At 33.7% G+C, this 124,646-nt stretch overlaps 11 protein-coding genes across 29 annotated transcripts in view; 9 read left to right on the top strand and 2 right to left on the bottom strand.

The window, feature by feature from the left end:
* The window catches only part of LOC117924896 (protein MLN51 homolog), a 10,092-nt gene extending 8,460 nt beyond the window's left edge, over window positions 1-1,632 (top strand). The window contains exons 11-12 of the mRNA XM_034843625.1: window positions 1,212-1,261; window positions 1,362-1,632. The gene's annotated coding sequence lies outside the window, so the exon portion shown is untranslated. The remainder of the gene's footprint in view (window positions 1-1,211; window positions 1,262-1,361) is intronic.
* Window positions 1,633-3,063: 1,431 nt separating this feature from the next.
* LOC117924709 (protein SODIUM POTASSIUM ROOT DEFECTIVE 2) lies at window positions 3,064-5,380 on the top strand. 2 transcript variants are annotated; one of them, XM_034843429.1, is made up of 4 exons: window positions 3,064-3,252; window positions 3,726-4,013; window positions 4,402-4,477; window positions 4,993-5,380. In XM_034843429.1, exons 2-4 carry the CDS (start codon window positions 3,810-3,812, stop codon window positions 5,115-5,117), a joined length of 405 nt encoding a protein of 134 aa, XP_034699320.1. In that variant the 5' UTR covers window positions 3,064-3,252; window positions 3,726-3,809; the 3' UTR covers window positions 5,118-5,380. The 2 variants fall into 2 exon arrangements, with proteins under 2 accessions (XP_034699320.1, XP_034699319.1); XM_034843428.1 differs by lacking the exon at window positions 3,064-3,252 and adding an exon at window positions 3,260-3,619.
* Window positions 5,381-6,683: 1,303 nt separating this feature from the next.
* LOC117925758 lies at window positions 6,684-9,224 on the top strand. 3 transcript variants are annotated; one of them, XR_004653029.1, is made up of 3 exons: window positions 6,684-7,330; window positions 7,955-8,003; window positions 9,018-9,224. XR_004653029.1 is itself a non-coding variant. In XM_034844862.1 (3 exons), the coding sequence occupies exon 1, from the start codon at window positions 6,837-6,839 to the stop codon at window positions 7,308-7,310; it is 474 nt and encodes a 157-aa protein (XP_034700753.1). In that variant the 5' UTR covers window positions 6,684-6,836; the 3' UTR covers window positions 7,311-7,330; window positions 7,955-7,983; window positions 9,018-9,224. The 3 variants fall into 3 exon arrangements, 2 of the variants coding, with proteins under 2 accessions (XP_034700753.1, XP_034700752.1); XM_034844862.1 differs by having other exon boundaries at window positions 7,955-7,983; XM_034844861.1 differs by lacking the exon at window positions 7,955-8,003 and having other exon boundaries at window positions 6,686-7,330.
* Window positions 9,225-10,959: 1,735 nt separating this feature from the next.
* Window positions 10,960-24,531, top strand: LOC117925315 (VIN3-like protein 1). Of its 3 annotated transcripts, none has more exons than XM_034844308.1 (5): window positions 10,960-11,139; window positions 12,261-12,365; window positions 21,266-21,908; window positions 22,377-22,687; window positions 22,788-24,531. In XM_034844308.1, exons 2-5 carry the CDS (start codon window positions 12,335-12,337, stop codon window positions 23,990-23,992), a joined length of 2,190 nt encoding a protein of 729 aa, XP_034700199.1. In that variant the 5' UTR covers window positions 10,960-11,139; window positions 12,261-12,334; the 3' UTR covers window positions 23,993-24,531. The 3 variants fall into 3 exon arrangements, with proteins under 3 accessions (XP_034700199.1, XP_034700198.1, XP_034700197.1); XM_034844307.1 differs by having other exon boundaries at window positions 10,960-11,268; window positions 12,297-12,365; XM_034844306.1 differs by having other exon boundaries at window positions 10,961-11,139; window positions 12,297-12,365.
* A 543-nt stretch (window positions 24,532-25,074) lies between these two features.
* LOC117925317 (fe-S cluster assembly factor HCF101, chloroplastic) lies at window positions 25,075-35,262 on the top strand. Of its 4 annotated transcripts, XM_034844309.1 has the most exons (15): window positions 25,075-25,313; window positions 27,275-27,417; window positions 27,504-27,554; window positions 27,876-28,031; window positions 28,533-28,676; window positions 28,752-28,894; window positions 30,369-30,438; window positions 30,690-30,785; window positions 30,908-30,997; window positions 31,252-31,305; window positions 31,729-31,852; window positions 32,233-32,357; window positions 33,929-34,051; window positions 34,691-34,759; window positions 35,023-35,262. In XM_034844309.1, exons 1-15 carry the CDS (start codon window positions 25,130-25,132, stop codon window positions 35,026-35,028), a joined length of 1,578 nt encoding a protein of 525 aa, XP_034700200.1. In that variant the 5' UTR covers window positions 25,075-25,129; the 3' UTR covers window positions 35,029-35,262. The 4 variants fall into 4 exon arrangements, with proteins under 4 accessions (XP_034700200.1, XP_034700203.1, XP_034700202.1 ...); XM_034844312.1 differs by lacking the exons at window positions 27,275-27,417; window positions 27,504-27,554 and having other exon boundaries at window positions 25,226-25,313; XM_034844311.1 differs by lacking the exons at window positions 25,075-25,313; window positions 27,504-27,554 and having other exon boundaries at window positions 27,347-27,435.
* Window positions 35,263-38,151: 2,889 nt separating this feature from the next.
* LOC117925421 (probable strigolactone esterase DAD2) lies at window positions 38,152-39,901 on the top strand. Its single transcript, XM_034844423.1, has 2 exons — window positions 38,152-38,679; window positions 39,089-39,901. Exons 1-2 carry the CDS (start codon window positions 38,297-38,299, stop codon window positions 39,543-39,545), a joined length of 840 nt encoding a protein of 279 aa, XP_034700314.1. The 5' UTR covers window positions 38,152-38,296; the 3' UTR covers window positions 39,546-39,901.
* Window positions 39,902-51,918: 12,017 nt separating this feature from the next.
* Window positions 51,919-54,582, top strand: LOC117924544 (strigolactone esterase D14-like). Its single transcript, XM_034843187.1, has 2 exons — window positions 51,919-52,417; window positions 53,780-54,582. The coding sequence occupies exons 1-2, from the start codon at window positions 52,035-52,037 to the stop codon at window positions 54,228-54,230; spliced, it is 834 nt and encodes a 277-aa protein (XP_034699078.1). The 5' UTR covers window positions 51,919-52,034; the 3' UTR covers window positions 54,231-54,582.
* A 3,587-nt stretch (window positions 54,583-58,169) lies between these two features.
* Window positions 58,170-68,944, top strand: LOC117924851 (3-hydroxyisobutyryl-CoA hydrolase-like protein 3, mitochondrial). Of its 4 annotated transcripts, XM_034843560.1 has the most exons (11): window positions 58,208-58,466; window positions 60,682-60,783; window positions 60,986-61,030; window positions 61,263-61,315; window positions 63,729-63,863; window positions 63,958-64,054; window positions 66,701-66,830; window positions 67,244-67,422; window positions 67,569-67,696; window positions 67,817-67,918; window positions 68,607-68,944. In XM_034843560.1, exons 1-11 carry the CDS (start codon window positions 58,229-58,231, stop codon window positions 68,706-68,708), a joined length of 1,311 nt encoding a protein of 436 aa, XP_034699451.1. In that variant the 5' UTR covers window positions 58,208-58,228; the 3' UTR covers window positions 68,709-68,944. The 4 variants fall into 4 exon arrangements, with proteins under 4 accessions (XP_034699449.1, XP_034699451.1, XP_034699448.1 ...); XM_034843558.1 differs by lacking the exon at window positions 60,986-61,030 and having other exon boundaries at window positions 58,170-58,466; XM_034843557.1 differs by lacking the exon at window positions 61,263-61,315 and having other exon boundaries at window positions 58,210-58,466; window positions 60,986-61,050.
* Window positions 68,945-69,304: 360 nt separating this feature from the next.
* On the bottom strand, window positions 69,305-74,606 carry LOC117924852 (nudix hydrolase 20, chloroplastic-like). 3 transcript variants are annotated; one of them, XM_034843562.1, is made up of 9 exons: window positions 74,273-74,603; window positions 73,729-73,793; window positions 73,215-73,369; window positions 72,908-72,988; window positions 71,600-71,694; window positions 70,856-70,935; window positions 70,442-70,557; window positions 70,122-70,242; window positions 69,305-69,497 (listed from the first exon to the last, which is right to left on the bottom strand). In XM_034843562.1, the coding sequence occupies exons 1-9, from the start codon at window positions 74,537-74,539 to the stop codon at window positions 69,428-69,430; spliced, it is 1,050 nt and encodes a 349-aa protein (XP_034699453.1). In that variant the 5' UTR covers window positions 74,540-74,603; the 3' UTR covers window positions 69,305-69,427. The 3 variants fall into 3 exon arrangements, with proteins under 3 accessions (XP_034699453.1, XP_034699452.1, XP_034699454.1); XM_034843561.1 differs by having other exon boundaries at window positions 71,600-71,725; window positions 73,201-73,369; window positions 74,273-74,597; XM_034843563.1 differs by lacking the exon at window positions 70,442-70,557 and having other exon boundaries at window positions 71,600-71,725; window positions 73,201-73,369; window positions 74,273-74,606.
* Window positions 74,607-84,547: 9,941 nt separating this feature from the next.
* LOC117924854 (nudix hydrolase 20, chloroplastic-like) lies at window positions 84,548-90,039 on the bottom strand. Of its 3 annotated transcripts, XM_034843565.1 has the most exons (10): window positions 89,760-90,039; window positions 89,235-89,299; window positions 88,707-88,875; window positions 88,401-88,481; window positions 87,101-87,226; window positions 86,356-86,435; window positions 85,937-86,052; window positions 85,626-85,746; window positions 84,861-84,934; window positions 84,548-84,765 (listed from the first exon to the last, which is right to left on the bottom strand). In XM_034843565.1, exons 1-9 carry the CDS (start codon window positions 90,024-90,026, stop codon window positions 84,865-84,867), a joined length of 1,095 nt encoding a protein of 364 aa, XP_034699456.1. In that variant the 5' UTR covers window positions 90,027-90,039; the 3' UTR covers window positions 84,548-84,765; window positions 84,861-84,864. The 3 variants fall into 3 exon arrangements, with proteins under 3 accessions (XP_034699456.1, XP_034699455.1, XP_034699457.1); XM_034843564.1 differs by having other exon boundaries at window positions 84,548-84,934; XM_034843566.1 differs by having other exon boundaries at window positions 84,548-84,934; window positions 87,101-87,195; window positions 88,721-88,875.
* A 3,693-nt stretch (window positions 90,040-93,732) lies between these two features.
* On the top strand, window positions 93,733-114,962 carry LOC117925682. 4 transcript variants are annotated; one of them, XM_034844749.1, is made up of 15 exons: window positions 93,733-93,946; window positions 94,502-94,579; window positions 95,246-95,295; window positions 95,419-95,472; window positions 96,328-96,380; window positions 101,341-101,413; window positions 103,564-103,625; window positions 104,477-104,545; window positions 105,810-105,915; window positions 106,867-106,937; window positions 108,047-108,147; window positions 111,090-111,185; window positions 111,843-111,910; window positions 114,077-114,122; window positions 114,704-114,962. In XM_034844749.1, the coding sequence occupies exons 1-15, from the start codon at window positions 93,734-93,736 to the stop codon at window positions 114,782-114,784; spliced, it is 1,221 nt and encodes a 406-aa protein (XP_034700640.1). In that variant the 5' UTR covers window position 93,733; the 3' UTR covers window positions 114,785-114,962. The 4 variants fall into 4 exon arrangements, 3 of the variants coding, with proteins under 3 accessions (XP_034700640.1, XP_034700641.1, XP_034700642.1); XM_034844750.1 differs by lacking the exon at window positions 114,704-114,962 and adding an exon at window positions 114,231-114,519; XR_004653011.1 differs by lacking the exons at window positions 114,077-114,122; window positions 114,704-114,962 and adding an exon at window positions 111,663-111,754.
* Window positions 114,963-124,646: the final 9,684 nt, after the last annotated feature.

Here is a 124,646-nt window from a genome sequence, read left to right as displayed (position 1 = left end):
CTGTGCCTATGATTCGTCGAACAAGTCTTGTGTGATTTGTGATTTTTTTTTGTACTGTCACTGCAAAACAAGTAGTATCAGAGCTTCCAATGGCATGCAACACTCACATTATACTCATGTTATCTCTAGAATCCTCTTTATTTCTGATAGCTCGGACCTTCCATCCCCTTTATTATCTCCGGTCTTTGTTCTAGTTGCTTTGGCCAATAACATGTCACCAGATATGTAGGTTTGCTTTCCTGTTCTTAGGTTATTTTTCTTGCTTTTCCAAAATTAATTATGCATGTTTTGGATTATTGAATTATTTAGGAACCACATGTTACATCATATCACTCTTGTTGGAGTGCTCTTTGGTCAGAGTATGTTGGGAAAATGGGTCATTCTCTGTGTTACATTTGCCTTGGTTGGTCAGTCGTCCTTATCCAGATATGTTAGAATGGACGTTATGATGCTGTCATCACTCTTATTGTCTTCGCTTCATAGAAACTTGTGTGTTGTGATGTTGAAATAGTCTAAAAGTGAAATGTTTCAGAATTTGCAGAATCCAAAAATTCAGAAATTGCCTAAGACTCCAGTTTGGAAGCCACTGAATGATCTAGCTTTAATTTTGGGTAGGGAAGCGTCTGTATGATAACCAGTGCATAAAATATGCACAGTAAAAACAATCTCGTTTCAAGGGATTTGAAATTTCAAATCAATGTTTAAAACATTTGTGAGATAAGCTTTGGTTTTGATTGGCAAAATTAATGCAGAACCAACACAAATTGAATGCTAACGGCAAACAGTTCTCTTCTCTGGGGACATAACACCGGTGACAGATAGTTCCCCTCAAAATCAACCCTGAGGACACGGGCATATCTGTGCCCAATTACTAGACCTCATTCTTGACTCCAGTTTCTAAAACAGGGACAAGGCATAACTCCAAAAGTCACACTTAATAAAATAAAAATGGAGCTTCCATCATCGGCCTTTTTAGCTTCCAGTTCCTTACACAGTATTTTGTTTCCTGGCATGCTACATGGTTTTTTCTTGAAACTATTTGCACCATAATACTGGTGCTTTAATTTCCTGGAGAGCAATTTCTGAGAAATAATCTAGACATTTTCTTCATTATTGTTGCTCTTGTGTAATATTCTGTAGTATTTGGCTTTTCCCTTTGGTACTCAACATATTGTTTCACTGTATGTCATTGTATAACCCTCTTTCTCTAGGCTTGGATCTTGGAAAGAATGAGGAAAGGACAAGGAAAAGCTGAAAATAGGTTAAGAAGGAATTCATTTTTAAGCAACTTCAGGATTTTATTTTCCTTTCCTTCTTTCTTTTTGAGACCCAAAACATGGTTTCCTTACTTGTTCTTGCAGCTGTATGATGGGAGGAGCTATTGGTTTGGCAGGTTCCATGCTTGATTGGAGAAGAGTCAATGCAGCTTGATTGGCAATTCCTTGACTAATGCACCAGAGAACTCACAACATGATTTTTTTTTTGTTTGTATAGAAGCTTGTTAGAAACTGTATGAATTCTTTGAGAAATGTACCTAATAGAACGTATGGAGCATGAAAGGGTGTTTTCTTCTTGCCTACCAAAAGAAAATTTAGAAAGAAAAACAAAAGTGAAAAGTGGCCAGTATAAAAAACAAAGAACAATATGCATTTTAAACTCCCCACATATTCTAGATGTTGCACCCTGGTCTCCATCATTCCCTTCCTCATTTTCTATTATATTTTTATATTCTGTTTTTCTCTCAGATTCTCTTTCTATCTGTAAGCTGCTCAGGACCAAAGCTCATGTCCAAATTTGTTGTGTTTCAGCTGTGGTATTTCCTTTACTTTTTTAAAAACTGCCAGGGATGCCATTCAACTAAATACTTCTGCATAAGAAGTCTGGTTTTTAAAGCATTCAGAAGCCTTGGTTCCTGCAGTTTGCCAACATCTTTGAGAAGTACCTTATCACTTCAGATATTAGGATGATGGATAATTTTTCAATTTTGGCTGTCTTTCAAGTGAGTGACAGCCAACCCAATAGCTCCAGGCGCATTAAATTTGGGACTTGGATATGCTTCCAACCATGTGATGCATCAAATAGATAAAGCTAGTATAAAATCCTGTTAACCTGTTTTCTTCTTCAGCTTGTCGGGAGCCCCACTCTTTGTATTCTATTCATTGCCCAGGAGAACTTCACCTGAGATTTTTGGGTATTCATGCATGCCCATAAGGTAAGTATAAGTATTCTATTGAGCTTAACATTGTTCTACGTTTATTTTTTGAATGTAGACAAAAGAGTTCCTTTCTTGTCACTGCTAGGCTGTCAGTGCATCTATCTATTTATATCAAATACCGAAGTAGTGCAGTATCCACAGCATATTCTTAGCCTTTTTCTGAAGTGTGATCAAACGCCATTCTGTTCTTCACCCTCATCCAATACTTGGAACCCAGCTTTGCTTGTGGGTTGCAAGACTCATGTGATCCACACGTGTCTAACGTTACTTCACTACTAACTTTTGTCTTCCTCCGTTTGGAATTTAGAGTGGAACCATCATCACATGGACCAGCCTGTAGGAAATAGACCCATTGGTTGGCCAAAAAAAAATAAAAATTCAACCGTCCAATAATTCAAAATCCCTTGAGGGCTCATTGCATCCAATAATTCAAGTCCTCTTGCCCCTTCCTCTACTATAATATGGAAGACAAAGACAAGGCCCTCAACAGCTTCAACTCCTTCAGTGTCCGTCAATGATTATCCTATTCACCACTACTTACCCCTTAAAATAAATGTGCATGTTTTTGGTCTCACTAGGTTCTGAAGATGCCTTGTGGGAGGGCACACAGAATGACTATTTTACTCACAAAAAATCATGGCAGGTATGACAAGTTGAGGGCATTTATGTAATTATAAGAATGTTGTCATGTATGACTTTAAGCCCCTGGTAGAAGGTTGGGATGTGACGCTATCATTGTATTTTTTTCTTTTTCAAATAATGTATGTAGTATTTACATTTCATGACCCTGTTTTTAAAAGTACTTGTTTATGATACAAAATATTTCTTGTCTTTGCAGAAGTGGTTCTTTGTATCTCATACTTAAATGGAGAACTTTCATGGTCATAAATCTCTATCATGATCATAATTAAAGTGAAACATCAGAAGAAATGCTATCTAAATCCATCTGTAAATACTAAATACCATTTTGTTCTCCAGCTTAGGCTGAGTCCCATCATCACATGCCATTAAAGCTTGATGTTCCCTCCATTATAGTGGTGAGTGTGACTTATACTTCTTTGCCTTTCACCTCTTAGTCATATGAAATAGGCTTCTTCACTTGCATTTCTTCAACTAGCATATACTCACATGAGAGAGATGCCCATTTGTAATGAGCTGCCAATCTCACATGAATGTCCTCTCCTTTACAATTTAAGAGGTCTAGCTCCTATCTTTAGTAGTTCTTCACATGACAAAATCTAGCTTGAGTCATTACAGTCAGGAGTGCCTTTTCAGGTTATTGAATCCCTTTCTACATCTTCCTTGACCAGTTTGATCTCTCTAGAAAGATTTTGGCCTTGGCTTCTCTTCTTTTCATACACTTACTGGTTTCAATGAAGCTTTTCATTTTCCCAATAAACACAGGTCCTTTAGCTTCTCTCTCTCCTATTTGATAATTCACATGTCCTCAGCTAGTTTGCTTCAGATTTGAGTTTCTACAAAAGTATATCAGCTCGTGGTTGTATGGCAGGTTGTGGATCCTTATGTGAGGAGGGTCTCTGAGTGTCTTCAAAATATTGTGCTTGTGGGGGCAAGAAAGTAAGGATCTAGTGAGATGGGGAAATTCAGTTTTGGCAGGGTGTTAGATTGTTTTTGTCTTTCTTCGGGATCGACCTCTTGTTTCTGCATCAACTCCTTGGAAGCCCAAGATGAGTTTGAGAGAAAGCCATTGATTGTCAGTGATGATGATAGGCAGCTGGTCAGACTGAAGGATGTTATTGCTGAGAAGCAGACCCTGGCTTTTCAGTTAAAGCCTAAGGTGAGGTTACTTATCTTTCAACTCATTGATTAGCATTGCTGTTATTGTTTCTGATTTTTCCTTTCCAAAATGAGCATGAAGAAAACCTCCATATATAAATTTGTATCTGGGGCCTATGGCTGGATTATGAACAAATATTTGAAGACTTGAAACCTCAGGCTCAAAGAGTCAATAGTCGGCCAGCTGATGACTCCATAACTTGCTCACTGGACTGTATATTCATTTTTCCTTTGAAGTCAATGAGTTGCTTGGAACTTCACCATGTAGATTCATATGCTTGAGATGTGGATTAGAAAGTTAGATCAGTTTTTCTTTTGTGGGAATCTATCAGAATGAGTCAACAACTTGGCCAAATTTTCAGCTAATTTTCTCTTGGTGAATCATGTAGATGGTGGTGCTAAGGGTGTCCATGCACTGCAATGGTTGTGCAAGAAAAGTTGAGAAGCACATCTCGAAGATGGAAGGTGAGTCAAATGCCATGATCCTCTCATCACTTTTCAATATTAACTCTATTGCCTTCACTTGTCCCTGCCTCACTTTCCATATATACATACTAGTACTATATTAGTTTTCAGCTCTTCTATGCGTGTACATCAAACCGACTCCCCCATGTTTATATCTCAGAAATTGGCTTGACAATGAGCAATACCCCATTCAAAAAGATGAACCCAATGAACTGATCCTAATTCTCAATCTAATGGACTTGTTTTTAGCCAGTTGTTGGACCCTTTTAGACAATAAACTATCACAATGATGTGGGTGATGGGCCTACTGGCAAAAAGATATACAGAACACATGAAAAAAAAAAGGCACATATAATGCATTGGGTCACATGGAAGGTTCCCCCACACTTTGATGTCTCATTTAATCCATTTTTTTTATATGCTCCTAGTAAACCCTTTTTGGGTGTGTTTCTGCTGTTAGCATGTTCTCAATGTTTGTGCTTCAAAGTACTCCTTTGATCTCTCTCTCTCAACAGGAGTGACCTCCTACCAAGTGGACCTAGAGAGCAAGATGGTGGTGGTGGTTGGAGACATTGTCCCCTTTGAAGTGTTGGAAAGTGTCTCTAAAGTGAAGGTTGCAGAGCTTTGGAAGAACCCATGATTTGAGAAAACAAACACCCATCTCAATGCTTTAGCCACCCCCACAAAGGCCAAATTGAAAAAATATATACTTTTTTACTATTTATTCACCCTATATTTGAACAATATACTACTACATTTTCAAGGTCCTATCTTGTGTTGAAACAGAAAAAGAGCAAATTTTCAGGTCTCTCTGTGTGAAGCTTGAACTAGAACCATATGTAACTCTTGGCTACTACCCCTTATATTATTGTACTTTTATTTGGTGAAATGTATATGAAAAAATTGAAGTATTAGCAAGTTTGATAAACATTGTGGCTCCATTTCATATCTGATACTAGCATACCATATGATAATTTTCATTTGCTCAAAGGCTTATCACTTTCAGACAAGATATTGTTTGGGTGACAATACATCTGTGTGGCCCCAAGAATGTGCCATGGTCGCCTCCAAACTAATGGTTGAACAAAAGGATCATAAGATACAAATTTAGATCAAAGAGTAAGAGATTTTCACTTTAATGTAAAGGTAGTGAAAATACTTGTATAACACGATGGTAAAACCAAAAAATGTTACAATGTTTGATCAGATATACTTTGAGAGTATGTTTAATAATGATTTTAGGAAGCGTTTCTAACTTTTCTAATACTTAAAAATTTTTATCTTTCAAATATTAAAAAAATTAATAACATTTATTAGAATTACTTTTCAAACGTGCTTTGAGTGTGTTTAATGCTATTTCTATTTAAAGTGTCTTCTTTAAAAGTATTTTTAGGGTAATCATTTATCATGTTTTTCCGGAAAACACTATAAGTAATTCTTTACTACTAGAAGTAATTTTTCATATTTATTTTTTAAGTGTTTCCTAAAATTTGTTAAATACCTAATTTTTTTTTTCAAAAACACTTTTTTTTATTAAAATCATTTCCTAGAATATTGCTAAACAGACTCTTCCAATTTTTTTTATTTTTATTTTAAAAATAAAAAATAAAAGCTTTTTTAAAAAATAAAAAATATCGTCAAACAAAATCTTCCTATTTTTTAATTTTTGAAGGTGTTTCCTTGAAAATTTTCAAACACCTAATTTTTTTTTCAAAAAGCGTTTGCTAAACTACTGCCAAACAGGCTCTTGATATTTTTTTTATTTATTTTAAAATAAAAAATAGTAGTAACTTATAAGTAAAATACTTCTTGGAGCCTTGCCTTTTAATCAAAATAAATATAGAAATAAAGAAGAGATGAAGCCCAGTTCATAATTTTACAATCAGGGGCTTGGCCCTTAAAAAAAAAAAAAGTTACGGTTTTGGGTAGCATGGACCAGGGCCCAAAAGATTTAGCTCCATGATTGGGCATGCATGCAAAATTTTGGTCCTGATTTAAAATGGCCCAATTGATCCAGTCCAACATGAAGCTGCTTAAGATATTTATTATTGTATTATTTGTGGGGACAGCCATGTGCATGTAACCCACGGCCGCCACTGGAAACCCTTCCCAATATTTGAATGTTTCAGAGCTCATAATCTTAATTTAAAATTTTCCCCAGTATAACCATTTTAGTTAAGTATCATAGAAAAAAATAAAAAAATGAAAACGATGTCGTTTTACCGGTGACTTCGTCAACAATCAGCTGCGGCGAAATCAACCCTCGATGTCCAAGTGTCTAGTGGGTTAACAACACAGATACCGAAAGAAGAAGCCATTGACGTATATCGTGTGGAGTTCCAAAAACAAACTAATCGCAATGGCGACGCTCACCGTCCTTCCTCTCCTCATCTTCTTCATCCTCTTCCCCCATTCTTATTCAGACCCTGATCCTACTTCTAAAACTTTGGATTCCAATATTTCGGCCGCTCACGCTGAACTCAGCAACTACGGCTTTCCAGTCGGTCTTCTTCCCACCAACGTCATAGACTATTCCATCAATCAGACCTCTGGAGAATTTTCCGTCAAACTCGGCTACTCCTGCAAATTCACGCTCCCTCCCGACAACTACTTGGCCACCTACTCCCCCAAGATCTCCGGCAAGATTGTCCATGGCCACATCGCCAGCCTTGCCGGCATTAGGGTTAGGGCTTTCTTCCAGTGGTGGTCCATCACTGGGATTCGTTCCTCCGGCGATAATTTGGTCTTTGAGGTTGGCGTCGTCACGGCCAAGTACCCGGCCAAGAATTTCCACGAGACTCCTGTTTGTGAGGGGCATAGATCGGTTATGTAATTTGTTGTCAACATTTACAGGTTCTTTTCTTCAATTTAGTCTTTTCCCCCCTCTTTTGGATGGTAATTATTGAAGTTTCGCGAATCAGTTTCTTTTTATGTAAACATTTTATGCCTTGAATTTGGAAGAAAACCGGTGCATTCTGCAAAATGTTGTGTTGCCAATTGCAATGTTTCGTTGTTTTCTGGTGTGGTTGAACTAGTTGTGTGGATTGGTAGATGTAAGAGTCCTTCAATTATTTTTGAACATGTCCTAATGTCTTTTCATAGATTATGGGCATATTCTACTAATAATTCTCCAATGAATTCTGGAACTTCTGAATTGTTTTGGATGGTTTGTAATCATCTTGTTGAATTTCCCGTGGCTGAATTATTGATTTATTTCCTAATCCTGAATTTGTTTGCCACTATCAATGAATGGAGACTTAAGTTTTTTCTGAATGTTCTCATTCATGGATGCACTTGATTTTTGCAATTTGTGAATCCAGAAAAAATGCAAATTATCGGATAGTCAAGGTGGTTTTTTGTGGATTCGGTATTTTCTTTTATGAACATTGTGTTTGGAAGAATTATTTCCAGTGCTATGTGATTGATTCCATGGTGTCTGAATAACCCTTTCCTTTCTTTTTTTTATTCTTTTGATAGGTGAAGCAACTGTATTAAAAGCGCCTAAGGTATACATGATATATACAAGGCAATAACCCTTTCCTTTCTTTTGAAAGAAATATGCCTATTTGCTAATAGGGAATCTATTTGTGTTATATGCTATACTATGTATTCTTATGCTTTACTTAAGGTCCTTTATGTGCTATTTAATTGTGTTAGCACCTGGATTATGTATTCTTTATTTGCTGCTGAATAATTCATTGCAAGGATTCTTGTTTGCTTTTGCTAGGTGGATTATTACTTTAGCTATATTTATATGTGTTTGGGTGCAATAATGCCATTTCTAAAGTTGGGGATGGGTCACCCCAGTTGGGTTTCAGATGAACTGGTCAAAGCCTCATATAAGAATTGGTGTCAGAGTCAAGGGTCATGGTTTCAAGTCACGGGTAGCATGATGGTGGGGGAGGGACTGTTAGGATGCAATGACACCAATTGATTTTCAGATGAGATGGTCAAAACTCATCTAAGAATATGGATTATGTTATGTTGGACCTTTTTCTTTCTGCTCAGCTTTGTTGATTACTTTGAGATTTCTTTTTGCCCTTAGGGTATGTGTTCCTGTTTGGGTTTCGTATTTTGTTATCAGTTAAGAAAATTAATTATTTTTTATTGCATATCACTTTCGAATACGTTCGTTCAGCTTTCACTATGAGAATTCTGAATAACATATGATACTCCTAGAGATATGATGAATATAACACATGCAAATTTCTGGACTGACAACCAGCACTTGGAATAGATGCTTATTGTCAGAAAATATTTTGGTGGGCTTTATTTGCTACTGTTTGGATGTAAGCTATCTTTTATATGCCAAAGCGACTAAAAATGATCCTTTGCTTTTCTCCTAAAAAATACGAAGCATTCCATCACTACATCATTAGTATCTTTTAATCATTAAGAGGGATTTTTTTCCCTTTTAATGAAATTCTTCTCTATTCAAGTTAAATGTAGATCAACCCTGATGTATTAATGAATAATTTGCATTCTTATTGGATGAATTGGGTGGAAGGTTAACCTCTTCTTTTTCCTTTTGTCTTTGCAGGGGCTTTCGGTTACTTTTCCACTGGACTAGGTCGTATGCTGTGAGGAAATCCTTAGGGAATCAAATGCTCCGTTAGTTGTTTGTATTGTCAGAAACTTTAAGGGTAAAAGACTATCATGTTTCTATTGTGTATATGCCACCACATTTCAGGGCTATTGAACTTTTCCTTACAATTTGGTGTCTTGGAATATTCTCCAACTCTTTATATCTTTCCCATTATGAGAAAAGGGGTGGCTCTCATGTCTCCCCAAAAAGTTTATGCCCAAAAAAAAGAAAAAGAGGAGAATAGTAACACACCTTCTGCCTCATTCATATCTTGAAACAATGAAGGATCATGGAGGCTTCTGCATGTGTCACCTTTCAGGGACAAAAGCATCCACATTTAAGTCATTAACGGAAAGATGGTTTGAAAATCTTGCATAAATCTTGGCACTTTAGGTGGGAAAATAAATCCCCATTCCCCCAGCTGCATGACTGGACAACAGCTCGGGCTTATTAGTGGGTAAGAATTATTTGGCTATTAGCACATGATTTGTAAGCTTAAGCTATTAACCACTACATATCCAGTAACACACCTTGATCCCCTTTCCTTTCACTTATTTAAATATTCAAATTCTATGTAGGAAACGTGTCTTTGATTGTTAAATACACTTTTGACATACGTTGAAGGTGACTCACCAACCCTACGCTTGTTGCTTTATACTGTGTTTCTTTATTTAATACCTTATTATTCCAAGCAGTTAGACATAGGATATCCAGAAAGTGGAAGTGCTGTGTGTTCATGGATCATCCACCCAACGCTTCTGTTGAATTACATAAAATAAACGAGAATCGCGGCCGACCATAGCACGCGAAATAACACGTGGACGCCTCTAGATGCCATTCCTTTGACTATTCCCCTCAATTTTTGATTTTGAATTAAAAGTGGATTCCCATTACACCGTCCATGAGTTAACATGCACGCGTTCCTGCATGTGCATGCATGTATTGATTCACTCTTGAAAAAAATTCTTTAGCATTGCATTATATTCCGAAAAGCTATTATTTTAATACTTTTTAAATACATTTGTCAAATAGGAGTTTGGAATCGTTTTTGTTTTTGACACCGTGAATAAAATCTTGAGCTAGAGATCAGATTATAAATTTTTTTTTAAACATCACATTAAAATTAAAACAAAACTTTGACTATTATATTTAAAAATTAATGGATGTCCAATGATGGAGGGTAAACCTTTTACGACATCATTTGGGTAATTCATTCCCGTTGTTAAGATAGTGTTTGTTTGTTTGTTTTTTTTTTTTTTTTATTAAGGTAAAAGACAAATACCACCTAAAAGTGATATTGTTTTCGTGATTTTTGGTCATTTCATTTTCAAACCAACTGACGTGTAAGTTAAATTAAACTTTTTATGATATTTTGCATTCATCCCTTTCATATCTACTGAATTTTCAAACATTTCACAAATGAAGCTATTGAACATTAAATAAATTTGAAAAAAAATGTGTATCTTGAAAGAGCGAGATCTTGTTTGACCGATTCTTTTTCGAAGCATTAGAAGATTCTGCAAGCGCGTTAGACTTTTGCTTTCATAGTATGGTGATTCCCTTTTTCCCTTGTTTATGTTTTTTTAATCAAAATTCATGAACCAGACGGTTTTGACGGAGATTATTTTCCATCAAAGCCTCTCATTTTTAATCAAATGGCTCCCATCGTCTCTCGTCTTTACTCCTTTGTAAATCGATATTCCAATACACTGTGGACCATATTAACAATTCCTCTAGCAACAGAATGAGAGGTATCAGAATCGTCACGCGCTTTCATGTGTTTGGATCCCACTCCCCAATTAGAACACGGAAAAGTGGCTTTTGTACTTTCGGTTTCACCGGAGCCAGCCTCTATCTTTAAATTGAACCAAGTCGGAAGACGCGCTGAGGACGCGCGTGAGGCCACTGCCTTTGCTTCATCTCCAAAACGTGAACGATTCGTACACAGCCTCAAACCAACAACTAACAACGAAAGTCTCCTCCGATTCACGGCCTCCCTAAGATCAAAACCCTTTCCTAACCTCCATCAAAACCCTAGATTCCTCTCCTCATCTCTCTCTTCTCACATTCTTCTCAGGTACTCCTCACAGATTCTCTCCCTATATTTTCCTATAATGCTTCGTTTGGCTGCCGAGAAACTATAGGACAATGAAGAGAGAGGAGGTTTGGAATTTTGGAACGGCGAATTCCAAGTCCAGGCTGTTTGGTGATTTTCCGCTTTCATTTTTCTTTCCTGTGGTTTCTTGGGAGCCACACAGGGCGTGAAAGTTGTGATTTGTGGAGTCTTTGTGCGCTCAGATCTGTTATTTTTCTCGTTTTGTTTGGTTTTTATATACTTGTTATTGTTTCTTTGAATTTCCGTTTTATTTGTGCTGAAATTTTGCGAATTTGTATGTATTTTTCTCTATTTGAATGGCTGGGTTGTGATCATTTTGAGTTTATTGAAGTGTTTTATTGTATTGGACGTTGAATTTGCACAATGTATGGACATCAATGTATGGATAAACATTGAGATGCTAAATGCACTTGTATTGGTTTTGTGAACTGATTTTGGAAGCTTGTCATGACCCTTCAATGCTGCATAATTGTTACTCGCAGCAGAGGATGGATATTACTTCCCTTTGGGGAGGTGGTGGTGATTAGTGTTTATAGCGGCTGCAAAGCAAGATAGTTATGAAATAAGTGTTCTCCAAACTAGGGCTTTGGTTTGTTAAGAATATTCAGCTTCGTATTTTGGAGATTTTATTGTCATTTGATAACGTTCTCAACTCATTTTGTTGAACTCATCAGCTGCATTATGGCCTAAACGTCCAAAACATGTTTACCTTCCACATACCTAAAATGAGAAAATTTTAACTTATCCTCTGATTGTTTGATGAGGAAATGGAAGAAAAGGAAAGTACAAAATCTTGATTCATGTTTCCTCTTGAATTTTTGTTTTTCATAGAAATAATTTTTAGTTGAAATATGCCATATGGTTGTATTAGAGGTCAGGATGAATGGAGTTTTTGCTTTCTGGATTGAAAGAAACGTAAAATCTACAATTAGAAGTTTTTGCTTCTTTTCTATTTTTGTCCTTCTTTAAAATCAAACAAAAGGTTGTTGTATTTAGTGCACTGTTTTTATGAGTATTCATTGCTGTTGTGTTATTTCTTTTTTCATGTCAGCTTCTGTCCCTTTGTTTACTATCTTGGATAGGTATGCTGAGGTTTCAATACTAATTGATTGAAACAGGAAAGGTGGCTTGACATATTTTAATTAACCTCTGGAGAATGGATTTGGAAGATAAATTTCTTGCTAAAGGTATGGTCTTGATCTTTCTCCTATATTTATGCCCCTTTTTTTTTTGCATTGTTTCTATAATGCTTAGATTCTGGCATGATATCTGAAAAGAAAAAGAGAGATTATTGGGATGACTTTTATGGGTGTATCATTCCACTTACAGTCTTTTATGTTGGAATGTTGTTCATAGTGACAATATGATAAAATTGGGTGTACCATATGATGGATAAAAGATGGTCCTTCGACCTTAATAGATTTTATAGAGTGGGTGTGTATGCATTAAGGGAGAAGATTTTTTGTTTTTTCCTTGTTGTTTGGGCCCTGATATAAGGGGGTAAGTTCCTTTATACTGTAATTCTGTGGGTTGCTATTTTAGCGCCTCTTTGCAATACAATTATATACTTATTGATAAAAAAAAAAAATGATAAAATTGGGTGTACAATATGGATTGGGATGACTTTTAGTGCCTTGTGGACCTGTGGTAACTTAAAGTTTGTCTTCTGTGCATATTAGTATCCAGACTTCTAATTATTTTCTGGAATCATGTTCTTTTCTTTTCTCTTTCATGTGCTAAGGGGGTTTATGCTTATAAAGATCATTGTGATTGAGTTGCATCATGTAGATATTAGAGTACTTGTTCTAAAGCACTAAATGTTGCCTTGCAACATAATTTATATTCATTCTTCCAACTGAATTCTTGATTTGTCAAGTTCAAACAACAAAATTATATTCCACATACTTTGTATACTATTATATTATGTCCAAGAAGTTTCCATCAACTTGAATTTGATGGTTGAATAGTTATAAATTTTTATTTAGTATTCACCACCTCTGAGTTGTTTTCATTTTTCTTTTTTTGGAATACCATATTTCCATTGCCTTACCATTTTAAATGTGTAATTAACAAATTCCTGGAACTTCAGGCAAACTTTAGGAAATATGGATTTATATAGACATTTTATGTTCAAAAGATTGAACCTTAGGGGACATTAGATGGTGGGTGGTGGTGTTGATTTGGTTTGGTTAGTGTTATTGGGTTTTCTTCCTGTGGTCAGAAACTCTAAGGTGTTAATGCATGTAGACAGCCATTGCTGGCAAAATTTTCTGCTGATGCAATGCTTAATTCAAATAAATTATCAGTGTTTGTTCAAAATAATATGTAAAGTTGCTATAATATGACTATTGTGCATTCTACCAATTACAAATAAATAAATAAATAAAAAAGACTATTGTGCATTCAACTATATTACTTGTTTCATTAGTTTCCTCACTTGGGATCTTGTGAGAAGGTACATGTTGCACCACAATGACAATCGAATGTAAGATGAGAGCATCAAACAAGATGACTTGTTCATGTGTAATGGGGAGTAATCAGTCCACCAAGAAGTAGGAATAGTTTGTTTTGCACTGAAAGTGCTAAATGATGAGGCAAGACCCAAAAATAATGTGGATTATTGTGAAGATAGACATGATGTGATATCATTCAACAAAAAAATTGGTACTAGATTAACTTTAATGGTAAAAAGGATCTTATGCTGACCAAAAAGGTTGGGATAAATATTATTTCTTAGGTGAGTCATTGGAATTAGATGAACTCATTTGTGATGTGATATTGTTTTTTTTTTCTTTTTTTTTTGGATAGGCAAATAGAAAATATATTAGAGAACAGTGCCTTACAAAAAGAGACGCACTCAATGTACAGATGAGGTATACAAAAGGCTCAAGAAAAGATAGAAAACAACTGAACAAGATAACACACAAGAAGACTTATTTGCAATTAAGGGTATGTAAAATATCCAACACTCTGACAATGTCCATCCACATTGCATCTTTGGACCATTCCAACAAAGATTTCAAAAGAGTCTCCTTCAATCTTTGATCTGGGTGATGGGATATTGTTTATTATGCAATATGTTATGAAATAAGCATGGCATTGAAATCTCTTTGTGCCTTTTAATAGAGAAATAATTCTGATGTAATTCTAAAGCATAAAGTTTTTGATAGAGAAGTGCTTGTGCGTTAATTAGTTTAATAATTAATGTTTTCAATTACTGTAGCACAGCAAGATGAATTTGGGCTAGAATTGGTAATTAATGGGCAGGACTCAACAGAACCAAAAATATGAAATCTGGTAGTTGCCAAATTCAAACTTAGGGCCTAAGGACAACAGCAGGAATCCTTGTACTATATATATATGAAGGAAAAATGTTAAATACAATTTGGAGTCAAATGGAAAACCTATTAAGTAACTGTTTTAAACAACTGCAAGACAATGTTGACTCTTGTGAATCATTAATGATAACAACTGAAAAATATCAAATTTCTATGATACTTGCATGAAATGCATTAAAACTAATATGAACCATTTGTCTAGCATTTGGGGTATGTTTTACATGTAGAGAAATGAATGTGAAATTGCAAGTGTTATATATTTTTCTGATAATAAAATGTAAAGAAAATCAGCTCACAAATCTATTACACAAGTTTGATGATATAAGGTTATATACTCTGTTCCTGTTATCGTGTAATCCTCCTTTTGATGTAACTTGGGAACTTGCAAAGGTTTCTTCAATCCTAAACATACCAGAGAAGACCTAACCTAGGATTCCTATATATGGTAGAGCCTAAATCATAACAAATCATACATTACCGTCTAAAACTATGCTCCAACCTGCATCAATTGTCATCTAATTTCCAACTTAAAAAAAATGAAAATTCATCCAAATATAAGAATTAAATAAACCAAACTCCTATTATGCTGCTTGATATTATCATTTTTTGTTACATATGCTTTAGGTGTACAGCAATACAATGCTCTTGCATAGCATCTCCTTCCCCCTTGATTGTCTTACTATTTCCACATGGTTGTTTGTGGTAAACCAGGCTTGTCGATATATGACTTTTTTCTGAATTTGTCCAAATTATCCAGATTTGGTAATGTGGTTTCAAGGCAACCTGAATCTTTGTTTTTTTCTTTTTTTGGATAAGAAAGCAACCTGAATCAATTAAACTGGTTAAGTACTGAATTGGATCCGGGTACAAATTGAACCAATCCAATTACCCGATTTAATATTTAATAGTTTATATAATATCTTTTTGATGACTGAAGACCTAACGATGTATATAAAGTTCATATGAGGCAGAGGGTTCTTGTTCTGAAGGGTTCTTTCTGAACCCTAACGGCGTTGATTTCCTTGACTCCACCTGCTTCTCAAAGCTCCTCCAGCATCGATTTCCTTCGGTTGTTTCCCCCCCTTTCTCTCTTCATAAGGAGTAAGGGCATGCTGTTGATAAGGTATTATTTTTTCATTTCAATCCATTTGCATATCTTTTTCCTCAGATGCCCTTTTTTCATAGCAGGAAGATCTGATTTTTCTTTCTTTTGTTTTTTCTTGTATGAAACCCTAATCAATTCCAAGAAGATCAGACATCTTGTGTAATGTGATTTACTTCAAGATGATCTGATTTTTGCATACTTATGTTTCGGATTTCTTTTGTGAATTGGTGATCTTTTCTGTCTCAAGATCTGATTCAATTCATAGGGCTTGTTATATTAATAAATTGGGTATCAATAGCTCACTTATCTGAATTCAGGTTGCTAATTTGAGTCTGCCAGATCTGATCTTTTTCTTTTTCTTTTTTTCCTAAAAGATTTTTCTTTAGGCTTTGATTCTCATAAATGGTGAGGGAAAGATAAGAGAAAACAAAATGGAAATGGGGAAAAAGGCAATGAGAGAATCTTGGACGGAAAATAAAAAACAATTTTGAGCTGAATTTTTTCACTCTTTCCTCAAATTTCCTGACCTTTTTAAGCAGAAAAGGAGGAATTTCATAATGTATAAGGGTTTATTTGGGAATGTTTTTTGAAAGCATTTTAAAAAAAATAGTTTTTGAGAATAGTTCTTAAAAACAATTTTTAATTATTTTTAGTTGGAAATTCAAATGTGAAAAACAGTTTGCTCTGGTTATGAGATCAAGATACTACACATTTATGCATAGTGCAAAAGTTTCTAAAGTGTTCTCCACATTTTTAATTATTACTTAGAACGCTTTATAGAAAACAATTAAAAACACCTAAAATTTGTTCGAAAAAACAACCTGTTTTTAGAACAAATTCTCATAAAACTATTTCTATCAAAAGTTTGCCAAATGTGTTTTCTGGGTTAAAAAACTGTTTTCTGTTTGTAAGAATGACAAACTATTTTTAAGAACAGTTATTAAACAAGACCTAAGTTTCTTCCTAATTTCCATCACATATACTTTCCTTCTTACTTTCTAATAGCAACTGAACAAGAGAAATTGATATTCCTTCCGACTTCTTTTCCTTTCCTACATTGATTCTAAGGTCTAAATAGTGACTTAACCTGTAGGGTTGGATATGCCTTATTCATTGTAAACTTACCCATTTGGAAATTAGCCTTAACCAAAAAATCTTGCTTGCAAGTTCATCCTCAAAAGAAAAATTTGATGGGTGGGTGGGTATGCTAATTTTTTGATATTCTGATTGGGTTTGCTTACTTTCCTATTTGGATTCCTAGATCAGTTTACCATGTTGCCAATGAGCTCATCAAATGATGTGCTGCAATGCTTGAGGCCTTTGTTATGGACTTGTTTCCAGTTTCCTTGAATTATTCTTCTTATTGAACTCGTTGTTCAGCTCTTGTGGCTTACTTTGTTGTTTTTCTATTCTCTTGTACTCTCCTTGTAACCTCTGATTTTGAAGGATGACATGTCCTTGCCTGTAATTTTGTTTCATCTGATAATTTCTCATTAAACAAACAATAAGAATGGGTGAAGGAAGGGAACATATGTTCACTGGCATCTCCCTGTATCCTCTGGTTTTGAAGCATGACATATCCTTGTATTTTTGTTTTATCTGATAAATTATTTCTTTCTGATTAAAAAGAATTCCTTGTATTTTTGTTTTATCTGATAAGTTGTTTCTTTCTGATTAAAAAGAAAGAAGAAGAATGGATGAAGTAAGGGAGCATATGTTCATTTGCATGATCCCTGTTCTCTTTAATAGATTTCATGATTTCAGTCAACGGGCTTTCCACTTTGCAAAAACTGCTTTTCCTGGATAACATTTTATATTTGCTTCTTTTCAAAATTGATATTGTTATTTCCTCATTTTTTTGGTGAATTCATATTATTTATTTCACTTTTCCCCCCCTTCTAACTATCCATCTAGAAATTTGCCTTTAGCATACAAGTGGCATTTTTTCTTTTTTAATCACAAGCATACAAATAGTTGTTGAACTGCCCTTGAGTTTGGATGTAAAGTGGGTAGTCTCCCGTCCACTTATTTCAGCCTCCCTTCGGGTGCTCCGTTTAAATCAGTGGTAGTATGGGCTGGTATGGAAGAGTGGTTTCAAAGAAGGTTGGCTATGTGGAAGAGACAATACATTTCCAAAGGAGGAAGAACAACCTTATTTCGAAGCACTTTGTCTAGCTTGCCTATTTGTTTTGTCTTTGTTGAGCATGCCAAACTCAGCTAGACAGAGGCTAGAGCAGATTCAGAGGGATTTCCTATGGAGAGGTGGGACTTTGGAGTGGAAATCACATTTAGTAAGATGGGAGATTGTGTGCTTAGATAAGAAGAAAGGGGGTTTGGGGCTCAAGTGTTTTTCCACCCTCAATAAGGCTCTTCTTTGCAAATGAAATTGGTAGCTTGCGAATGAGAGAGACATTGTGGAATAAAGTGATCAGAGGGAAGTATGGGGAAGAAAGTGGGGGGTGGTGTCCTCAGGAGGTGAGAGAGGTGTATGGTGTTGGGTTGTGGAAAGGGATAAGGAAGGATTGAGATTTGTGAGAACTAGGATCTCTTTCTCAATGGGTAATGGGCGGAGGGTGAGATTTTGGAAGGATAAGTGGTGTGGGACTCTCCTTTGTGCGCTTTAGTTGATTCTAAGGTGGCGTGGGTGACAAATATTTGGGACTCAGCTAAGGTGGGGAGGGGGGGATGAAATTCTTGCTTCTCTAGACCCTTTAATGATTGAGAGGTGGAAAGCTTTTTGGTGCAGTTGCATGGGAAGAGAGTGAGTGGAGATTTGGAGGACTCGATGTTGTGGACCAAACAAAGAATGGCAAGTTTTCGGTCAAATATCTCTATAATGCCTTAGAGCTGGGTGACTCTTCTTCCTTCCCCTCAAATTGCATTTGGAACGTGTGGGTGCAACCCGAGATTAGCTTCTATGCTTGGGAGCCAATGTGGGGTAAATCTTTGACCTTGGATTTAGTTCAAAAAAGAGGTTGGACCTTAGCAAATAGATGTTTTATGTGCCATGAAAATGAAGAGACTATACCTGTTAAGGTAGCCCAATTGGTCAAGGCGAACACTAGGAAGTGTGGTCTCAATAAGTGGCACATGGTCCTGGGTTTGAATCCTACCATTGATAATGCCCTGAATTTACCCAGTGTTGGTTGTTGTTGGGTAGTCAGCGCCCCGAGGTTTGGGTCTCCATGGAGAGTCTAAAGAGCTTGGTCATGGAAGGTTCCTCAATTATCAAAAAAAAAAAAAAGAATGAAGAGACTATAGACCACCTTCTTATTCATTGTGCTAAAACAGGGGTATTGTGGGAGATGTTCTTTTCTTTGGTCGGGGTGTCATGGGTGCTTCCTTTGTCGGTCAAAGAGACTTTTCTCAATTGATATGGTTCGTTTGTCGGAAAAAAGCACAAGAAGGTTTGGAGAACAACTCCTTTACAAATCTTTTGGATAGTATGGAAGGCGAGGAATAGAATGACCTTCGATGATGACTTGCTTTCGATCTAGAGACTAAAATATTCTTTTGTTTATTCCCTTTAGTCAGAGACAAAGTTGTTTATTGATGATTATCCTTTAACTTTAGTTAGTTTTGTCAATTGGTTGGGCTCTTGTTGAGGTTGTTTTAGTCTCATTTGTTTGGATGTTTCCTTTCCTCTTTTGGCCATTTTGATGGTGGGTGTATTGGTATTGTATACCTTGAGTTGCTTCTTTGGCGTCTCTTTTTTAATAAATTTTTCACTTTACCTATCAAAAAAAAAAAAAAAAAAAGTATTTGTTGAACTGCAACTTTCATGTTCCATCATGTTCTAAGCTGTTTCACTACCAGGAGGAGCTGTAAAGCCTGAAATTTCTTTTATTGTATTCATGCTAAGTTACAGGCCTCCTTTATGGTTTACCAAACTAAGTCAACCAATGGTAATGAGCTATGCCTTTCCAATGGTGGAACATGTTCTGATAATCTGTAGTGAAGAGATTTTTGAAAAGCTAGAAGGACCTTTTACATGTTTTGTTTCTCATCAAGGAAGAAACAACTCAAAACTGAAACCTGATAATCTTCCTACTTAATCTCACACCATTTCATGGAAAAACTGAAAATTCATAGGTGTCACATTAGAATTATAGAACACTCAATGGTGACTTTTGATGGTTATGTTTCTTTAGTTGTGCCTTTTGGAGCCTGTTGTATATGTCTTGTATACTTTGATGTGCTGTTTCTTTGATTCTCGTTTATAACATCATTTTATTTGCCTATAAAAAAATGTATGTCATGTTCCTTGTTCTTTATCTGTAAAAATAAAAGAAATAAAAGTTGTTGGAAAATTATGTCTGTTGACATTAATGAGGAATGCAAACTTGAAATTAGATGGTTCCGAATATTGAGACTTGAAAGCTTGACAAAGATTGATTTTTTTTTTTTTTTTTTTTTTTTAAATTTGTCTTTCCTTGTTTTATTTTGTCTTGTTTTGTCTCGTGTTTTATTTTTTCCTTTTTTTTTTTTGGTAATGGTTTTTGTTTGTTTTATTTTATTTTATTTATTTATTATTTGGTGTCTAAAGCTTTGTTTAACTGATCACAGATTTTTCACATAATTAGGTTGCTAAGCATAGTCTGTTTCTTGATTTGGTCACTTAGCTCATTTGAGATGCATCTCTAATTTTGTGAGACCTATTCCTTTTTTCAATACATCTCTAATTTGGGCTTGGAAACCATCCACATGTTGGACCTAATGCACTATGGCTCAACATCTAAATGGCATGTTCTGTATCTGAAGTTTAGGGGCTATGGATGTGCTTGGAACCATAGGCCACTTTATTTGATCATGAGCAGTTTGTTCAAGTGCCATTCCTGGTTTTATAATGCCAATTTGGAGAACTGTTTGGTCTGAAGTCATAATTTTATTTCAATCTAATTCTTGCTCATGCAGTCTACAGTAACTCATGTTACTAGGCATGCATAGCTGATGAGCTATTTTTGCAACAACCATGTACTGTAAATTTTATCTGTGGGATGAGGAGGATAACTGACTAGTTTGTTATTGCTTTTACTTTTTTCTAGCATTATTAATGAAGCAGATCATTCTGTCTCTGTGTGCAACCAACTCCCTTTGATCCGGTTTCTTACTTGTCTTTAATATCTTTTCTCGTGTTTTATGCCATTGGAATTTAAATTAAACTAGATGGGTTAATTTGCACAGTTATGGGGCCATCTGGATCTAATGGGCAGAAGGTTTGCAAACAAGGCTATATATAGTCATCAGATTGCTGTAGCTGAGATGAAGAGTTTGTGGCATATCAAGTAGAGAGTCTAGGGAGAATGCAAAAATGAATCCAATCAAGAATAATGTAGTTACTAGCCCTCTATGGTCATATAGAGACAAATAAGAGAGTGCAAATTGATTTGATGGTGATGGATGCCAGCAACTATGTGAATGGATGTGTGTGAACATAAATGGAAACAATATAACATTGCATCTCTTATTGAAACTCAAACTTTATGGATGAAGCTTACTAGCTTCTTTAAATGGTTTCCTCCATTTTCTTCTGTTTCCTTCTGTCATACAGTTGTAGAAGTTCATTTTTTAATTCAATTTTTTGTATGTAGTTTCTGTTCTCATTGAAGATTCATTTTATTATGCTGTTTTGTTTTTCTTACAGCTTCTGGTGTTCAAAGTCTTTCTTCTAGTGTGCAAAGCACCCCAGAGAAACATGGACATTCAGATGATGCTTCAAGGAGTCCGGAACTTCTCCAAGAATTTCTGAAATCTGGTCCTAAGAAGGAACTTCTTAGAAGTTGCTTTACTAAGGAAAAGAAACACTCAGCTTCATCAAAGTGTAAAATGGCAGAACAAGTTGTGAAGACGAGTAATAAAACATTTAAGAACCAGGATGCAAGAAAAGTTTCTTCCAGTCCCAACAATCAATCTACATCTAGAAAACACCACAGGAAGGGGGAAAATCCCATTCGATTACCATTAGCTACAGAGCAGTCTCCAGATTTTGTATGTTCAAACTCATGGGTCTGTAAAAATTCTGCTTGTAGAGCGGTTCTATCCATAGAAGATACTTTTTGCAAGAGGTGCTCTTGCTGCATCTGTCACCGATTTGATGATAATAAGGACCCTAGTCTTTGGTTGGTATGCACATCAGAATCTAGTCATGAAGACTCCTGTGGGTTATCTTGCCACATTGATTGTGCCCTCCTGCGCAACAAGGTGGGGGTTGTTGATCTTGGGCAATTGATGCAGCTAGATGGGAGTTATTGCTGTGCAACTTGTGGCAAGGTTTCTGGGATACTTGGGTAAGTCATTCACTTGCATTTCTTGTGCATGGGAATAAAATATAATATGCTTGCTTTGAATGAATGAAGACAGTACCCTCAACTTGTCCTGTTTTCATGGAAGTTGTTTCCTACCAGAAAATGCTTGCTTCAATGAGGTATCTGATTGAACAAGCCAATTCCAAGCAATGTGATTTTCCCCTTCATTTTTTTAGTCAATTGGTAAAATAATTTCCAGAATATATTTCTTCGAAGTTTTTTCCTTGAAAACTCTCCTGGAAGTTCTTTCCACTGATTCTTTCTGGTGTGAAGAGATGCACTTGCATCGCCATGGTTTCCAAGAGAGAAATTGAGTTTAATGAATTAAAATGACTGTAAATAAGTGTTATGCTCTTTGATGCTAGAAGCAGAGGATGCTATGCAAGTAATTTTTGTCTTTTGCTATCAGCCTTTATACTGATGTTAGTTTCATTTGTTTAAATCTGGCAGATGTTGGAAAAAGCAACTTCTCATAGCCAAGGATGCTCGCCGCGTGGATGTCCTATGTCATAGGATATGGTTGAGTTACAGGCTTCTGGATGGTACTTCTAGGTTTAAGGAACTACATGAAATCATAAGAGATGCCAAGGCCAAACTTGAAACAGAGGTTGGCCCAGTTAATGGGGTTTCAGCTAAGATGGCACGGGGCATCGTGAGCAGACTCTCTATTGCAGGTGATGTGCAGAAACTGTGCTCTCTTGCAATTGAGAAAGCAGATGAATGGCTTGGCTCCGTTTCTAACAAGAATCCAAATTCCAGAGGTTAGAAACCCTAAGATCTCCCTTTTTGCTTCAAATTGCTCTGAAAGACTTACATGTTTTTCACTTAAATGAATAATAAAATGCTTTGCATTTTTGGCAGAGGATTCACTTCCTGCAGCTTGCAGATTCTTATTCGAAGAAGTGACTTCGTCTTCTATTGTGATTGTTTTGGTAGAACTGTCTGTTCTGTCACCTGATAATATCGAGGGCTATAAGCTCTGGTATTGCAAGAGCAGAGAAGAGACCCACCAGAAAGAGCCAATCTGTTTCATTCCAAAAACTCAGAGAAGGGTGTTAATATCCAACCTGCAGCCCTGCACCGAGTACAGCTTTCGGATAATCTCTTATACAAAATCTGGTGATTTGGGTCACTCAGAAGCAAAGTGCTTCACAAAGAGCGTGGAGATTATCTACAAGAGTTCCAACTCAACCATCATGCAGAATGGTGAAAAAGAGAATCCCCTGATTGAAGGAAACTCTTCTAGTGCTAAGAGAGAGCCAAAGAATACAACAGCTGCTGAATCTTCTCCTGACTTCAAGGTGCGAGAGCTTGGAAAGGTTTTGCGTATGGCTTGGGCTCAAGAGAAAGGCTCCTTAGATAAGTTTTGCAGGATGGACTTAGAAGAATGCTGTGGAGTAACCAAACTGGTTAAGCCTGAAAAAGCAGAAGAACATCAGTTGCCGTTGGTTTCACGTGAGCTCGACTTGAATGTTGTTTCAGTGCCTGATCTGAATGAAGTGCTTACCCCGCCAATAGAGTCCTTCAGAGATGAAGACAATGTATACTCTTTGGCGCGGGCTGTTGAGGCAGATGAAGATGATGTTTCTCATGATGTTGTGATAGAGAAGAACTGTCTTGCAAGATCACATGGTAGTGGTGATTCACAGACCTGGACCCGTGGACTGGGTGGAGAAGTTCCGGATGTTGATTCCCGAGCAGGGTTGTGCAGGAAAAGAGCAGCAAGCACAAATGGAGAGGCACGCGACTGCGATAGCACTCTGATAAATGGTTCACCATTCCGAGTTGCCAACGGATCAGGTTGTTTAGATGAGAACTTTGAGTACTGTGTGAAGATCATCCGATGGCTGGAATGCGAGGGCCATATTAAGCAGGAATTTAGGTTGAAATTGCTGACGTGGTTTAGCTTGAGATCAACAGAGCAAGAACGCAGGGTAGTTAACACCTTTATTCAAACTCTAATTGACGACCCAAGCAGCTTGGCGGGGCAGTTGGTCGACTCCTTTTCAGACATTATCTCCAACAAGAGGCCACGGAATGGGTTCTGCAGTAAACTGTGGCACTGAACTTAGGGGATCGCCATTCTCAGAAAACAAGACAAAACTGCTATTTTGGTTCATGTTTTATCTTTTTTCCTGCGATGATAAATTCATCCCGCTGATCATTCTTGCCGTTTTTTGTACAGGCATTATTTCTTAATCACCTCAAAAGTGATTCATTTTTATTGCGGACTAGTCTGTGTGGTCTTGTCCGGCTAAAAGATTCGGGTTGCTGTTTGCGGAGACAGTTGATTTTTATAGGCAGGGGGGCCTTGGACCAGGACCAGGACCAGCATTCCGCCCATCTCCTAATTTATATCCCAGCGGTAGAATTGGTTTAGTTGTGGGAATATATTTAATATTTCTATAGGTACTTTATTGTTTTCCTTTTCAAGGTGGGTGAATGGATCATGTCTGTTGTCTCCATCCATCCCACTTCCTGCTTTATTTATTTATTTTTCTCCTTTTTTTTTTTTTTTGAATTTCCTTTCCATTTGTTGGCGAACCTTAACATTTTCCAAACAAGAAGGAAATATATCCATCTTTCTTTCCCCCCCTTTTTTTTAGTACTCTGACCTTGTGGAAATGTTGGATGGATTGATGCATGCTTCCAATTCCTTGTTATTTCTCCGTTGTAACAATGTTCATAGAAGAAGCTAGGGAGCTTTTCGTTGCTGAATAGAATTATAATGCATGTGTAACGAGTTCTATAAAAAAAATTCCTTCTTTTTTTCTACACTAAGAAATTTGGATATTGTATGTAGGGGAAACCCTCGCTTGTTGGATCTTTAAAATGTTTAAGAAACAAAACCCTTCTTTTCAACAAAGTATTATGGAAATGAGCTATAATTTCCCATTTTGATTTAGGGTCGTCCTTATGGTAAAATGGGGCTAGCATTTAATTTTGATAATTGAAATTTAATATTTGATATTGATTTTTAATATCTAAGATGGATCTTTGAGTGATATAATGATCTATATTATACAAAAAAGTTGGGGAGTATATAAAAATGTAGCTGCATGGCAGCGTTTGCCAATCACCCATTCAGAATAAAACGTCGTCGTTTTACATATGGTGGCGACACAAGAACATGAGGCTTACAAACACTCTTCCCTCCCACCCATTCACTCACTGCAACTCTCTCTCTCTCTCTCTCTCTCAAGATGCAGCTTCTTCATGCTCCATCTTCACTACACCTCTCCTTCAATAACTCAAGACCACAGTCAGAGAAATCTTTTCTTTTATCCTCCGCTTGTTGTTCTTCTCATCCTCAAAGACACCAAAAGCCTACATGGATTTCATACAAACGCTCCGTTTTGAGCTCAATCACTCCCAAATCTGCTTCAGGTAAGCAAGCCCAAAACTTCATTTCAGTTTATTTATAACTGCACCTACAAAAAATCGTTTTTGTTTGTACTTTGTACCATGTGTTTGGCCATAGTTTGACATTATTAGAGCTCAATATATACCCAATTAGTTCATTCAAATTTTGTTGGAATCATATCTTTATTATCTGGAAGGTTTTGAACGAACTGTAAAGCAGCTAATGGAAAACTGCTTTCCCTCTTGGACAAAGTTCTTTGGATTAGTTTGTGACTAAAGCCTTTCTACTTCACTTCTCGTATTGGCATCCGACCCAATAATCAAGAGCCCTAAGGTTGCATCTTTTCCAGCATTTGAGTGGTGTGCATGGAATTAAATTTAAATTACGCAGACCCCAATTCGATAAAACTCAATTCCATGGTAAATGCAAGATTTTTTAATCCCATGGAAGTCGAATTTTCTGAATAAACCCAGCTCTGTACAACCAAAGGCAGTCTAAGTAGTTAGGTCAGGAACCAGGTAACAGAATCATACTGTGACTATTGTGGCTATCCCTTCCATTGCCAAATTCTTCTCCCTTTTGTTATTCCCTGTGATGATATTAGTTTTGATCGGAGAATATGATAAAACCCCCCATTTAGTGTAGTGTGATGCATCGGATCAGTAACGATGTGTTTCACCTTTCTACACTTTCATCCAAAGAAAAATGCTCGTCTTATCATCTGTTTTATCATATTTCTTTTACCATTCTGAATAGTGACTGATTCTGTCTTGCATTATCTGCATAATGATGAAATTTATGAATCTCATGTGTCAATGGGACAATCTTGCCTGTGGACATTTTGCCACCATGTCATGAGGTTGGGGAATGTGATAAAAGTGGTGATAAGTCTAGCATCTTCGACTACAGGATTTGAAAAGCATTTATTGGGATTTGATATCAATATTTAAGAATTTTAGTTTATCTTTGTATTTTAAAATTTCTATATGAACTTGGTTTAGGATTTATAGAAGCTCTAAATAGTAAAATCGAAATAAAAATAATTTCAGATATTCAAATTAAATTTGATTAAATCCTATCAGTGTTCTTCAAACTTAGAAGATTGTGGCAAGTGGTGGCCATGCTATTAATACAATGCATCATATTGCATTGTTACAGTGATCTTTTATCAAACTTTCTTATACTGCCCATCAAATTATTGGGAATTTTTAACTAAAATCTTCATGAATTCGATTAACAGAAGCCTTAGCCTTCTTGGTCAAGGTTTTTTTTTTTTTTTCTCTAAGTGGCTTCCATGTCTACATTTTACTATGGTGGCCAGTAGAACTGAACCAAAGTAAGCACAAGCCGCAGATTAGCGGAAAAAGGGTCTCTTTGGGCCAAGATTTGCCTAAGCGGACCAATAAGCATGGGATTTCAAAGCTCTCAAGACTCTTCATCTTCTTCTAACTGAGCCATAGGTTGTCAAAGGTCTGAAGTTCAGATCCATCCACAGAAAAAAAAAAATGATAGCTACCAGCTCTATTCATGGAGCCAGAGAGCTTAAACAATAACAAAATAGCTGCATGAATCGAAAAGGATTATAGATTTTCTTTATGCTGAGGAGAAGTAGGAATAAAAGCAAAAACAACAAAGAAAGAGAAAATAAAAAAGGCTAAGACTGAACGGGTGTTGAAGTGCCTCTTGCTGGAAGATAGAAGTTATTGGAGAGAAACTTCAGTTTGATCCAACTCTATTCGCTAATGCCTTGGTTCATATAATTATTATGAGAAGGTTAGTATAGAAGTTTTGATGCTTGCATAAGGAAACTAAATATTCAAGTTAAATCAAATTCTAATGAATTTTTTTCCAATTTCAGAAGACTCAGGTGGGATACACTGACAGTATATGTCAGGATGATGGTCTTTATCATATTCTCCTATAGTTTTGCTTCTTATTTGTTTTTGTGTTCATTTTATGTATATAACTATTTTGTTATTTGTAGCTAGTACTTCTGCCATATCAAGTGGAACAGCTGAGGCCGATGTATTGAAAGCCTTGTCACAAATTATTGATCCAGATTTTGGGACAGACATTGTCTCATGTGGGTTTGTGAAAGATCTACAGATCAATGAAGCATTGGGAGAGGTCATTTAGAACATGGATGTGAGAATTTCCTAGCATTCATGTTAAGGATTATGTCCTTGCTAAAACATTTTAACTTTGCCTCTCAGGTTTCATTTCGGTTAGAGCTCACTACACCAGCATGTCCAATCAAGGACATGGTAAATAAAACACAACCACAACTTTTTGATCAAGAACTGATGCATGTTTCAACTGGTAGTTTTTTTGTTCTGAAAAACTGATTACAACAAAAATAAAATTGTGGATGGCTCTTCAATTTCTGTCATATTTCTTCCTTTGCCTTTTGACATCATCTGCATAGATAATATTCCTTCAAGACAATACAGACTGTTTTCAGTGACAAAGCCAACTATCAGTCCGAGCAATTCACTTTTTCTTTTATTTCTTATTTGGATGGAATATGTAGCTCATCTGATAAAATCATGAGGTGGAATGTTTAACAAAATTTATTGTCTCAACAGTTTGAGCAGAAAGCAAATGAGGTGGTGGCAATGCTTCCTTGGGTAAAAAATGTCAATGTAACAATGTCAGCACAACCTGCAAGGCCTGTTTTTGCAGGGCAGCTTCCAGCAGGGTTGCAAACAATTTCAAATATCATAGCAGTTTCAAGTTGCAAGGTAAGAGTTTGCACAACCTTTTTTGTACTTCAGCTTTTGGCTTATTGGTGCATAGAAATTTTGTTTATGTCAACATATCTGGTAAAGTCTGCATCCAACTATGAACTGTTTTAGGTTCCATTGCATGTACAGAATTTGTCTTCAAGTTCCTTCTAGGAGTGTTCATGTTGCCCTTTATTTATGTATTGATGTAGGACAGTGGATTCCTCTTAAATGAATTTATCACTTTCTGAAGATTTTCATTTTCCCATGGCAATTGTTGGTGGTAAAAGGGAAAATGACAGTCATTTTCAGTTTCTTGTGAAATAAATGTTTTAATGTATTTTTTTCCTGGGGATATGTTCTATGAGAGCCTGACTCCAACCACATTTTGCATGTAAAATGCCATTTAGTTTCCATCCAGGTCGCTGGATCCTGTTGTTTCTAAAACATGCACTACTTAATCTACAGTTTCTCGTTTTCTGTTTTATACGACACTTCTGTTAATTAAGAATTTTGCAGGGTGGGGTTGGAAAATCAACTGTAGCTGTAAACCTTGCATACACTCTGGCCGGTATGGGTGCTAGAGTTGGAATCTTTGATGCTGATGTCTATGGTCCAAGTTTACCAACAATGGTCTCCCCTGAAAATAGGCTGCTAGAAATGGTAGTATTCCAAGTTTTTGATTAGCTTTCCATGTATTGATGGTGCTGTGCTTACAACCATGAAAATCTTCTTTAGAACCCAGAGAAGAGAAGCATAATTCCAACTGAGTACTTGGGAGTCAAGCTGGTATCTTTTGGTTTTGCTGGACAAGGTCGTGCAATAATGCGAGGTCCAATGGTTTCTGGTGTCATCAATCAACTTCTGACTACTACTGAGTGGTATTGTTGTGTTTCCCCATTTGAATGAGTAGTTTGATGGAAAAAGGATAAGAAACAAAAGAATAGAACTTATTTCCTATTTTTATGCATATGGATTTACTGTGTTTGCTATTGATGTGCTTGACTTAGAGCCTAGCATTTTTTGTTTAAAAAAAAAAAATTCTTAGCTTTTTGTTCAGTGGTAGTGAATAAGTTTCCTCTTCCAAGCATCTACTGCTAGTTTTGTCCCTCAAGACCAAGGGACTGGCCTCAAATTACACTTATCACAGTTTCACTTGTTGTCCCTTTTTTCTTTTCTTTTCTTTTCTTTTTTTTTTTTTTATAAATTAATCCAAGCAATCTACTCACACCATAATCCACTGAAGTCAGGAATCAATCCTTGATCCTCATGCTTATCCTCTGTGAAAAGAAACAGCCCTTGAAGACATGAACTGAAAATTTTGCTTCAGTACCAAAAAAAATCCATATAATGGTAGCACCCTATTAAAGTTAATTCAGCTAGGCTATCTTTAATTTAACATCATTATAAACTTTTAGGTTATGAAGGGTGTTCAACTTCCAATCCTGTTGAAGAGTCTTTGCCCACTCTTGAAAATCCCTCATCTTCCAGTTGATGCCACAATCATTTGTGCTGGTAGAATGTCTCTTCAAATGGATATTTTATGGCTAACTTTCAATCAACATACTTCTATTCTTTTACATCGTATCCTGATAAATTCTTGCTCCGATGTCATGATATTTAGCATTCTTTGGTATAGTCAAATGGTAGCTTTCTTGCAGTTTGTAACTCTCGTTTGTTGATTGAAGCAGGACCTTCCCCCATGATTGATGAAAATATATAACTAATCCTATTTTTGGTAAAATCATTCCAATCTTTCCATTTAATTCCTGATCAAACAAGTTTATGACATAAATTGTGCAGCTGAGGACATAGCAATGGGAGTTTGTATTATCCTGACTATGATATTCTAAGCCCCTTAATCTTTCATGAAATCTTGATAATCTAATGGTGAATAAAAAGATCTCATTCAGGTGAATAAAAAGATTTCATTCTTGTGATGAAAATGTGTGCCATTCCTAGCCAGCCCCAACCTGGGTCACTTCTCCATTCACCAGTTATCCTTAGAAATAGCGATGACCTTGATAAGATCAATCATATTTTGGTGAACTATTTTCTTGGATATTCCAACTGACATGTTTTTATCATATTCTGGATTTAGTTAGCATTAAGTTACACAAGTTTTACCAGTGCATTTCCTTGCTATTGCCTAATTTCTCATATGCCTTCTAATGTTAGGTGTTCCAACTTTAGTACCTTGCAATGTCCAGGAGCCCATTTATACATTTAGCCTGAGAACAGTTATTTCTCATTCTATTCATCTATCTTTGTTTAGGTCATCGCCACTTAAGTACCATTTTGAAATTTTGGATGGGTCATCTGCAGGTTCTGATCCTGATTGTTTCAACTATGCAGGGGAGAGCTGGACTACCTTGTTATTGACATGCCCCCTGGAACTGGTGATATTCAACTTACTTTGTGCCAGGTTCTGCCTCTTGGTGCTCTATTTATTTATTATGGCCTATCAAAGAACTGCATTAATCTATCTGATCAAAAAAAAAAGAACTGCATTAATCTAGTTCATTGCTTTTACGTTTGTTGCTTCTCTTGATCATTTCTTACACAAATGTGAGTAGCTATTTTATGAAAATCTTCCTGCATAGCTCATCTGTATCCTAAGAATTCCTTAGTTCAGTACTTCCTACAATTTGAGCTGGATAAATTTCAACTTTTCAGGTCGTTCCACTAACAGCTGCGGTTATTGTTACCACCCCACAGAAGCTAGCCTTCATTGATGTTGCGAAAGGAGTCCGTATGTTTTCAAAACTTAAGGTACTTGATTCTTATTATAATCAGCTAAGCTTAAGACCAAGTTAATTATGATCAGACATGCAAAAAAACTGTGTCAATATCTACTAATTCTCTTGACACATTCGTTATGTCTGTGCATCCAGGTCCCCTGTGTTGCTGTTGTTGAGAATATGTGCCACTTTGATGCTGATGGCAAGCGGTATTACCCATTTGGCAGGGGTTCAGGCTCTCAGGTACTGACCTGAGACCACATTTATTCTTGCTTGCTTTACAGGAATTTTGAAAAATCTCAATGCTGGAATCGGTTCTAATCTGTTTAAACCAGAGAAACCTCAAAATCATGAGATTGTTGAACAGTTCATTTCTCCCTAAACAAAAGCCCAAAATTTTTAGATTAAAAATGAAAGAAAAAACTTTGATTTAGGGCATTATAATTTCCATGGTCTGTAGGTATATTTTTCTAACGCATTGATCCATATCTTAACAGGTTGTCCAGCAGTTCGGAATTCCCCATCTGTTTGATCTTCCCATTAGACCAACTGTATGTGCTATAATAAATTTTCTTACCGGCCTTTATTCCTGTCAAATCTACTCTGCATATATATTTGAGACTTTCTGTTAACACTTGGTAAACCTTATTTTTGCACCTGCAGTTTCCAAATCATTTATACTTTCCATTGGCATGGTGCTAACATCTTTTTGTTTCATTTGTAAATTTAAATTTATCTTATACCATAAATTCTAGACTATACCTATGATGAACTAAGTTCTTCAGTTTCAAGTGCTGAACATGCAGTGTACCTCTATGCTTTTATGTCTGCTTGTTTTCTCATTAAAGTTTTAATGCATTATACAAGCATTTAATATGTACACAAAACTGGAAGGATCAAAAAATTATTATTATTGTTTTTTTATTTTGGTAGAGAACAATATTTAAAAATTTTGTTTGCTTTCACTTTGATAGCTATCTGCTTCTGGAGATAGTGGAATGCCTGAAGTGGTTGCTGACCCTCTAGGTGAAATCGCGCAGACATTTCAGAACCTTGGAGTCTGTGTTGTCCAACAGTGTGCCAAGATTCGCCAACAAGGTATCTTTTTTTTCTCTCAGTAGTCCTATGGAAAAGATTTAAGATGGTGAACCAATTATAGTGCACATAGCAACAGGTTTTAAATTTCAGTTAATCAATTTTTTGACCTGCTCAAAATCAAAACAAAATGCCTCAAACCCAGATCATTTCAAATGCCTCCATACTAAGATTTATATATAGGAAAGTACAGGATTTTTTGGAAATTTGAACGGATAAGTAATGTCAAGATTTTTGAACTCCCACCAAAAGCTAAGACCTTGCATCTTTGCCCACCATAGGAATCAAACTGCCAACATATTTTGGGGTTGTTACTCCATTTGGCCCTGAGCTTTGTTCCATTTGGTCTTTATTTTAACAAATACTATCTTCTTTCTGTCCAGTGTCAACAGCTGTCACCTATGATAAATTTATCAAAGCAATCAGAGTGAAGGTACCAGATTCAGAAGAAGAGTTCCTTCTGCATCCTGCTACTGTAAGACGGAATGATCGATCTGCCCAAAGTGTGGTATGTGGGGATTTTTTTTCTCAACAATGTCGTAAAGTTCTTTATGGAACCATAGAAACATGTGATGAGGTGCTATTTATTGGAATCAAGTTTATCATGCCTCTAGTAACATAGCCCTAGTAGTAAGGTACTCCTCACTGCTCATAGCCAGTCACTAGATTCAGAAATAAAGATTCCAAACAACATTGTTGAATCTAACTGCTGCTATGAAGTTAGGTCATATTGAACCTCTCTGAACACATTAAGAAGGAATTTTACCTCACTAATTCAGTGGGAGGAACGTGACTCATTTTTTTTTTTTTTGTCTGAATTTGTATTTCTAGAACGCAAGCTTGGACAGATTTTTCGATGTGTGTGACTTTGTGTGTGTCTGCAGGAGAGAGCCAGAGAGAATGTTTGTCACATTATTTCAAATTTGTATTTTCATAGAACAAGCTAGGGGAGATCTTTCCATGTGTGTGCATTTGCTCATGTGTTGTATGTGTGATAGAGAGATAGCAATGTGGTTTGTTTTTGTTTTAATTTGTGTAATTAATTTCTTTTTTTATTATTATTTTATTTTTATTTTGGTTTTATTATTATTATTATTACTATTATTTTGGTGTGTGAAAACTGAAAACTGCCCAAAAATTAGGTGCTATGATATAGGGAAAATTGGTCAATAAGGACAATCATCATCATTATTATTTTGGTGTGTGAAAAAAACTGAAAACTGCCCAAAAATTAGGTGCTATGACATAAGAAAAATTGGTCAATAAGGACAATGCATGACTATTCTTCTTCCAAATTATGTATCCAAATCCCAAAGATGTATTGAAATAAACCCAAAAATTCCAGAAACCTAAACCTTGCAACACAAATTTGTTTTTTGAGCATTTCAGTGGTTTGTGCTTCTACTAGATGTTTTAATCTTTTTTATTCTGTGATTTTAATTTATATAGAGCAGAAACTTGTGAAAATTTATGCTGAAAGCTCAGAACTCAATTGGTGGTAATGAATTGGGAAAGAAAATTTCTACTGTTTTGGAGACTCATTATTGGCCATAAAATTTCCATAGCAGTAAATTTTTGGCAAGCACCTAATAGACCACCAGCCATAGTACTCACCCTAAAATTAGAGGATACCATATCATTTGTTAATCCATGACTACGACCCTTATATAGGATGGTCAGCTCATGCCAAACCCACAATATGGAGCCTTAGATCTCCTTGATTAGCATGGAACTACAAATTAACAAAAATGTATTTGGTGGCCAAATCCTTCCATAACCTTAGTCAAGTCAACAGATAGATCTAGAGATGAAAGTAAAGTGCCATGGGATTCAAAACTTCTAGGAGAAACTAGATGCTGGGCTTGGTAGTAGAGGCTTCCAAAATCTACACTAGGTTCTTTGAATCTAATTATTCAAAGCAAACAAAATGTTACTTTCTGGGAAGAAAAATTCCCATTGACCAGTCTACCATTGTATTTCAACTCTTTGATTTTGTTGTATGCTTGAAACCTCCCACTTTCTGACTATACTTTCTCCTTGAATATATGAATGATTGTCTCCTTTTTCTTTCCGAAACAGGATGAATGGACTGGAGAGCAAAAACTACAGTATGCTGATGTTCCGGAAGATATTGAGCCTGAAGAAATTCGGCCAATGGGAAATTATGCTGTATCAATAACATGGCCTGATGGCTTTAGCCAGGTGACTATTTATATGTTTGTTGGATGACTGTGTATCATCAAAATGCAAAAAATTATACCAGCAAAGCCATGCAACACTTTGCTCGTAGCATGGACATTTTTGTTAGTATGCCATTCAAAAATTTTTACAAACAGGACTTGCCTTGAGGTTTGAATAAGATAGGGATTAACTGGTGAACCATAAAACCGTGTTTGAGACAGTCCAGCTGTGGGACCTCTTGAAGGGAGCAGGTAGCCGATTGCAACTGGGTCCCTAAATGAGTGAAATAGTGCTATTAAATTTTAGATCATATAAGCATTTTCTTTTTTTTGGTTAAAGGAATTGAAAAAACAACAAATGACAGTTCACATCTTGAGTTGGGTTCCCTCCATTTGAATGGCATGCATTTTCTATGAATATTTAATTTGAACTCCTTTATAAATCTTGCGCAATCACACACATGCATCAATACAGTATACATTTTAACTCAGGAACTTTCTAACCCTGTTTATATCAGATCTCTTTTATATAATCTCACATATACAAGTCATTGCATTATGCATGGCATGAGAATCTATGTGTCCAGTTGGGGGATAATGCTCTAATAAATGGAGAATAGTGTTGCAGTACACATTATTTGATTTCTTGATCATGGTGCAGATTGCTCCCTATGATCAGCTGCAGACAATAGAGCGGTTGGTCGATGTTCCTCAACTAACTCCTGCACAGGTGAAGACCCCATTATTTAGATATAGTGTTGTAATAAATTCAGAGGTGTTCAGAAGAACCTTTCTATTTGTTTATTTTCTTTGTGTGATTGGGGTGAGGGAACTGTGTATGTCTGAAATCATAGTGTGGGAAGAAGTGAAATACTTTATCTATACATCCCAAATTTGCATTTTTGCTATTTGTTAATTAAAATGCGGCTGATTGTATGGCATGAACACCCTCATGATAGATATCTGAAGCTTAAACCTTCTGCTTTCCTACAGGCATGACAGCTTCAAGTGAAAACTGGGTACAGACTAAGTTGTGACAAATCCTAAACAACGCGGTTATCTGAAACGGAAGATGTCAGAGCTCCAGCTGTTAGAGATTCTGAAGTTATATATCTTTTTTTTCCTTTTTTTTATTTATTTAATTTCCTATTGATATTTTGATTTTGGGCATTCTTGTGACACTTCAATAGCAAAAAATGAAATATATGAGGAGCAGTTGTTTTATATTTCAAATTTTCACATTTAAGCAGTCTCAGAAAATTTTGTAGTTGTACCCTAAAGAGTAGGACCCTTAGGCTAATGAGAAGTAGCAGATTATATGAACTTTCTGGATTTACGATATCCCTTTAAAATATTTATGAGCTACTTCAGAAGTTAATGCTTTATATGTTACGGACATTGGTCAATTTGTGATGAAGGCTTTGGCTTTACTGTTGAAATAATGACATCAAAGAAAAATTGAATATTGACTTTTAGACTAGCCCTTAACAACTTCCAAAAGGTCTCTTTTAACTTTCAGGCTTGGATGGGTTTACCACAGAAAGATACCAAGCTTTCAGAAAGGATCGACTCCTGAGAATCCTATGCCTGTATGCCACCTTCATCTGGTAAGCAGTTACTTCAACAAGGGACCAGCTTAGCCGTAGTCATGAAAAAATATTTAGCTAGGTATCTTACACATGTTTGACCATACATTATTAAAACATGCCAAGAAACTTTTCCAACTAAAAGTTTTTACTTCTGGAGCAATAAGCTGTCTCTTACACAATGCATTTTCACTTTTTGGGTTAGATATCTAACCTGCCCATGTAACATCATCAGTGCACTAAAAGAAAGCTTGTTCTCTCAAAATCATTCTACAACTTTGTGGAGTTGTATGTGGGTATATTTATGTTGGATTTTAAAGCTTGAATCAGTCCTATTGTCCTATGCAGGGGATGTTGGGGTCCAGCTCCTCAGATGCTATGCTTCGGAAGGGTTTAAGGGGGCAGTGTCCTCTGATTTTTTTTTATTTGGGATTTTATTTTAGAAAGAAAAAATTAGAGTGATCACAATGGAATGGAAGGAAATGGGCTATGAACTTTGGACCATTTTGAATCATGTCAAAAATCTTTTACCTTTTTGTTTTTTGTTTTTATTTGTGTGATTTGATTAAGAATTTAGATTTGACAGTGTACCGATCAGAAACAATCTGAACAACGTGAACAGGATCAGAGATAAAGATGATGCCTCACGTCTCTTCTGTGCTCGTGATGCTTGTTTGCTATATGAATCATGTCCTTTTTCATGTAACTTTTTACCACTCTGTTGAAAAAAATGGCTCCTGATAAAGACACTCGACTTCCATATGGGACTATTTTCGTGACACTAAATCTTCATGGCTGCACACACAATACACACAGCAAGCAGGGTCAAGGCGAGACAGAATTGCCCTTCATTCGTAGCATTCATCGCATACCCAGACAGGCAAATTTTTTATAAAAGATCTTAGGCTCATTATTCACAAGCTCCTCATATCACCAGAAGACTTTTCACAATGGAAAATTCTTCCTTTTTTCCATTCTTGGACTTTTTTTTTTGGGTTGTATGTGAGGTGGGCCAGTCCTTTTTGGGCAAAAAGAAGATGAAAGTCCAAGGGCAAATCCATTTGGGTTTTACAAAGATGACACTTTCTATTTAAAAAAAGTATGGAAGAACAGTTTATTATGGGGACAAAAAACAAAGGTTTCTCTGCATATTAGGGCTAAAACAACTTTGAATTTGAAAAAATGACCTTTCTTATTTTTGGAGATATGACTCTTTTAGGGTATTTTTATTTCCCTTCAAAAACCCTATTTGAAGTCACTCAAGCTTTCTTATCGTCATTTACTCCACAAACCTTTGCTTCTTTTCGAATTTAGTTTTTTATTCACCATTATGACTTCTCAATTTTTTTTCCGTTATTATTGTGGTTAAATTTTATTTAAATAAAACTTGATTAGGGTTAAGTTCTCACAACATAGGCTTAGAGAGGGAGAGAGCTAGATACCAGGAATGAAAGGGAGATGACGTACTTGGAGGGAATAAAGAAGGCCAAAAATGCCAAAAATAGATCATTTCCCTGAAGAACAAGGGAAGTTTTTGTTCCGATTTCAAGTTTATTTAAGCCTTTTAGCCAACAATCCTTAACTAGTACGGTATAGGGGTCACAGCAACATGTCTCAAAAATCAAGGTCATTAAATCATCCCAATGCTCCAGTAGAGTTCCAGCTACTAAATTACTTGATTCCCTCCTACTTTTGTGCCGAGATTGACTCTTGTCCAACACATTCCGGTAAATACCTTGGGCCAGATCTAGAAGACCATATGCTCTATGTTCCCACAAAGAAATGGTCAAGAACCCTACCAAAACATAGCTAGCCACTCTTAAAAAAGACATTTTTGTTTTTTTTCCCTTTGTCCTCTTGCTAAGAGGGAATGCCATTGATAAAACTAACATATCATATAGAAAGAGTGTTTGTTTACTAAGAAAATATACAGAAAGAGTATTTAGTATTTATTCCCTAATAAAGAATTCTGATTATTTCTATCCAATTTTTTTAGATAAAAATAATTTTAGGAAAAATGTGTTTTCATATCCATTTAAAAAATAAACATAAATTAAAAACCCATCTTTCAAAAATCCAAATACAATATATTTATATAAAAAATAATTAAGATTTTGTATATTGTTTAGTTGAAGGTACTACATGAGGCCCATTAGACACTATCTTTAATCTAAGAGTACATAAAATTGCAACTATTTTAAGAATTCTCATTTTATAGAACAAGCAGATGAACAGTCTTCTTCCAATAATTTTAGGAGTAGTATGGGTTTTTCTTGTCTTCCCTATTCATGGAATTGTGTGCACACTTAAAGTGAGTTCCAAGTGCTAATTATTGAAGTAAAGGGTACAAAGGCCTTCTTATAAAGCCAACGGTTGACAGCTTTTGTAATAGAGTATATAATAATGTGATGCAGGGTAAAGTCATAATTTGGTAGGGTCTTGGGTCAATGCCATTTTCAGAAATCACAACTTAGGGAGGCCCCAAACGAGATTCTCATTGGTTCCAATTCCATTCATAAACTATCATTTTAGAGTAAACCCATTTGATATTTACTGGTATAAACCTCTGTTTGATTCTTATATAAATAGGGCATAGAAGAGCATGAAACAGTACCAAATTATTAACATCTCTACTACTCTCTTTTTATCTTTGCTTCTGCTTTTCTCTTCTTCTACAAAGCATGATGGGGATAGAAAAAGGCCTTTCAGCAGCCATGAATGCAAGAATTATTGGTTCTGGTAATGAAGCCATAGTTCTAGCACATGGATATGGAGCTGACCAGTCTTTCTGGGATAAGATCACACCCTCCTTAGCTCGAACCTACAGGGTTCTAGTCTTTGACTGGAACTTTTCTGGCGCTGTAAAGGTTCCGAACCTCTATGATTCGGCCAAGTATTCTTCGTATGATGCTTTCGCTGATGACTTGATCGCTCTCCTCGATGAGTTCAACTTGCGGGCATCAGTTTTTATGGGCCACTCTATGTCCGGTATGATTGGATGCATTGCTTCCATTAAGAGACCTGAGCTCTTCAAGCGGCTCATACTCATTGGATCTTCTCCCAGGTATTTAGAAAAAAAAAAGGGAAAAAAAGAAAAGAAAAAAAGCCCTAAGCTTCTCATGTTTTCTCCTTTTAGTTCTTCCCTTGATATATTTGGTTTGTGTAGTTGCAGATTTCTTTACAGTTGTTTCTATATATGATCATTTCTCCAAGCTAATCTTTTTCAGAAACCACTTTTTTCTTGGCATCTTCTTCCTTTTTTGTCTTCTTGTGTTCTTTTGCCCATGTGGGGTGTAAAAATCTTTAATGATGCATGTTCTGGACACCCCTAAATCGGTATGTAAGATATGGTTTGGCATTTAAAAAAGGTTGATACATATGATCAACAAGGCTTTTTGTTATGACCCATTAATTATATGTAGGGATGAGGTTAAAGGGTAGCTGTCATATAAGAGTTCTCATGTAATGTACAGGTACTTTAATGACGACAACTATGAAGGGGGCTTTGAGAGCTCAGTGATTGAGCAGATGTTCTCAAACATGGAATCCAACTTTGACGAATGGGCTTCATACTTTGCTTCTCTTGTTGCGAATGCGAAAAACCCTCTCTCAGTGGAGAAGTATGAGAAGTCCTTGAGAGCAATGAGGCCCGAAGTCGCGCTCTCCGTGGCCAAAACAGTGTTTCACTGCGACGAAGGTGGCATTCTTGACAAGGTCATGACCCCATGCACTATAATCCAAACCACTAATGATGCTGCTGTCCCAAACTCTGTGGCCGAGTATATGCAGAAGAAGATCAAGGGGGAAACCACAGTGCAGAAGATAGACATGGATGGTCATTTCCCGCATCTAGATGCACACCTTCAGTTCCTTAATGTGCTAGGTAGTGTCTTGGGTTTCAATACTCATTTGGAGTCGTCAAGCAATTAGCCACAAATTTCCACTTTTTCTATCTCCATAGATATATCTCTCTTTCAGGTAGCCTATAAGAGAATATGGTCAGAAATTAATGCCCATTTGCAGTACATGTGTTTCCAAGGCTTGGTGGGCTAGCTAGAGATTGGAATTGGTATAAGTTTAGTGTTTTATTTTGACTTGTTCTTGAAGTCATTGTCTCTGTTGTGTGAAAGGAGTGGTCTGGATTGCATGTTTAATTTGTGTTGTTGCTTCAAATGTGAAAGTTGTGCGCAGAACTCAGCTTCGGATGCAGACTAGATACTACCTTGTACTCCAAACATTCCATTGTAACCTTCCATTACTTAAAAACATTAATTTCATTTACCTTCTTGGGTTTTTGACTAAATGTACCTAACTTGTATTAATTTGAAATTTTATCAAATACCTCTTTTGTTTTGAGTAAGTAAGAGGGAAGGTGGCTGACAATAACAAATGAAAATGATAAAGAAGAGATTTGACAAATTTTAAAATCAAAACATTAAGGTGAATGAAATTAATTCCTACTTCCAAGAAGTTACGATGAATGTTAGATGAGTTTGAATTAATTAAGCCATGAAATTGGGGATTTTGAAGAATTAATGTATGAGGGATCATAGAGAGTTATCGGTTGAAATATTATAAGATATCAATTAAAATTTAATATATTTTATTTAATAACTTAAGTTTTCTTTTCAGTTGAAATATTCTTAGTTGTTAAATTAAACCTTATTACTTAAATTTTACTTTTAAGTGTTTAGATTCTTTGAATATCTTTTCTAAATTTTCAAATTGAGACATTTTTTCTCACTAATTTTAACTAGTATTTACCTTCATTTATCTTAAGTAACAAAATTATTTGTTAAACATTCATATTTAAAGTTTTGTATACATACAAAATAAATCATAAACATGGAGCTATAGATGCAAAAAACTCTCACAAGATATTGCAAATAAGATAAGAGAAATTTAAGATTTAAAATAAGTTAATCATTTTGACTTAATGCTTAAAATTATTTTTAACTTTAATTTACAACAATAAGTTATTTTACCCATCATGTTTAATTAATCTACTTAAAGATTGAAATTAAATTATTAAATTATATCAATTAATCACTAAGTTGAACCATCCAATTACATCCTCTAACTTAATAACTTAATTTTATTTAACAATTTACTTTAAATTATTATATATATTAAATATGTTTGGTAAGATAACTTAGAGAGTGTTTAATAAATCAACCTATGGAACTACATGACTAAATTTAAGTTATCAAGTATATTAAATATATTTAGTAAAATAATTTAATGTTATAACTTAAAATTAAAAATAACTTTAATAAATCAATTTGATAACTTGATAAAACTTAAAAACTTGAGCATAAATAATTTGACTTGAAGTCATTTTAATTCATTAAATATTAAGTTTTACTAAATGGCTATTTTGAAAAAAGTGTTTAGTAAAATAAATGACTTAAAAAATACTTTCTATGTTTTTAAATAACTTTTATATATAGTGTTTTATTTTTTATCATTCTCCATATTTGCATAATTATTTTTAAAATAACCCTTAAAAACAATGGAAAACAACTAAAAACACTTAAATGATGTTTTCTTTCTTGTTTTTAAGAATAGAAAATTGTCTTTTATTTTTTAATTATTAAATGTATTTTCTTGTTTTATTTTTTTATTTTTTTATTTTGAAGAATAGAAAATTGTTTTCGAAAATGGTTATCAAATAGACCCTAAGATTTTGTTTGGTAACCGTTTTTTAAAACAATTTTGAAAAATAGGTTTTAAGAACAGTTTTTTAAAACTATTCTATGATGTTTTATAGAACAAAAGTCTGTTTGGGAACCTAAAATATTTTTAACCTATTTTTAATATTTTTAAAAATAATTTTTATATCCACAACTTTATTTTTAATAATTATCTATCTTTATATAATTATTTTTTAAAACAATTCTTAAAAAATAAGTGAAAACAATTAAAAACAAATAAAATATATTATTTGAAAACTCCACATTTTCTGTTTTTAATAACTGAAATAAACCCTAAGTTTCTCATTTCTCCTTTTAATTCTTCCTATGGTGATTTATATATTTGGTTTGTAGAGTTACAAATTTCTTTACAATTTTGGCTAAGATCAATTTATTTTTATCTAAATTTAATTCAAGCATATGCCCATAATTTTGAATTTCTCAACCCTTTTAAGAAGCTTAAAACTTTTTTCGAAAACCAGTTTTTTCTTTCCACTTCATTTTTTTTTTGTTTACCTTCTGTTTTTATGTTTATTTCTACATCTCTACCCATTTAATTTGGACATTTGCATACATATTTTCTATTCATTAGGCTTTGTTGAAGCCAATCAAATATATGAAATGGTTCACCTTTGGTATAAAAATATATTGTTTGATAGATACCGAGAAGGCACCATTAATCAGATGGTGTCACGCATATATTTTTAATTCGTATTATTTATATCATAATCTCAATTATTTATACTCTTATACCTGGTATGTGAAGCGGGTCTTGAGAGCTCGGTCATGCAGCAGACGTTCTCAGACATAGAATCCAACTTTAACAAATGGCCTTCATACTCTGCTTCTCTCAGTGGAGAAGTATGAGAAGTCCTTGAGAACAATGAGGCCCAAAGTAGCTCTCTCCGTGGCCAAAACAGTATTTTGCTGAGACCATGTGCTTGAGAAGGTCATGACCCCTTGCACTATAATCCAACCCACTAATGATGCTGCTATCCCAAACTCAGTGGCCGAGTATATGCAGAGGAAGATCAAGGGGGAAACGACAGTGGAGAAGATAGACATGGATGGCCATTTCCCACATCTAAATGCACACCTCCAGTTCCTTAATGTGCTAGGTAGTGTCTTGGGTTTCAATCCTCATCTGGAGTCGTCAAGCAATTAGCTACAAATTTCCACTTTTGCTATCTCCATAGATATATCTTTCTCTTTCAGGTAGCCTATAAGAGAATATGGTCAGAAATGAAAGCCCATTTGCAGTACATGTTGTGTTTTCAAGGCTTTGTGGGCTAGCTAGAGAGAATTGGAATAATCAATTTGTTGAGCTATACATTCAAAATCAAAACAACATGCTGAAAACCCAGGGAATTTCAAATGTCTCCTGACTACTAAAATTTATGTATGGAAAAATATAAAAACTTCTGGAAAAATATGAAACTGAAAAGCAATTTCAAGACCTTTTTTAACTCTAGACAAAAGCTAAAATCTCATCTTTACACAACATGGGAATCAAACATTTCATATGATTTAATATCTCTTTTTCTTTTACTCTGAATTCAATTTTTTTATAGAGCATGAAATTGCCAAAACTTACATTAAAAACCCAGAACTCGATTGGTTGCAATCAAGGAGGCTCTCCTTATGGGCCATGAAATTAATTGCTGTAGCAATAATTATTGGGAAGCATATTTACCCAGCCTAAAATTACAGGGTCCCAGATTATCTCTTAATCCATGATCATGACCATTATGCATGCATGATGTTCCGCTCGTTCCGAACCCCCAATATGGAGCCTTAAATTAATCTCCTTAGCGTAATCCTAGTCAAGTCGACGGATAAGTCTAGCCGTTCTAGTCAAGTGCATGGGATTCGAAACTTCTAGCAGAAACTAGTTGCTGGGCTAGGTAGTAGAGGCCTCCAAATTCTAGTCTAGAGACTAGACTTTTTGAATCCTACTTGTTCAAAGCAAACAAAATGTTACTTTTTTGGAAAGAAAATTTGCCATTGAAAACCCAGAAATTGTATTTTAATTGTAAGCTTGAGACGTTCCACACTCTGACCACACTTTCTCTTTCCGGATTTTGTCCTACTTTCTTTTGGAAACAAGGAGAGCAAAAACTATGGCATGTGCGGGAACTGTTTGTCATAACAGCAAAAACACTGTATATAATCAAAATGTCAAAATTATAACAGCAAAAGGCCACGTTAACGCTTAGCTACAGTAGTAGTATTGACATATTTGTTAGCATGCAATTCAAACCTAAAAAGTTGAATTAATGGAGGATTTGGAAATTGGATTCCTCTGCATTTAGCTTCAATTAACATCAGATTTAGGCGTCCCTTAAGATAGGGATTGACCGGCATGTTTCAGACAGCCCAGCTGTGGGACCTCGGAGCAGGTAACAATCCCAACTGGGCCATTCAATGAGACAAACTTTGCTATTAAATTCTAGATCACATAAAAAAAATCTTTCTGGGTCAAAAAAAATTGAATTCACAATAAATGACCCTTCAGATCTTGATCTGGGTTCTTGCCCTTTGAATGTCAAGCATTTTCTGTCAGAGTGTATGAATAATGATGATCTTTTTTGTTTTATGGGATCGGTTTTCTGGTTTTAAAATCATCCAGAAACTATTATTATTAATTTAAAAAGTTTTTTTTTTTAAGCCTTATTTTTCATCAGAAGTCAAATTTAAAAGAACTAATTGAAGTCATTTCATGATCAGCTCATTTGGATACATATATGTAATCGAAGATGATATATAAGGCCACACCCGCTTCCCCCTAAAAGGGAAAAACCTAAAGAAGTTTTTATGATTAAATAAAAAATGTAAGAGAAGTTAGAAATCACCTCTCAAGTCTTTGCATTTACTTTCTGTCACCTCAAGGATTGGTTGCATTAAGTGTTACACCTCAGGAGGAGATGAGCTAGCAGGAGTACTGTGAAGAGTAGTTAAGAAGTTCTAGTCTGGCTGCCTTCAGTATCAATACAAATATCAAGAACCGCCTCTTTCAATCTGAATTTGATGCTCAGTATCTTCAACCGTTGTGGCGTCCCTTTCTGCATTCACTGCCTCACATTTCTAGCTTTCTATCCCCCTTAGGCTTTAAATTTCTGAACCAACTCATATATATATATATATATATATATATGATTTTCCTCTTCCCTAGTGAAAATATCAAAAAATAAATAAAATATAATGAAAATTAATTAGAAATTAAATTTAAAATTTAAATTTTTTTTTCTCAATTTCCCTTAAATTTTCCAGAACCAAACATAGCGATCTAAATTTTCACATCAAAATAGTTGCTAACATGATATCAAAACATAATTTTCAAGATCCATGAATTCTAGGTGTTAGCCATGGTTGATTTGATATATACAGTTAGTCCATTATGTGGTAGTCTTATTCTTATATAGTATAATTAGATGATTGATTACAAATATGTTTGGAAGTGTAATTAGGTGACTTGAAAACATATTTGTGAGCTACTTCAAAGGTCTTTCTCAAGGGGTTTAATGCTTGATTGGTCATTTGTGAAAGAAGCCTCGGTTGTCATTGTTATGGACATTAGGTTGTATCTGCAGCTTTGTGATTAGGCTTTGGCTTTGGTTTTGTCAGCCAAGACTGTAGAAACAATGACATGAAAGCAAAGTTAGATTTTTTTCTCTCGAGACTTAGCCCTCAGCCTCCAAAAGGTCATTTTTAACTTGAGGCTGGGTTCAGTTAACATGACCCACCACAGACAGATACCCTCTCAAGCCACCAAAAAAAAGGTCATTTTAAGTCCTGACAATCCCATCCCACCTTGTAAGCAATTACATCAACAAGGAACATAGCTGAGCTGGTTATTATGAAAAATATTTGGAGACTAGATACAAAGTTTTTCAACTTAAAAATCTTTTACATGTTCCCATTTGGTTACAAAACAGGATTATTTGTATGAGTTTTTGGGTTAGACTAATTTGTCGGATTTGTGGATAACTATGAAGGTAATTTTTAACTTGATCATGTGTTCGAATTATGAAACTTGAATCAATCTTATTATGGTAAGTAGAGGATGTCAAGATTTGAGCTCCCTATTCAGCTCATAAAGGTCAATATGTTTTTGTTGAATGATGAGTTTGTTCCTATAACTATTATATTTAGTTTTTTATGATTCGGGTCTTATTAGCGAGTAAAAAAATTATAGACAACAAAGAAAAATGAGATCTCTCACCATTGTGATTTTTGTATCTTCGTTTGATTCATAAATTCTCGAATGTCAATATGTTTCATGGATGTAGGGAACACGTTAATCGTGACATTGATGATCCAACCATGACAAATTTCTTCCTTTTTTTTTTTTCTTTTTTTTTCTTTTTTTTTTTTTCTCTTTTGGGCGGCTATGTTAACACAATGAAACAGCACTATTGCATTGAAAGGAACTTTATTAGTCTTTGCAAAACAATTCTACAACTTTGTGTCATTGTAGTTGGGTGCTGGGATCACTCAGAAAAATCTGAATAGTATGAATAGGATCAGAGATTAGCCAAGGAAAGATGATGCCTCACGTCTTGTCTCTCCTCATGGTGCTTGTTTATTTGACTCATGTCCTTCATGCACCTTTTAACCTACACTCGATTGAAAAAAATGGCTACTGATAAGGACCCTCAAATTCCATTTTTCATTTCAAATAAGAACCATTACTGCCATTGCATGAAATCAAATCTCCAGTGGCCATGGTCGGCTCACAAGATCTTCAGTTAGGTGCCAAAAAAAAGGCACTTTTAATGCCTTTTTCATTGCTCTAGACCTTTCTAAAGTCTTTCGTCTTAACTGGAATGAAATTTCACGCAGAGAGAGAAGCTTGAAATCAGAATTCGTCCACACTCTCTACAATTAATTGCAGTAGACATTGGTGCAGTGCATTGACCATTGCCAGATGGATAAATGTGAATGTTGGCCTGCTCTCGCCTGCTAAACCAAATTAAAGTTATTGGGCGGGCCAAGTTGTTTGAACTTCACCTAAAAGGCTAAAACCCACAACTTCAAAAATATTGGCTACTCATTTCCAAATCTAAGAAGGTAAAAAGTAATAATAATTAAGGAAAATCAAGTACTTAATATACCCACATGGAATCCTTTGGGAAATCACAAAATCTTAATGAGAATTTTAGGTTATGTATTTTTGAAAACAGATATGAAAAACATTTTTTGAGAATAGTTTTTAAAAATTATTTTCTTTTATAAATAAATGTCTATTTAGATAACTGAAATATTTTTAACATGTTTTTTATATTTTTAAATATATTTTAAAATTAACTTTTATATGTAATGTTTTTTTTAGAATAATTTTCTATATGTAATAATTTCATATCTCACATCTTCCGGGGAGTGAATGGTGAAAAGTCATATATGGAGGACTTTTACAACACACTATCGAGACCTTTTCTTTAGTGCGTAGGTCTAATAAAAAAACAAAATTGAGGCATGTTGATGGGTTGTGTGTACGCCATTGCAGCCCTGAACCCGACAATATTAGACGAAGAGTAGGGTCGTGACAAAATAGTATCAAAGTCTGATCTCCGACTGAAAGTATACCAATGAGGGCACTGGGCCCTAAGGGAAGTGGACTATAGTATCTCACATCTCCCAAAGAATGAATGGTAAAGAGTCATACAGGGAGGGCTTTCATAACACACTACTGATACCTTTTTTTGAAAGCATAGGCCTATAAAAATGCAAAATCAAGACCAAATAGTGGACTATGTGTGCAAAGGACTTTCAAAACACGCTAACTTAACCTTTTTTTTAAGAGCATTGGCTCAATATAAAAAAAAAAAAAACAAACTTGACAATATCGGATTGAGAGTGAATTCGTGATAAATAACATCATAAAATAAGTAAAAACAACCGAAAACAATTAAAAAATGTTTTCTAAAAGTATTAATTTTTTATTTTTAAGAGTAATTTTTTTTTTCATTTTCTAGTTGTTAAAAGTGGTTATCTTTTTTTCTTTTTCTCTTTCTTGAAAAACAAAAAGTTTCTTTCGAAAATAATACCAAATAGAGTCTTGATTTATGGTTGAGAGGGACTGTGCACCCTTGAATCGCCGCAACCAAAATGCCCATGCCATATATAATCTTTCATTAAAATGTTGCTGGACATTGTAGTGCCAGCGAAAGCTTTGATGCCAATAATGTTAGTTCAAGAACACAAAGATAAAACAATCACACATACGGTACACGAGGTTTTAACGTGGTTCGGCCAACCATACCTACGTCCACGGATGAGAGATAATGATTCCACTATACAATAAAGAATATTACAGAGGACAGAACCAGATACAACTATTGGGTTCCCGAAACATCCTATGTTTCCCCACTCCTTGTATCCATACCTTACTACGAGCCATCTCGCTCCACCGGGTACCTCCCGTTCTTCCTCACATCTCTATCCACCTTGTATAGTCTCTACATACCCATCTCCATCTCATAACTTTTTCCCCTCATGACCTACAATATTTATAGAGATATTTTCAACAACCTTCCTTATTCTATAAGGAAGTCTAATATTACAATAATATATCAACCTAGAAATATTCTATATAATATTCTTTACAAAAAGGAATCTATACTAATTAGGAATTTGGGACACTTCCTAACAATCTCCACCTTTGATCAAATTCCATGAAGTTAATCTTTAATCTCTCCATGACACAAACCTTTTTGTATCATATCACCACGAGAGAGCAATCGACTCCACCTTCAGTGAAAATTCCTTTTGTTTTCATCTTGTGTGCTTTGTGATCTTTTGCTCTTCCAGAAATCTTCAACCCAAGCTCTGATACCAGTTGTAGTGCCAGCGAAAGCTTTGATGCCAATAATGTTAGTTCAAGAACACAAAGATAAAACAATCACACATACGGTACACGAGGTTTTAACGTGGTTCGGCCAACCATACCTACGTCCACGGATGAGAGATAATGATTCCACTATACAATAAAGAATATTACAGAGGACAGAACCAGATACAACTATTGGGTTCCCGAAACATCCTATGTTTCCCCACTCCTTGTATCCATACCTTACTACGAGCCATCTCGCTCCACCGGGTACCTCCCGTTCTTCCTCACATCTCTATCCACCTTGTATAGTCTCTACATGCCCATCTCCATCTCATAACTTTTTCCCCTCATGACCTACAATATTTATAGAGATATTTTCAACAACCTTCCTTATTCTATAAGGAAGTCTAATATTACAATAATATATCAACCTAGAAATATTCTATATAATATTCTTTACAAAAAGGAATCTATACTAATTAGGAATTTGGGACACTTCCTAACAGACATGAGCTTGCAAAAGAGACACACATCACATGGCACATCGGCAAGGACTTATCTTCACCACGACAGCCATTCAATGCCACGTGCATGCACACACACACACATGGATACGTGCATCACATGAGCCACACATGAGCCTCATTCCTAATGCCACTGCCAAAAAAAATCGGAATATGAATAAATAAAACATAGTGATCACTGATCACTAAGCAATAGTTTTATATATTAGTCACATAAGCTCAAAAGATCGCCGTCTAGGTCGTCATAAGTGACAAATCTAGGCACTTTTCCTCTTCAGAAAGCAAGAAAAAAGACAAGCACTGGAAAAAAGAATCTCCAAGGAACTACTTTATTGGTGTCCCTCTAGTGCGATATATACAGGGGCCTAAATTTCTTGTCTTGATCCATAGCGTGCTGCATTTGATTTGAGGATACTTTTTTCCCACCCTAAAGGAAAATGTCTTCAAACGCACTCTTGGGCATTTCTAGTTGTCTATTTCTCCTTTGTTGTCATCCAAAGTGGCACTTAGTCTTCAATTTTAACGTGTCATCAGGTTAAGATATTGAGTAGGTTTCATCTTCTTATCATATGTGGGAGGTGTTAAATCAGATTGAAATTATTGCATCCGTGATAGCATCATCCAATTACATGCATATTCATAACGTCAATATTTTTTCTATTCAATAAAAAAATAATATATTGATATTTCAATTAAAAGCAAATACCGTTAGGTGTTAGATTTTTTGTTCGGATTTTTGTAAGGAAATATCAACAACCAAAAAAATGAAAAGAAAAGAAAAATAGCTTAGAATTATGAACACTCAAAAAGTTGAGGGCCAGTAGCATTAAAACTCAAAAGTTTGGGTCCAACCAGCCAACTGCTTTGAGTTATTGCCTTCTGGACCATGATTGGGACTTCACCATGCCACTGTCCTCCCATAAATTTGTGGTTATTTTAATACTGTCACGATCTAATTTGACACATGATTTTTCTAGGAAAAGGACTATATTACCACACAATTCCGGTCATTGAAGTGTGAAGAAATCAAAATTATTAAATAATAATATTAATTAAAAAATATGACTTGAGAATAAAACAAAGACATCTAACAAAATACAAAATAATAAAATGTTTTGTACATATGATATTAATTCGCTTCGTATAATACTAAAAAAATTATTTTTTTCAACATGGTTTTCCCACCTAGAATGTGACCTTTTGAAAAATTAGTATGAAAAAATATGTCACGTTAATCCCTCAATATCATACAAAAAATGATATAACTATAGTTACATCAAAATTTGATTGTTCAAGAGCCAATTGGATAGTCTCAAGTCATTTTCCCTTAAGCTTTATGAGGCTCAGTGACATATCTTCTCCTTGACTCGTCATAAATCACATAATGAGTCCATCAATGATTTTGCTTTCAATTTTGTTTGCTTATAATTTTTTTTCTTTCTCATTATTTTTCCATAACTTGTAATTCAATACATAAAAAATATTTGTTTTTCCCCATGAATTAGAAGTAAGGTCAGGATTTGAAGTATCAGGAGATGAGATGATTTTATAAATAATTGGTTATAAGGGATGAAATACTCTTGTATTTGTGAATTTATCACTTCCTATGCTTTTGTTTGAAAAATAACTTTTTTATATATATATATAATTACCTTTAATTATTTTATATATTTATAATATATTTTAAAAGAAAAAGTTCTTTTTTTAAAAAAAATAATAAGAATATTTTTGTTAAAATTAGGTAAGAAAATGAATGATTAGATATATAAAATTGGGTTTTTATCAAGATTTTATGTATTTTGTTTTGTTAATTTAAGCAAATAATAAATAAAATTTCAAGGAAATATCCATAATTATTTTAAAGAATCCCATAAAGGCAAACATAGGACCCAACGCATGCCTATCTTGGTCGTCAGGCAAAAGGTCGTGGGGCCGACCCTCTTTAATGGAGAAAAGGTTTCCCTTGGACTTATCCCGCTGCACTAGCACTCCCACGCCTTATCCCTTCATTCTTGCCCGTGGCTATGCCTTCTTGGGTTTGGAAAAAAACTTCTTTATTGAGGATGGTGGGAGATGAGTAGAATTGCCCTTTTATGTAATTTAATAAGAAAGCATTTTCATCGCTTAGAATTATCCTTCCAAATTGATTGGCCACTTTGATTATAGCAGTCTAAAATTCCAAAACGACCATTCAAACAATTTGAACGTCCAATCTGATCAGCGTTGAAAATGGCGCCCTTTGATAAAAGATGAATTTTGTCCCATTAGAAGCCCTGTCCTATTTTCGTTGATAATTTCTTGATGTGTAACTGTTTGATAAAATGCCTCAGCCAAAGGAAGGAACAATGCACTATGATAGGCTGCATAGAAAGCTATTGGAACACGGCAACCTCAATCAAACACATTCTTCTTGTGGGGACTAGCCTATTAACCAATCTACTATAAAGTCAATGTCATTAAATCATCCCAACGGCCTAATGGATCGGTCCTCTCTCTACAGTTCCAGCTAGTAAATTACTGGATCCCCTCCTAGTTTCATGCCGAGATTGACTCTTGTTTAACACATTCCAAAGTGATATCATGTGAGCAATCCATTCTTTTTATTTTGTATAAAAACACTAATTAAATTCAAGGCAAAAGAATTTTCTCATGGGTATATACTATGGGCAGATCTAGAAGACTGCATATGCTACCCCATAAAGATATGGTCTAGATTTGTGATGTCGGCAACTTTAGATTATTGTGGTAAATGTTGCGTCTTTCTTGGACCCATAAAAGGCATTTTTGTTTTTTTCCTGTCCTTTTGATAAGAGGGGATGGCACCAATAATATGAAGAAAATATGCAGAAAGTGGGTTTGTTTACTCTCATGGGCTCATTTCTATATGATTAAATCTTTTAGAAGAAGGTGATTTTAGGAGTAATTTTAGGTTTTATTTTCGGCTATGTTGATCAAATTGTTTGCACGTTCAAAGGAAAGTTGAGGTGTTAATTATTGAAGTAGGGTAGAAAAGCTATTTTATATACCCAACAGTTGAAAGCTTTTCTAAGAAGAGTACAAAAATCTGATGCATGCTAACGTCATAATCTTGTGGGGAAGAGGTCAATGCCATTTTCAGAAATCACAGGGAGGCCCCTAATAAGATTATCATCAGTACCATTCATAAACTGTAATTTTACAGAAAACCCATTTGCAATTTACTAGTTTAAGCCTCCTTTGGTTCTTATATAAAGAGACCATAGAAGAGCTAGCATGTAAATTAACATAGCTTAGCTATTGCTCTAGACCTCCACCACTCTCTCTTTGACCTTGCTTCTTCTTCTTCTTCTTCTTCTTCCTCTTCTTCTTCTTCTCAATTCTTCTACCAAGCATGTTGGTGATAGAAAAAGGCCTTTCAGCAGCCATGAATGCAAGAATGATTGGTTTTGGTAATGAGGCCATAGTTCTAGCACATGGATTTGGAGGAGATCAGTCCCTTTGGGATAAGATCACACCCCACTTAGCTCGAAGCTACCGTGTTCTAGTCTTTGACTGGAATTTCTCGGGCGCTGTAAAGGATCCCAGCCTCTATGATTCAACAAAGTATTCTTCATATGATGCTTTCGCTGATGACTTGATCGCTCTCCTTGACGAGTTCAAACTGCGGGCGTCAATTTTTGTCGGGCACTCTATGTCCGGTATGATTGGATGCATTGCTTCCATTAAGAGGCCTGAGCTCTTCAAGCGGCTCATATTCATTGCAGCTTCTCCCAGGTATGTAGAAAAAAAAAATGGCAAATAAAAAATAAATTACAAAAAGAAAATGCCCCCAGTTTCTGTTGTTTTCTCCTTTGAATTCCTCCCTTGCTGGTTTATATATTTGGTTTTTGCAGTTGCAGATTCAAGCATATATCCATAAATTTTAGTTTCTCAAATTTCTAGATTTTTAAGAAGCTATTTTTTTTTTTTCAGCATTTCTTTCTTCCCTTTTCCTCTTAGTGGGTTTTAGAAATTACAAAAAATATAGCTTTCAGGCTTCCTTTTTTCTAACTGTTCAGGAAATAGCCATGATAGCTACTTCCTGCGTGGGCTAATAAAGATTATAATTTGTGGCACAGAAGCTACATCTGGCTTGGCTCTGCAAATAAAAGATATCAAGCATGCATGTGATTGGGTATAGTTAATGTGTCAGAAGTGTTGGATAATTTGTGGGGTTTACAGACATGTGGACAGGAGAGTTTGGGTAGGATGGTACACAGCTTTTGTCTTGTACTCTTGTGCCCATGTAGGGTGAATTTTTAATGGCCCATAACATCAAGGCTGGTGATCAGTACTAATCAGATAAGCTCAACCCCTCCCTAGCTTTTTTAAGAAGATGCAAGGCTTGAATTGGAAACTAACTGAAAGCTGCCTGTTTGATAATTTGATAATGATTTCAAAAAACTAATTTTTTAAAAAATAGTTTTTTAAATCTCTCAAAACAAAACTTTGGGAATTTGTAATATTTTCAATTTATTTTCTTTATGTTAATTTATTTTTTTAAAATAACTTTTATTTATAATATTTATTTTTCGAACAAGTTATCAAAATAACAATATTTTTTTAGTCTTTTTTATCGATAATTTTCAAATAGATTCTAGGATTTTTACAGGCTTTTTATACCATATGTATATATATGAAAAATCTAAGTTAAAATTATATCAAAGTACAAAGGATTGAAATTCATACATGACACGAATGAAATTTTGGTATAAAATAACAAATCTTGAGTTACATGCATAGCACCACCTGATTAATGGTGCTTTTTTTTTTTTTTTTTATGTATACCGAAAAACTATCACTCTACATCATGGGTCTCTCTTTATATATCAAACTAGCTGAATACATGATAGTTTTGTATATTAGCTGTCAATTAATATCTGCTATGTCTCGCTTGTGCAAGTCTATTCTTGGTTAGATTTTCCTAATTCAATGCGTGAAGCTGGTAGGTAAGATACAGTTTCGCACTTAAAAGCTTGACATGATCAACAACCCGTTTCGCTCGCATTAACTATGTATAGGGATGAGACCAATAAGGTAGGGGTCATGTACAATACAAGTTCTCATGGACATTACTCTTGTTAATGTTGTATGTAGGTACTTGAATGCGAACAACTATGAAGGGGGGTTTGAGGGATCAGAGATTGAGCAGATCTTCGCCAACATAGAATCCGACTTTGACAAATGGGCTTCAAACTTTGCCCCTCTCGCTGTGGATGTCAATGACCCTCTCTCAGTAGAGAAGGTAGAGAAGTGTATCAGAAGAATGAGACCTGAAGTCGCTCTCCCCTTGGCCAAAACAGTGTTCTGCTGCGACCATCGTGACATTCTCGACAAGGTTACGACCCCATGCACTATAGTCCAGCCCACTAATGATATCGTCGCCCCAATCTCCGTTGCTGAGTATATGCAGAAGAAGATCAAGGGGAAAACAACAGTGGAGATCATAGACATGGACGGCCACTTTCCCCAGCTCACTGCACACCTCCAGCTCCTTAGTGTGCTAGACAGTGTCTTGGTTTTGAGCCCTGATCATCAGGAGAAGTGAAGCAATTAGCTGCAAATCTCCACTTTTTCTCTATTTCTATATCTATATATATAAATGAGAGAATAAGGTAAACAAATCAAAGTCCATCTGCAGATGTTGTGTATTCAAGATCACTTGATGGGCTAGCTAGATACATAGATCACTGGAGTTGGATAGTGTTTTGAGTTGTTCTTGGAGTGATTACTTCTGTAGTGTAAAAGGTGTAGCCTGGAGTCTGGACTGCATTGCTTTTGTTTGGTTGCTGTAAATTAATATGAAAGTTGTGCACAGAAATCATCTTTGGCTGTGCCATTGTTACTGTAAATTAATTAAGTAAAGGTATTGAGATGAGTGTTAGATGGGGTTGGAATTAGAGAATTAGGTTGAAATTGTGATTCCAAAGATGAATTCTGAAATCATTTGGGAATTAAAAATCAAGGCTATGTTTGGTTTGGGAAAATTTGAAGAAAAATGTAAGGAAAAAATAGAAGAAAAGAAAAATTAGATTTAAAGTTAATAATTATTTTCATATACTACTTTAAACTCATTTTAGTTATTTTAATTCTTCTATATAAAAATTAAATAATTTGAAAATATATAAATTTTTAATTAATCTTAATTATATTTAACTTTATTTTATATTTTCCATAATACAACTAAGTATAAGAAAATCATTTTTGAGAAAATAAAGCTAATCTAATTAAGTAAAACACCTAAGATGATGGATGAATTGAGTTTTTGAAAAACATTTTCAAGCATAAGAATTTAAAGCAAAATAAGGAACAAAAGTAAAGAGAAAAACTTAGAGAGAGCAAACACAAGTTTACGGTGATTTAGCATCCTTTGCCTATATTCATTCTCCTCAAACTCCAAATCGAGCGAGGGTTCTACTATCTTTGAAGTTGATCAGTTTTTTTTGTTTTTCTCAAAATTAGAATTTTTTGGTAATATGATTGAAGGTTGGAAAATAGAGAAATTAATTATAAGAGATAACTGCACTTTATTTGGATTAATATATATATATATATATTTGAAAAATAAAAAATCTCATTCATATCCCCTTTTCCATTTTTATTTTAATTAAAATAAAAAAATTAATATTTATCAAATACAAATATTGATTGTAAAATTAATATTTACCAAATATATAAGATTGAGGTATAAACTCTTTCTAATCTTTTTAAACTATTATTTTTATTTTAAAAGTTTTAAAATACATGGGATGTGATAAAATTTGTATACACAAATTTCAATTTATAAAATTAAAGAATAAGGAAATATCAACAAATAAAAAGAAATATTTGGTTAAAATAAATGACATAATCCCTAAATTATGAATTTAACTCTTCTCATCTTTCCATGCATGTTTATTTTAATCAACTTTAAAATTCCACCATCCAGTGCACCACCTATTGGATACAGTCATCCTCTTGCTTCTTCATATTTTGATGCCAAAATTTAATTTTTAAATAATTTTCTAAACTTCAATTTCTTAATTTAATCTTCAAAACTCCAATTTAATTTAATTTAATTTTTAATTTTTAAAACTCTAATTTTCAATTTTTAAAACTCCAATTTTCAATTAATTTTCAAAACTCCAATTTTTCAAATAATTTTCGAAACTTCAATTTCTTTCAAATTTAATTCCAAAAATTCTAATTCTTAAATTAATTTTCAAAACTTCAATTCTCAAATAATTTTCAAATTTTCAATTTCTTTCAAATTTAATTTCCAAAATTCCAATTCTTAAATTTAATTCTCAAAATTCCAATTTTCAAATAATTTTCGAGACTTTAATTTTCAAATAAATTTCAAAACTTTAATTTTCTTTCGAATAGTTTTAATTTCACTCTAGTTTTTCAAATATTTTTTAATTCTACAAGTTTTCATCATTTATCAAGGTTTTATTTCGCCAAAAATCCTGATTTTAATAAGTCTGCTACCATTCTCATTTTGATATGCATTTGTACACATTTTCTTCGATTTTCAAATAATTTTATATTTCTCTTGATTTTAAATAAGTGAGAATGAATTTTTCATAATTCTAAAATAATGGAATTTGTGAGTTAATTCATACTAAAATAAATTGGGCTTTGGTGGGAGCCCAACATTCATAATTTTTCTTTCGAAAATAATTCAAGTGAATTGCATGATTAATATTGTTCGATTGTAATTGGTTTTGTGCGAGATGTTTTACACTTATCATTATGTAGTAACCCCATTTCAATGATAGCGCATTTTTACTTTCTGTTAATGTACGATCTCACTCCTACTTCATTTATTTATTCGTTTACATGCTCGATTTATTTTATTATTCGATCGTTTTATTGGTATCCATTAATTTCCTTATCAATTGTCACACTTCATCTTATTTAGTAGAAACTCATTTTTAGGGGCTTAAACGGGTGTTACGGTTTTTACCGTACTTTTCCAATAAGCAACCTGACCCTCAAACCTAGATTTGGTTTTTCACAGACCGATTTTTTTTAAATAAAAAGTCACACTTATGATTTTCTTTTTTTATTTTGTTTTCTCTTAAAAATAAAAAATAAAAAAAATAAGTGCACGACTCCAAATCTTTTCTAAAAATCAAGAGTGGGAATACATAGAGTGAAATAAGGGGTCCACATGTCTTTTATTATTTTAAGTATTTACATATGAGTTTTAAAAGAGAGTGTTATTTTTATAAGAAAATATTGAGGATATTTTTGTCTAAATGAGGCAAAAAATGGTGAAAGGTTAAATTTCAAAATTTGGGTTTTCAAAGCCCTTTTAATCAAATAACCCAAATAAAAATATGCATGCTCTTCTAAGATATTTTTAGAATAAAAAATATATATACTTGTCTTATTCCATCTCCTAGGCAAGTATAGCACTATTCAACTTTTTTCTTTTTTTTCTATAAATAATTTCTATTTTTATATTTAAATAATTATTTGAATTTTTTTTTTTTTAATTTAAGACTTAGTTATTTTTTATATGCTAATGTAAATCCATTTCACTTATTTAAATTATTTAATATAAAGATTAAATAATTTAAAAATACATAAGTTTGTAACTAATTTTAATTATATTAAATTTTCTTTCATATTTTCTATAATACAATCAAATATGAAAAAATAATTTCCTATGGTATTTGTGTAATTACACCAATTATGATTAATTAATTAAAAATAATTAATTACTTTTCATTTGATATTTAGATTTGTTATTACTGAGTAAACATGTGCATAAAGTTTTTATGATGCTATAATATATTTTTAAATACAAATAGTTAAAAGTTTTTAAAAAAATTTAAATTTTATTTTTTTATTAAATTAAATTTTCTATCGTTTTTATTAAATAATTAAAATATATATAATATTAACTTTATTATTTAATTGTCCCATGCCTTGCACTAGGAACAAACCAAATAAAACCATATATATATATATATATATATATATATATATATATATATATATATATATATATATAAAAGATAGAAAATAAGATTAAATTTGGATACGAAATAATGACATTTAGGTTATGATACAAAATAAGAAATGTATGAAAACAAAAAATGTATTTAAAATAAATAAATTATTTTACATACTATTTTAAAATTTTTTTTTTTTTTGTCTTAACATAAAAATTAAATAATTTTAAAATATATAAAATTTTAATTATTTTTAATTATTATTTTTTTCTTTTCTATCATTCACGTTGAAACCAAATATGATAATTTTTTTTTTTTTATAACAATTTTTTCCTCTCTCTTAATACATTTCGGAACCGAAGGATTGTCAAGAGGATAGCAGTGGACCCTTTAGATTTTTACTTTTTATTTTTTAATAATAAACCCTGTAGTTACAAAATTTTACAAAGTACTATCCGAGACAAAAAAAAAAAAAAAAAAAGGGAGTTGGACTATTTGATGCGAGGGTAAATTGGTGGGTAAACTCGGGGCAAAATGGACAACTAAAATGGGAAGTTCTCCATCACCTCTTACACTCTCCTGCTCACACGCAGATAAAAACATGCGAAGCCTAGTGGGCGCATCCCAACTCTTGAACCGATCCTCTACTCTTTTCCTCTTTCGAGGCCCTAAGTCTCATTCTCAATATCTCCATTTTGGCAAAACATCATCTTCTCTTCGAGGCTTGGCCAATATGGCTGCTGCTGCTGCTGTGGAATTTGTCAAGGGAAATGTTCATCCAAATGGCGTTGCTGTGATAACTCTTGATCGCCCCAAGGCTCTCAATGCTATGAACCTAGGTTTGATTTTCTCATGTTTTCCTTGTTCCATCTCTTAAAGCACATCATTTGTTCGTTTTGGATTAGGATGATTGCATTTGATCGAGTGTTCGTTGCTGAAAGTTTGGTAAATTTGTATGAATTTTATGCTTGGAAATGTTTCATTGGGAATAATTCGGGTCTGGATTTGATATTAGTAAACCTAATTGCTTCTGATTTTGGGGAGATTGTATTAAAGTGTGGTTGTGATGACCCGTTTGCAAATGATAGATGCTAGACTGTAACCCTTGATTCAATTGAAGCAATAACATTTTCAGTCCCTTCGTCTGTCCTAATAACTGCATTTTTTGCTTGTGATTTTTGGAATGCTTTTTTCCTCTATTTAAGGAAAGTGATATTTCTGAAAACTCTTTGTGCATGCCTTGTAATGTTTTTTCTTTTTTTGGTTTTCCTGAGAATCAAGGGCATTGCATTTATTATGGGTTTAAAGAAGGGGGGTCGTTTTTGGAAAAAGGCAGATCAGTTTCCATTCCCCAAACTGTTGAAAAACAGAATTTTTGTACTTCATCTTTCTCAAGGGACCTTTCTTGAGGTTTGTGCCAAGGTTTCAGACTGAAAAGAAATAGGATCTTTGAATACCTTCTCTTAACCAGTTTCGTGGAAATTCTGTTTCTGATAATTGAACACCATTATAGGTGCATTTAACATGCATTTCTCGATTCCAATCCTTTAAATCTTCAGACCACTCGGGAGATTGAAAAAATAACATACCTAGAGCAATAACATGATGAACCAAGAAGTCTCCAGGACCTATTGTTAAGAACGATGAATTACAATTCTCATTAACAGCTTGTTTTTGGGATAAGCAATTATGTTATGATTGTAAAGGGACAATCTTAGTATGTGAAAGTTTCATTAGATATGAAACGACTTCCTTTGGGCATGGCCAAAAGGAAGAACATCCAGAGGAGCAATACTGTCATTTTTTTTGTTGAGGTCTTTTTAAAGTTAGAAGTATTTTTACCAAGATCACTCAAATACATATAAAAGCTTTTATTGGGTATGAGGAAGAGCTTGTGGTTTTCAATGTGTATTTGTGCTGGCAGCTGAGCTCAGGAATGGAAATCCTATTTCCAAAAATGAATCCTGGAATGGAATGAATAAGTAATCCCAGTTCCATTTTTGGCTACTAGAATTTGAGATTTTGGTCTAACTTCCATTCTCATTCTGGTGTTTGGTTATTTAAAAAAATTGCAAGAAAATTAATGCAAATTTATGAAATTATCCTTTAAATTATATTTATGAAAATTATTTATTTTTTGTAATAAATAAGGAAATAAAAATGGGTTGTCAACATTTTTTTCCCCATAAAAATTCTATGATGGAGATGAGCAAGATATTTCAACTTTTTTTTATATATAGACAAGATAGTTCAACTAATTTGGAACTTTGGAAATCAAACTTTTCAAACTTGTGTTTCTCAAATAGTCATCTTATATCTAGGAATATAATACCCATTTTCTAGTTAAAATACATAAGAAATACATAATACTTGGAAATGCAGTTGGTGGAAGTGGTGTTACTTAGTTGTAAATAATAGGCTACCACTCCATTTTTCACCACCTAATCCAAGGCAGTATCCTTAGCAATCATCTCTTTTCTTACTGTCTTAATCCCAAGTGAAGCAGGCTGCATAATTTCTTAGTCTTGTTGCCCTTCAGTTTGGTGGATAATCATGTGTTTTCTTACTGCATTGTCCATATTCTTTCTTGACTTCCTCATCCTTGTGGCACCTTCAACTTAATAACATTGCTTCTTGTTGGGCCTTTCTTGCACATGTTCAAACCATCTTAAAAGACTTTCCAATCCTATGTTGGTGTACCTTTAATTTCTCATGGATTAATTGACTTTTAGCTTCATCACTCTCATCTGGGTCATCTTCATTTCTTCAATGTGTTGTTTCTTGATTGAATATATTCCATTCCATAAAGCTTAGTTTGCCTTTAACCATGTCAGATGTTTGGTTTCCTTTTGGCTTGGTAGGTTTTACATTGTGATGATGTTTATGTTCTTGACCAGTTGTATTTGGAGAATTTATGTGTGGGAAAATATTGAAACCACTTGTCATGTTTCAGATGGGATGTGATATAATATGTTGTTGATATCATTGCAGAAGAACTTTGTGTATCATTTTGTCTCTCATTATACTGACTTGTCACTGAATTATAATGTGTAGATATGGATATAAGATACAAAAAATTTCTTGATGAATGGGAAATGGACCCAATGGTCAAATGTGTTTTGGTTGAGGGCAGCTCGCCTCGTGCCTTTTCAGCAGGTAACATGAAGAAAAATAGAACTCCTCTGTTTTCCCTGTTAAATAATGTTTTCATGTATTAAATGTACTTTTTTTGTTGTTTAACGTGAGCTTCAATTTTTATTTTTTTTCAAAGCTAATTTTTTTTAAAAATTTTGGGGTAATGTTTTGTAATTCTGAGTGTTAGGTAAGATTTTGAGGGAACCATTTGTGGAAAATGCAGGAATGGATATTAAGGGGGTTGTTGCTGAAATTCAAAAGGACAAAACTACACCTCTTGTGCAGAAGGTTTTTTTTTTTTTAAATTGCACAATTTATATTCAACTGTCTGTTGGATAGATCATAGTTGATCATGGTTTCTAATCAGTGTCATTTTCACTTCTATATACCCTGTGTTGTTTGTTGTTTGTCTGTTTTATTGTTGTGATGGCAATCATTTTGAACCAATACAGTAGCGTAATGCTTGTCAATTGATAACCCAAGTCTTAGTTTATCTGCAGGTGGTGATGTGAAGCAGATCTCAGCCAGGAAACAACTATCATATGTGATTGAGGTCTTGTTTGTATGCTTGTGATTATGTATCTCAGATTTTTCATCATGTAAACATTGCTGAAGAAAAGCTAATAGTATCTGAATGCTATTTAAGGTTGTTCTTTAATAATGATGACCATGACCATGACCATGACCAATAACAGAGCTGACCTTCTTAATAATAGTCTGTGAGTCCCTGACGCCTCTAAAGGACTTCTTTCCTGCTTTGTTTGTCAGTGTTTCTTTAAAAATATTTGAATAGCTGACTTTTGGGTGGGGGAATAGTTAGGATCTCAGTGCCCCCAATTTTTGGGGAAATTTTCTGGATAAGGAGTTGGAGTTAGTGCAAGATTTTCTGCACAATTTTTTTCAAAAAAGGGATCATTCAGTGTATCCATTTAGTGCTCTTAAGGATAGGTTGCCCAGATAAGATGGTTGGAGGTTAGCAAAAGTTATGCTATGTTCTTGTTTAAATCTTCTTATAGGCTCTTTTTTGTTCGAGGGAGCAGAGTTACGCTGCTACAAAAGAGGTTTAGGATTTATTGGCACCTTTAAAAGTGTGCCTGTTTTCTTGGGAGGTTGGTTCAGTGAATTTGCAGCACCAAATGTATCGTATAAATTGACCAAATTCTTGTGCCATGCATGTAGCTTGTGCATCATATGGTTATCCACTTCATAGCGCATGCATTTTCCTTATGTTCTATGGATCTTGACACTTTGATCTTGCAATCCATGTTTTTTCCAACTTATTACTAGATTGTGTGATTTGATTTTGATGCATGACTAATTTAGGGGGTGTTTATCAAGCTGAATTAAGTAATAAAAACTATACTGTTAAAAGTTGTGACCACTGAATCTGTAGTGGTGAGAAGTATATTGGTATCATTTGAAACATAAGTGCTAACACCTGTAGGTAAAACTGCGACGCCGGCTCCATACGGGCTTTAATTCAACCATTTGATAAAAAATAAATAAAATAAAAATTGAAGTTTGAAAATAGTTTGTTTTTATAATTTTGTCCTTACCCATTATTATAACAATTTTTAAATATTTACTTAGTATGTCAATAGGTACCACTTGGCACAAAAAATGTCATATGGGTTATATTCTTGAAATAGGTAGAATCGTATTAATATGATATAAAGCTTACAATTTTGTAGTTAGGCTTTAGATTTTGGAGCTAAAATTGTACCACATGGATACCTTAGAATAAGCGAAATTTCATAATAGGATTCGTGTTGGATAGAAAATGTTATTTGAACCACTAGTTTTACTACTTTTTTTTTTCATCTAATGATGTGATAATTAGTACCTGGATCTGGAAAAGTTGTTGCATTTATTTTAGAGAAATACCAATCCCATCACCTTTTACAGCCTTACCAAAGTTGCAAATGGTAATTGAAGGAAAGAAAAAGTCAGAAGAAAAAATAAGGTTTATTCTTCATCCCATCATCACTTGTCACCTTGCAAAATGGTAAAAAGGTGGTAAAAGGAAGGTAAGAAGAAAGGCATTTTCATTTATTTTAATTACCTTTTTCACATCCACTTACCACCAACCATACTAACCATGGTAAAAAATGTGATCAAGTAGTGATGCAAATAATGTTTTCCATGTTGAATTTATAATTTTAGATGATATATTAATAAAACAAGAATGCCGTGATACATTATTGTTGTTGTTGCTGTTATGATTGTTGTTTCTTTGTTATTTTTGATATAATAGAGGAGTTTGGATAATGCAAGAGACCCAAATTTCTTCACACATATAAAGATACCGAAGTAAAAAAGTCCAATAAAATCTAGATAGAAAATCTTGTACTCTCCAACAAGCAATTAAAGTTCCTTAAGATTTTGAATGGAATATGGCAAAGAATTGGAATGCTAATTTTCTTTAGAATCATTTTATGCAAATAAATCTGGCAAAGTATTCATTGAAACAATTCTTTCTTTGGCATGAAATTCAAATGTTATTTTTGATACTATTCAAACTAGACAAGATCTATTTGATTTCTTTGTCAGTGAAATCAGGGACATTTTTGAAGAGTGATTATTAAATATAGTTTGGATGGTAAAAATGGAATTTAAAAGATAAAATTTATTGAACCACTTATGGTGTTTTGCTTGAAGTGTTTGGTAAGGTTCCTATAACTTTAACAGATTAAGCAGTTTTTGGGTAGATTTCAGCCATAATTGGCTGCTTGTTTTTGCATCAAACAAGCTGAATAAATGGAGTCCACTTGCTTTTCCTCTTTTCAGCACTTCATAGTTTATTAAACTAACCATAGTCGATTCCTCATTGGTTTGGGTAGCATTTTTAAATCCTGGGCAGGTTGCCATTTGTCCTGTATGTGGTGGTTCATTATATGTCTTTGTACTAGATTGTATTTATTCTGTTGCCTGAAATTGATACCTCACTCTGCCAAATTTTCTGGCAGGTATTCACAGCAGAATATTCCCTAATATGCAAAATTTCTGAGTACAAAAAACCATATATAAGCCTCATGGATGGCATTACAATGGGTTTTGGAATTGGACTGTCTGGTCATGGTCGCTACCGGATTGTCACAGAGGTATAATGGCCATATATGGACATAAATTTGTTTTGCAACTTAAATTAGAATAATGTTCTAATTTCTGATGTTTATTTGCACTAATTTGTTTCAGAGAACTCTTCTTGCCATGCCAGAAAATGGAATTGGCTTGTTTCCAGATGTTGGATTTGCTTACATAGCAGCACAGAGTCCAGGAGAAGGATCAGTTGGTATGCTTTTTGTTATTTAGGAGTTTTGATGGTTTGAGGATGGAACCTTTTATTTAGTTTCACATCAAAGTTTTTGTATCTGCTATCTATCATAGGTCCACAGGATTTTAAAGTTTCATTTTAAACTTAATTGTCAATAGTCACAGGGTCTAAAACCCATTATAATTGAAGTGCTTGAAAGAAGACAGAACTTGAAATGGGTCTTCTTCACATTATTCTTAGGCCATTAGCTTATTCAACTGATATAAAACTGATTTTTGAAATCCATTTGATGTGGCTTATAGACTCATTTTCAGCAGACCTTCTGTCTGCTTCTGTGATGTAAGTAGGCTAAACATAGTTACTAGAACTTTCAGATAGATTTCCTTTTTGGAATAGCGTACACCTATTTTCATTTTTATCCAACTTTGCATAGAGACTGTATTTTTTGGAATGATTTTTCATCCTTTGTACTTATTTTTTCAATGTAATGAAATGGTTGCTTCTAATAAAAACAATCCATAGTTATCGGAACAAGTAAAAAGGCATAAAGCAAAAGTGGTGGGTGGGAAGAGAAAAGGGACAAAAATGTTAGAGAAATGTACAAGAAAAAATTATGAAGGCCTCTCAATAAAAGTATATGAAGTATTTGACATGTAACATATATTAGGATGCATCAAATCCAAAAAAGAAAAAAGTTTATAAATACAAGTGATAACTTTACTTTTGGGTGTACATGTTTTAAATTATCATTGATTCACCACCAATTGTTGCAATGTTTAGTTAACAAATACTAACAATGACCATCAATTCTCATAAAATACATGTAGCTTCTAATGATCTTGAAAGTGCTATTTTGAAATATTAGAGTTGCCATTTCAATTTTTTTAAGCACAAGTGGTTCAAAGAACTTTTGAGTTCCAATGGTAATCCTAAGAATCAAAGAATCAAGCATGAATAGTTTACTCTAATGTGTGCTGCCACAAAAGTCTGGAAAACATATCAATACTGCCATTCTCTAAGGGCTGAGAACAATCTTTTATTTCCAGCTAAAGAGGTTTGGGGATCAGGTGCCCCTCCCAAAACTCATTTTTTGATTGGGAAGCGGTGTGGGGGAGATATTAACTGTAGATACGTTGATGAAGAAGGGATGCCCCTTGGTTAATAGATGTTTTCTTTGTAAAAATAGTGAAGAGTCAGTTGATCATATTTTGATTCATTTTAATAAGACAAGACAGCTTTGGTTAGTGTTGTTAACAACTTTTGGTTTAGTATGGGTGTTCCTAGCTTCAGTGAGAAATCTTCTCCTATAATGGAAATTCAGGGATTCTAGAGAAGAAGAAGAGAGCAGTTTGGCGGCTAGCTCCGATTTGTTTATTTTGGTGTATTTGGGGAGAGCGCAACTGAAGGATCTTCGAATACGAAGAACTGTTGGACCAAAGGCTGAGGGTTCCCTTCTTCAGATCCCTTGTGGAGTGGTCCAAACAGTTGCTGAATGTGGAAATCCCCTCTCATCTGAATTTTCTGGAGAGACTATATTGTGGCTACCCTTGCTTTTTTCTAGGTTTTTGTCTTTATTTTCTGGTGCTTGGGTTGGTTTTTTTTTGTGTATACTGCTTGTTGCATTGAGTACGCCCCCTTTTTTTTGGCGCTTCTTAATACAAGCTTTTGTCTATCCAAAAAAAATTCTGCCTTTCCAGGTGACCTGTTGGGTTTTCACGGTAGCAGCTCCTCTAGGTAATAGTAATACTAAGGATCAAAAAATGAAATATGAATAGTTGCTCTAAGGTGTGCTACCAGAAAAGTCTGGGACACATATTGGAACCTGCTTTCCAAGTGAGTGACCTGTTGGGTGTTAGTAGCAGCTCCTCTAGGCTTCACCTTAAAATATTGTCTCTACATGTGTGATTGAAGAAACTTAAAACCAAATCACATGATCATTGTACAATTTTTTTTAAAACCTGGAACCTTCCACAAACCCTTCCCATCCCTTGACAACTTGAGTCAGGCCTCAAGGGCTCGCATGATCATTATACAATATCAACACCAATGCACATACGAGTTCCAGATCTACCAACTTGAAACTTGCTGCACTTAGACCAAAACCTTTGCCGGCTACATCAATAAAGGAACTTGAGGAACAGCAATATTGGAACTAGAATTAAGTAGCTTAAACGAAGGTAATAGCATAAAAAAATTAAGTTATCAAAGTCCTGACTAAAATTCACTTTTGAATGATGGGGCCATGGCATGGAAAGTAAAAGTTGGTTGACTTGTTGAAAGATTTTTTAGCTATGTTGAAAGTTTACAAGATCTAGGTCCTTGTCTCGATCCTCCGGGAGAGGGTCTTTAGATGAAATGTCACCAAATGCGACTAACTGGGGCAATGGCATGTCAAGTAAAAGTTGGTTGACTTGTTGAAAGATTGTTTAGCTATGTTGAAAGTTTACAAGATCTAGCTCCTTGTCTTATTCTTCTAGGTAATGGTGAAACAGGAGTTTTTGTTTTTTCCCGTCTTCTACATCAGCATAGGGAATAATTTATCCTTCCTAGGCATATTGTTTATCCATCTTTTTGTAGCTGTTAAACCTAGCTTTGTTATAAAATAGTCGATACCATGGTCTTCTGTGTTTTATTTCATGCTTTAACTAATTCAAGTTTTTTCAGGTGCTTATCTTGGAATGACTGGAAAAAGGATTTCTACATCAGCAGATGCACTATATGTAGGTCTTGGAACACACTATGTGCCATCTGGGAACTTGAATTCACTGAAAGAGGCCCTTCTGACAACCAGCTTGTATGCCTCAAACAATCTTTCTATGCATGACAACAACTATTTTTGCCCTGCTGAAACTGCATTACGCATGACCATATGCTTTCACTTACATATATAATTTACAAAAATTGCCTTGTGAACCATTATTTATGAATAGGAGTTTTCCCCTTTATTGACATCATTCTATGAATCTATCAATCTAGCTTGATAAAATGATGAAACATTCATGTCACTCACTGATGTAGGTTAGGTTTTTTAATTGCTTGATGTCTTTTCATTGTAAATTTACAATTTTTACAACCAATGTATGAAACTGAGGCGTTCAGTTTCTGTTATTCATATACCATCTAGTCTGGGATGTATTCTCCATTCATGTATCTGTTTATCATATATCCACTTTCTCACTAGAAAATCATTATCGATTGTCCATACAGTTCAGAGGATCCACATCAGGACATCAGAGAGCTGTTGGTGAAATACAGCCATGACCCTGAGTCTGAGGCCCAGTTAAAGTTGCTTTTGCCTCAGATTGTTTCAACCTTCAGTGCAGATAAGTCAGTTAATGAGATTATAGAAGAGCTGAAAAAGCATCAGCTTAGCACTGATGCTATAGGTAAGCTACTTTACACCATTCTTTTTATGGTAGATCAGCTCGGTGCCTTGGACATCTTCTCCTACTCAATCTAGTAATGTTGGCATCTAGTTCTTGCTTCAGCTCATTTCATCCATCATTTTGATTGCCATTGTTTCCATGAACAGTGTCAGAGTGGGCTAAGGAAGCCCTTTTAGGTCTTGGAAAGGGGGCTCCTTTTTCTCTTTGTTTAACACAAAAGCATTTCTCCAGAGTTGCTTTGGCACGTGGAAAAAATGACAGTGATTTGTGCAGTGTGAGTTGCTTTTTCCTGCTTTTTTTTTTTATAAAGAAAAGAAAACTTATTTTGCTAATTCCCAAAAGGCCACAAATTTTAAGAAGTACCGGGTATTTTCCTGCAATTGGCTGTATCCAGTTAAGCGGCGTGATGAAAACTGAATACCGCATTGCTTTGAGGTCTTCTCTTCGGAATGATTTTGCTGAAGGGGTCCGGGCAGTCTTAGTGGACAAGGATCAGGTTTGTCTCATTATAGTAGGAAGCCATTTATATGTTAGAAGCATATGAACTGGTGAAATTCTGAAATTCTGTTTGATGCTGCATGCTCATCAAGTGCATGTTATCTTGTGGGTAATTTTTTTACAAGACTATATTACCCTATGTATACCATCATGGTCCCAATAGCTTCCTTAATTTTTTTACACTTAAATAGAATGTTAGCTGCTTCAGTTTCTTTGGAATGATTTACTTAAATTCCCATCTGCATTCCTCATCTTGGTAACAGTGGTGAAAAGGCATCTTACTAGACTGCCATCTCGCCTAGTTTCCTCTGTAGATGCCTCCATTTTGTTGCAGTTCATTACTAAGCTAAACTCCTATACAAGTGAATACTAGCCCTTGAGAGGGTTTAAATTGGATGGAAAGTGGAGTTTGAACAGCCATCATATTCCTTCTCATTACATGCTTGAACCGGAGATCCTTCTAAGGATGATATCACCTTGTATCTTTCTGAGTGTGATCTATCAACCCATATGACCAGTTCAAATTCATGAGACCATCAGACTGTAGCCTATTGTTGAGATTTCTTGTAATGTGAACTGAGCTGAGTATTGTAGTGCGAGTGCTTGATTTTCCTTTTTACTTGCATTGAACTCGCCGTATCTGAATAAAATTTTTTAATGCATTTTCCATCTTCATGCCTCTGCAGAAGCCAAAGTGGAACCCCTCAAGCTTGGAGGAAGTGGATCTAAATGAAGTGGAAGCTGTCTTTGAACCATTAAGCCAGGGAACGGAGGAATTGAGAGTTTGAGTTGTGTTGGTCATCCTTTGCGCTTTGAATATCACAGACGTTATTAGTGCTATTGAAATATGTCATAAACCTGTACAAAAATAAACTAATTTGACAAAGGGCATGCTCCATTACGTTGTGGTGCTACATCTAATTTCTTTTGGTCTTTTCTCAAAAGTGGCGGATAACTTTGTTAAAATAAAAGGAAAAACATCAGCTAATTTGCAGAAAGTCAAGGGTTACAACATATTCATTTCTATTTTCTGTCAATCCTTTTTCTCCATTTTTTTCAGTACTTTTGGATTTGACTAAGTTTCTTAGAACATTTTATTCAATTTTTATTCAGTATAACATGGTAGGAGTTTTTGTATTGTGGCCGAGTATCTTGATTTTGTAGTTATCCACTCTTATGTATGCTGCACTAATCCGTCCTTTGCTAAAGGGCATCGGAGCACTCAACCCAACCATTAGTAGGGAGCATTAGATTAAAGAAAAATGCCTAATTCTAAATTGTTGCCAGGCTCATCACTAAGGTTGAATGCGTAACCAGGATCTCACCACTGAATCCAACCACCATTAGCAGTTCTATATCTTTGGGTTTCAGTCAACAAACCAACTTGTTTCAAAAAAACATACTATTATTGCAAATGGGATGCTGTTTGGTCATAAATTTAATGATAAAAAGGACTACATACAGCATCAGTGTGGCTTAAAAAGAAACAGCAAGGAAAATGTGCATATTACGAGCAATCTCCGCTCCTCAAGCTCTGAAGTAGCTCCAAGTATCCTAAACTATCAGGGCCAATATACCTGCAAATATGAGAGAAGTAAATAATTGGAATAAGCAAACTGTTGGAACATTTTTTTCTTACGTCTGCTAAAAAACTGGATCAAAATAACTCATTTTGCTTTACCATGGACACAACTTCCAATATCTTTAGTATCTTTAGCAACCAGCTAGTACCGAAGATGATATGTGATGACCCATTCTTTTCCATGTAAATATTGTCTAGGCTAGAACACTAGGTTGTCATCTTATTGGGACTTTTTTTAGCTTCATTTATTATAAATTCCAATTCTTTCTTTTATTCTAAATTGTCTAAATGGTTTCTTAGTAAGTTTTAGTTTGAAATTGTTTTGAAGAATAGCAAAATGTTTGATGTTTTTAGAGGATTTTCTTTTTTTTTTTAAGCTTCAAGGAAAAGTAGTACGTTTTTACTCGCTCTAAACATGAATTTGGTAATGGGTAACTTTCCTATTACAAGATGTTTGTTTGAGTCATTCCCATTTTGACTCTCCATGCTTGAAATGTAAAATGACCATTATGCCTATAGAGTTAGGGCGTGCCATGATATATGCCAAATAATAATTGTTTCCATTCATTCACACAAAAGCAGGAGAACAATAAGAGAAGGAATAGAGAAAAAGCTATACCCATGGCGAAACAGGAAATCAATGATGACAAGAGAACAATTTGCCTTGAAAAAGTGTGTCCTCCGTACGACATCTGCAACCTGTGACACAGGGATCAATCTGAAGCTCTCCACTTCTCCATCTGTTACATGTTTAAGAAGCCATTAAGGGGGATGGATTGAATCCAAAGAAAAATATTGCAGTTAATAACTTCCAAATGAAATGGAAAGTTGGAAACAAAGCAAATGCTCCAAGACTGAGTTGCAATTTTACAATTTCTAAAGTGGAGAAGAATGAGGTTGTGATGACAATTGATGAAAACTGAGCATCAATATGTTTACCTTGGTTCTTAGGAATGAAATCTTCAGGGAGTTTTAAATCATAACAAAATAAAACATCTCGCTTGTATCTATACCCATCAATGTCACCATATGAGACAGCACCAACTGGTACAGCTCTATGAGTCAAGCATGTTCCGTCAGTATTATAAATTGTAAATGAAGAAGAAAATAAGAGAGGCAGAGAAGTCGGAATGAAAAAATCTAATGCAAATCAAGGATGTATATTTGACAAACCAAATTTCAACTTCCTAGCCTCTATAAGCCATATGATGAATATGGAAAAAGGAAAAGAAAATGCTTAAAATTGTTTGACCAAGTACTTTTAAGCACTGTCTTTCTTTCCGTTGCTTTTTTTTTTCTCTTTTAACAGAGCCAGTTGGACAAGTCATAGTTCAATGGCAAAGGAAAACCTACTCTTTAGACATGGATCTAGGGATTCCTGCTTCCTCTTCACATTCCTTCATAACATTCTCCATACAGGCTATCCCATGAGGCTGCAATTTTGATCAACAAAGTAAGAGATACAGAACTGCCTCAGAAAAAAAAGGGCAAATGCTCTTATTGTACATGAAATTGAAATTTTGTTGATTGCACAGCCAACTAATTTTATATAACCAACTTCTGATAGCCTGCATAATGGAAAAACAAAGGTCCAGCCAGAAAATGGGCAGCCCTACAATGGCCACTTGGAATTTTCTTGTCTTTCCCTTTTAGTTATATACTTAAGATATAAATGTGAAACTGACATCTAGATAATGCTTTGAGCAGCACGATTTAACAAACAGATGAACATGTTAATTGCATATTTTATAGAATATTTTTCATTCAATGGATCCTAAAACCTTTACAAGAATGGAAAAACCTTATTTCTCCCCATAAATGGTATGGATCATAAAACTCTCTGATTCATTATTATCTATAAAAGCAGACAAACATGATTTCTTGCTTGATCCATGCAAGGGATTTAAGTCATGACCTTTGAGATGCCATTAGGCTATGACCTTTATCAGAAGGAATGTAACACAATGGGACATAGAAAGCCCTTTTATGAGGCCACAATGCATTAAATTACTTATGAGAGCACATAGAACTGGGTAATGCTTGGTAAGCAAGAAGAAGAACTGTCAATATATGCAAAGGTAAAAGGCTGTTATATACCAGTCCTCCAGAAACTAGATGATCAAGCATTCCTGGATAAGTGGTCTTCACTTGACTTCTCTTGCCTATCCATAAGTATTTCTGCCCGTTTCTTTCTGTGTAGCCATTCATTTGAATTCCATAAGCCTATTCTTCCAAAAGCATTTAAAGGTGAAAACATAAGATGGAGGGTACAATAATCAGCATATAAACATAAAATACCTTGGATTCATTTGTCAGACAGCCTTTGATACAAGAAAAATGTATATCTTGCCATATGTGAAGATTGAATGTTTTTCAGCCTTTTATTAGATGTAACAAGGTGATGAGAATTACATGGAAGAAGACATACAATCCACAATTAATACATGCAGAAATAATCAAAGAGGAGATGCACAACCTTTCACCTCTATGGTATACAATCAAAATTTGCACCATCTTTTATTAGCAAAAACATGTGGATTTACCCTTGGCCTTTGGATGAAGGACTCACTATACACTATTTCCAAAATTGTGTAAGTAAAAAAATTAAGCGAGACCATGACAAGATGATATTTCTACAAGACAGACAGTTCTCCAACATGTAAGCCACACAGAATACTAGCTGGCTTATGGTTATTAAAGGAGGGTGACCAAAAAGAGGGAAATCACCAAAATCGACATTTAGAAAAATATGGCACTAACATGGTCTAAGCTCAGAAAATTTTCTGCAATGCATACTACCATATTATAAAATAATATGCTTGATGAATAGCTCATCTATAGTTTCCTTATGAACAACTAGCCAACACCACTTTTATAGGCTTCGTTCAACAGATTGAGAAATATAAGTAATATGAAAAATGAAAAAACAGATAAATGCTTCCGTGCAACAGATTGATTAAGGAACATGCATCACAATTATAATTTCAGTGGTTTAAGAGTTAAGAAAAAATTCTTTATGCACTACTAGCCAAAACCACTTTCTTAGGTTGGTGATGTCCAAACAAATCGCTGAATTAAGCCATGGTCCATGATGATTTTGGAACTCAAAGACAATACCACTAGAGCATAGAGGAAAAAGAACATCTCAGGTCTCAACTCCATATTTTCGTACCTTATTTCATTATTCTTATTTTTTTTACTTTAACACTAATAATAGGTTAACTATCAAAATCAGAACAATGTGAAACTTATTATAATAACCAAGATGAAATTCAATATTTAGTGTCTTGATATTTCCAATGCCCAACATCACAAACTGGTAATGAATGCTTAAATTATCTCATTTTAGTTTGTGTTTCCAAAAGGGGGAGCAGTTTCAATACAATATACAAAGGCATGACCAACCTTTATCCCAAAATAAGGAGCGGCTGCACGTTCCAGCAAGAAAAACGCCGGTGCCCCAAAGAGTGATGCAACAGGATATAGCTGAAGAAAACCAATGTCAATAATAATTCACCAATGAAACAAAAAATGAAGTCCAAAAAAAGAAAGAAAAAAGGAAAAATTGAGCTCCAAAAAGTTTCAACAATATAATAAACAGATCCAAACTAAGCAAACCAAAGCATTTGATAACACAAATCCACACACTGAAGGAAAGATGAGAATCAATAAATCATTTTAGTGATCTGAAGTAGTACCTCCTTCCGTATACCTGGAATCAGTTCTTCCCCTAAGCATTTAACTACATCTCCAACTGCTCTAGTCCTTTCATTGGGTGTCCTCAGTACAGGGTGTAGCATTATATGGGAGTTATCTTGGGTGAAAATAAACACATTAGAAAATCTCTTTAAGTGATCATCGAAAAAGCTGCACAAAGTCAAAACGCATTCATTAATACAAACATACTGTTCAAGTTTTTCTAGATCTAAATTCAACAACAATAAATAAAGAGGCCCATTATCGAGTGCAGGTCACTTTTTGTGAATTTAGGAGAGGTTCAACAACTGGTAATAGACCTAAATTCAGCAATTTTTCAATAAAGTGGTTGTGCAAAATGTCAAGCTGCAGTTGCTCACTTCACTTGACAGCCCAAAAGTTACCAATGCACCTAGTAATGGCTGCTCTTTCAGCTGTACAAATTGTGTCCGAACTTAAACTACAAGTTATCAATCAAGTCATTAACTCATTAAGTATTACATAATTAAGATAATTGATGATGATATTACCCTTTATGAATATAGCCAACGGTTTGGTCCTCAATGACAAATGGAAGGAAGTCCGATTGCTTTTCCTGCACGAAATTTCAATCAACAACTACTGATTTGGTATGGCTAATGAGAAAATGTAGGGAAAATAAAAGTAAGTTATGACATCTCCCAATTCTCATCACAACCAAAAACCTCCACTCAATTGATTCCGATACAACTCGAATGCTATTCATACAAGTAATTTCACTTAAGAATTAGCGACTTAGATTCTCCAGTAACCATTTCAATTAAGAATTACAGGTTTAAATGCTCTGTTTGGTCACTAAGAAAACGAAGAGAAAATAAATTAAATTTTGAAATCTCGGGATTTTGATCATTTATCCAAAAACCTCCCCCTAATTGATTCTAACACAGACTTACTGCTTCTCCCATTCTGCTCAGAGACCATGAAAAATTAAAACAAAAGTTCAAACTTTAATTTTCTTTTCCTTGCTTTTCTCGGCAACCAAACATGTGTTGCATACATACATAGAGAGACAGAAAGAGAGTGTGTGAGAGATACTAAGCCGCGATTGCAGACTCTGATCTTCTCAAAGAAGCCTTGAAGATCGGACGAGTGTTGCGAAGAATCCTGGGAGTCGGAGATTCGAACGACGTCGTCCCAAGTGAAACAAGTGGCGGAGACGGAAGGAGAGCTAACCCTAATTGGAGTGGAAGCCAAAGTGCGTGATGAAAGGATGAGTCTAGTTGGAAGAAGAGGAGAGGAGTGAGAAGCAATGGAGCTTCGGACAGAGTGGGAGAGACGCAGATGATGGTGATTGCAAGCCATGGAGCGTCGAGGGAGAGAGTGCGGGAATGGGAGACTCCTTTTGGGCCTTTGGCTGTTATACGGTTATCCATGCCCTTCAAAACGACGTCGTTGGAGCTCTTGCATTCTCCGAGGTGACTCGTGTAAGCCATGCACCTGCCTAATAGGCCATGTGCCCGCTTCGCAAAATTAGGTCTTCAACTTTTACACGAGAGGACTCGAGCGTCGAGACAACTCCTTTTAGAAAGCAATAAAAAAAAGGGGCTAAGCGATTAAAAGGATGAAATCAATATACTAATCATTCACCTTTTTTCAACCTAAAAATTATCCATACAAATAATCTCATTTTTTTTTTTATTAAAATAACATTTTTTCTAAATAATGAAAATATTAAAGGGTATTTATGTCAAAAATGAGTTATGCTTAAATTCAAAAATATGAATGTCCCGCATTTCGGTTCATGCGTTTTTTATTCGATGGCGAGCTCGATTTTTATTTTTGAAAAATTGATTCATTTATTTGGTTGAAAAAAAATTGACTTGAAGTCGCCACCTATTTTTGTTTTATTTTTAAATGGTAAACAAAATAAGAAAGAAAACCCTAGGTGTGACTCCTTATTTTGGAAAAGGTGGTCTGCAAAAAACTGGATAGGGTTCGGGGGTCAGGTTACTTATTAGGAATGTACGGTAAAAACAGTAGCACACTTCTAAGTCCCTAAAAACAGGTCTCTACTAATAAAATGGAGCAAGAATATCACTCAAAACAAAATAATTGAATGAATAGGAGAGACAAATAATGTACTTGAGTGATGAACTGGTTTACTTCAACGAAAACAAATGTTAGCAATTAAACACAAAATAATCGTGTGTGTATCATAGAATAGTGTAAATCAATCACATATAGCAATCAAATCAATCAATCCTCCAATCGATCATGAAATCACGCGTGTAGGGCCCCCACCAAAGCCCAATCTACCTTGCACAAATTAATCCCACAAATTCCATTAATCTGAAATTATGAAAATTACATTCATGCTTATGTAAAGTCGAGAGGAATAGAAGATTATTTGAAACCCGAATGGAATTAAAACAGTTGGAGAGAAAACTAGATTTTCTTGAAATTTATTTGAAAATTGGAGTCTTGGGAATTGAATTTAAGAATTGGAATTTTGGAAATTAAATTTGAAAAAAATTGAAAATCTTAAAATTATTTGAGAAGTAAAAATTGTGAAAGTTAAATTTAAGAATTTAAGTTTTAGAAATTAAATTTGAAATAAATTTGAATTTTGAAAATTATGAGAATTTGAATTTTGAAAATTAAATTTAAGAATTGGAGTTTCGAAAATTAAATTTGAAATAAATTAGAATTTTAAAAGTTATTTGAGAGTTTGGAATTTTTTTAAAAAAAATTAAATTTAAGAAATGGAGTTTTAAAAATTAATTTTTAAAAGAAATTGGAGTCTTGGAAATTGAATTTAAGAATGAGAATTTTGAAAGTTATTTAAAGGTTGAATTTTTTAAAAAGTAAGTAAATAAATAAATGAATAAAATAATGATTAAATAAATTAAAGTGAAAATTGGAATTTCGGAAATTGGAATTTAAATTTAGAAAACGAAATTTTGGAAAAGGATTTGGAGATTGGAATATATAAAGAGAAAGTGGATTTTGAAAGGTTACTTCATGATGGAATTTTTATAAAAAGTCACATTTGTATCATGAAAAAGAAAAACAACATGCTAAGAAGCCTATAGTGAAGCCCAATCATAGGAGGCCCAAATAAACATTACCAACAAGCCTAAACTAAAAGAAAATGGCTTAAAGCCCACAAAAACAAACTTAAGCCCACAAGTCAGTGCCTTGGGAGCCCAACAACAAAACCCACTACCTAAAATATCCACCCAAAGATCAAAAGATGGTTTTACTCTTTTTTGAAGAAAAATTTCCGGGTTGAGGATCGGTGGTGGCAGGTTGGCGGTGAAGATGGTAGAACAAAGCTCCAATAATAAGAATCAAAATAAACTCATATCATCCTCATCCTATATATCCATCAATGAGCTTAGAAAAGAAGTTAAAAAAACAAGCATAGAGTGGAGAAAAGAAAGTACCCGGAGATAGAAAACAAAGAGAGAGGACGAGAGGTTGAAGAAAAGGTTTATTTGGTGCCCGGTTTCCTCTCTTGTACCCAGATTTTTTCTTCAAAAAAAAAAAAACCTCCCAACTGCTGCCCCTCTCTTGATTTTCCCTCTCTAGATTTTTTCATTTCCCCCCTCAAATCCCCCAGCTGCTGCCCGTCCTTTCCCATCATTTCCAATCTCACCCACTCCCTTTAAAAAATATGTATTTTCATCATTCCAAAAAGAAAACCCACTGCCCCTATCTCTCATGCATGCTGCCCAAAAATCCTCCAAATGCCTATACTGCCCCAAAAATCTCCAAATGCATATAGACCAAAACGAGGATCTACAATGAAATATTAATTTTACAAATTTATGATTTTTCTTTAATCCCTTTTAATCAACTAGTAAGTGCAAACGTGCCAAAGCACATAAGAGAATATAAAAAAAGTTCAACAAAAAAAATTAGTCTTATATAATATCAAGTAAAGATTCAAAATCAAATAATTGAATTAAACATAAGACCAAATTAAAAAAAATAATTAGGATTAGATATAAATAAGATTACATTTTTGGGCACCAAATTTTATGATAATAAAATTGTTTTTTAACTAATGTTCTTATATTATAAAAATAAATATCCTTGCCATAAACATTTACCAATTTAAATTTAAACACATTGTTTATTTCTTTTACACTAAATTTATATATATAAAAAAAAAATTGTGTTAATTATTTTACATATGTTCAAATATTTTTTTTTTCCTTTTATATGAGAGCCTTTTAATAAAAATAAGAACAACAACTAATTAATTTGAGCAAGAAATTTGTGAATTAAAAAAAAAATCTCAAATCGATGGCATTGTCAAGTAGAACTCATTGGAAGAGTTGAAATGAAAATTTTGAAAAGAATAGAAAATGACAAAAGATGAGAAAAATTTTCAAACTTTAAAGAGAATAAAATTTATAATGGATGAGAATTTTGAAGTTTTCAAACTTTTGATGATAAATTTTTATAACATTAATTATATTAATTATGTGGTTTTAAAGAGAATGAAATTTATAACTTTAAGACCTTTTTGTAATGAAAAAAGTGAAGAATAAATAAAAAATTAATAATTGGTTTTCATAACTTTCTTTTCAAAAAAAAATAAATGAAAAATATATATTAAATTTAATTTCTGGAATGACTTCCATTAACCCTAATGAAATAAAAAAATTAAATTCTTATTTAAGTTGATTATGAGTATAAAAAAGATTAAATTTTAAATTATCTTTTAGGTTTGTGATGGTAATTTCTAGAATGGTTTTCGTTACGTGAAGTAATTAAAACTCTAATTAAATGAAAAGATTAAATAATTAGTATTGAAAATATTATTATTTTTTTTTAATTACCTTTTAGGATTGTGCTGATAATTTTAGAAATAGTTACGTTAAGTAATTAAAACCTCAACTAAATGAAAAGATTATATTATCATTTAAATTGATTATTAATCTTGGTAAGGGCATTTCTAGAAATAAAAAAGTGAAAAACAACTCGTAGTTTTATAGGTAGCATAGAATAGAAATTGAAAGCAAATGAAAATATTAAATTTTTCATTACCTTGGATGTTTGGTACATGGAACAGGAAATGGAAATGAATATTTTGCTTCCATTTCTAATGGAAGTGAATTTGTCTACTCCATTTTTAGTGTTTGGATGAATGAATTCAATATTGGAATAATTATTTGTTTCCATTCTAATGTGTAGTAATAACAAGAATGAAAATGAAAAAATGACAATAATACCCTTACACATAATTTAAAATATATATTTTTTTTATTTTCATTTAAAAATAAATAAATTTTGGAAGTTTTTTTGTTACTAAATAATAACACTAAAAAATAGTCTTATTATGGGATGAAGTGACACGAGGCTTGATAAATGAAATCTAAGGGTATAATAGTAATTTGAGATTATTTTATATTTTCTTATGAGATGAATGAATCAGAATACCACCTACTTGCAATAAATTGAAATCCTACTTATAGGTGGAATATGATTTCTGAAGGAATCATTTTTTATTCCATTTCTACCTTCATAAAATTTATCCAAAAGTGGAAATGGGAGAGAGAATGAATGAGATGTCTATTTCCATTTCTCGTTCCCACGTACCAAACGCCCCCTTTAGGTTTATGAATGACTTTCATTATCCCTAACGAAATAAAAAGATTAAATTATCATTTAAGTTGATTACAAGTATAAAAAATATTAAATTTTAAATTATATGTTTGTGATAGTAATTTCAGGAATGATTTTCGTTATGTGAAAGTAATTAAAATTATAATTAAATGAAAAGATCAAATAATTAGTATTGAAAATATTAAATTTTTTGAATTACCTTTTAGGTTTCTGATGATAATTTTATGAATGACTTTCATTACTTCCAGTAATTAAAATCCTAAATAAATGAAAAGACAAAATTCTCATTTAAATTGATTATTAATATGGTATGGGTATTTTTGGAAATAAAAAAGTGAATAACAATTCATACTTTTATAGGTAGTATAGATTAATCCTAAAAAACATGAAAACAAAAATATAAATAAAAAAATTAGTTGGTTAATCGTATTTTTTGAGAATTTTTTTTTAAAAAATTACATTGAGAATAATTAAATATAAAAATTTAAAACACTATATATAACATGTTTAAAAATATAAAAAACATACTGTGGATCAATGTCCACTCGAAAGAAGATGGGATTCGTATATATTGGTGAAAAAATGATTTTTTTGAAAAGTTGAAATCACTATCTATTTTAGTTTATTTAAAAATAATAATAAAATAAAATAAGAAAGAAAATGGTGACTCCTTATTTAGAAAAAAACATATTTAAAAGTTACCTATCGAGATAATACAGTGATAAGTCATAGCTCCCTTTAAGCCCCCATACTCACTATCTCTACTAAACATGGAGGAAATGATGAGAATTAATCAATTAACCAAGGATACCAAACACAAATCAATATGCAGAAAAATAATAATAAAAGCAGATTATAAGAATGTACTAGATAAATGATATGAGAAATATGCAAACTAATAAAAAAGAAGATATTTCAAAAAATTAGGTTTTCAAGAAATTCCAAACTTTATTAAAACAATTTGGAATTAATGCTTTCAATTTAATTATTTATAAAAAATTTCAATTTATTTTTAATAAATGATTTGATTTAATTTCACTTGTATTCAATTTTCAAAAAAGTTATTTAGACTTGTTATTGTTAAAAGAGTTTATTAAGAACAATTTTATAAAAATAAAATAAAGAATTTGATTTTATTACAAGAAAATAATTTTTATTTACCTTTGTTAGAAAAAAAAAAAGAAAGATTTTTTTACAATTTCATTTATAAAAGTGTTTCAATTTTAATTTTTATTTAAGAAAAGTGTTTTTTACAAATTATTTAGAAAAATGATTTTTTATGACTTTATCTATGAAAGATATTCCAATTAAATAAACAAGACTTTTACTTGTAAAAATATTAAAATTCAATCCAGTTTTATTAATAAAAAAAATATATATTAATAGGAAAATGAATAATTTTCACACAATCATTTACAAAAATGATTCATTGTTTGATTTTATTAAAAAAAATCTTTGACTCTACAAAAAGAGATTTCAAACTTATTGCTTTTTCAAAGGTTTCAAATTTATTAAAAAAACATTAGAAAATATTTTTATCTAAATTTATAAAAGAGATTTTCATAATTTCACTCACAAAAGGTATTACATTCGATTTTTTAAATTTATTTTTATTTTCTTTTGAAAGGACTTTATTTACTTAAAAAAAAAAGTTTACAATATGACTATTTTATCTAAAAGAAAAAAAAATATTTACTTTTATTATTAAAAAAGGAAGATGCTTACAAATTGTTTAGAAAAAAATCTTTTATAATTTTAAATAAGAAAGAGAGAATTTTGGTTGACTTTTATTAAAAGGGAGTTTTATTAACAACTTCATTAAAAAAAATTGCTTTTTAAAAAGAATTTTTACTAGTTTATCTAAAAACAAAATTTTTATTTATCTTATATTTCAAAAAAGAAAAATATTTTCACAATTATCTTTTATTTAAAAAAAAAAAAAAAGATATTTTCACAAGCATGGTTTTCATTTCTGAAAAAAAAAAATTTTGATTTTTTTTTTAATTTGATAAAATTAAGATAAGATTTTCAATTTTACTAAAAAAAAGAAATGAATTTTAATTTTACTGTAAAAAAAAATGTGCAGATTATTTTTTATTTTTTGTTTTAAAAAAAAAAAGTTTTATGGAAATTTGGGGTTACTTTTCAAGCTTACTTCATGAGCAAGTAGGAGAAGGTGAGTCAAGGACTATTTCCTTCATGAGAGATAGGTAGAAAAGGTGTTCTTAGATCTTTACATAACATTTTCCACATAACAACATTTTGTGCAAGATATATATATATATATGCCAATTTTAAAGGGAAGTATGCTGGATTGAAGCTAAGAGGTCTTTTTGAAGACATAGTTGTATGATTCATCCTATTCCGAATCAAGCCATGTTGCTTGAAGTGGAGTGTGATAAGTTGTTGCCCCCTTATTTAGAAGTGCATGCCCGAAAGACTTGAGCTTAAAAGAATGAGACGACTTGATGAAGAGATTAAGGAAAAAAAAGGTCTTTCACTATAAGGTGTGGCTTGTGCAAGAGTGTTGGACATAACAAAAGATCATGTAATCATGATTCTAGTAATAAAAGAAGAGTTAAAACAATGCAGGTATTCATACTACATCCTTTCTAGTTAATTAATTATTATTTTTCTTTTTTCTTAGTGCAATATTATAATTTTTCTCTAGGAAAATGTTGGTGCTTCGTCACAACAAGAGAACATGGTAACTAATGAAACAAATACATCCATTTTTCTATATTTTAATTTATTTTTTTCCATTTAACTACATAATTTGTATTGTTTTCTAACTACTAATTTGGTTGGTAGGTGAACAATATGGGCTAAAAGATGACAACTAACAAAGTGTGCCAGATGGTGGACAACAAAGTGAACTAAATTGATGAACAACAAAGTAAGCCCTTTGGTGGACAACAAGACTAGGATTTTGAAAGAAAGATTACATTTTATTTTATTTTTCTTTTTGGAAAACAATGGATTCCAAGACTAGTATCTATCTATATCCTCTCTTTTTTTGTGTTTGGTACTGTTTTGTTACGGGATCATGTCTCCTTGTTTTTATGATGCACAAAAGGATATGGTTTTATATATGGAGTGTGAACACATTGAAATTTGCATATATTGTCTTCAAATACAATTATTTATAGTCCACTCAAGTAAATTCCTTCATTTTCATTCATTGAAGTTTACAAATTGCATTTTTTTTATTTACACTTCAACAATCATAATTGAAATACAACTATTGAAATTTTAAATAATATCATATCGACCAACATCATCGTTATCTTTTAAATCACTTTACACTCCTAAATTTTAATCAAATGATTAAATTCTTCAGCTGGTAAAATTGGTTTCCAAAAAGACATCAAACTACTTGAATTCATCAATTCATCAGTATCCCACGATTACAACTTTTATTCTTGAATTTTATTATGCCTCAATTAATTTTGTTATTGGAGCTTGTAGATATCAATAAGGGTAAATAAGTAATTTTGTTACTTACATTAGTTTCGGGGCGTAAGTCTATTTAAACATTATTTCAAGGCTATAGTATTTTTCTTACTTCCGTCATCATCGTTTCGAATCAATTTTATCATGGAAAGGATTAGAGAGGTTAGACCATACGAGGATTTTGGTCGTTTGAAGCAAAATAGAGGGAATTTATACTCTGCTCTTTATTCCACCATATCTGGAAACATTAAGCAATGAATCTCAATCTCTGAAGATCATCACCATCGTCGCTTTATAACAGTCGGTCTCGAATAGAATTCTCCGCTCCCGCGCGGTTTTTGCCACCGTCACCGTGCAATCAGTGGCGTTCCTGCCGGATTTCCTGCCAGAAAATGTCATGCACGTCAGAAGCCGCCCTCCCGTGCTCCAAACAGTCACCATCACTATATCATATTCGGAGCTTATAGTACGTATCTTGATGGCTCTGTTTGGTTGCCGAGAAAACGGAGGAAAAGGCTTGGAAATGAAGTTTTGTGTTTTGATTTTTCGGATGTTTGGTTCCCTGGAAAATGGAACACTCGACGTGAGTCTGTCAAGGTGTTGTGCGACACTCAGTTGAGCTGTTTCTTTCGATATTGGGAACTGAACAAACGAGAATGGTGTGATGTGAATTTTGTTTCCGTCACTCTTTTCTTTTTCCGATTCTCAGCAAGCAAACAGAAACAATTTTTACCTTTTTCGGAGGGACCGACGAAAGAAAACGGAAAAGAAATCCACTTTCTTACTTCTTCTAATGGTTGGTTCATGAGAAACTAAAAACCTCATCTCACTAAAATGATTGTATAAGACTTAATTCAGTTTATTATTCTTTTTATCTCCTTAGGAAACAAACAATTGAAAATAGGCGGTTTGATATTTTCCATCTATTTTCTTCTATGTTTCTTCCATTTCTTCTGCTTGTTTGGAATACGTTAATTCTTCTGCTTGAATTTTATTTGTATTGAAATTGATTGAAATAGGACAAAAATGCTGATTTACCAATGAAGATTGAAGAAGGGTTCGGACCCAATGGATTGGGTATTCTGAAAATAGCTGATGTAAGAATGTTTTACTGGTGATTCTTTATGTTTTTCATAAAATCCGCAGGGTTTCGTGCCTTGATTTTGTTCACGGGCTAATTACTAGGTTATCATTATGGTTGATGTTCAAATTTTTTATAGTTGATCCTTTTGTCACATTCACTATGTTGGAACTGAAAACATTCAATATGTCATATATACCTAGTTTGCTGGTAGTATGGAAAATTTTCACTCTTCATCCTCTAGTTATGAAATCTGCACGTTGATCCCCTTAATTTTTACTGCTCTCAGTTCTCACTTATTCTTACTTTCAAACTGATATTATGCTATCCATTGATCCATTTATTTTTTTCCTTTGGTAGTCCTTTTGAAAACTACAACCGTCATTTCTTTGCATCTGTTCTTCTTAAAGTCCTACCTATGCAACATTTTAGGAGATGTTCAGAATAATGTGCTTCTTCTAGCTTGAGATATTGCAGATATGACACAAATGTAGTGTTAAATCGGTTCTTCTGAAGTTCCACTTGTCTTGTCTTATGATAAATATGAAAGGGGAAAAACAATAGTATCAGAAATTTAAAGCATTCTGAAATTTAAAATTATGGTTATAGTATTGTCTAAGTGATGATTGTTTTTTTGGTTGAATAGAAAAAATCAAAATATTCATCTAAAAATAACTTGTTGACATCATCCAGCATAACTAAAGTGAACTTGTTATGTTGAATTTAGTTATGTTTGATGATGTCAACAGGTTACTTTTAAACGAATACAAAAAAATAAATATTTTGATTTTTTCTATTCAGCCAAAAAACAAACACCATCGTTAAAAAAGGATGGCCTAATAATGGGCCTTTACTGAACACAAATATCACTCTGAATCAAATCTTATAGTTAAAATATTGAAAAGCATGTGGTCTCCCTAGTTTTTTGGTTCACTGGACTGGACAAGAAGCAGCGTATTAAACAGGGATCAACAGATTGATCCTGTCTTATTGGGTCTCTTCTCAACTTTGTATATAATCTTCAGGGAATGTTCCCCAAGTTAATGGAGAGAATCTTTCTAAAGCCTGAAGGCACAAGTTAATGATAAGAGAGAAAAAAGGATGATTAAACAGGAAACAGTGAATAAATTGCCAATCTTTTTCTCTTCCTCCTTTTTATATTTTTTGCAATGGAAAGGGCAACACATTTCTCAAGCAGGTAAAATAAATAATCAGAGAGTAAGAATCTCTGGGGCAAGTCCTATTTCTGCTTTATGTAATAGCAGTAGGTTTCTGGGTCTAAGTGACCAGGAAATCCAGTGAGGTTAACAAGGAAAGTTATATTTACTGTGATGCAATTTTCACAAATTAATATCAATCAACTTCCCTGCTATTTCATATAGTTCCTCTGTTGATTCTGAGGTTGTCTGAGCTTCCCCTACAATTATTAAAGATAATAATAATAGCTAAAAGAAACAAAAAAACAAAAAGGGAAGATTGAGAAAATGCGACAAGGAAAATGTGTCATATTACGAGTTTACGAGCAATCTCTGCTCCTCAAGCTCTGAAGTAGCTCCAAGTATCCTAAACTATCAGGGCCAATATACCTGCAAATATGAGAAGTAAATAATTGAAATAAGCAAACTGTTGGAACATTTTTTCTTATGTCTGCTAAAAAACTGGATCAAAATAACTCATTGTGCTTTACAATGGACACAACTTCCAATATCTTTAGTATCTTTAGTAAGCAACTAGTACTGAAGATGGTATGTAACAACCTATTCTCTTCCATGTAAATATTGTCTACTCTAGGCTAGAACACTAGGTTATGATCTTATTAGGACTTTGATTTAGTTAAGGTTGAAGATAAATGAGTGATGCATTAGTATAAGTTTTAGCTTCATTCAGTATAAATTCCAATTCTTTCTTTTATTCTAAATTGTCTAATTAGCTTCTTAATAAGTTTTAAGTTTGAAATTGTTCTGAAAATAGCAAAATGTTTAATACTTTTAGAGGATTTTTTAATTTTATTTTATTTTATTTTTTGAAGTTTCAAATGAAAGTAGTATGTTTTTACTTGCTCTGAACATGAATTTGGTAATAGGTAACTTTCCTATTACAAGACGATTGTTTGAGTCATTCCCATTTTGACTCTCCATGCTTGAAATGTAAAATGACCATTATGCCTATAGAGTGGGTCCTGGCGCGTGCCATGATATATGCCAAATAATAATTGTTTCCATTCATTCACACAAAAGCAGGAGAAAAATAAGAGAAGGAATAGAGAAAAAGCTATACCCATGGCGAAACAGGAAATCAATGATGACAAGAGAACAGTTTGACTTGAAAAAGTGTGTCCTCCGTACGACATCTGCAACCTGTGACACAGGGATCAATCTGAAGCTCTCCACTTCTCCATCTGTTACATGTTTAAGAAGCCATTAAGGGGGATGGATTGAATCCAAAGAAAAACATTGCAGTTAATAACTTCCAAATGAAATGGAAACAAGCAAATGCTCCAAGACTGAGTTGCAATTTTACAATTTCTAAAGTGAAGAAGAATGAGGTTGTGATGACAATTGATGAAATCTGAGCATCAATATGTTTACCTTGGTTCCTAGGAATGAAATCTTCAGGGAGTTTTAAATCATAACAAAATAAAACATCTCGCTTGTATCTATACCCATCAATGTCACCATATGAGACAGCACCAACTGGTACAGCTCTGTGAGTCAAACATGTTCTGTCAGTACTATAAATTGTAAATGAAGAAGAAAATAAGAGAGGCAGAGAAGTCGGAATGAAAAAATCTAATGCAAATCAAGGATATATATTTGACAAACCAAATATCAACTTCCTAGCCTCTATAAGCCATATGATGAATATGGAAAAAGGAAAAGAAAATGCTTAAAATTGTTTGACCAAGTACTTTTAAGCACTGTCTTTCTTTCTGTCGCTTTTTTTTTTTTTTTCTCTTTTACCAAAGCCAGTTGGACAAGTCATGGTTCAATGGCAAAGGAAAACTTACTCTTTAGACATTGATCTGGGGATTCCTGCTTCCTCTTCACATTCCTTCATAACATTCTCCTTACAGGCTATCCCATGAGGCTGCAATTTTGATCAACAAAGTAAGAGATACAGAACTGCCTCGGAAAAAAAATGGGCAAATGCTCTTATTGTACATGAAATTGAAATTTTGTTGATTGCTCAGCCAAATAATTTTATATAGCCAGCTTCTGATAGCCTGCATAATGGAAAAACAAAGATCCAGGCAGAAAATGGGCAGCCATACAATGCCCACCCGGAATTTTCTTGTCTTTCCCCTTTAGTTATATACTTAAGATATAAATGTGAAACTGACATCTAGATAATGCTTTGAGCAGCACGATTTAACAAACAGATGAACATGTTAATTGCATATTTTATAGAATATTTTTCATTCAATGGATCCTAAAACCTTTACAAGAATGGAAAAACCTTATTTCTCCCCATGAATGGTATGGATCATAAAACTCTCTGATTCATTATTATGTATAAAAGCAGACAAACATGATTTCTTGCATGATCCATGCAAGGGATTTAAGTCATGACCTTTGAGATGCCATTAGGCTATGACCTTTATCAGAAGGAATGTAACACAATGGGACATAGAAAGCCCTTTTATGAGGCCACAATGCATTGAATTACTTATGAGAGCACATAGAACTGGGTAATGATTGGTAAGCAAGAAGAAGAACTGTCATTATATGCAAAGGTAAAAGGCTGTTACATACCAGTCCTCCAGCAACTAGATGATCAAGCATTCCTGGATAAGTGGGCTTCACTTGACTTCTCTTGCCTATCCACAAGTATTTCTGCCCGTTTCTTTCTGTGTAGCCATTCATGTGAACTCCATAACTCTATTCTTCCAAAAGCATTTAAAGGTGAAAACATAAGGTGGAGGGTACAATAATCAGCATATAAACATAAAATACCTTGGATTCATTTGTCAGACAGCCTTTGATACAAGAAAAATGTATATCTTACCATATGTGAAGATTGAATGTTTTTCAACCTTTTATTAGATGTAACAAGGTGAGAATTACATGGAAGAAGATATACAATCCACAATTAATACATGTAGAAATAATCAAAGAGGAGATGCACAACCTTTCACCTCTATGGTATACAATCAAAATTTGCACCATCTTTTTTTAGCAAAAACATGTGGATTTACCCTTGGCCTTTGGACAAAGGACTCACTATACACTATTTCCAAAATTGTGTAAGTATAAAATTTAAGTGAGACCATGACAAGATGATATTTCTACAACAAAGCGAAGACAATTCACCATGATGTAAGCCACACTGAAGACTAGCTGACTTATGGTTATTAAAGGAGGGTGACCAAAAAGAGGGAAATCACCAAAATCGACATTTAGAAAAATATGGCACTAACATGGTCTAAGCTCTCAGAAAATTTTCTGCAATGCATACTACCATATTATAAAATAATATGCTTGATGAATAGCTCATTTATAGTTTCCTTATGCACAACTAGCCAACACCACTTTTATAGGCTTTGTTCAATAGATTGGGAAATATAAGTAATATGAAAAATGAAAAAAACAGAAAAATGCTTCCGTGCAACAGATTGATTAAGGAACATGCATCACAATTATAATTTCAGTGGTTTAAGAGTTATTATGCACTACCAGCCAAAACCACTTTCTTAGGTTAGTGATGTCCAAACAACCGCTGAATTAAGCCATGGTCCATGATGATTTTGGCACTCAAAGACAATACCACTAGAGCATAGAGGAAAAAGAACATCTCAGGTCTCAACTCCATATTTTCGTACTTTATTTCATTATTCTTATTTTTTTTACTTTAACACTAATAATAGGTTAACTATCAAAATCAGAACAATGTGAAACTTATTATAATAACCAAGATGAAATTCACTATTTAGTGTCTTGATATTTCCAATGCCCAACATCACAAACTGGTAATGAACGCTTAAATTATCTCATTTTAGTTTGTGGCTCCAAAAGGGGGAGCAATTTCAATACAATATACAAAGGCATGACCGACCTTTATCCCAAAATAAGGAGCTGCTGCACGTTCCAGCAAGAAAAACACCGGTGCCCCAAAGGATGATGCAACAGGATATAGCTGAAGAAAACCAATGTCAAAAATAATTCACCAATGAAACAAAAACGAAGTCCAAAAAAAAAGAAAGAAAAAAAAAACTTGAGCTCCAAAAAGTTTCAACAATATAATACACAATCGGAAGTAAACAGATCCAAACTAAGCAAACCAAAGCATTTGATAACACAAATCCACTCACTGAAGGAAAGATGAGAACCAATAAATCATTTTAGTGATCTGAAGTAGTACCTCCTTCCGTATACCTGGAATCAGTTCTTCCCCTAAGCATTTAACTACATCTCCAACCGCTCTAGTCCTTTCATTGGGTGTCCTCAGTACTGGGTGTAGCATTATATGGGAGTTATCTTGGGTGAAAATAAACACATTAGAAAATCTCTTTAAGTGATCATCAAAAAAACTGCACAAAGTCAAAATGCATTCATTAATACAAACATACTGTTCAAGTTTTTCTAGACCTAAATTCAACACCAATAAATAAAAGAGGCCCATTAGCGAGTGCAGGTCATTTTTTATGAATTTAGGAGAGGTTCAAAAACTGGTAATGGACCTAAATTCAGCATTTTTCAATAAAGTGGTTGTGCAAAATGTCAAGCTGCAGTTGCTCACTTCACTTGACAACCCAAAAGTTACCAATGCACCTAGTAATGGCCGCTCTTTCAGCTGTGCAAATTGTGTTGGAACTTAAACTACAAGTTATCAATCAAGTCATTAACTCATTAAGTATTACATAATTAAGATAATAGATGGTGATGTTACCCTTTATGAATATAGCCGACGGTTTGGTCCTCAATGACAAATGGAAGGAAGTCCGATTGCTTTTCCTGCACGAAATTTCAATCAAGAACTACTGATTTGGTATGGCTAATGAGAAAATGTAGGGAAAATAAAAGTAAGTTATGACATCTCCCAATTCTCATCACAACCAAAAACCCCCACTCAATTGATTCCGATACAACTCGAATGATATTCATACAAGTAATTTCACTTAAGAATTAGCGACTTAGATTCTCTAGAATTACAGATTTAGATGCTCTGTTTGGTCACTAAGAAAACGAAGGGAAAATAAATTAAATTTTGAAATCTCGGGATTTTGATCATTTATCCAAAAACCTCCCCCTAATTGATTCTAACACGGATTTACTGCTTCTCCCATTCTGCTCAGAGACCATAACAATTTAAAACAAAAGTTCAAACTTTAATTTTCTTTTCCTTGCTTTTCTCGGCAACCACACGTGTTACACATATACATAGAGAGACAGAAAGAGAGTGTGTGAGAGATACTAAGCCGCGATTGCAGACTCTGATCTTCTCGAAGAAGCCTTGAAGGTCAGACGAGTGTCGCGAAGAATACTGGGAGTCGGAGATTCGAACGACGTCGTCCCAAGTGAAACAAGTGGCGGAGACGGAAGGAGAGCCAACCCTAATTGGAGTGGAAGCCAAGGTGCGTGAGGAAAGGGTGAGTCTAATTGGAAGAAGAGGAGAGGAGAGAGAAGCAATGGAGCTTCGGACAGAGTGGCAGAGACGCAGTTGATGGTGATTGCAAGCCATGGAGCGTCGAGGGAGAGAGTGGAATGGGAGACTCCTTTGGACTGTTATACATTTATACACGCCCTTCGCAACGACGTCGTTGGAGTTTCCTTCATTCTCCGGAGTGACTTGTGTAAGCCATGCACCTGCCTAATAGGCCACGTGCCCCTTCGCAAAATTTGGTCTTCAACTTTTAGAAAACAGTTAAAAAAACATGAAAACAAAAATATAAATAAATAAAAAATTAGGAGGTGCGAAAATAATTTTGAAAATTAGTTTTTAAAAACAGTTTTTCTTATTTTTGTTCAATCAAAATTTATTTAAAAACATAAAATATTTTTAACCTATTTTTAATATTTTAAAAAAATTATATTATTTTTTTATAATCATTCTACATATTTATATAATTCTTTTTTAAAATACATCTCATAAAATATGTAAAAATAATATAAAACAATTAAAAGATGTTTTTTTAAAACATCATGTATTCTATTCTTAAAAATGAAAAATAGAAAACAATTTTTTGTTGTCAAATGTATTTTTGTGTTTTTTTTTTTTTAATAATAGAAAATTCCCAAATAGTATTAACTATCTTTAAAATTAAAATACTATTTGAAACTTAAATATGAAAAATAGTTGCTTAACTTATTATCTATAAAAGGTAATTATCTACTTATGTGAAATGCAAAAGTTAACAAAATATTTTTTATAATTTTTAATTGTTATCCAAAATATTTTATAGAAAATAATTGAAATACCTAAATTTTATTTTTAGAAATAATTTATTTTTGCATCAAATCCTCAAAAAAAGCATTTTTTTTTATCATAGATTTATCAAATATATTTTTTTGAGTTGTGACAGTATTTTCTAAATTAGCTTCCAAACAAAACTTTAATATTTGGCCTCAATCAAACAAATAACTGTTTTTTTACACCTAACAGGTTGTATGTTCTTTTTTCTGTTTAGTATTTATTTCTATTTCTATGGTTATTTACTTAAAATGGTCATTAGAAATTCAATTTTCCAATCTAACCCTTCATCATTTTTTAACCATATTTTGACAAAAATACTCACTTCTTTCTTGTAAAAATAGCCGTATCTCTTAAAACCTACATGTAAATATTTGAAATAGTTAAAGATATTTATGTCAAAAATTAGTTAATCTTCAAGCAAAACATGACAGAGATTAAATTCACAAATGACAAATATTTCATCTATTTTAACCAATTAATTCTTATTTTTATTGGTCATCTTCCTTCTTTTTTTTTCTTTTATCTAATCATTATATTTGAAAAAACAATCTCTATTAATTGAAAATTGAAAAAAAAAAAAAAACTTAGGATGACATTTTTGAGTGTGAAACACGAAAAAAGAATCGATGAGCGGTATCATTGTCCAATAAAATGTTATATTTGATGTTTTCAAAATATAGAGATATTATTCTAAGGTTGTGTTTGTTTGGTGGGATAGAATAAAATAAGACATGTATATCCCCATATATCATATTTTATTTTATTGGAATAGTATATTTTAAGATATTATTTTTAATGGTATATGATATCATTTGATATTGTATTAAATAAATCTGATATCTTAAGGTAGTAAATGCACTTATATATGTGATATTATACTATATTTAGGTTGTAAAATTAAAAATTAAAATAAAATTGAATTTATATTATTTTTTAGTATATGGTATTTGTTTTAAAAAAATTATATTGCATTTCAATATTTGTTATTAAAAAAAATGAAATTTCTCTTAGGGTTAATAATATTAATGATTAAAATATTTAAAATTTATGAATATATTTTTTTTATATTATATCATTCAATTTATAATTTATATAAATACATATAATACATATATTAGCTATGGCAGAACTAGAGACTTTTGCTAGGGGCATATCAGAAAAAATATTATATTATAGTCATGGTTCATAAATTGTAAGGCAATTAATGGTATTTTATATTATTATTAAATAATTAAATCATTTTAAATATTAATTATGAAAATGTATTAAATTCAAAAATCATGGTACTAGGAACACTTTAAAAAAGTTTTATATTTTTATATAAAATAAATAAATTATTAAGAATATTTAAAGGAAAATTTCAAAAAAAAATTAAAGATAGAAAGATAAATCAATATAAATTTTCAATAATTTTAATCATTTCATAGAAAAATCCTTAAAAATTATTTTAAATAATTATACAATTTATGTTATGGATACTTTAAAATAAAATAAGTGTGTCATTTCAGGTCTCAATGTTTTATAGTTTGATCTTATTTATTTATAACTTGATCTTATTTATTTATACCTTAGTCTTATTTTTTATACTTACATCCAAAAACAGAAATTAAGATTAAGATTAAAATTTTCATAGATGCCAGATTAATACCTTGATTTTTTTTTACTTTTTCAAATAACTAAATTTAAGATAGTTGAAAGTAATTTTTTTTAAAAAAAACTTATGTTTCGATGTTTCATACAATAAATCAGTAAAACATTAGTAGCTTAATGGTTAGATTTTAATAGACTAATATTAATATTATTACTTCCAAGTAAGAATATAAATAGTTAATAAGAACTAAATAAATATTATTTTTTATGATTTAGTTAAACCAACATAAAAAAAAAGTATAAAAAGGAGAAATATTGAATTAACAAGAAAAAGTAAGTATGAATAATATTAAATAAGATTTTTTTAAAAAAAAATTATTTTAATCTTAATATATTATTATTAATTAATGGTGAAATTTGTGTTTTTGGTAATGTCATTCAGTCACCATTATTATTATTTTTTTTTAAATTTAACCAAAAAAAAAATATTTTTTTGAATATGTAGTCACATTTTATGTTGGTTGGACTAATGAAAAAAATAACTTATTTTATTTTATTATCAATTAAATATGAAATAAGATATGGTATTATCTCTTATCATATCATCCGTGTTATATCAAATCAATAAAATATGATATAAGTAAAATTATTTCATGTATATGCTCACTTTCTTTTTCTATCTATTTGAATAGTGATTTTTTTAAGGACAAAAATGTATTTCGATGAAATAACCAAACTACCCTTAACAATGAATATACATTCATCTCTCATTAGTGTACATATTAAGCCCGAACTTCTACACAATGTTTAGCCTTCCAGGCTACAACGTAACGAGGTTTTTTTTTTTTTTTTTAAATCACATCTAAATTATTCTTAATTATTTTTAACTATTTTTACAACAAGTCTTTTTATTTATTTTTAATCAAATTTAACATTAAAAAAAAACTCATATTTGGTTGATTGAATATAAATAAGATAAAATAAGAGAAAAATAATATTTTCGAATCTATATTTGGTTGGTAATATGATGCGATAAGTTATATTGTTATTTATCTTATTTTATATTCAATTAAATATAAGATAAGATAAATGATATATTTATAGTTTTATTATTTATTTATTTTAAAAACAAAAAAATAAGTATCTCCTCTGTTTAAAAAATGATAATAATTTATTTCAAAATTTGCTCCGATAATTAATATATTGTTTTAATATTTTTATTAATATATAAAATTTTTAAAATTAAAAAAAATATATATAATTTTGATTTATTCAATCTTTTATGAATAAATAATTTCCTTCGTTTGGAATCAATCTCATCGTGGAGAAGTGTTTTGGACTGTACCAGGATTTTGGTCGTTTGAAGCAAACTAAACGGTCAAACAATGTATCTCAATCTCTTAAGATCATCACCATCGTCGCTTTATAAGAGCCGGTCTCGCATAGAATACTCCGCTCCCGTGCGGTTTCTTCCACCGTCATCGTCCAATCAGTGGCGTTCCTGCCGGATTTCCTGTCAGAAAATGTCATGCAAGTCAGAACCCGCGCCTCCCGTGCTCCAAACAGTCACCGTCACCATATCATATCCGGAGCTTATAGTACGTATCTTGATGGCCCTGTTTGGTTGCCGAGAAAACGGAGGAAAAGGCTTGGAAATGAAGTTTCGGGACTTTGATTTTTCGGATGTTTGGTTCCCTGGAGAATGGAGCACTCGACGTGAGTCTGTCAATGTGTTGTGCGATACTCAGTTGAGCTGTTCTTTCTTTATTGGGAACTGAACAAACGAGAATTGTGTGATATGAATTTTGTTTCCGTCACTCTTTTCTTTTTCCGATTCTCAGCAAGCAAATAGAGACAATTTTTACCTTTTTCGGAGGGACCCGACCAAAAGAAACGGAAAAGAAATTCACTTTCTTACTTCTTCTAATGTTTGGTTCCTGAGAAACTAAAAACCTCATCTCACTAAAGTGATTGTATAAGACTTAATTCAGTTGATTATTCTTTTTATTTCCTTAGGAAACAAACAATTGAAAATACGCGGTTTGATCTTTTCCATCTATTTTTCTTCTATGTTTCTTCCGTTTCTCCTGCTTGTTTGGAATACGTTAATTCTTCTGCTTGAATTTTATTTGTATTGAAATTGATTGAAATAGGACAAAAATGCTGATTTATCAATGAAGATTGAAGAAGGGTTCGGACCCAATGGATTGGGTATTCTGACAATAGCTGATGTAAGAATGTTTTACTAGTGATTCTTTAAGTTAATTCTCTCTCTTTCAGTATTTGATTTTTATCAAATCCGCAGGGTTTCATGCCTTGATTTTGTTCACGAGCTAATTACTAGGTTCTCATCGTGGTTAATGTTCAAATTTTTTATAGTTGATTCTTTTTTTCATATTCGCTATGTTAAAACTGTAAACATTCAATATGTCATATACATCTAGTTTGCTAGTAGTATGAAAAAATTTCACTCTCCATCCTCTAGTTATGAAATCTGCATGTTGATCCCCTTAATTCTTTCACTAGATAGCATCTACACTGGCCATGATAAGACTCTTCAAAATGTAAAGACATGAATACCCACCAGATGTTGTCTTGAGCTATTGTGAAGGTTTTTTTAACTATCTAAAATTTTAATAGGTTACATTTCTGCCTTTTTTTTTTCTTTTTTTTTTCTTTCTAAAACATGATTTGCCAAATGTCTCTATCTATGAATTGACAATTACTCCAAAAAAATGTTGCATTTTCTTTATATTTCTTCTAATTTTGTGTGTATTGTTTACTTTGATCTGTGAAATTTTAGTTGCCAGTGAGATTTTTAGGGCACTACTCACTTTATGCTTGATTTCAATTTCATCTTTACTGCCTTTTTGAGATTGTTCTTTTCTTCAATATAGGTACCTGGATTTTCTTTATTGCGTCAAAATCTCCTACGCCTTTCACCTAGGTAATAAGCTTATAAAAGAAATTTCTGTATTTATCCGGATCTCACATAGATCTAACATGAAGATAGAGGCTTAAAGTAATTCTTATGCTGTTGCTCATAGGATTGATCCTGCTCTTTTATCAGGTTAGCAAGCCTACCCGAGGAGGTGAAGAAGGAACTTGAAGATCCTAATAGCAGGTAATTTTTACTGTTCTCAATTCTCACTTATTCATACTTTCAAATTGATATTATGCTACCCATTGATCCATCATCCCTGGTTAAGAACCATTCTACGGCATTTAATTGCTTATATTTATTTATTTATTTTCCTTTGGGAGTACTTTTGAAAACTACAACTGTCATTTCTTTGCATCTGTTCTTCTTAAAGTCCTACCAATGCAACATTTTAGGAGATGTTCAGAATAATGTGCTTCTTCTTCTAGCTTGAGATATTGCAGATATGACATAAATGTAGTGTTAAATAGGTTCTTCTGAAGTTCCACTTGTCTTGTCTTATGATAAATATGGAAGGAGAAAATTATGTTTGAAGTTCCATTTTGGTGGCAAATCTTACTCAGAAATACGGAAAAATGAAAACTTTTTAAAATAACAGGAATCAGTATAAAAGAGAATGCATGGAAACTCCACTGAACTTTGAATAATACTGAAAGATAAGCCAAAAAGGTGATGCAGTTTGTTGATAATTTCTTAGCACCTTTATAAGGCCAATATAGGAGGAGTCAGTGAAGGTATCATGTGTCAGAAGGGCCCAAGGAAGGGAATTTTCTCTATGAAGTCTTTTTATAATGTTTTGGTTATTGGAGGTGAAAATGTTATCCCTCCAAGGAGATTTGGTGCAGCTTGATACTCTGAAAGACATCAAGTTTCTGATGACTTTTAGCTTAAATGATCACCTTCCATTGCTTATAGATATCCTATGGGAGACAGATATTTTTGTATATGCGGTTGTGATATCAGCTCTCACTTTTTAACATGCCCTTAATCACACAGTTACATCTAACTTTGCTTCTTTTTAACCGCTCTCATCTGTAGGTACAACTTTGGATGGAGTCATGGGAAAGAGAAGCTTGAATCTGGAAAACCTGGTAAGTATTTTTTTTAGGAACTCTATAAATGATTTATGATCTAACACAATCAAGCTTCCTCTTGTGGAACCTCCTGTGGCACATAGAACAATTATTTTCTAAGTCTTTTTATAGTTCATTAGTATATAAGAAAATATAAAAGATCATTTGAGAGAACCTCAAAAATGTATATGATGCATCTTCCCTCACCCAATCAATCACTCAATCAATGCCTCAATTTTATAATTAGCAAAATGATTTTTGCTTCCCAGTTTTGTTTTCAAAGCAATATTTTCAGTTATGAAAAAAATAAAAGGCCATTCAATAGTCGTTAGGGAGATGGCCATGGCCCTTACGGTTCTGTTGAGGTTGGTTGTTAATACATGTGTTAGATAGTGTATAGTTATTTAGGTTATTTACTTTTCCTTTTCCTTTTCTTTCCTTATTGTATTGTGGGTCCCACTAACATGTATATATATACCCAAGTCCAATGTGTATTATTAACAGTTTTTCAATAACAAAAATTAGGGATTCTCAATTTTCTCTCTTTTCACATAATATCAGAGCCTAGGGAGAAAAAAACCCTAATTATTTCCGGTTTATCCGTGAATGCATTCTGGGAAATCTTTCAGTGACCGTGTTTCATTCTGGTCACCTTTCTCATCTCGTAAAGCTTTCCGATCAATCGTATCGCAGTCAGAAAACTCTCACCGCCGTCAGAAAACCCTCACCGTCGGCGACTTTTCGACGACCTTTTCCGGCGAAGTCCTTTTCCGACACCGACCATACCATCAGGTGCGCAAGGAGGAGATCTTCAAGTTTTCTCAAAGCACCGGAGGGAGATTCTCAGCCATGTGCGTTTCTTCTCCGACGGCCTGAACCTCATGCGCCGGGGCGTGAGGGTGCGTGGAGCACTTTCCGGCCACGCGCTTTCACCTCCAGCCTCGCCTAACGCCGTCTAGCCACCCTCCATCTGTGCTTGTGCCATTCGAGCCCTGAAAGTGCATTTTTTGGGGGTTTTTTGTCTCCACCAGCCCTCTAAACAGCCTTTCTGGCGACCTTCGGTGACTTCTTCTCCACCCCGAGCCCTGCACGTGTCTTAGGAAGTGTTTTTCTACCCTTCTAGTAGTGTCACATTTGTTTTTCTTTACTATTTGGTCTCTCACAGTCACGGATCCTCGGTTTTTCTTCTTTCAGCCGCGATCTGAAGCCGTATTAGGGCTCTCTTCGATCCAAACATATTTCGTTCTCCAGATAAGTAGATATGGCTACTAAAAGTTTTACTTTTTCCTCTGTCATATCTGGATCTTCTATGATTACTTCGGAGAAATTGGTTAGCAGTAAAAATTATTTGTCCTGGTCTACCTCTGTGGAGTTTTGGTTTATGGGTCAAGGTTATGAGGATCACCTTGTTACGCAGGAGGCGGATATCCCTGAGGTTGACAGAATACAATGGAGGAAGATAGATGTACAGTTATGTAGTGTGTTATGGCAATCATTTGATTCTAAGATTCTGCTTCATCTTCGGGCCTACAAAACATGCTTTAAATTTTGGAATTAGGCGAAAGGGCTATACACGAATGATATCCAACGTTTTTATAAGGTGGCTTCTTCTATTCTCAATGTCAGATAACAAGACATGGATTTATCTACTTATATTGGCCAGATTGTCTCTCTTAAGGAGGAATTCTTGACCGTGATGCCTCTTACTACTGATGTTGGGGATCAACGAACACAGATTGACAAGTTCTTCATGGTTCTTACGCTTATTGGCCTCCTTCCAGATCTCGAGACCGTCCGCGATCAGATTCTTGGCAGTTTCTCCGTTCCATCCTTGGATGATGTGTTTGCTCGCCTCCTCCGTATCTCCTCCACTCAGACTTTGCCATCTGATAACACTTTAGATTCTTCTGTGTTAGTTTCTCAAACTAACTCTCGAGGAGGACGCAGTGGTAACCGAGGTAGAGGCCAACGTCCTCATTGCACCTATTGCAATAAACTTGGCCACACTCGTAATCGTTGTTATCAGTTACATGAGCGGCCTCCCCGCACTGCCCACCTGGCCCAGTCATCTGATCCTCAGTCGCCTCAGCCTCCCAGTTCCTCCACATCTTAGGGTATTTCTCTCACTGACGGTGAGTATGATGATTATCTCCGCTATTAGGCCACCAAGTCAGCTTCTGTTGCTTTTGTTGTCCAGGCTGGTAATGCTTCTGCTTGTCTTACCCACACATCTTCTCTTGGACCTTGGATTCTAGATTCTGGCGCTTGTGATCACATATCTGGTAATAAAGATCTTTTCTCTTTTATTACTACTACCTCTGCCTTACCTACTGTTACTTTAGCTAATGGTTCCCAAAATGCATCTTCTTGGGATATTTCAGACTTCAAAAGGGTTATCGTTGTTATTCCTCTGAGACTCATCGCTACTTTCTCTCCGCTGATGTCACTTTCTTTGAGGACTCACCGTTCTTCTCCACCTCTGAGTCTCTTCCTGTTTCTGAAGTCTTACCCCTTCCCATTATCTCCCTACCTGATGCAGTGCCTTCTCGCCTACTTCAGGTTTATCATCGCCGTCATCGTGTCGCTGTTCCTCCTTCTTTGGCCGAGGTACCTGTTGACTCACTTCCTATCCCTTCGGCTTCTCCTGCCCCGGCTCTGCTTCCTTCTGCTGACTTACCCATTGCTTTTCGGAAAGGTAATCGATCTACTCGTAATCCTCATCCCATTTACAATTTTTTGAGTTACCATCGATTATCTTCACCCTATTCTGCATTTGTTTCTGCTATATCTTCTGTTTCTTTTCCCAAGAGCACCCCTGAGGCTCTTTCCCATCCAGGCTGGTGACAGGCAATGGTAGATGAAATGACTGCTTTACACTCCAATGGCACTTGGGATCTTGTTGTTTTACCCTCTGGTAAATCTACAGTTGGTTGTCGTTGGGTCTACACAGTTAAGGTTGGCCCTAATGGTCAGGTTGATCGCCTTAAGGTCTGCTTAGTTGCTAAAGGCTATACTCAGGTTTATGGTTCTGATTATGGTGACACTTTCTCTCCTGTTGCCAAGATAGCTTCTGTTCTTCTATTGCTCTCAATGACTGCTATGCGTTCTTGGCCTCGTTATCAGTTAGATATTAAAAATGCTTTCCTTTATGGGGATCTTGCTGAGGAAGTTTATATGGAGTAACCACCTGGTTTTGTTGCTCAGGGGGAGTCTGGTTTAGTGTGCAGGTTATGTCGTTCTCTATATGGCTTGAAACAATCTTCTCAAGCATGGTTTAGCCGTTTTAGTTTTGTTGTTCAGGAGTTTGGCATGTTCCGTAGTACAGCAGACCATTCTGTTTTCTATCATCATAACTCTTCGGGGCAGTGTATTTATTTGGTAGTTTATGTGGATGACATCGTCATTACAGGCAGTGATTAGAATGGTATTCAGAAACTAAAGCAACACCTTTCCACCCACTTTCAGACTAAAGACTTGGGGAAACTCAAGTATTTCTTAGGGATTGAGATAACTCAATCCAGTTCCGGTGTGGTTCTTTCCCACTCAAGTATTTCTTAGGGATTGAGATAGCTCAATCTAGTTCCGGTGTGGTTCTTTCCCAAAGGAAGTATGCTTTAGACATCTTGGAAGAAACCGGTATGTTAGACTGTAAACCGGTAGACACTCCTATGGATCAAAATGTCAAACTTATACGAGGACAGAGGGAGCCTTTAGGAGATCCTGGGAGATATCGACGACTTGTAGGTAAACTTAACTACCTCACCATTACTCGTCCAAACATTTCTTTTCCTGTAAGTGTTGTTAGTCAATTCCTACAGTCACCATGTGATAGACATTAGGATGCTGTAATCCGCATTCTTCTATATATCAAAAGCACACCAGGCCAAGGTGTGTTGTATGAGAACAGAGGTCATACCCAGGTTGTTGGTTACACAGATGCAGATTGGGCTAGCTCACCCACAGATAGACGTTCCACTTCCGGGTATTGTGTTTTTATTGGAAGTAACCTAATATCCTGGAAGAGTAAGAAACAAGATGTAGTGGTCAGATCTAGTGCTGAAGCCGAGTATCGAGCTATGACTCTGGCAACATGTGAACTCATATGGCTGAAACATCTTCTTCGGGAGTTGAGATTTGGAAAGGATGAACAGATGAAGCTCATCTGTGACAACCAAGCCGCTTTGCATATTGCATCCAATCCAGTCTTCCATGAAAGGACCAAACACATTGAAGTTGATTGTCACTTCATTAGAGAGAAGATCGCATCAAGATGTGTGGCGACTAGTTTTGCCAATTCAAATGATCAACTAGCAGATATTTTTACTAAATCTCTCAGAGGTCCTAGAATTAAATACATTTGTAACAAGCTTGGTGCATATAACATATATGCTCCAGCTTGAGGGGGAGTGTTAGATAGTGTACAGTTATTTAGGTTATTTACTTTTCCTTTTCCTTTTCTTTCCTTATTGTATTGTGGGTCCCACTAATATGTATATATATACCCAAGTCCAATGTGTATTATTAACAGTTTTTTAATAACAAAAATTAGGGATTCTCCCTTTTCTCTCTTTTCATAACATGTATAAGATAGAACTCTCTGTTTTTTAATTTCTTCTAATGCTTTTGGTAAACCTACCCTTAGGTTTCCATCAGCCTTTCTAGCACCACCAGATTGACCGAACTGTCAAAAATGTAAAAGTTATGTTTATTTATGAAAGTAAAAGTTCAGAAAATTGCAATAACTCTCTAATGTACAAAAGCAAATGTTATTTCATTTATTCGTTATTAACTAAAATAAACTTGTTTGCAAGGTTATGACAAGAAACTAAGATAGTGAATATCTTTAGTATTTGCAAGGTCAAACTAAATACTTCAACTTTTTGAACAAGTTGTTGGGTTGACTCGTTTACTAATGGTTCAGGGTCCAATAAATATATATTCTTTATCTGTTGCTTTTGTCTTGCATTTTGTTGTGCAGATATGTTGAAAGGCTCTTTCTATGCAAATCCAATATTAGACATACCCACAACTGAGGCACCTCTTATCCAACGGTATAAGTGGCTATGAACATTTTTATTTATTGTGCTTTTAAATATTGCTCATTAATCCTAGACTGTGTATATGGCTAGGGAATCTGTGCTCTGTGAGGAAAGAAGCAACTTGATAATTCAATACAATTTTCCCCTTTCAAGATTAAAGAAAATTTGTAAATTGGCAGATGAACAATGTCTGAAAGAGTTTCTGATGCTAATCAACTGTGAAAACCATAATGTGACCCAAAACCTTAACCTGCTAGGTCATTGGCCAACAATATATATATCAAGCTGGCATAAACACTTTCTCCCATATGCAGTCTTCTCTTGCTTTGCATGTGGACCCATTAAATATACATGACCTCTTGAAAACCAAGGCTATGATACTATGTTGCACAAACAACATATATTAGGTTATGGCCTTAACAATCATTAATCTTCCTCAAAAACACATGTTTTGAGCATTTTTGCATTTATTCTGTTAATCAAGTATAAAATCCATTCTTTAAATTGTATAATTGACTGCATATTTTTTTGGATAATGTTTGTTTAGTTGAATGGAGACATGTACAGAAGCATCCATAGGTGCTCTTTTTCTTAGTGGTGCTGGTTTTCCATATATTGCAGGGTGTCAACTTGTTACTTAAGTAGACCAAGAAATAATATGTGACCATTCCAGTGTAAAAGGTGTATAGAAGCGTATGCCGAACTGGTTTATATCAATTGCTTTGCCTCTTGCTAAAGAAGTTTTGATGATTGTTAAAAGGATAAGGAGTTTATATTGTAACAAAAGGGTTGTAGATTCCTGTCAAATAGTATAGAATTAAGCATATGGATAGAGAGGGAGGAAGTCTTGGGTGACACATGCATCTTATGTGAAATTGAAGTTAGTTGATCCATGTCTTTGCTTGGCTGAGATTTTTCTTCGAAAGTTCAAAATATGTTTATGTTATTTGATCTGTGTCATGTGCATGTATATATTTTCCCAAACTTAATGAGGGTACTTTCGGGTGGGGAGTGGAGGAGGGAGAGGGAAGGAGTGCTGAGTGGAGCATCTCTCTAAATACAAGTTCTTTTAATTTTCATTACTATTGTGGATACTTGCAATTTATTTTATCAGGAATAGGTTAACTCATGGGTTTTGGAAAACTATCCACCTCCTTCTCTTACTTTTCCTTGTTTTCTTCTTTTTCCTTCTTCCACTTGGAAACTTAATAAACATTTTAGAACATAGATTGGGAGACTGTATGAGAAGACAGGATGCCCTATGATTTAATAGAAAATAGCACCCCAAAATAGATTTAAATGGAGTAGGACTGATGTAGCAAACCTAAGTAGTTGGTTAATGCTTTTTTGAGTTAAGATGATTAAGAAAATTATGAGTGTTGTGTTTTATATATATATATATATATATTACTTGATATTCCAAAATAATTTTTGGTACAGTTTCTCCAGTAGTCAATTAATTATTATTTTTGATATATTCTCATCATTATAACTATTAATGATACACATTCAAATATATATATTTGATTGACAATACTATGATATATTGCTCACAGAACTTCAATCTCTACATTACAGAGTTTTAAAAATTATGAGATATTTGCCTATCACAAAAATAACAATGAGCTATTGTGTTGTATTAGTTTTTGAAGGAGTGAATGAAGATGGTATCCAAAAATTGTATTTCACAAATCAAGAATGCTGATTTTCCTGCTTTTTTATGTATTTTCATGAAACATTGCCTGAAGTTGTTTTTAAGACAAGGAGGACACATGAGAAAGAGTATTGGAGAAAAAAACTGTTCCCTTGTAAGACCTTGGCCTAAATCCAGGATCCCAGCTATAGAACATGAATGTTTGGCTGAAATGGATGGTAAATCCTAGTTTATCACAATATAAATCACTGTGTTTCAATGAAATATCAGCTGAAATTGTTTTAAGACAAGGAGAAAAGGTGAGGAAGAGTAACAAAGAAATGTTCCCTTTTAGAGGACATGCATGTTTAGCCATAGATGAAAAAATGAGATGAAAATTCTTGTTGTTATTGAAATAAAAATGACACATAATTTTTTAAATGCCTTGAATAACAATTAACTGTCCTATTTTTTTATTTTTCTTTACTATTGCTTTTTTTTTTTTTTTTACCTCATGTTTGGTCTGTAGGTATCCATCATATTGTGGACCAAATATATGGCCAAAACATGCTTTGCCAGAACTTGAAGTGGGTATGTTCACATCCAATTCTTTTGTTCTCTCTGCTAGGATTTTATGATGCTCAACTTTTCAGCATATGTAGATGTTCTCTTTCCCGAAGTTTGTCTGACATTGTTCTCAAGAAACATATAGGATCTGTAGATATAATATGAGTGATAATACATGCCAAGGCTAAAGATATGATTCCCACTGGTGCATACATGTGAATGACCATATGAAGCATCTTGAATCATATGCTTTGTTGGTGTAATTAATTCGTATTATTATTTGGTTGAAGCTATTATCATATTGGTCCACAACATTTGCTGGTCTTTCTTTGTGGAACTTCTGATTATCAGTTATCTATTGATCTTTTATTGTTAACCAACTTACTTTTTCCTTGTGTTGATTTTAATTTTTAATATATGTATTCTCCGCATCATTTTTTCAAAACATATTCTTTGCTATTGTCTATTTCCTTGGAATTGATTTATTCTAAGTGATTTTGGTTCCAGACTTTGCTTCATACAAGTTATTTTTCCTTACATGTGCATGTTCGAAGAAAAGGAATGATGCCCCATAAGGGTCTGGACAGAAATTTTATGAACAATTATTAGAGGCAGTGAGCTCTTATTACAATGCAAAAAGAAGTTTATGCATGTCTAAGTGTTTCGAGTGCAAGTCTTCTGCTCTCTTGTTTTTCTTTTGTTACAAGCTTCTTCTCTGTAGTTTAAAAAAACTGTGGTGATTTTGTGTGCATTGATATTTTAGCAAATAATGATGGCTTGAGAGCAAGATCTACTAACTGAATGTAGTGACTGTCTTTTAAGGTTCTGATGCTTTGTGGATTATATGGTTACTAAAATTGATTATTGATATGTAGCTTTCAAAGCTCTTGGAAAGCTGATCCTGGATGTTGGGTCAATGGTGGCATATCACTGTGATCAATATGGTAAATTCTCCATATCTTGGGTTTTGAATTTCTCACAGCAACACCAAAAGTGAACTATCATTGTGTAAGCTATCTGTTTTCACATATTTTGTTAGAACAGTTGATTGTTTGCACAAACTTTTTAAGGACTTCTTTAATACATATTATTTTAGTCACGTTCCATATGAATATATTTAGAGGACTTCAGAGAAAACTAATTTGAAAAGAGTTCAATCTGCATTGACGAGGAAGAGTGTGGACTGGAAATTTAATGAGCTTTATTTTTTGAGCTTATTTCTCAGTTGTTTAATTAAGTCACATCTATATTTATATCCACTATATTTTAAGTTACCTTGGACTGAGTGGTGAGCCTTTCTCATCCTTACTGGTTTGAGAATCGGAAGGAAGAGACAATATGAGGAAAAAACAATGAGTATGACTAAAAAAGAATGGAAAAGGTGATCCATATGTTTGAAGATGACTGTGAAGCTTGAAAAGTAATTCGAGGACATATGATAATGTTGAAATGGATGGGAAAGTTTATGGAGAACCTTGATGGCTATGAAATTTCATTTAAATATTAGGAAAGATTTCCAAATCTCTGTTTCAAAAATTCCAAAAACATTTCCTGTGCCTTTTTAAGAAGCATTAAACTGTTTTCCTGGGAAATTGATGCTTCATGTCCTGTAATTTTGATGGAGGTTTCTCGTCAGTTTTTGAACAGGATTCATGGGAAACAGCTCTCTATGAAGATGGGTGTTTTCAATATTTATGTTCTCATCTATAAGGGAGACATGAATACTTTAAACCTTAAGTGACAAAAAAATAACCTCTCTAAACATCAATTTCTTTCTATATATTTTTGACAGAAGTTGTCCACCAGTTCTGAATGGTGTTTTTGGGAAATGAGTTTCCCTCTTGAAAGTTGAGCTTTCAGATCATTTTCTTGTCTACAAGGGAGAGATAATGCTTCAAGCCTCAAATCTGACAAAAATTAACTTTTACTCATTACCTGGAATTTCCCAAATAAGTTGTAATATATTTACGGGGCCATGCCAAGCTTGAATTGGTGTCTAGAAGATTTATCTGCATTGGGCTCAGATGTTTTGATTCAGGGCCCTTTCATGCTCAGGCCTAAACACGCATGTTACGGGCATTGCTAGGCTCTGTGTAAGCTCTAAAAATTGTCAAATGCATCCTGCTTTTCTGTAACTATGTCATGTTTGTATTTTGCCTTGCTGTTCTCTTAAGTGACCCTCAAAAAATTTTATGAGTGCTTGAGCAGTATCCAGATTGATGAAAATTAAAGAGGATGAAGGCCTAGAGCAGATACTTCTTCGCTCTCGGTGCCACAAAGGGCGTTTGCTTTATTATTTTCCAGCAGAGAAGAGGTGATTATGTTTCTTATCACACACTTTTGTGGCTGAATAATACTATTGTAGAGCCCTTGGTGTTTCTTCACTCATCATGTTCTTGCAGGTCTGTTATATTTTGATCAATATGTGGCTACATTTATGTTTTCTTTGGTGAATTATATTTTAGTCATAGTGCTGGGAAATACAAGATAAAGGAATTTTCAAGTTCACATGATTGAATTGTTTGTTGCTGGCACATTCAAAGTTCTAAGTTAGAAGCTTACCTAAGGAATTTCTTACATGACATTGCTAAATTTTAAAATTGCCAAAAATTTTAAATCAGGAATGGAGACTTTTAATATTGTAGCTCTATGAAAATATTAGACTAGATTCTATAGAATTTAAGAACATAAGATGATGCAGCAGGTATCATGGAAGATATCTAAGATTATTTTTTTAATTGGAAGACATCATTTCAAGACAGTAAAGAGCTAAAAGATGACACATGAGAAAGACAATTTCATCATCAAATGTTTTCCTTTAACTTGTTAGCCACTTTGGCTACCTCTACTACCTCTTACCTCTGTAGCTCCCTAGCTTCTTTGTTGTTGCTTTTGCTTGTTCCTATCTCTATAGTTTGCTAGCTTCTTTTAGGAGCATTTTAGTTAACTCGATTTTGGGGTGTGTGGATGGTTAAGAGAGAAATGTTGATTAGGAGGTCTAATGACTAAGAGTGACTTTGTATTTTATTTTCCTTGTGTTTTTTTTCTGTAATTCCAATTTAATAGGGCAGTGACTATCTGTTTGGTAATATAATAGAAATTTCAGCAGAATTCAAGTGTGGATTTTCTTCTGTGTTGAAGGTTTAGAAAAGAATTGCTTGATAAGCATAGACTAAACTCGTTTGTGTCCTTGAATAGTACAGTACTTGGTTTGAGGACTCCAATTCTGACCAGTTAACAAATATAATAGAATTTTTTCTTGCAGTAATTGCAGCAAGGATGGTGATTCTATGTCATCTTGGTGTGGATGGCATACAGACCATGGTTCCCTTACAGGTGATCAATTCTTCCAGACATCCTACTATATTGTTAATTTCTAGCTAGAGCTCAATGATCATTTGAGCCATTCCTGTTATCTGGTTCGTTGATATGCTATTATTTTAAACACACTATCCTCTAGCTTCCCTGTATGCTAACAACTAAAATGAAAGAGATTTGCAAATATCCATTATATTGCAATCTTAAAATTCAGTGGCCATGTGTGTGCCTGATCACTTCTTTCCTCTTCATGAATGAATTCAAAAGTGTGTCTGCTTGCTTGTCTGTGCAAGTTCTATGAGTTGAAATTAATGTAAACTCTAGGTGCATTTGAAAACCCATGGAAAAGGAAATTACTTATTCTTTCTTGGTTTATAGCATCTATGTGTGTGTGTATTAAGTTCTATTTAAAACAACTGTAATGATATTATTTCCATGGTGACTAAATGCTCCCTAATCAATGCAAAGAATCTGGCACCTACTACATCAAAAGTTTGTTTAATACTTTCAATTGGAATAATAGCCTCTATGCATAAAAACAGTTTTATTGTGTTGTCCATTAATTTTATTTAGTTTTGCACGAATTCAAAAGGAAAATTAAAATTAGGTAATTGTATCATGTTAAGAGCAAAAAGGGTTCATGAGATGTGTTTGGCGAAGAATGGTTAAGGAGGTGAGAGAGCTCCTTATATGAATTGCATAATGAAAATGAAGTAGGAAAATGATTTTTAGACAACTTACTAATTCTTTGAAGTTTAGAAATCATGTGTATATTTGAAAAAACAGAGACCAGAAACAAACAAAGTTCTAAAAAAGTAAAAAAAATAGAAAAGTTCTGTGGACTAACACTAAATTTCTTGGAAGGGGAGGATGATGCAGCATAGTTTACTAAGTTGTTTAGCAATATTTAAATATTAAGAATATTTCAAATGAACATAAATGACATTTTTAGCTCTCTCTCTCTCTCTCTCTCTCCCCCTTTCTATATATATGTAATTACAAATAAATGAATTCCATGGACATTGTAACTTGGATTCTGTTGGTTGAGAAACATTTTTTGTCTTCTTAGAATCTTTGTAGTTGTAAGTCTTTCTCACATTGTCCGTTTAATTTCTGTTTGAATGTAGGTCTGACATGTGGCATGTTTATGAGAGATGCTGTAGAAATACCTTGCCCTGATAGTGCTGCTGGTCTTTATATTAAAACCCGAACTGATCAAATAGTTAAAGTACACATTCTTGTTCTTAAATTCACAGTAATTCTAGGATTTACTGGCAGTTATATTATCTCAATGATGACTGACATTCATAATTGTTTACTCCAAAATATAAAACTATGCATCACACATATAACTTATTCAGAGACTGCTGTCTTACCTTTTACTCACCACATGTCAATGTTTGTGACGTATCACACCTTTGAATGGGGATCTATTGATAGTGCCAAAATAAATGAAATCTTGGTGCTGGGATTTGTGTTTCTTGGGCAAGTTGGGGGGTGCATGAAGGAAAGTCTCAGCGAAAGTTTTCAGTAAATATTCAACTAAACTCTCCTATATATTAATAGTAAAAAATGTCAGAAAGGAAACCTATGTACTGAACAAGCATGAGAAGGTTGTGGGGCCATATTCTGCCTTTTAAGGGGACTTTTGGAAAAGTGTTTAGAGTCATATGTAGATTTTTGTTTGCTCTAGGATTTTTTGTGACAAATGTGTTGATATACAATGAAACAATCAGCCAAAAGGAAAAATAAATTCCATTACAATAAGAAAGGTAAAGCATATTTTGAAAAAAACATGCATTGTTTCAAGTATTGATATTTCAAGTAGCGTTTAGGTCTTTCTTTCTTTCTTTCTTTTTTTAAAAATTAGTTTCATCACTTATTAGATTAGTGAATAACATGTGTTAAAAACTTGCGATACACGGTACAATACATTTTTTATGGAAATTGATATGTATTGCAATCCGTTTCTTATTTTAAAGTGTATCTTACGATATGTGATATTATGATACAATGATACATATATTTTTAACTATTTTTCTATAATTTTTTTTAAAAAATAAAATTATTTTTTTTGTTAAAAGGAATTTATTATATTAATTGTTTAAAATATACTAAATGATTAAAAAATAGATATAGGTAAAATAATCTTATATAAAAAGCTACATTCTTATTGTCAAGTGTAATATTAGAAGTCAAGTAAGTTTATTTTTACAATAAATATTAGAGAATTTTTATTTGAATGGTTTGAATGTTGACAATGAAAATGATGGTGAGCAATGAATAAAATTTTTTACCTAATATATTAACTTTTTTTTTGGTAGAAAGAAATGATGACAAATTAAAAAGTTAGAACTTTGAAGATAACACATAAAGACATATATATATATATGCCTAGTTAGAACAACACAATAAGTGTCTATATCAATTAACAAGACAAGAAGTGCATATGCCTAGTTAGAATTTGGAACTAAAAATTTAAAAAGATTATTTTTTTGGATTATGTGATGAATCTATATATTAAAGTCATATTTTGTTAATGTGAACTTGTCAAAACTTCAACATTCAATGTTTTCATGTGATATGATATAGTTTAACTCTTTAGATCCTACTATCTTCCATAAAATTGGTTATTATTACTCTGTATTTCATGCTTTCAATAGATTTACACACATATACATATTTTATTTATTTATTTTATACTATGTAAAAAAATTTACGATACATGATACATTACGGTACACAATATAGAAAAATAGAAAAACAATACACGATACGTTTACGAGTTAACAACTATGGTTATAACTAAATGGAGTCTTTGGCAGTTGATGCTTAACATCCCTACCTGAGCAATGATAGTTTTTCTTTAAAATTAATAGTATTGTCTAATTATCTTTAAGTAATTGGTGAAAAAAGGATGACCTAGTAATGGGCCTTTACTGAACACAAATATCACTGAGAATCAAATCTTATAGTTAAAATATTGAAAAGCATGTGGTCTCCCTAGGTTTTTGGTTCACTGGACTGGACAAGAAGCAGCTTATTAAACAGGGATCAACAGATTGATCCTGTCTTATTGGGTCTCTTCTCAACTTCGTACATAATCTTTAGGGAATGTTCCCCAAGTTAATGGAGAGAATACTTCTAAAGCCTGAAGGCACAAGTTAATGATAAGAGAGAAAAAAGGATAATTAAACAGGAAACAGTAAATAAATTGCCAATTTTTTTCTCTTCCTCCTTTTATATTTTTTGCAATGGAAAGGGCAACACATTTCTAAAGCAGGTAAAATAAATAATCAGAAAGTAAGAATCTCTGGCAAGTCCTATTTCTGCTTTATGTAATAGTAGTAGGTTTCTGGGTCTAAGTGACCAGGAAATCCAATGACGGTAACAAGGAAAATAATATTTACTGTGATGCAATTTTCACAAATTAATATCAATCAACTTACCTCCTATTTCATATAGTTCCTCTGTTGATTCTGTGACTGAAGTTGTCTGAGCTTCCTCTACAATTATTAAAGATAATAATAATAATAATAATAGTTAAAAGAAACAAAAAACAAAAAGGGAAGATTGAGATAATGCACTATTGTAAAACATATAAGCATTTGTTAGTGATAAGTTGGAGCACAGTAGATAAGTTAATTAGACAACACATGTAGAGCAAGGGTGTTATTTGGTTGTCTCTATGCATTTGCAATAGGAAAATACGAGGACTGCCTCTCCACCTAACCTCTATCAACCTGTACATCTAATATTTGAATGTAACCCTGTATGACTCCACGAAATAGATGTAGACATAAAAAGAGACTGTGATGCCATATTCCTTCTGTTAATGATGTCTCTGGCTTTTGGAGCTATGCTAAGGGTCCATACTTGGGGCATTTCTGTAGTATCATAATATCCCTTTCCTGTAGCCTCATTTCAGTTCCACCCAGTCATAAATATAGAATGTGTTACAAAAAGTTTAACAAGAAGATTGCTGATGGGGTTTTGGTTCACAAGGTTTGGTCATTTGAATTCCCCTAATAACAAATTTTGATGTGCTCTTTTATGTTGATAACTTGAAAAAGCATTGCTTCATTTAAGTGGTATACGAAGTACCTCAGTACTTTAGATGGATGGATATAGTTTTCCATATATTACCCTGGATGCTGTTTTGTTCATCAGGTTGTCTTTGGAGAAGATGAAATAGCATATCAAATTGGTGAGACGGCTGAAATACTGTCCAGAGGTTATCTTTGTGCAACACCACATTGCGTTCGGGTACTTTCTGATAATCCTTTTGTCTATCCATCTAAAGCTTTGGCACAACCTTCAGGGCATAAGCCTAGTTTTCAGATTTGCATTATGATGGTATCTAGTGCGACCAGAGCATTGTTGTGCATATGTTATCGTATTGACCTAATGTAGATAGATTAAGCTTACTGAGACACCTTCCAAGGGAAAAAAAATTGGGTGGCATGCACCATTATTAAGTTTATCTACAACAAATTGTTTTTGATTGTTACCAAAGTAATGCACATACACCAATACAAGTGTGAAGCACACTGCCTCTGGTTTTGTCCTGACCTTGTCCAATCACCATTAACACAGCACCACATTAAAAGGTATGGAGGAGGACCAGCTGTATTTTCATAGAAAGGAATTGGTGTATTTTGTAATTCATCCCATTTTGCTTCTGTAGCAAAATGGTGGATGTGCCCTTTCATACCTTGATGTTGCCTCTCCAATTGGTGACAGGAAAACTGGGGTGGAGCTGAGCAAGCTGTTGGTTGCTCATGAACACCTAAGATCTAGTACTCCTCTCTATGGCCAGGGCCTGTCCATATTAAGTTAATAGTTTCGCTTTCTTTCTTGTTTTCAGTTTCTGTAGTCATGTCATTCAAGAAATTATATCTTTATGGTCTGCTCATTGGTTAGGCACCTAAGGGAGAGGAGGCTTCTGGTGTTGAACGATCAACATTTGCATTATTCATGCAGCCTGACTGGTATGTGGGTTTTAATATGTAGTTGGCTGTTTCAGACATGCTTTCTTTTTTATTAAGGGTATTCCCAGTGCTGTTTTGGTTGCTTTGATAGCATTTATACATGTTTAACCATCCTCTCTTCATGGTCAACTGAATACACTTAACAATATTGTTACCCTTTCTTAATTGGAACAATTTCATTATCAACATCAGCTTCTCTGATCATGCCTGGTCCATTGTAACCTTATTGTGACTTGCCCCTGAATGTAATACAGCCACAGAAAACATGAAATTGATTATAAAACATCAGTGGCAACTGGCAAGGTGAGGGTATAAATCCACCATTGTTCTATTGAAACTTTAAAATTATTTTTACAAGAAACGAAATGAATCTTTGTTTGGAACAAATTCTATACTTTTTCTAGAATGAAGAATGATGGTCCCATTTAGACTCTCTTTCTTGTATATGAACTATTCTTGTCAACAAAAGGAAAATAGCAAGAGATTGGTTACCAGTGATAAATAGTTGTACAGGTTGTATAACCACATGAATTGCACCACTCAGAAATGATGGCTTTAAGAAAAGTTTTCCACTAAAATTATAGAAATGGAATTAATTTCCCCAGATATAATTGGTTTTTCTTTCTTGTGGAAGGTCATAGTCAATCTGTTGGTTATTTGGGTATGAATTTGACTGATAATATGAATATGTTCATTCCTTTTTACTGATAATCGCCTCATTCTAGGACTTTGTTACTTATCGTTTTTCTTATTTTACTTTTTGAAACAAATGGAGTCAAATGAAGTTATCTTGTTATAGTTCGGTGTTCTTTCCTTTCTTCCCACATCTCATACACACACACATGCACTCCTAAATCTAAGGAGTATTATTGCTAAAGAATTTCAACGGTAACTGGCAGTTTACTGCTTGTCCTGAAACTTCTCACTTGTTCTTTGAAATTTTTTTCTAAAGTGATCTCGAAAATTCTGCTGAAAAAATGTGGAATCTTCTTGATGTAGAAATATATTCATCCACCGTTTCATTGTCTCTTTGCATCCCAAAGAAATAAACCTGTAAGGAGAGGTAGCTTGATGCGGAGAAGGTTTTGGAATCCATATTTTGTCAAGCTTTGGAGGAATCTCATACAGTTTCTCATTTTGCTGTTATCATTTCTTGATTATTTCTCCTCTTAGTTTCTGAGGATTGGTATTGAATCTTCATGAAGTAGAATTCACTTGTCTTTTGCAAATTGGGGATGGATATCCTAGCGGAGCAGTGTGATTATTGCTACTGTGGATCTACTCCTGATTGCATCAATTTCAAAACCTGTATTTCCTTAAAGCTATGTTTGGTTCCTGAAAATTTCAAGGGAAAATGCAAGGGAAAAAAGTAGAGAGGAAAAGTACAAGGAAAGAAAAAGTAAAGAAAAATAAAAAATAGATTTAGAGTCAATAAACTATTTTTATATACTATTTCAAATGTATTTTACTTATTTTAATTCTTCAATATAAAGATGAAATAATTTGAAAATGCATAAGTTTTTATTTAATTTTTATTATATTTTATTTTCTTTGATATTTTTCATAATACAATCAAACATGAGAAAATCATTTTCCTTAATGTTTTTTTTCATTCTTTTATAGTTTATGGGAACCAAACATAATCTAAGGCTATGTTTGGGTCCTGAAAACTTTGAGGAGAAGCAAATAAAAGGAAAAATGTTGAGAAGGATTATAAAATGTTTCTCTTGTTTGGTTGTTGATGAAAAAGTTGAGAGAAAGAATTAAATTCTTGAATAATGCACTTTCCTCAAACTTTCCCCACATTTTCTAAGAAAAATTAGGGCGGAAATTTTTTATTTATTTTCTCATCTCTTTTCTTTAGTATATTTTTCTTTACCCCCTTTTTTTTTTTTATAATATCCAAATATAAGAAAATTATTTTCCTTAACAGTTTTTTCCCTTGCCTTGGTACCATCTAAGAACCAAACATAGCATAAAGGAATTTGACACTTTTATGAAGCCATTTGGACCTAGTTTGGAGCTATAGCAATAGCCCCTTTTTATATTTTTCCTTATGCTTGGTTTGCTTGTTATCACCTGTGAATGAGTGGAAAACCTGAATTTAAATTTGACTGAAATATGTGTAATGCTGGTTTAAATTTTCTGCATTCCTCGTTTTTGTAGGGATGAAAAGCTTAATTTTCCTGAGGAGGTGCATATTCATCAAGAGGTATGTATTCTGCACCCTAAAGCCCTTATTGGTGTGCACTATTACAGCACTCACAATGCAAAAACCAATAGTGGCATTTGCCACCTGACCATCACCAAACTTTTCCAGATTCTAGCTTTGGCATGACATTTTTTACTCACTGAAGACTGCATAGTGAAGAAAAAAAATGATGGGAAAGGATTCCGTGAACCAGATTCAAGATGTTTCTATGACTTTACAAGGCTCATTCATGTTATAAACGTTTTTTTTTCTCCTCATCCCAAAATCACCAGGAGTGCTTTTCTAAAGCAGAATGGATTATCTTGTGAATTTCGCCTGTTTAACTTGATTAAGTTATTAGTACCAGTAGAGAAAGCTCGATAAATACCACCCAGATGAGTTTCAGATGATTTTCAGATAACCTGGCAGACTGAATTTGCCTTTGTCAAACTCTCTTCCTATATTACACGTTATTGTTGTATTGAAGCAATAGTATCAAAGCGCTTCGTTCACTTTGGTTTTTTGATTTCTAGTTGCGCTAAAAGTGCCACTTATGAATGTCATGCTACTAAATCGAAATTTGTTTGTTATTTTTTTTTCAGTTGATCCCATCAAACTGTGCCTTAACTTTTGGAGAGTATTCTGAGAAGCTCCTTGACAAATATTACCACCTGAAAAATTGAGGGCCCGTCTTTCTGTCTGAACATTGCCTATTGTTAAAAAGTGTCCTCCCTAATGCTAGGGAGAAATAAATAACAATTCAAATGATATGATGTAAAACAATTTCATTTGCATAATTGACTTTTAGTTGGCAGTAGTCATCTCCCTTTTCTTCATATTATATGTTTCTTATTGATTCCATGATTTCACAAAGCATATCAAGATAATCCAGTTTCAGACTGGCTTAAACCCTTTGAGGGTCGCCCAATCTTGAACCCAATGATGAAACATCGCATTGGACCAATCTATTAAGGTTTATTACTACTCTCTTCTTTGAGAAGATCAGCATACATCATCCTTCTACATGAGCGCCATATTGTTTAGTGTCCTTTGCAGGCAGGTAGTGGAACCAGCAACCAACGGATCCCACCCAAGAGATTCACACTATGAGTATAGTTAGATGACATTTATATATTAAATTGATTGATCATATTATATTTGCTTAGGAGATGTTCATCTTTTGATGAGTTGTGCTTCATTTTGATTTTCTAAACAGACCTTGTCGGCTGTGTAACTGTGTTGCATTAGAAGCATCCGTGACTCAGAATATGAGCCTTCATGACATCACAAATATTCTCAAGAAGGTGGCACCATAAACACAGCACAGGTTTGTATTAGCCTCTTTCTGAAAAAAAAAAAAAAAAGAAAGAAAGAAAAAGAAACTGATAAGTTGGCAGAACTTCGATGAATCTACTGGTTTTTTTTCCCCTGCACTAGAGATATTCATCTGCCGTATTTGTTAGTTCTAAGCTTGGGTTTCTCTAGGCTATGCTTGATTCTAGGAAAATAGTAAGTAAAGGAAAAATGGTTTAGGCTATATTTGGTTTCAGGAAAGTACAAAGTGAAGGAAAAAAATAATTTTTTTATGTTTGATTTATTATAAAAATAATAATAAAATATAATTAAATTTGGTTAAAAATTTGTACATAAAAAAAAAAAAAAAAAAAAAAAAAAAAAAAAAAAAAACTTTTTTTTTTCACCTATTTTTACTAGAGTTTTTTGAAAGCCAAATATAACCTTAAAGAGAGTTCTTCAACAGAATTTGGACCTGCTTTCACTTCTAAGTACCTACAGATATAAAGAGAAAGAAAGATTGATTGTGGTTTTTCTTTAGTCTATTAACTTCAAATTTTGTTTGGTTATTTAAAGAGATGTTATTTTGTCTACCATGAAAGCTACTCCTCAAATGCGAATGACCAAATGATGAGTTCACTTTATACTTGATAGGACAACCTCCTAGCTATGAAGTGATGCTAAATCGCACAGACGGAGCAACGGCCGCCGGCAAGGGAGGGAGAACAAAGAGCATAAAGTGGGCCGCAAAAGGCCGACATTTAGAAGTGAGATTAGAATTATTCAGTCAAATGATTATTCTGGGCATAGTCCCTCTCATTGCCAACTATACATCACTCCATATATAAACAAACAAAACAACCACCTGCGAAGAAAGCACATCATAAAAACGATCCTCAACATCCTACCTAAGACTACCCCACTCGTTTGATATTATTTATGTACAATGCTATTTAAACAATAGCGTAGGACCTTGGGATTATATTGAAAAAAGTAATCAAAATTTGTAAGTCCATAAACATTACCCTTTTAATAAGACAGTGGTAGCCCCTTGGTCTCTTGAAGAGACCAAAGCAACCTTGGTTTGTATAGTTCCCACCAAAGTCAACTTCTTTACATTGTTACTAACGATCTAACTTCCATTAATTTATCGATAGTTGTGAATACATTCTTGTAGCTCTTGTTTTTCCTTTTCCAATCATCAAGGAAAACTATATTTTAATTATAATTATATGCTAATATTTCTTATGATTTCCGTACTTTTTTTGGGGGTATTTTTGAGGTTTGATTGGCCTATTATAATATTATATATTCCATACTGCCCGCCCATTGGTGGTAATGGTAAACAAAAGTGTGCAACCTCCAATCGTATGGTCCACGTCATCCAGGATAAGGTGGGCCCAGTCTGGATTCTATTTGCTTTATTTTGTTCCCAGTGTGAATTCTGAAAGCGAGATAAGCTTCCCCATTTTATCACGAGACGATTTTGTCCTCCGGCTTCAAACACCTGCCAGTGTGTGTGTCCCGCGTAGAGTGGCTGGTGATTATCACGAGAAGTTGTTGGAGGAGATGAACTGAACCTGGAATGAAGTCGGGCGGCGTCGGCGGTTCCAGAAGGGGGAGGGGTGGGCGGGCTGATGTCTAATGGAAAACGTGGGCTAATAAAGGACAAAAATGGACACGTGGGATAGTGGAAAGCAATGCGGGTAGGGGCCCAAACGCTTTCCCCACACGGCTCTTTATCTGTTTCAGTGCTTTAAAGTCCTCCGGACATGCCCCCTATGCTTTGACCACACCATCAATGTTCTTTTATCTACTTACCACATCACCCTTTTTTGCCCCTATAATTCTAGAATATATGCGTGATTCACTGATAGAACTTTATTGTAATTAATTTATTAAACTAATAATTGTAACGTTATTTTATATCTTAATCTTATTATTAGTACGTGATCAATTGTATTATAGCATTTTTCATAATTTAAATGTTACAACATTTTTTTTTTTTGGGAGATCCCACCAAACAAATTAATTGAATGACAAATGATTAAAGTAGGTTAGAATAAGGACCTAAAATGAAACCTCAAGAATGGGGAAATGATTTCTTATGTATTTAGAAGTTAGAATTGAAGAAGAATAACACGTGGAAAGTTGAGGGCAATTATGGCATAAGGAAAGAAGGAGTAGCTTTCATGGACAGGACATCAACATCAGAGAGGTGGACCACGGTACAATACACGCTAAATGCATCCTTCTATATGTATATAAGTACCCATTTGGTTATTCAAACCTCACCCTCCTACTACTCCTAAGTCCTATCCTACCCCATATTCTCAACCAAGCCTTTTTTTTTTTTTTTTATTATCTCCCATTTCCATGTCCGTCTCCATCTTCCTTCCCACCACCCACTCTGGCCGGAAAACTGGCCGGAAATCCAGTCTCCGGAAGCGGTGCTTCACTATGGTGAAACAGCAGAAGACCAGGTTCTACATATTGGGGAGATGCGTCTCCATGCTTCTCTGCTGGCATGATCATTCTCTTGGTGACTAACTGATCAAGTTCTGTGTCCCATGTAAGTATCTCCGATTGGTCGAGGCGGCGGAATCGAAGCCCTTTAAATGGGTTTTCCCGGACGGAAGTGTGGGCTTAAGGGACTGCCATGGCGGAACTGAAGAAGAGCACAGGATGGGAGAGAGAGAGAGAGAGAGAGAGAGAGAGCTCTTCCATGGCAAATTATTGATGGATGTATACCACTTCATGGAAAGAGGAGGAAGAAGGGGCAAGACGGGATTCCATTTTTTTTTTTTTTTTTTTTGTCTTTTTTTTAGCTTTTCCTTTTTTTCATGGAAGATCAAAGAGGAGAAATGGATACTATTCCCATTCCTTGGATGAAAATGACAATTGCACGCTATATGAGAAGCTATCAAAAATTGTTCCATTTCCATAATTCTATTCCACATTGGATGCCAAGATCCTTGACATATAAGAAATGATTTCATTTGATGGTTGGGGCATTTTGGAATATTGGACAGCCCCAATGGGTCTACTGGGTAATGTATTGAGTTGGAAAAACATTCATAATGTTAGCTTTTTTTTCCTATATGCTCATTTGTGTAAATATTATTTAAGGGTTGTAAATATTATTTAAGGGTATCAATTGATATTGATAAGTAGGTGAATCAATTGATTATACATCCAAACATCTTATCTACGAAATACTCAAATTATAAATAGGGAGTTGAAAATTTAATTTAAACAACTATGGTGTTACAACTTTTGTAACCCCATCATTATAAAATTTATTTGTATATTATGTTTATGAGTAATGGAAAAAATTTGAAAAATATAACCTATACAATTATATAGATGCATTCAAATTAACAACTCACCATTACCCATTAATTTGTATATAATGGTTGTAAATAATAAGAGTTATTAATTTTTTATTGGAAGACTAAGAAATGTACAACTTTTTATAAATTAAAGTTTCAAGCCACATTCTCATTTTTATGTCATTTTGTTGTTTTATTTTTAACAACATACATTACACGTGACTCATCCACTATATAAGAGTAGTGAATTGAAGATTTTAACAATACAATTCACAAGTAAATTAATCTCACTTCAAAAGTGTCACTACACAAGTGATTCATCCACTGTATGGGAGTAGTAAGTTGAAGATTTTGACAATACAATTTACAAGTGAATTATTCTTACTTCAAAAGTGTCATTGGTATCATGGATAAGGTAAGAATATAATAATTATTTTAGTATTTACATTTATTTTGTTTTATCTTTGTATCCATTCAAAATTGTTTTTTAAAATAATCATTTTTGTATAAAGTTTATAAAAATTTGGTTAACATTGTAAACACTATTTTTGAATCCTATCACTAATTCTAGAACCCGTGGTAATTTTATAAAGTATTTTTAATATTTTAAAAAATTTATCATTTAAATATTAAAAAAATTAAAAACACTTTTTAGAATCTTTATGAAATATTATAAATTTCATGTGATTTTAATTATGATTCGGAGAACTTTTAACCATTAGAAATGTGGAAGGTGTTACAAAAGTTAACAGTTTATAGGTGATCGTATATGCAAATGTTTTCATTTTTTCTTACTACTCTCAATATACTCAAAATGATAAAATAGAAGTGATAAAAAGATAAAATTAAAAATTAAAAATTTATATTTAAAATTATTTATTTTTATCTATCTATAGATATTAAATTTAAATTTATTCTTTATTTCTATTTTTTAACAAAATTATTCTTATATATATATATATATATATATATATATATATATATCTCTTAAAAAAAAGAAAAAAGAAAAAGGGAATAACTCTATTTTCCTAGACAAAAACTGGAGTAGGGAAATTTCAGTGGCACGCCCACCATCGAGCCCACACCAACCCAAACACATCCCATGATGTCGGCCATGTTGCAGACGCCAGGCCCCAACCAGCTTTTCTACTTTGGTTTTGTTTTCGCTACCTTCTTTCTTCCTTCCTTGTCGGCCTCTAGAAGCCTTCTTTTTTCCCTCTTTTATAGCCAGAAAATCTCAAGCCATATTTGATAACCGCTTTTATTAACTAAAACATCATTTTCATCCCTTTCTACACGCATTTGATTCAAGAAAAATCTTAAAAATTTGATGCAGATTTGACTTAATCCAACAATTGTTTGACTATTTGTAGATTTCTATGCTGTTGTTTCTGTTAGCCAATTAAAAGGTGCCATGTGGATCTGTAATAATCTTTAGCTCGACAGTGAAAGGAGATTCTGAGAAAGATAAACAGATGCTTAGAATGTTAAACAGTAAGGCATAATCAGTGTATAGTGCATGGTGGAATGAGAGTCTTTTCACAACTGAAATCATAAACAGTAAGGCATAATCAGGAACTTTGACTTTGAAGGGCATATCTTTTAAAGTTAAAGTTAAAATCCTAGTCGGTGAATACGATATTTACTATTTTTACCGTTTTTAAAAAATAAAATCATAATTATTAACTATGATTTTAAAAAATAAAATCATAATTATCAACTATAATTTTATGATGTGATAATTTATATGGCAATTTACGTGGCATAGACACACTAGATTAGACATTATTTTTAATTTCGATTTATTTTATGAATTTTTTTTTTAAATGTGGTATTTTTGGTCAAAGCTCGCATTATCAGTGTATAGTGCATGGTGGAATGAGAGTCTTTTTCACAACTGAAATCATAGTGCTGTTTCTATTATGATGAGAATGAACCACCTTTTGGATAATTTTCCTTTTTAATTTTACCCGAATATTAAAATTATTATTAAAAAAATTTGTATGAGTAAATTTTTTTTTTTACATTAAATTATTTTTTAAGTCGTAAGTTTTTTAAATAAAATTAGTTAAACAAGCATTGAAATTGTTATCAAATTTTAAAAATAATTTTTAACTTCTCAAAAATCAAATAAAATTAGATGAATGTTTAGTAAATCAATTTAATATTTTAATATACTATAATTTAAATTATTAACATATATTAATTATGTTTGATAAAATAATTTAATCTTACAACTTAATACTTAAAATCAACTTAATGGTTTAGATTTGGTTTGATACTGATTTCAAAAAACACTTTTAGGGTATGTTTTAGAGTGCGTTTGGTATTGATGTAAGTAGTTTACATGCTATATATATGTGATTCCAATGAACATTTACAATATGAATCAAAACTGAAAAAATACTTAGAATAGTCTACTTACCTCCGATCATTGTATGAGTTACTATAATCGGTTTCAAATCTTGATTTCCAAACTCTGATATCTCATTTAAATGATGTATTTCTGAAGATAAAACAGCAGAGAGGAGTTCGGGACCATCTTAAAATCTTTATAATAGTGGCTTCCATCATACCACGTTGCTCTTGCCACCATGTTGAGTAGTTGGTGGAACATACTCCTTAACTGCAGCGGAAGTGAGAGATGGTGGAGGACATGGTCAAAGTGTTGGACCACATTTGAAGTGCTGGACGTGTGTGAATGTGTATCAGCTAACATTCTTCCACTTGGTCCAAACCTTTAACCTAATGTCCTATCTCGGTCCATCAATTATCCCCATTAAGTAACAAATACATGAATCATTGCGATAAGTCCTCTATTTAACGAGTGTTACCTTCCTTGTATTATAGTGTACTCATTTCTTAACATTATACTTTATGTGACAATATTACTCAATGAATAAACCCTATGTTCATTATTGGTCCAATGAAGTTGAATTTTCTCAAAATTAAATAAAAGTGCACATCAATATGAGAAAACATCATAATAAGAGTTTGTACAATAGAAATTACATAAGGGAACTAAGTCCCATGTTCACTACATGATCCTTGAATTTCAACGGTGGCATGCCCTTAGTCAAAAGATCAGCGATCATCAATTCAATGTTAATGTGCTCAATAACCACTTTATTTTCTTTAACACGTTCTCTTATGGCTAGATACTTAATGTCGATGTGTTTGCTTCGACTTCCACTTTTATTGTTCTTCGCCATAAAGACTGTAGCTGAATTGTCGCAATATATACTCAATGGCCTAGATATTGAATCCATAACTCTAAGCTTGGAAATGAAACTCTTAAGCCATACACCATGTGAAGTTGCCTCAAAACAAGATATGAACTCAGCTTCCATAGTAGAAGTAGCAGTCAAGGTCTGCTTAACGCTCCTCCAAGATATAGCTCCATCAACCAATATAAAAATGTATCCAGATATTAATTTACGTGAATCAACACAACCAGCAAAGTCTGAATCTAAGTAGCCAACAACCTCTAAATTGTTTGTCCGTCTGTACATAAGCTTGTAATATTTGGTTCCTTGAAGATATCTCATCACTTTCTTTGCAGCTTTCCAGTGGTCCATACCTGGGTTACTCTAATATCGTCCTAACATTCCAATAGAAAATGCAATGTCAGGCCTTGTCCAGACCTGAGCATACATCAGACTTTCGACTGCAGAAGCATATGGAATGTTCTTCATTTGTTCCCTCTCAAGATCGTTTTTCGGGCATTGGTCCAAATTGAACCTATCACCCTTCACTATAAAGGAAACACTAGGTGAACAATTATTCATTTGAAATCTCTCTAAAACTTTATTGATATGGGTTTCTTGATACAAACCTAAGATACCTTGAAATATGTCTCTATGGATCTTAATGCCAATGACATAAAATGCCTCACCCATATCCTCATGTCAAAATTTTTAGAGAGAAATTGTTTCACCTCATGAAGTAAACCTTTATCATTGGTTGCAAGTAAGATGTCATCCACGTATAAAACAAGAAAACAAACTTTACTCCCACTGACCTTAAGGTATATGCATTGATCCATAACATTTTCTACAAAACCAAATGAAGAAATTATATTATGGAATTTTAAATACCATTGGCGGGATGCTTGTTTTAAACCGTATATGGATATCTTAAGCTTACAAACCAATTGCTCACCATCACTAGAGGGGAATCCTTCAGGTTGTTTCATGTAAACCTCCTCCTCTAACTCTCCATTAAGAAATGTTGTTTTCACATCCATTTGTTGCAATTCCAAATCAAAGTGGGCTACTAATGCTAATATAATGCGCAAGAAATCTTTCTTAGATACGGGAGAAAAGGTTTTCGTGTAATTGATTCCTTCTTTCTGAGTGAACCCTTTTGCAACAAGTCTGTCATTGTATCTCTCAATGTTGCCTAATGAGTCTTTCTTTGTCTTAAAAACCTATTTACAACCAATGACTTTTACACCATTAGGCAACTCAACAAGGTCCCAAACATCGTTGCACTTCATGGAACTCATCTCATCCTTCATGGCATTGTACCACAATTCTGATTCTTTACAACTCATGGCTTGTGAAAAAGATTCGGGATCATTTTCGGCTCCTATATTATAGTCACATTCTTGTAGATACACTATATAATCATTAAGAATTGCTGACCTCTTAGTTCTAGTAGACCTTCTTAAGGCTGCACCAATATCATCTGAGGAAAGTTTCAACTTGTTGTTCAGAAGTGTCAGGCAACTCCTGATCAACTTGATCTACTGGAATGTTGTCAACAGCTTGTGGAACTTCAATGACTGGTTGAACTTCAATGATTGTTCGTTCTACACCCGATTGTACTTGATGGGTGTTATGAACAATAAATAATCTATCACTTGAAGTGGAAGGTTGAGACTCTGTATGATCAATATCAGAAACTATGTTTCTGAATTGATCGCTCCCACTGACTAAGTCATATTCAAGAAATTTAACATTTCTCGATTCCACAATCCTAGTGTTGTGAGATGGACAGTAAAATCTGTACCTCTTAAACTTTTCGCATATACAATGAAATACCCACTAATAGTCCTTGGGTCCAGTTTCTTTTCTTGTGGATTATAAATTTTCACTTCAGACGAGCATCCCCAAACGCGCATATGTCGCAAACTAGGTTTCCAACCTTTCATTAACTCAAATGGCGTCTTTAGGACAACCTTGGTTGGAACTCGGTTTAATATATACACTGCTATCTTAAGTACTTCAGTCCACAAGAATTTAGGAAGTTTTGAGATGCTAAGCATACTCTTCACCATGTCCAATAAAGTTCGGTTTCTTCTTTCTATTACACCATTTTGGTTTGGAGAACTAGGCATGGTGTATTGGGCAACAATCCCATGCTCTTGAAGAAACTTTGCAAATGGCCCAGGTGATTGTCCATGTTCCAAGTATCTACCATAATATTCTCCACCTCAATCTGATCTCACGATTTTAATTTGTTTACCACATTGTTTCTCTACTTCTGCCTCGAAAACTTTAAAGGCTTCTAAAACTTCATTTTTGTTATAAAGTATGTAGAGATACATATATCGTGAGAAATCATCTATGAAAGAGATGAAGTATTTCTGACCATGAGAGTCCATGTCAGGACTACATATATCAGTATGTATGATCTCTAGTATGACGGAACTCCTAGTAGCACCTCTCTTTGACTTGTTGGTCTGCTTTCCTTTAATGCAGTCCACACAAGTCTCAAAGTCCGTAAAATCTAGAGTATTAAGTACCCCATCATTCACCAACCTTCTGATTCTATCTATGGAGATTTGACCTAATCTCCGGTGCCACAATGTAGAGGAATCCTCATTAACAACACATCTTTTAATGCCAGTTTGGACATGTAATGAATTATGAGTGGTATCATTCGGTAAGAATATGCAATAAAGACCATCAGAAAA

Source organism: Vitis riparia, chromosome 11 (assembly GCF_004353265.1).
Source record: "Vitis riparia cultivar Riparia Gloire de Montpellier isolate 1030 chromosome 11, EGFV_Vit.rip_1.0, whole genome shotgun sequence".
Classification (NCBI taxonomy): Eukaryota; Viridiplantae; Streptophyta; class Magnoliopsida; order Vitales; family Vitaceae; genus Vitis; species Vitis riparia.
Note: the sequence above shows the minus strand (reverse complement) of the source record. Positions and strands in the feature narration are given on the sequence as shown.

What these genes read in the sequence shown, in the direction of transcription:
- LOC117924709 (XM_034843429.1), top strand. Translation starts at nt 3,810, where the DNA reads ATGGGGAAATTCAGTTTTGGCAGGGTGTTAGATTGTTTTTGTCTTTCT. An exon ending in CTTTTCAGTTAAAGCCTAAG is followed by an intron (nt 4,014 to 4,401) that starts GTGAGGTTACTT and finishes TGAATCATGTAG; the next exon opens with ATGGTGGTGCTAAGGGTGTC. An exon ending in GCACATCTCGAAGATGGAAG is followed by an intron (nt 4,478 to 4,992) that starts GTGAGTCAAATG and finishes CTCTCTCAACAG; the next exon opens with GAGTGACCTCCTACCAAGTG.
- LOC117925758 (XM_034844862.1), top strand. Translation starts at nt 6,837, where the DNA reads ATGGCGACGCTCACCGTCCTTCCTCTCCTCATCTTCTTCATCCTCTTC.
- LOC117925315 (XM_034844308.1), top strand. Translation starts at nt 12,335, where the DNA reads ATGGATTTGGAAGATAAATTTCTTGCTAAAG. An exon ending in AGATAAATTTCTTGCTAAAG is followed by an intron (nt 12,366 to 21,265) that starts GTATGGTCTTGA and finishes TTTTTCTTACAG; the next exon opens with CTTCTGGTGTTCAAAGTCTT. An exon ending in AAGGTTTCTGGGATACTTGG is followed by an intron (nt 21,909 to 22,376) that starts GTAAGTCATTCA and finishes TAAATCTGGCAG; the next exon opens with ATGTTGGAAAAAGCAACTTC.
- LOC117925317 (XM_034844309.1), top strand. Translation starts at nt 25,130, where the DNA reads ATGCAGCTTCTTCATGCTCCATCTTCACTACACCTCTCCTTCAATAAC. An exon ending in GTATGTTTTCAAAACTTAAG is followed by an intron (nt 30,786 to 30,907) that starts GTACTTGATTCT and finishes CTGTGCATCCAG; the next exon opens with GTCCCCTGTGTTGCTGTTGT. An exon ending in TGCCAAGATTCGCCAACAAG is followed by an intron (nt 31,853 to 32,232) that starts GTATCTTTTTTT and finishes CTTTCTGTCCAG; the next exon opens with TGTCAACAGCTGTCACCTAT.
- LOC117925421 (XM_034844423.1), top strand. Translation starts at nt 38,297, where the DNA reads ATGATGGGGATAGAAAAAGGCCTTTCAGCAGCCATGAATGCAAGAATT. An exon ending in CTCATTGGATCTTCTCCCAG is followed by an intron (nt 38,680 to 39,088) that starts GTATTTAGAAAA and finishes TGTAATGTACAG; the next exon opens with GTACTTTAATGACGACAACT.
- LOC117924544 (XM_034843187.1), top strand. Translation starts at nt 52,035, where the DNA reads ATGTTGGTGATAGAAAAAGGCCTTTCAGCAGCCATGAATGCAAGAATG. An exon ending in TTCATTGCAGCTTCTCCCAG is followed by an intron (nt 52,418 to 53,779) that starts GTATGTAGAAAA and finishes TGTTGTATGTAG; the next exon opens with GTACTTGAATGCGAACAACT.
- LOC117924851 (XM_034843558.1), top strand. Translation starts at nt 58,175, where the DNA reads ATGGGAAGTTCTCCATCACCTCTTACACTCTCCTGCTCACACGCAGAT. An exon ending in GCCTCGTGCCTTTTCAGCAG is followed by an intron (nt 60,784 to 61,262) that starts GTAACATGAAGA and finishes GTTTATCTGCAG; the next exon opens with GTGGTGATGTGAAGCAGATC. An exon ending in AACTATCATATGTGATTGAG is followed by an intron (nt 61,316 to 63,728) that starts GTCTTGTTTGTA and finishes ATTTTCTGGCAG; the next exon opens with GTATTCACAGCAGAATATTC.
- LOC117924852 (XM_034843561.1), bottom strand. Translation starts at nt 74,539, where the DNA reads ATGGCTTGCAATCACCATCATCTGCGTCTCTCCCACTCTGTCCGAAGC. An exon ending in CTCCTTATTTTGGGATAAAG is followed by an intron (nt 71,726 to 72,907) that starts GTTGGTCATGCC and finishes TTGGAAGAATAG; the next exon opens with GCTTATGGAATTCAAATGAA. An exon ending in CCTAGATCCATGTCTAAAGA is followed by an intron (nt 70,558 to 70,855) that starts GTAGGTTTTCCT and finishes CTTGACTCATAG; the next exon opens with AGCTGTACCAGTTGGTGCTG.
- LOC117924854 (XM_034843564.1), bottom strand. Translation starts at nt 90,026, where the DNA reads ATGGCTTGCAATCACCATCAACTGCGTCTCTGCCACTCTGTCCGAAGC. An exon ending in TTCCAGGTATACGGAAGGAG is followed by an intron (nt 88,482 to 88,706) that starts GTACTACTTCAG and finishes GGTTTTCTTCAG; the next exon opens with CTATATCCTGTTGCATCATC. An exon ending in ATCTAGTTGCTGGAGGACTG is followed by an intron (nt 86,436 to 87,100) that starts GTATGTAACAGC and finishes TCAAAATTGCAG; the next exon opens with CCTCATGGGATAGCCTGTAA.
- LOC117925682 (XM_034844749.1), top strand. Translation starts at nt 93,734, where the DNA reads ATGTATCTCAATCTCTTAAGATCATCACCATCGTCGCTTTATAAGAGC. An exon ending in TATTTTCCAGCAGAGAAGAG is followed by an intron (nt 105,916 to 106,866) that starts GTGATTATGTTT and finishes TTTTTCTTGCAG; the next exon opens with TAATTGCAGCAAGGATGGTG. An exon ending in CAACACCACATTGCGTTCGG is followed by an intron (nt 111,186 to 111,842) that starts GTACTTTCTGAT and finishes CTCATTGGTTAG; the next exon opens with GCACCTAAGGGAGAGGAGGC.